Genomic DNA, 144,179 nt, shown 5'->3' with positions numbered 1-144,179 from the left:
ATCTTGGGTCCCATTATGAATTCTTCCTATGGCCCACATGGCATATGTACTTTCTTTTATTAATTTTTATTGGAGTATAGTTGCTTTACAACGTTGTGTTAGTTTCTGCTGTACAGCAAAGTGAATCAGCTATACATATATATATATCCCCTCTTTTTTGGATTTCCTTCCCATTTAGGTCACCACAGAGCACTGAGTAGAGTTCCCTTTGCTATACAATAGGTTCTCATTAGTTATCTATTTTATATTTGGTAGTGTATATATGTCAATCCCAATCTCCCAATTCATCCCACCTTACCCCCTTGGTATCCATATGTTTGTTCTCTATGTCTGTGTCTCTATTTCTGCTTTGCAAATAAGTTCATCTGTATGATTTTTCTAGGTTCCACATATAAGCGATATTATACAATATTTGTCTCTTTCTGACTTACTTCACTCTGTATGACAGTCTCTAGGTCCATCCACGTCTCTGCAAATGGCACAATTTTGTTCCTTTTTACGTCTGAGTAATATTCCATTGTATATATGTACCACATCTTCTTTATCCATTCCTATGTTGATGGACATTTAGGTTGCTTCCATGTCCTGGCTACCATAAATAGTGCTGCAATGAACATAGGGATGCATGTATCTTTTTTAATTATGGTTTTCTCTGGGTATGTGCCCAGGAGTAGGATTGCTGGGTCATATGGAAGTTCTATTTTTAGTTTTTAAAGGAACCTCCACACTGTTCTACATAGTGGCTGTAATAATTTACATTCCCACCAACAGTGTAAGAGGGTTCCCTTTTCCGTATATACTTGTTATTTCAGGGACTATTGACATCCAGGATATGGCTATAGATTTCTCTGAAGAGGAGTAGGAATGATTGGACATTGATGAATGGGAATTGCGTAGGGATGTGATGTTAGAGATCTATAGGAACCTGGTCTCCTTGGGTGAGGATACCTTCCTTTCAGAATTCCTTATCCACCCACAGAGTCAAGGGCCCTTCATTTGTAGAATGTCTCCTGGAATCTTCTGCTTCCTACAGTAGAGTTTCAGATCCAAACTTTTTGGGAAAATTTGGGAGTCTGTGGGTATAGATAGAAGGGCTTGGTGATAATTCATCATAATTCTAATCTTTCTCTTACTTGAGGTAATCTCCATCCTTCACTTTAGATTAGTGGTAATTCTATAGGATCATTTGTATAAAATAGTGTTGCCTCCATTTTAAAATCAGATTTCCACCCATAATTTTGACTCAGCATTACTTGAACATAGATCCCAGGATCTGATTTTTTGCTATTGCCTACTATAATAAAGGTTCTTTCAAAAAACAGTATTTTGGGAAATCATATTCTAGACTATTTTACTTTTCCTTCTCTTATCACCTGATCATAATACTGGACTGGAAATAGAAAAACCTCCAGCAAAACGTATGTTGCTTTTTCTGTTGAAGAAGTCTTGTTGTTACTAAGTCACAACTGGTCACTTTTTTTCTTTTTGTGCTGTGTCCAGGTACAAACCATTCTTAGTACACACTGCTCTGAGCACTGAGCATAGAAATAGCTACTTCCTCTCTGACCCAATGTCACAGGTGCAGCAGAGCAGCTGCACTCCTGGGGCCAGAAGGTCTGGCATCTGCAGGGTAGTATCCCCTCCCTTTTACCCACTGGAACTGATCGCCTTCATGGAGCAAAAGAAGGATCCTTAGATTTGAAGGGAAATAAGACAATAGCCATATACCCAGGTACGTGTGAATGGATAAAGTGTATTTGTCCCAAATTCACACTGTTAAAATAATGTGTATTTATTTAGTCTTACAATGCTTTCTTTGCAGATATATGGTATATATTTATTATTCATATTGAATGAAATATTTTAAAATTCCATATTGCTTTACAACAATAATAGGGGATTTTAACACCCCCACTTACACCAGTGGACAGATCATCCAGACAGAAAATTAATAAGGAAACACAAGCCTTAAATGACACATTAGACCAGATAGACTTAATTGATATTTATAGGACATTTCATCCAAAAGCAACAGAATAAACTTTCTTCTCAAGTGCACATGAAATATTCTCCAGGATAGATCACATCTTGGGTCACAAATCAAGCCTTGGTAAATTTTTTAAAATTGAAATCATATCAAGCACCTTTTCTGGCCACAATGCTATGAGATTAGAAATCAATTACAGGAACAAAAAACTGTAAAAAACACACACACATGGAAGCTAAACAATATGTTACTAAATAATCAATGGATCACTGAAGAAATCAAGTGGATTTTAAAAAATACCTAGAGACAAATGACAACAAAAACACAACAATCCAAAACCCATGGGATGCAGCAAAAGCAGTTCTAAAAGGGAATTTTATAGCAATACAATCTTACCTCACGAAACAAGAAAAATCTCAAATAAACAACATATCCTTAAACCTAAAGCAACTAGAGAAAGAAGAACAAACAAAACCTAAAGTTAGTAAAAGGAAAGAAATCATAAAGATCAGATCAGAAATAAATGAAATAGAGATGAAGAAAACAATAGCAAAGATCAATAAAACTAAAAGCTCATTCTTTGAGAAGATAAACAAAATTGATAAACCTTTAGCCAGACTCATCAAGGAAAAAAATGGAGAGAACTCATATAAATCAGATTAGAAATGAAAAAGAAGTTACAGCCAACACCTCAGAAATACAAAAGATTATAAAGACTACAAGCAACTATATCTCAATAAAATGGACAACCTGGAAGAAATGGACAAATTCTTAGAAAGGTACACCCTTCCAAGAATGAACTGGGAAGAAATAGAAAATATAAACAGACCTATCACAAGTAATGAAATTAAAACTGTGATTAAAAATCTTCTAACAAACAAAAGTCCAGGACCATATGGCTTCACAGGAACTATCAAACATTTAGAGAAGAGATAACACCTATCCTTCTCAAACTATTCCAAAAAATTGCAGAGGGAGGAACACTCCCAAGCTGATCCTAAGAGGCCACCATCACCCTGATACCAAAATCAGACAAAGATACCACAACAAAAAGAAAATTACAGGTCAATATCTCTGATGAACGTAGACGCAAAAATCCTCCACAAAACACTAGAAAACAGAATCCAAAAGCTCATTAAAAGGATCATACACCATGATCAAGTGGGATTTATCCCAGGGATGTAAGGTTTTTTCAATATATGCAAATCAATCAATGTGATACACCATATTAACAAACTGAAGAATAAAAACCATATGATCATCTCAATAGATTTAGAAAAAGTTTTGACAAAATTCAACACCCATTTATGATAAAAACTCTCCAGAAAGTGGGCATATAGGGAACCTACCTCAATATAATAAAGGCCATATATGACAAACCCACAGCAAAAATTGTTCTCAATGGTGAAAAATTGAAAGCATTTCCTTTAAGATCAGGAACAAGACAAGGATGTCCACTCTCGCCACTATTATTCAACATAGTTTTGAAACTCCTAACCATGGCAATCAGAGAAGAAAAAGAAAAAAGAAATCCAAATCAGAAAAGAAGTAAAACTATCACTGTTTGCAGATGACATGATACTATACATAGAAAATCCTAAAGATGCTACCAGAAAACTACTACAGTTCATCAATGAATTTGGTAAAGTTGCAGGATACGAAATTAATACACAGAAATCTCTTGCATTCCTATACACTAACAATGAAAGACCAGAAAGAGAAGTTAAAGAAACAATCCCATTTACCATCGCAACAAAAAGAATAAAATACCTAGGAATAAACCTACCTAAGGAGGCAAAAGACATGTACTCAGAAAACTATATAAGATACTGATGAAAGAAATCAAAGATGATCCAAACAGATGGAAAGATATATCATGTTCATGGATTGGAAGAATCAATATTGTGAAAATGACTATACTACACAAAGCAAGCAAGCTACACAGATTCAATGCAATCTCTGTCAAACTACCAATGACATTTTTCAAAGAATTAGAACAAAAAATTTTACAATTTATATGGAAACACAAAAGACCCCGAATAGCCAAAGCAATCTTGAGAAAGAAAAATGGAACTAGAGGAATCAGGCTCCCTGACTTCAGAATATAGTACAAAGCTACAGTCATCAAAAGAGTATGCTACTAGTACAAAAACAGAAATATAGATCAATGAAACAGGATAGAAAGCCCAGAGATAAGCCCACATACATATGGCCACCTAATCTATGACAATGGAGGCAAGAGTATACAATGGAGGAAAGACAGTCTCTTTGATAAGAGGTGCTGAGAAAACTGGACAGCTACATGTAAAAGAATGAAATTAGAACACTTCCTAACACCATACACAAATATAAACTCAAAATGGATTAAAGACCTAAACATAAGGCCAGACACTATAAAGCTCTTAGAGGAAAACATAGGCAGAACAGTCTGACATAAATCACAGCAAGATTTTTTTTGATCCACCTCTTAGAGTAATGAAAGTAAAAACAAAAGTAAGCAGATGGGACCTTATTAAACTTAAAATTTTTTGCACAGCAAAGGAAACCATAAACAAGACGGAAGGACAACCCTCAGAATGGGAGGAAATATTTGCAAATGAAGCAACTGACAAAGGATTAATCTCCAAAATATACAAATAGATCATGCAGCTCAATATCAAAAATATTACCCAATCAAAAACTTGGCAGAATGCCTAAATAGACATTTCTCTGAAGAAGACAAACAGATGGCCAAAAAGCACATGAAAAGATGCTCAACATCACTACTTATTAGAGTAATGAAATCAAAACTACAATGTGATATCACCTCTCACCGGTGAGAGTGGCCATCATCAAAAAATCTACAAACAGTAAATGCTGGAGAGGGAGGTGGAGAAAAGGGAACCCTCCTACACTGTTGATGGGAATATAAATTGGTACAGCAACTATGGAGAACATTATGGAGGTTCCTTTAAAAACGAAAATAGAACTACCATATGACTCAGCAATCCCACTCTTGGGCATATACCCAGAGAAAACCATAATTGGAAAAGATACATGCACCCCAATGTTCATTGTAGCACTGTTTACAATAGCCAGGACATGGAAGTAACCTAAATGTCCATCAACAGAGGAATGGATGAAGGAGATGTGGTACATATATACAATAGAATATTACTCAGCCATAAAAAAACAAGACAATGCCATATGCAGCAACATGGATGGACCTAGAGATTGTCATACTGAATGAAGTAAGTCAGACATGGGAAGACAAATATCATATGATATTGCTTATATGTGGAATCTGAAGAAAAGGGTACAAATGAACTTATTTCCAAAACAAGGTACAGTCACAGATGTAGGAAACAAACTTATGGTTACCAGGGGATAAGGGGGGGGGGATAAATTGGGAGATTGGGACTGACATATACACACTACTATATATAAAATAGGTAATTAATAAGGACCTATAGCACAGGGAACTCTACTCAATACTCTGTAATGCCCTATATGGGAAAAGAATCTTAAACAACAAAAACAGTGGATATATGGGGGAAAAAAACATGGTATCTTGAGTACAATTGCAAGGAGTATGAGATCTGTAAAAAAGCATTTCTGTTTTGCTTGGATGCTAATTGGGCATTTTTGCAAGAGAGAGATTTCAGGATGCAAATCTCATGTCTCTATTGTAGAAAGTTAATTCATGGTGTAACAGTCTATTAATCTTGCAAGGGTGAAGAAATATTTCTTTGGAGGGAAGAAGTCATGTATCTGTTTTTTATGAAGTTAGTGGTTTATACTTTATCAAATGAGCAAAATGGCTATTTCTGAACTTTAGGGAAAAAAAGTTTTCTGCATTTATATTATGAAGCTGATGCAAAATATCAAAAATTCTTTATTTTGAAAAACAACATAATGTAACATAATTGGTATATATTGAACCTTTTGTACACAAAAGGAAAACATGCATTTTTTTGCATTTAAAATTCTTTTGCATTATACCTGATTTACAATGTTGCATTAATTTTGGCTGTACAGCAAAATGAGATACATATATATATAAAGCATATATATAAAATTAAATGTACATATTCTTTTTCATGTTATTTTCCATTATGATTTATCACAGAATATTAACTATAGTTCTCTCTACTATACAGGAGGACCTTGTTGTTTATCCATCCTATATATAATAGTTTGCATCTGCTATTCCCAAACTCCCAATCCTTTCCTCACCCCTCCTTGGCAAACACAAGTCAGTTTTCTTTATCTGTGAGGCTGTTTCTGTTTCATAGATATGTTCATTTGTGTCATGTTTTAGATTCCACATATAAGTGATATTGTATGGTATTTGTCTTTCTCTTTCTGACATAATTCACTTAATATGTTAATCTCTGGGTTGTTTCCATGTCTTGGGTATTATAAATATTGCTGATATGAACGTAGGGGTGAGTGTATATTTTTGAATTATAGTTCTGTCTGGATATATGCCCAGGAGTGAGATTGCTGGATCATAGTTTTAGTTTTTGAGAAACCTCCATACTGTTTTCCATAGTGGCTGCAGTAATTTATATTGCCACCAACAATGTAGGAGAGTTCCCTTTTCTCCACACTCCCCCCTGCATTTGTCATTTGTAGATTATTTTTTAACATCTTTATTGGAGTCTAATTGCTTTACAATGGTGTGTTAGTTTCTGCTTTATAACAAAGTGAATCAGTTATACATACACATATGTTCCCATATCTCTTCCCTCTTGCATCTCCCTCCCTCCCACCCTCCCTATCCCACCTCTCTAGGTGGTCACAAAGCACCAAGCTGATCTCCCTGTGCTATGTGGTTGCCTCCCACTAGCTATCTATTTTACGTTTGGTAGTGTATATATGTCCATGCCACTCTCTCACTTTGTCACAGCTTACCCTTCCCCCTCCCCATATCCTCAAGTCCATTCTTTAGTAGGTCTGTGTCTTTATTCCCGTCTTGCCACTAGGTTCTTCATGACCTTTTTTTTTCCCCTTAGATTCCATATATGTGTGTTAGCATACTGTATTTGTTTTTCTCTTTCTGACTTACTTCATTCTTTATGACAGACTCTAACTCTATTCACCTCACTACAAATAACTAAATTTCGTTTCTCTTTATGGCTGAGTAATATTCCACTGTATATATGTGCCACCTCTTCTTTATCCATTCATCCGATGATGGACACTTAGGTTGCTTCCATGTCCTGGCTATTGTAAATAGAGCTGCAATGAACATTTTGGTACATGACTCTTTTTGAATTATGGTTTTTCTCAGGGTATATGCCCAGTAGTGGAATTGCTGGGTCGTATGGTAGTTCTATTTTCAGTTTTTTAAGGAACCTCCATACTCTCCTCCATAGTGGCTGTATCAATTTACATTCCCACCAACAGTGCAAGAGTGTTCCTTTTCTCTACACCCTCTCCAGCATTTATTGTTTCTAGATTTTATGATCATGGCCATTCTGACCGGTGTGAGATGATATCTCATTGTAGTTTTGATTTGCATTTCTCTAATGATTAATGATGTGGAGCATTCTTTCATGTGTTTGTTGGCAATCTGTATATCTTCTTTGGAGAAATGTCTGTTTAGGTCTTCTGCCCATTTTTGGATTGGGTTGTTTGTTTTTTTGTTATTGAGCTGCATGTGCTGCTTGTAAATTTTAGAGATTGATCCTTTGTCAGTTGCTTCACTTGCAAATATTTTCTCCCATTCTGAGGGTTGTCTGTTGGTCTAGTTTATGGTTTCCTTTGCTGTGCAAAAGCTTTGAAGTTTCATTAGGTCCCATTTGTTTATTTGTGTTTTTATTTCCATTTCTCTAGGAGCTGGGTCAAAAAGGATCTTGCTGTGATTTATGTCATAGAGTGTTCTGCCTATGTTTTCCTCTAAGAGTTTGATAGTGTCTGACCTTACATTTAGGTCTTTAATCCATTTTGAGTTTATTTTTGTGTATGGTGTTAGGGAGTGTTCTAATTTCATACTTTTACATGTACCTGTCCAGTTTTCCCAGCACCACTTATTGAAGAGGCTGTCTTTTCTCCACTGTATATGCTTGCCTCCTTTATCAAAGATAAGGTGACCATATGTGTGTGGGTTTATCTCTGGGCTTTCTATCCTGTTCCATTGATCTATATTTCTGTTTTTGTGCCAGTCCCATACTGTCTTGATTACTGTAGCTTTGTAGTGTAGTCAGAAGTCAGGGAGCCTGATTCCTCCAGCTCCGTTTTTCATTCTCAAGATTGCTTTGGGTATTCGGGGTCTTTTGTGTTTCCATACAAATAGTGAAATTTTTTGTTGTAGTTCTGTGAAAAATGCCAGTGGTAGTTTGATAGGGATTGCATTGAATCTGTAGATTGCTTTGGGTAGTAGAGTCATTTTCACAATATTGATTCTTCCAATCCAAGAACATGGCATATCTCTCCATCTATTTGTATCATCTTTAATTTCTTTCCTCAGTGTCTTATAATTTTCTGCATACAGGTCTTTTGTCTCCTAAGGTAGGTTTATTCCTAGATATTTTATTCTTTTTGTTGCAGTTGTAAATGGGAGTGTTTTCTTAATTTCACTTTCAGATTTTTCATCATAAGTGCATAGGAATGCAAGAGATTTCTGTGCATTAATTTCACATCCTGCTACTTTACCAAATTCATTGATTAGCTCTAGTAGTTTTCTGGTAGCATCTTTAGGATTCTCTATGTATAGTATCATGTCATCTGCACACAGTGACAGCTTTACTTCTTCTTTTCCGATTTGGATTCCTTTTCTTTCTTTTTCTTCTCTGATTGCTGTGGCTAAAACTTCCAAAACTATGTTGAATAATAGTGGTGAGAGTGGGCAACCTTGTCTTGTTCCTGATCTTAGTGGAAATGGTTTCAGTTTTTCACTATTGAGAACGATGTTGGCTGTGGGTTTGTCATATATGGCCTTTATTATGTTGAGGAAAGTTCCCTCTGTGCCTACTTTCTGCAGGGCTTTTATCATAAATGGGTGTTGAATTTTGTCGAAAGCTTTCTCTGCATCTATTGAGATGATCATATGGTTTTTCTCCTTCAATTTGTTAATATGGTGTATCACGTTGATTGATTTGCATATATTGAAGAATCCTTGCATTCCTGGAATAAAACCCAGTTGATCATGGTGTATGATCCTTTTAATGTGCTGTTGGATTCTGTTTGCCAGTATTTTGTTGAGGATTTTTGCATCTATGTTCATCAGTGATATTGGCCTGTAGTTTTCTTTTTTTTGTGACCTCTTTGTCTGGTTTTGGTATCAGGGTGATGGTGGCCTCACAAAATGAGTTGGGGAGTGTTCCTCCTTCTGCAATATTTTGGAAGAGTTTGAGAAGGATAGGTGTTAGCTCTTTTCTAAATGTTTGATAGAATTCGCCTGTGAAGCCATGTGGTCCTGGGCATTTGTTTGTTGGAAGATTTTAAATCACAGTTTCAATTTCAGTGCTTGTGATTGGTCTGTTCAAATTTTCTATTTCTTCCTGGTTCAGTCTCGGCAGGTTGTGCATTTCTAAGAATTTGTCCATTTCTTCCAGGTTGTCCATTTTATTGGCATAGAGTTGCTTGTAGTAATCTCTCATGATCGTTTGTATTTCTGCGGTGTCTGTTGTAACTTCTCCTTTTTCATTTCTAATTCTATTGATTTGAGTCTTCTCCCTTTTTTTCTTGATGAGTCTGGCTAATGGTTTATCAATTTTGTTTATCTTCTCAAAGAACCAGCTTTATTTTTATTGGTCTTTGCTATCATTTCCTTCATTTCTTCTTCATTTATTTCTGATCTGATCTTTATGATTTCTTTTCTTCTGCTAACTTTGGGGTTTTTTGTTCTTCTTTCTCTAATTGCTTTAGGTGCAAGGTTAGGTTGTTTATTTCAGATGTTTCCTGTTTCTTAAGGTAGGATTGTATTACTATAAACTTCCCTCTTAGAACTGCTTTTGCAGCATCCCATAGGTTTTGGGTTGTTGTGTCTCCATTGTCATTTGTTTCTAGGTATTTTTTAATTTCTCCTTTGATTTCTTCAGTGATCACTTCGTTATTAAGTAGTGTATTGTTTAGCCTCCATGTGTTTGTATTTTTTACACATCTTTTCCTGTAATTGATATCTAGTCTCATAGCATTGTGGTCGGAAAAGATACTTGATACAATTTCAATTTTCTTAAATTTACCAAGGCTTGATTTGTGACCCAAGATATGATCTAACCTCGAGAATGTTCCATGAGCACTTGAGAAAAATGTGTATTCTGTTGTTTTGCGGTGGAATATCCTATAAATATCAATTAAGTCCATCTTGTTTAATGTATCATTTAAAGCTTGTGTTTCCTTATTTATTTTCATTTTGGATGATCTGTCCATTGGTGAAAGTGGGGTGTTAAAGTCCCACTATGATTGTGTTACTGTCAATTTCCCCTTTTATGGCTGTTAGTATTTGCCTTACGTATTGAGGTGCTCCTATGTTGGGTGCATAAATATTTACAATTGTTAGATCTTCTTCTTGGATTGATCCCTTGATCATTGTGTAATGTCCTTCTGTGTCTCTTGTAATAGTCTTTGTTTTAAAGTCTATTTTGTCTGATATGAGAATTGCTACTCCAACTTTCTTTTGATTTCCATTTGCATGGAATGTCTTTTTCCATCCCCTCATTTTCAGTCTGTATGTGTCACTAGGTCTGAAGTGGGTCTCTTGTAGATAGCCTATATACAGGTCATGTTTTTGTATCCATTCAGCCAGCCTATGTCTTTGGTTGGAGCATTTAATCCATTTACATTTGAAGTAATTATCAATATGTATGTTCCTATTACCATTTTCTTAATTGTTTTGGGTTTGTTATTGTAGGTCTTTTCCTTCTCTTGTGTTTCCTTCCTAGAGAAGTTCCTTTAGCATTTGTTGTAAAGCTGGTTTGGTGGTGCTGAACTCTCTCAGCTTTTGCTTGTCTGTAAAGGTTTTAATTTCTCCATCAAATCTGAATGAGATCCTTGCTGGGTAGAGTAATCTTGGTTGTAGGTTTTTCTCCTTCATCACTTTAAATATGTCCTGCCACTCCCTTCTGGCTTGCAGAGTTTCTGCTGAAAGATCAGCTGTTAACCTTATGGGGATTCCCTTGTGTGTTATTTGTTGTTTTTCCCTTGCTGCTTTTAATATGTATTCTTTATATTTAATTTTGGATAGTTTGATTAATATGTGTCTTGGCGTGTTTCTCCTTGGATTTATCCTGTATGGGACTCTCTGCTTCCAGGACTTGATTAACTATTTCCTTTCCCATGTTAGGGAAGTTTTCAACTATAATCTCTTCAAATATTTTCTCAGTCACTTTCTTTTTCTCTTCTTCTTCTGGGACCCCTACAATTCGAATGTTGGTGCGTTTAATGTTGTCCCAGATGTCTCTGAGACTGTTCTCAATTCTTTGCATTCTTTTTTCTTTATTCTGCTCTGCTGTAGCTATTTCCACTCTTTTATCTTCCAGGTCACTTATCCGTTCTTCTGCCTCATTTATTCTGCTATTGATCCCTTCTAGAGTATTTTTAATTTCATTTATTGTGTTGTTCATCGTTGCTTGTTTCCCCTTTAGTTCTTCTAGGTCCTTGTTAAATGTTTCTTGCATTTTGTCTATTCTATTTCCAAGATTTCGGATCATCTTTACTATCATTATTCTGAATTCTTTTTCAGGTAGACTGCTTATTTCCTCTTCATTTGTTAGGTCTGGTGTGTTTTTACCTTGCTCCTTCATCTGCTGTGTGTTTTTCTGTCGTCTCACTTTGCTTATCTTACTGTGTTTGGGGTCTCCCTTTCATAGGCTGCAGGTTCGTAGTTCCCGTTGTTTTTGGTATCTGTCCCCAGTGGCTAAGGTTGGTTCAGTGGGTTGTGTAGGCTTCCTGGTGGAGGGGACTAGTGCCTGTGTTCTGGTGGATGAGGCTAGATCTTGTCTTTCTGGTGGGCAGGTCCACGTCTGGTGGTGTGTTTTGGGGTGTCTGTGGCCTTTTTATGATTTTAGGCAGCCTCTCTGCTAATGGATGGGGCTGTGTTCCTGTCTTGCTAGTTGTTTGGCATAGGGTGTCCAGCACTGTACCTTGCTGGTCGTTGAGTGAAGCTGGGTCTTGGTGTTGAAATGGAGATTTCTGGGAGATTTTCGCCATTCGGTATTACGTGGAGCTGGAAGTTCTCTTGTGGACCAGTGTCCTGAAGTTGGCTCTCCTACCTCAGAGGCACAACCCTGATGCCTGGCTGGAGCACCAAGAGCCTTTCATCCACAGAGCCTCTAAAATCGAGTCCATTGACTTGTAGAAGTTTGTCAGTTTCTTGCTTCAACTGCCAAGTGCTGGGGTAGTGGGTGCTGCTTCAAGGAATCTTGAAATGAAGATCCTCAGGGCAAATAATCCTGACAGCTGCTAGGGCCTTGCCCCAATATTCCCTGACTCGTGCTGGCTAGCCACGAGCAGCAAGGCTCCTGGCTGGCTAAGCCAAATTTTTTACCAAGTCCAAGTCACTCTGCTCACTGCATGACAGGCCAAAAAATCAGGAGATGAGGTGTTGAGGCAAGAGATAGAGACTTTATTTGGAAAGCCAGCAGATGGAGAAGATGGCAGACTATAGAGTCCCCAGAAAATCATCTTCTGTAGATTTTTTAATGATGGCCATTCTGGCCAGTATGAAGTGGTAACTCATTGTAGTTTTGATTTGCATTTCTCTAATAATTAGTGATGATGTGCATCTTTTAATGTGCCTTTTGGCCATTTGTATGTCTTCTTTGGAGATATGTCTATTTAGGTCTTCTGCCCATTTTTTGATTGAGTTATTTTTTATTTTGTTGAGTTGTATGAGCTGTTTGTGTATTTTGGAAATTAAGCCCTTGTCAGTATCATCATTTGCAATCCAAGACCATGGGACACTGTTCCATATCTTTGAATCATCTTCAATTTTTTTATTAATGTTTTTCTCAGCATATAAGTCTTTCACCATTTTGGTGAGGTTGATTCCTAGTTTATCTTTTGATGCAATTTGAAAGGGATTGTTTGTTTACATTCACTTTCTGATATTTCATTGTTAGTTTAAAGAAATGCAACCCATTTCTGATTGTTAATCTTGTATCTGCTACTTTGCTGAATTCATTTATTAGTTCTAGTAGTTTTGTGTGGAGTCTTTAGGGTTTTCTATATATAGTATCATGTCATCTGCATATAATGAAAATTTTACCTCTTCCCTTCCAACTTGGATATCATTCATTTCTTTTTCTTGTCAGATTGCTGCAGCTAGGACAGCCAATACTATGTTGAATAGAAGTGGTGACAGTGGGCATCCTTGTCTTCTTCCAGATTTTAGTGGGAAGGCTTTTAGCTTTTTACTGCTGAGTATTGTATTGGCTATTTTGTCATAAATAGCTTTTATCATGTTGAGATATGTTCCCTCTATACACAATTTTGTAAGTTTTTTTTATCATTAATGGATGTTGAATCTTATCTAATGCTTTTTCTGCATCTATTGAGGTGATCATTTGGTTTTTGTTTTTCTTTTGTTGATGTGGTGTATCACATTGATTGATTTGCCTATGTTGAACAATCCTTGTGACCCTGGGATGAATCTAACTTGGTCATGGTGTATAATCTCTTTTATGTGTTGTTGGATTTGGTTTTCTAATATTCTGTTGAGAATTTCTGCATCTATATTTATCAAAGATATTGGCCTGTATTTTTTTTTTCTGTTTTTGGTAGTGTCTTTGCCAGATTTTAGTATCAGGGTGATGGTGGCTTCATAAAATATCACTGGGAGTGTTCCTTCCCTTCAAACTTTTGGAAGAGTTTGAGAAGGATCATATAAGTTCTTCTTTGTATATTTGGTAGAATTCGCCTGTGAAGCCATCTGGCCCTGGACTTTTGTTTATAGGGAGGTTTTTTCTTATTATTATTACAGATTCTATTTCAGCTCTAGTGATCAGTCTGTTTGAGTTATTTATTTCTTCTTGATTCAGTTTTGGTGGGCTGTAAAAAAAAAAAAAACAAACATTTTTAGATTGGTTAGTACCTAAGTATTTACCATGTATTAGACCACAAAAGTGCAAAGGAAAAACTTGAAATATTTTTTCAAATAAAAAAGTATTGAAATATTGTTCAAGAAATTGGGTTAATAATGCCAATTACAATAACGGCAAATTGTTTAAGCTTTAAAACTACTTTATCTAAGATGTATATTATATGGTAATTGTTTTATTGGTTTTAATTACAAGGAGTGTATTTTCCTTTCCACTTTAATTCTTTATTTTACCTGTATCTTGTGAAAAATGTTTAATTGCACATAATATTAAAAATACACTTTAATAGAAGATATTAGTCTATTTACATTTACTCTACTACTGTACATATTTAGGTTTAGATTTACCACGTTATTGTGTGCTCTTTTTTAAACCTAGTCCGTTCTCATTATTTTCTATCTTAACTATTCTGTATTAATTTAAAAAAATCAATTCTCCTTTCTACCCTTCCTCTTTGAGGATTAGATATGAAGTATATCCTTTTTATTAATCTCAAATTTTCAGCTTACTTTTAAAAAGTAATCACAGTGTCAAGTATTTAATACCTCTCACTTCCACCTTGAAAAAACATGGATATTTAAATGCTAATATAATTACCTTCCCTACCCTATATTATTTATTAGTGATATGTACAAAAAACAACTAAAGACATGCAAGGTTTATAAGGAAATGACAAATTTCAGAAAATTTAGAATCTAAATACACTCTATATGTAGCTCCAAGATAAGACACAGAGAATTGTTAGACACGCAGTGGCCCCCTGGTTCCCATTCTAGTCACTACCCTTAAGGTTTACTATTGTTCTGGTATCTAACAAAAAAATCAGTTTTCCTGTGTTTTATATTTCATATAAATGAAGTGACACAGCAGTAACTCTTTTGTATTGGGCTTTTTTATTACTTATGTTGTTTGTAAATATACCTATATGGTTGCCTATTGCAATAATGCATTGTTGTTGTTGTATATGATTCCATAGTGTAAATATTAAACTATTAATTTATTCCAATGTGTATTACAATATGAGTGATTTTCAGTTTGTGTCTATTGAGAATAGCACTGATATTTAAATTCTAGAACTTGTGCTTTGGTGATATGTGTATAAATTATTGTTCATTATATATGTAGTAGTAAAATTTTCAAGTCATAAGTTTCATGTGTTTATCTGTTTTAAATACTTTTAAATATTTTCCAAACATTTCTATGAATTTCCATACTCACCAGCAGGGAATGAGATTCATGGATTATACACATTTTTGCCAGAACGTGATAATTCCTGTCATTTTCACTTCAGCTTTTTGGCTGATGAGTGATAATTCCAGATATTGGTTTTGTTGCATTTCCTTGATTACAAAAGAAGTCAAGCAGCTTTTGATATGTTTACTTAACATTTTGTATTCTCACTTTTGAAATACCTTTTGGTATGTTTTCCACATTTTTCCTATTGCATTAACTTCTTATTGAAGGACTTCTTATTTAGGAGTTCTTTATATATGTTTGGTATGTGTTCTTCTCTCTTTCTGTCTCTCCTTCTCTGTCTTCAGATGATTGTCAGTTTTTAATTTTCATAATTTCTAATTTGTTATTTTTCCCTTTATAGTCTTTTTTTTCACACACACACACTGTATTTTATTTTTACAAGACATAAATAGACTGACACCAAGCATTGTAAATGGATGACCACAACAAAAGCAACAATGATTGCAATTACTAAATATGAAACACACTCATGCCATGTCATAATATTGACATTCAGTCCAGTAATCCTCCACTGTAACAGCTCCTTTACTTTGCAGTGAAAATTGATTTGTATATTCTTTGCCTCTGAGTCCTTGTGGGATTTTTTTTAAATTCAAACAGAAAGTCACAAAAATTATAATCATCCTCATCAGTTCACTCAGTCCCATGTAATTAATTTTTTTTTCATCTTGATCTTTTGTTAGCACTTTTATGAGTTCATCAGTTTTTCATTAGAGTTCTGAAAATGCTTATTCATTCAGTTCAGCAGTACAGTCAGTTACCAGAAACCTGTACTTGTCAGAGTCTTTTCCATGAATTCCTTGAAGATGAAACCCTTTTATAGGAACATATTTGCAAAAGCATCACAGCAGAACACCCAGAACTGCCTGTAAATGACAAAAGACTTAAAAATGACCATGGTTAAAGATTTGATGAAAGTTCATAATAATGCAATTGACAAGGAAATTGTTATTTCTGAGATATACATTTTAAAGTAATAACTAGAATTATGACATAACATTATACCAGAACATATAAGATTTTTAGAAATTTCATGTAATGTCTGAAACATTTATATTAACATATTTCCATACAAATAACCCAATGAAAGTTTAGTATTAGTTGTTTTTTTTGTTTTTTTTATACTGCAGGTTCTTATTAGTCATCAATTTTATACACATCAGTGTATACATGTCAATCCCAATCGCCCAATTCAGCACACCACCATCCCCACCCCACCGCAGTTTTCCCCCCTTGGTGTCTATATGTCTGTTCTCTACAACTGTGTCTCAACTTCTGCCCTGCAAACCGGCTCATCTGTACCATTTTTCTAGGTTCCACATACATGCGTTAATATACGATATTTGTTTTTCTCTTTCTGACTTACTTCACTCTGTATGACAGTCTCTAGATCCATCCACGTCTCAGCAAATGACTCAATTTGGTTCCTTTTTATGGCTGAGTAATATTCCATTGTATATATGTAACACTACTTCTTTAACCATTCGTCTGTCGAAGGGCATTTAGGTTGCTTCCATGACCTGGCTATTGTAAATAGTGCTGCAGTGAACATTGGGGTGCATGTGTCTTCTTGAACTATGGTTTTCTCTGGGTATACGCCCAGTAGTGGGATTGCTGGATCATATGGTAAATCTATTTTTAGTTTTTAAGGAACCTCCATACTGTTCCCCATAGTGGCTGTATCAATTTACATTCCCACCAACAGTGCAAGAGGGTTCCCTTTTCTCCACACCCTCTCCAGCATTTGTTGTTTGTAGATTTTCTGATGATGCCCATTCTAACCGGTGTGAGGTGATACCTCATTGTAGTTTTGATTTCTCTAATAATTAGTGATGTTGAGCATCTTTTCATGTGCTTCTTGGCCATCTGTATGTCTTCTTTGGAGAAATGTCTATTTAGGTCTTCTGCCCATTTCTGAATTGGGTTGTTTGTTTCTTTAGTATTGAGCTGAATGAGCTGTTTATATATTTTGGAGATTAATCCTTTGTCCGTTGACTCATTTGCAAATATTTTCTCCCATTCCGAGGGTTGTCTTTTCGTCTTGTTTATGGTTTCCTTTGCTGTGCAAAAGCTTTTAAGTTTCATTAGGTCCCATTTGTTTATTTTTGTTTTTATTTCTATTACTCTAGGAGGTGGATCAAAAAAGATCTTGCTGTGACTTATGTCATAGAGTGTTCTTCCTATGTTTTCCTCTAAGAGTTTTATAGTGTCCGGTCTTACATTTAGGTCTCTAATCCATTTTGAGTTTATTTTTGTGTATGGTGTTAGGGAGTGTTCTAATTTCATTATTTTACATGTAGCTGTCCAGTTTTCCCAGCACCACTTATTGAAGAGACTGTCTTTTCTCCATTGTATATCTTTGCCTCCTTTGTCATAGATTAGTTGACCATAGGTGCGTGGGTTTATCTCTGGGCTTTCTATCTTGTTTCATTGATCTATGTTTCTGTTTTTGTACCAGTACCATATTGTCTTCATTACTGTAGCTTTGTAGTATAGTCTGAAGTCAGGGAGTCTGATTCCTCCAGCTCCGTTCTTTTCCCTCAAGACTGCTTTGGCTATTCGGGGTCTTTTGTGCCTCCATACAAAGTTTAAAATGATTTGTTCTAGTTCTGTAAAAAATGCCATTGGTAATTTGATAGGGATTGCATTGAATCTGTAGATTGCTTTGGGTAGTACAGTCATTTTCACAATATTGATTCTTCCAATCCAAGAACATGGTATATCTCTCCACCTGTTGGTATCATCTTTAATTTCTTTCATCAGTGTCTTATAGTTTTCTGCATACAGGTCTTTTGTCTCCCTAGGTAGGTTTATTCCTAGGTATTTTATTCTTTTTGTTGCAGTGGTAAATGGCAGTGTTTCCTTAATTTCTCTTTCAGATTTTCCATCATTGGTGTATAGGAATGCAAGAGATTTCTGTGCATTAATTTTGTATCCTGCAACTTTACCAAATTCATTGATTAGCTCTAGTAGTTTTCTGGTGGCATTTTTAGGATTCTCTATGTATAGTATCATGTCATCTGCAAACAGTGACAGTTTTACTTCTTCTTTTCCAATTTGTATTCCTTTTATTTCTTTTTCTTCTCTGATTGCCATGGCTAGGACTTCCAATACTATGTTGAATAATAGTGGTGAGAGTGGACATCCTTGTCTTGTTCCTGATCTTAGAGGAAATGCTTCCAGTTTTTCACCATTGAAAATGATGTTTGCTGTGGGTTTGTCATATATGACCTTTATTTTGTTGAGGTAGGTTCCCTCTATGCCCACTTTCTGGAGAGTTTATATCATAAATGGGTGTTGAATTTTGTCAAAAGCTTTTTCTGCATCTATTGAGATGATCATATGGTTTTTATTCTTCAGTTTGTTAATATGGTGTATCACATTGATTGATTTGTGTGTATTGAAGAATCCTTGCATCCCTGGGATAAATCCCACTTGATCATGGTGTATGATCCTTTTAATGTGTTGTTGGATTCTGTTTGCCAGTATTTTGTTGAGGATTTTTGCATCTATATTCATCAGTGATATTGGTCTTTAATTTTCTTTTTTTGTAGTGTCTTTGTCTGGTTTTGATATCAGAGTGATGGTGGCCTCATAGAATGAGTTTGGAAGTGTTCCTTCCTCTGCAATTTTTAGGAAGAGTTTGAGAAGGATGGGTGTTAGCTCTTCTCTAAATGTGCGATAGAATTCACCTGTGAAGCCATCTGGTCCTGGACTTTTGTTTGTTGGAAGATTTTTAATCACAGTTTCAATTTCAGTGCTTGTGATTGGTCTGTTCAAATTTTCTATTTCTTCCTGGTTCAGTCTCGGCAGGTTGTGCATTTCTAAGAATTTGTCCATTTCTTCCAGGTTGTCCATTTTATTGGCATAGAGTTGCTTGTAGTAGTCTCTTAGGATGCTCTGTATTTCTGCGGTAACTTCTCCTTTTTCATTTCTAATTCTATTGATTTGAGTCTTCTCCTTCTTTTTCTTGATGAGTCTGGCTAATGGTTTATCAATTTTGTTTATCTTCTCAAAGAACCAGCTTTTAGTTTTATTGATGTTTGCTACTGTTTTCTTAGTTTCTATTTCATTTACTTCTGCTCTGATCTTTATGATTTCTTTCCCTCTGCTAACTTTGGGTTTTGTTTGCTCTTCTTTCTCTAGTTCCTTTAGGTGTAAGGTTAGATTGTTTACTTGAGATTTTTCTTGTTTCTTGAGGTAGGCTTGTATAGCTATAAACTTCCCTCTTAGAACTGCTTTTGCTGCATCCCATAGGTTTTGGATCGTCGTGTTTTCATTTTCATTTGTCTCTAGGTAGTTTTTGATTTCCTCTTTGATTTCTTCAGTGATCTCTTGGTTATTTAGTAACGTATTGTTTCGCCTCCAGGTGTTTGTCTTTTTTACGTTTTTTTCCCTGTAATTCATTTCTAATCTCATCGCGTTGTGGTCAGAAAAGATGCTTGATATGATTTCAATTTTCTTAAATTTACTGAGGCTTGATTTGTGACCCAAGATGTGATCTATCCTGGAGAATGTTCCATGTGCACTTGAGAAGAAAGTGTAATCTGCTGTTTTTGGATGGAATGTCCTATAAATATCAATTAAATCTATCTGGTCTATTGTGTCATTTAAAGCTTCTGTTTCCTTATTTATTTTCATTTTGGATGATCTGTCCATTGGTGTAAGTGAGGTGTTAAAGTCCCCCACTATTACTGTGTTATTGTCGATTTCCTCCTTTATAGCTGTTAGCAGTTGCCTTATGTATTGAGGGGCTCCTATGTTGGGTGCATATATATTTATAATTGTTATATCTTCTTCTTGGATTGATCCCTGGATCATTATGTAGTGTCCTTCCTTGTCTCTTGTAACATTCTTTATTTTAAAGTCTATTTTATCTGATATGAGTATAGCTACTCCAGCTTTCTTTTGATTTCCATTTGCATGGAATATCTTTTTCCATCCCCTCACTTTCAGTCTGTATGTGTCCCTAGGTCTGAAGTGGGTCTCTTATAGACAGCATATAGATGGGTCTTGTCTTTGTATCCAGTCAGCAAACCTGTGTCTTTTGGTTGGAGCACTTAATCCACTCACGTTTAAGGTAACTATTGATATGTATGTTCCTATGACCATTTTCTTAATTGTTTTGGGTTTGTGTTCGTAGGTTCTTTTCTTCTCTTGTGTTCCCCACTTAGAGAAGTTCCTTTAGCATTTGTTGTAGAGCTGGTTTGGTGGTGCTGAATTCTCTTAGCTTTTGCTTGTTTGTAAAACTTTTGATTTCTCCATCAAATCTGAATGAGATCCTTGCTGGGTAGAGTAATCTTGGTTGTAGGTTCTTCACTTTAAGTATATCATGCCACTCCCTTCTGGCTTGCAGAGTTTCTGCTGAGAAATCAGCTGTTAACCTTATGGGAGTTCCCTTGTATGTTATTTGTCGTTTTTCCCTTGCTGCTTTCAATAATTTTTCTTTGTCTTAAATTTTTGCCAATTTGATTACTAGGTGTCTCGGCCTGTTTCTCCTTGGGTATATCCTGTATGGGACTCGCTGCGCTTCCTGGACTTGGGTGGCTATTTCCTTTCCCATGTTAGGGAAGTTTTCGATTATAATCTCTTCAAATATTTTCTCTGGTCCTTTCTCTCTCTCTCCTCCTTCTGGGACCCCTATAATGTGAATGTTGTTGCGTTTAATGTGGTCCCAGAGGTCTCTTAGGCTGTCTTCATTTCTTTTCATTCTTTTTTCTTTAGTCTGTTCTGCAGCAGTGAATTCCACCATTCTGTCTTCCAGGTCACTTATCCGTTCTTCTGCCTCAGTTATTCTGCTATTGATTCCTTCTAGTGTAGTTTTCATTTCAGTTACTGTATTGTTCATCTCTGTTTGTTTGTTCTTTAATTCTTCTAGGTCTTTGTTAAACATTTCTTGCATCTTCTCGATCTTTGCCTCCATTCTTATTCTGAGGTCCTGGATCATCTTCACTATCATTATTCTGAATTCTTTTTCTGGAAGGTTGCCTATCTCCACTTCATTTAGTTGTTTTTCTGGGGTTTTGTCTTGTTCCTTCATCTGGTATATAGCCCTCTGCCTTTTCATCTTGTCTATCTTTCTGTGAATGTGGTTTTTGTTCCACAGGCTGCAGGATTATAGATTTTCTTGCTTCTGCTGTCTTCCCTCTGGTGGTTGAGGCTATCTAAGAGGCTTGATGGGAGGCTCCGGTGGTGGGTAGAGCTGACTGTTGCTGTGGTGGTCAGAGCTCAGTAAAACTTTAATCCACTTGACTGTTGGTGGGTGGGGCTGGGTTCCCTCCCTGTTGGTTGTTTTGCCTGAGGCAACCCAACACTGGAGCCTACCTGGGCTCTTTGGTGGGGCTAATGACAGACTCTGGGAGGGCTCACACTAAGGAGTACTTCCCAGAACTTCTGCTGCCAATGTCTTTGTCCCCACGGTGAAACAGAGCCAACCCCTGCCTCTGCAGGAGACCTTCCAACACTAGCAGGTAGGTCTGGTTCAGTCTCCCCCGGGGTCACTGCTCTTTCCCCTGGGTCCCGATGTGCACATTTTTGTGTGCGCCCTCCAAGAGTGGGGTCTCTGTTTCCCCTAGTCCTGTCGAAGTCCTGCAATTAATTCCCACTAAGCTTCAAAGTCTGATTCTCTATGAATTCCTCCTCCCATTGCCGGACCCCCAGCTTGGGAAGACTGACGGGGGGCTCAGAACCTTCACTCCAGTGGGTGGACTTCTGTGGTATAAGTGTTCTCCAGTCTGTGAGTCACCCACCCACCAGTTATGGGATTTGATTTTACTCTGATTGCACTCCTCCTATTGTCTCATTGTGGCTTCTCCTTTGTCTTTTGATGTGGGGTGTCTTTTTTGGTGAGTTCCAGTGTCTTCCTGTCGATGATTGTCCAGCAGCTAGTTGTGATTCTGGTGTTCTCACAAGAGGGAGTGAGAGCACGTCCTTCTACTCCGCCACCTTGGTTCCTCCTATAGTTAGTCTTTTTACCTGTAGCAAAACTAATTTTTTTATTTTAAACCACAGAGATGTTTTCTTTTCTTCAATAAATTTAATTATTAAGCTTTAAATTTAATTTAGCTTTCTAAACAAAATCAAATTGTTGTAACATAGTGAGAATTTTTTTTCAATTCTGGCTAGAAAATTACCTTTATTCAGAAAATGTTGTATTCAGCTTTCTTTTCATTTGCTTCTACCTCTCATTGATTCACAGAGGTAAACATCACTTCATCCATGGCCCTGACTTTTCCCTGAAGTCTCATGGTCATTCTCACGAACTCTTTTTGCCTTCTGAAATCTTTAGCAACCCCATTGTATCACAAAAGCAAAAACCTTCCTTGGGCTTTTTCCTCAGAGGATTCATTATTCTCACATTTTAAATGGGAGGTTGCAACATGTTAAGAGAAGATTCTACAAGGGTCTCAAATTTTTTCACATCTTGTATCAGCCTCTGCTTGCACACTCTGGTCAAGGATTTTTGTACAACACACTGATGGAAGATGCCAATTGTTTCTCTCATTGGGGCAAAGGACAGATTAATTACCTGACAAATAAAATAAAGACAGTGTCTTGCTCCGTTCAAATGCTGGACAAAATTACTTGCATTCTAATTAAAAGTTTCAGGTGACTGAAGCTTAAGATTTCTAAGCTTTAATCCATACCTACTCCATGCACAGCATCCAACTGGACTACTTTACATCACCCTGTGGGATTGTGTGTACAGAGGAACAGATAAAAACTTAAAACTATTGTTGTCTGTTTGTGTCATAAAAATAATTTTTGTCTCATACTAAGGTATCTAAAATATTTTTTCTAAAAATCTATAAAACTGTCAGGCTAAAATAGTGGAATTTCAAATGTGGAAAAATCTAAGACCCTTCAAATTTCTTTCCACTTTTGGTGACTGATGGGGTGCCGTTGAGAGATATGACTTTCTTAAACAAAATAGATAAGGCTTCTTCATAAACCTGACTGGGAAATATGAAAATATTCCCTGGAAAAAGGTAGAAATTCTCTAGGCCAAGTAATGGGTAACATGGGGTAAGGGCCCTCTGTTGTTGTACATGTTAATGCAGATGATGTCAGAGGTGAGGATAAAACAGCCTAAATATACTTTATTTTTGTTTGTTGTACTATTAGTAAAAAGAGGAAGAGTCAAATAGTCACCATGGTTGATATAGCAAATGGGCTGCTTGAAACTACACAGAAGTGTACTTGCTTGTATTTTCTGTGCAGTTACTCTCTTTTTTAATGTGCCTTGGTATCTCCGTCAACTTATACATCAACTCCAGCATCATTAAGCAGAAATCCAAGTCTATTCTTTGGAATTATGAGGAAGGGAAGAATTGAACTATTTATAGCATGTTTTATACAGGTATACATGTCAGCATCCTTTTTTATGTCATGCCATGTGTGGAGGGTCAGTAGGTTCAGAGGAGTCTGGAAGCACCAAGGTCTGTGGGGTTAGTCATGGCTGCATTCATGGGTAGAAAAAAGAAGTCCCTTATCCTGGTCACTATCTAGATGCCTGTAGCTCCAAAGAGAAGAAGGCAGTAGAGATCTCAGAAGAGCCAACATTAAACGAAATGTCCTCATTACTCTCGGCAACCTCTCATGATAGTCTCCCATATCTCCTTGAGTCCCCACATATTGCACAGGGGATAGTGTAATATCACTAGAGCATGTGACTCCTTCAGATTAACATTATTATTGTTGAAAAAATAAAACAGGTTCAAGTGATTGATAGGGTTTGAAAAGGGTTCACAGTGGGTGGGAAACTACTGTAACAATGTAGACAGAACTCTTTGGATAGATTCATCATCTTGTGCTTTTGTTTTTGTTTTGTTTTTTGCTGCTTCAGAATCTATAGTAGATTGGTGTGTTACATGATGTACTCCCCTATCTTAAAAGTTTAGATGGAGCACTTAGGAAGAAGTTTGTTAGTGAGGCAAACTCCCCGGCCCTCGGTCAGCAGTGGGCGCAAAAGGATTTAGCCCAAATGCTTTCATCCTTTGATGTCCAAAGTTTTCACTATATGAATGATGTTTTGTTTGTTGGCAGTTGAGGAGCCTTTGTCTCAATATCCCTGTTTAAAAAGTATTATCACTGTCTGCCAGAAAGAATATCTGACAAAATAGGAAAAATCTGAGGGTTATTCTTAACAATTAAGGGTTTTGGGGATTTTATAATAAATATAAATTTGCAAAACCTTTAACATGAAAGGAAAAATCAATTAACTCTGTGGTCACTGCTATGGTGTAAACATTTGGTCCCTCTAATTTTCAGAATTTGAAACCCAGCTCCCATGTTGATGGTATTAAGAGGTGTGGATTTGGGGAAGTGATCAGGTCATGAGGCCAGAGACCTCAAACATGGGATTAGTGACATCATAAATGTAGCCCAAAGGAGCTCTATTGCCCATTCCATCATTTCATTGAACAGCAAGACCCACTTTATGAACCAGAAATTGGCCCCTCACCAGATACTGAGTCAGTTGGTAATTTGTTCTTGAACTTTTCAGCCTCAGTCACTATGAGAAAAGAATATTGTTGTTTATGAACTACCAAGTTTCTGATATTTTGTTTAGCAGCCAAAGAGCTGACTGAAGATAAATATCTCTGAGCTTGAAGATATATCAAGAGAAACCTTCAAATCTCAAAAGAAAAGAGAAAATGGGCTGGAAAGAAATCAACACAACAGAATAATCAAACAACTAAAAATGCTATGACATATACATAATGGGTATAGCAGGAGGAGAATAAAGATAGAAGAGAAGATAGAAAAGACTTTTTTAAAATGACTGAGAATTTCCCCAAATAAATGTCTGACACCAAAATCACAACATCCAAACTCAGACAAAAATATGAAAAGTAAACAAAGCTACCGACCGATATCACTCAGGAACATAGATTCAAAAATCCTCAACAAAATATTAACAAATCAAATCCAACAATGTTTTGAGAGAACTGTATGTCATGACTGAGAGGGATTAATCTCAGGTATGCAAAGCTGGTTCAACATTCTAAAATCAAGTAATTATATCCATCATTATCAACACCCGAAAAAAGAAAATTATCATATCAATAGATTCAGAAGACCTTTGAAAAAATCCAACGCCCAAACTTCATAAAAACTATCAGTAAAACAGAAATAAAATGGAGCTTTCTCAAGTAGATAACAAAAATTTACAAAAAACTTTCATCTCACATCATGCTTAATGGTAAAACAAACAAACAAAATCCTCAAGCTTTCCCACTGAGTTAAGGTAAAAAGCAAGAATGACCCCTTTCATCACTCCTTTTCAGTATTTTACTCAAAGGCCTTGCTAACATGATAAGGCAAGAAAAGAAATATATTAAGATTGGGTAGAAAAAACTAAAAGTAGCCGAATTAAAAAGTGGACCAACAAATTTTACAGACACCTCACCAAAGAAAATAGACACTTTGCATATAAGTATATGGGAGAATAATCCATGCTGTCATTAAAATGCAAATTAAAAATACAATGTTATACTAATACATAACTCTTAGAATGGCCAAAATGTGGAACAATGACAAGAACACATGTTGTAGAGGATGTGGGGCAATAGGAACTCTCATTTGTTATTGGCAGAAATGAAAAATAATACAGCTATTTTGGTAGGCATATTGACACTTTCTATGATATTGAACATACTCTTACCATACGATCCAGCATGTGTTCTCATGGATACATACAGGATAAATTTGAAAATACATGACCATACAAAAACCTGCATGTGGATATTTCTAGCACGTTTATTGAATATTGTTAAAATGTGAATGAAACCAAGGTGTCCTTCAGTAGATGAATGAAAACACAGAGTATATTCTAAGAATGGAGTAATATTAAGCACCAAATAAGTAAGCTATCAAGCCATAAAAATACATGGAGAATTCTTTTTTTTTTTCCTTTGAGGTATAGGCAATTTTTTAAAATTTAAATTTTATTGTAGTATAGTTGATGTACAATGTTCTGTTAGTTTCAGGTGTACAGCAAGTAATTCAGTTATATATACAAGTTTATAAATATATTCATTCATTTTCATATTCCTTTTTTAAAAAGATTTATTTATTTTTGGCTGCGTCAGGTCTTAGTTGCAGCACTCAGGATCTTTGTTGAGGCATGTGGAATCTTTCATTGCAGGGCGTGGGCTTCTCTTCTAGTTGTGGCATGTGGGTTTTCTCTTCTCTAGTTGTGGCATGGACTGCAGCACACATGGGCTCTGTAGTTTGTGGCATTTGGACTCTCTAGCTGAGGTGCATGAGCTCAGTAGTTGTGGAACGTGGGCTTAGCTGCCCTGTGGCATGTGGGATCCTAGTTCCCCAACCAGGGATCGAACCCACATTCCCTGCATTGTAAGGTGGATTCTTTACCACTAGACCACCAGGGAAGTCCCATTTTCGTATTCTTTTCACATACAGATTATCCCAGAATACTGACTAGAGTTCCATATGCTATACAGTTGATCTTGTTGGTTATCTATCCTATATCTATCTTATATATAGTAGTGTTTGTATGTTCATCCCAAACTCCTGATTTATCCCTACCCGCCAACTTTTCCCTTTGATAACCATAGTTTGTTACTGAGACTCTGTTTCCGTTTGGTAAATTAATTCATTTGTATCAATTTTTAGATTCCACCTATAAGTGATATCATATGATATTTGTCTTTCTCTGTCTGACTTACTTCACCTAGTATGATTGTCTCTAGGTCCATCTGTGTTGCTGCAAAGGGCATTATTTCATTCATTCTATGGCTGAGTAATATTCCATTGCATATATGTACCACATCATCTTTATCCATTCGTCTGCTGGTGGACATGTTGGTTCCTTCCATTTGTTTGCCACTGTAGTAGTGCTTCACTGAAGGTTGGGGTGCATCTGTGTTTTCTAATTATGGCTTTCTCTGGATATATGCCCAGGAGTGAAACTGCCTGATCATCTGGTAGCTCTATTTTTATCGTATTGTATTGTATTGTATTGTATTGTATTGCAGTATAGTTAATTTACAATGTTGGTTACTTTCTGCTGTACAGCAAAGTGAATCAATTACACAGATACATATATCCACTCCGTTTAGATTCCTTTCCCATATAGGTCATTAAAGATATAGAGTTCCCTGTGCTATACAATTGATCATTACTAGTTATCTATTTTATATATAACAGTGTATATGTCAATCCCAATCTCACAATTTATCCCTCCCCCCTTTCCCACCTGGTAACCATAAGACTGTTTTCTACATCTGTAACTCTATTTCTGTTTTGTAAATAAGTTCATTTGTACCTTTTTTTTTTAGATTCCTACTATAAGCGATATCATACAATGTTTCTCCATAATTTTCAGACTAATTTTACTCAGGATGACAATCTCTAGGTCTATCCATGTTGCTCAAAATGGCATTATTTCATTATTTTTTATGGCTAAGTAATATCCCATTGTATATATGTATCCATATCTTCTTTATCAATTAATCTATTGGGAAACATTTATGTTGCTTCCATGTCCTGGATATTGTAAACAGTGCTGCAATGAACATGGGGGTGAAAGAAATTTTCAAATAACACTTTTCTCTGAGTATACACCCAGGAGTGGGATTGCTGGATCATATGGTAGTTCTATTTTCAGTTTTTTAAGGAACCTCCATACTGTTTCCATAGTGGCTGTTACCAGTTTACATTCCCACAAATGGCGCAGCAGGGTTGAATTTTCTCCACGCTTTCTCCAGCACTTCTTTTTGTAGACTTTTTGATAACGGCCATCCTGACTGGGGTGAGGCGATACCTCATTGTAGTTTGGATTTCCATTTTGCTATGAATTACCAATGTTGACAACCTTTTCATATGCTATTGCTTTTAAAACAGTGTAAGTAAAAATTACCTCTTAATATTGGATTCTTAAAAGTCAACCCGGTTCTGAATTCCTTTTCCATTACATACACTAAGATATTTTTTGAGGGCAGTTGTCACTTATAGCCCCCAGGCCTTCCAAATATGAAGTGGCCATAAGCACCAAGATTAAAGTTGTTGTTATAGGGACCTGACACAAGACAGCCGAATGTCTTCAAGAACAACACTTTACTGGGAAAACCAAGGCCTTAGGGAAAGTCCTGTACCTAGTTTGCAATTTAGAGTGGAATATGCCTGATGAAACACCCAAGGGCTGTGTCTCATTACTCCTTCTCCCTTACCCTACATGCCCCAGATAAATCACAACCCCTGCAAAACCGCCTGTTGAGGGTGTTTATTTCCAGAGGTGGGGCAACTCAAATAAAGGAGGATGGAAGAGAGAACACCACAACAAGGGGATGTGGAGACCAGGTAAATTTTCAAAGCACTTTCATCCCAGAGGGTCCACCAGCTTTGGGTGCCCATGGCTGGGTCTGGCTGTAGAAGGTCCAACATGAACCTGAATATTGTGGTCCCATGCAGAGGGGACCACCAGGCACTACAGGTCCAAGGGGGTGGGGTGCATTTCCTGGCATATTCTCGAGCTTCCTTAAACCCATGACAGTCCAGCCTTGGGCCCAAGTGTGCTCTGACTCCAGGGATGTGACACCAGCCTGGGTCACCAGTACTTAGGGGGATTCAGTAACCATATCTTAATCTTTTAATTTCTACATTATATTGGAGTATAGTTGATTTATAATGTTCTGTTTCATTTTCTCTCTTTCTTTCTTTTTCTTTCTTTCTTTCTTTCTTTCTTTCTTTCTTTCTTTCTTTCTTTCTTTCTTTCTTTCTTTCTTTCTTTTGGGGTATAGCAAATTGGTTCATTTCTATAGAAACTTCTTTATATTTTCTCAGAGTGTTTGCTATATAGGTCATTACAGTGTGTTGAGTAGAGTTCCCTGTGCTATGCATAGGTCCTTGTTGATGAGCTATTTTCTATACATAAGGGTTTCTATGCTAATTCGACCACCTAATTTATCCCTCCATTCCTCCTTTCCCTTTTCATAACCATAAGTTTGCTTTCTAAGTCTGTGACTCTGTTTCTCTTTTGTAAATTCGTTCATTTTTGTCCATCTTTAGATTCCATCTCTAAGTGATATCATATGATAATTGTCTTTCTCTGTCTGATTTATTTCACTTAGCATGATCATCTGTAGGTCCATCCCACTTGCAGCAAATGACATTATTTCATTATTTTATGGATGAGAAGTATTTTCTTGTATATATTTCCCACATCTTTTTTATCCATTCGTATAACAATAGACATTTTGGTTGCTTCCAAGTCATGCTTATTGTAAGTAGTTCTGCAGTGAACACTGCATGTGTCTTTTCGAATTATGTTTTAGCCTGGGTATGTGACCAAGAGTGGAATTGCCAAATGGTCTGCTAGCTCTATTTTGACATTTTTTAGGAACCTCCACACTGTTCTCCGTAGTGGCTGTATGCATTTACGTTTCCACCCACAGCGTGGCAGTGTTCCCTTTTCCCCACGCCCTCTCCAGCACTTCTTGTTAGGAGACTTTGTGTTAACGGCCATTCTGACTGGTGCGACGTGACACCCCATGGTCATTTTGATTTGCATTTCCCTGATAATTAGCCATGTTGAGCATCTTTTCATGTGCTTCTGTTTTTTAACAGTGTGAGTAAAATTTATCTCTTGAAATCGGGTTCTTGGAAGCCTGAGCCTGATTTGAAGTCAGTCTCTATTACCTGCCCCAATACACTTTTTGAGGACACGTGGCATGTGCAGCCCCACAGGCCTTGTGACTATGCAGTGCCTATAAGCACCGGTTTTCTAGCGGTTGTTCCGGGAATCGGCCACAAGGCGGCAGGATTTCTTCATACCCCACTCTGATTACTCAGGGAACCTGAGCCTTAGGGAAAGTCCTCTTCCTGTGTTATCAGAGTGGAATGTGCCTGAACAAACACCCAAGGGCTTCTGTTTTTTTACTTCTTCTTCTTTATCTTTCTTCTCATGGACTAATCTGGACGTCTGAAAAACCATCTATTGAAGTGCTGTCTTCCAGAGGCAGGGTGACTCTAAGGAAGGAGGCTGGGAGTGGGAACCCCGCCTCGAGGTGATGTGGAGACTAGGTGACTTTAAATCTCTTCTAGCCCAGAGGCTCCACCATCCTTTTGGGTGCCCAGGGCTCGGTTTAACTGTAGGAGGGACTGCCTGGCCCTGGAGTACATCTTCCCAGTGCAGACGGGACCAGGCACTACAGGTCTAAGGAGGGTGCTTTCTGGCTCATCTGTCCCAGGTCCCTCAGTCTCATGACATTCCCACCTTGGGACCTTGGGAACCAAGCCTGCTCTGGCTCCATGGTGTGACACCAGCAGTTGGAATATCAGATTCATCACTGAATTACAGACTTTTATGGTCATAATTTTTGAATATTATTATTGCTTGGAACAAACTAACAACCTTTATCAGTGAGAATAATATTAAAACACTTTAGGACCCATTACAGATTGGTATGGAATGTCACATCTAGCCTCTCTCCACAACCTCACCTCAATTTTTAGCAATATGACTTCTTCCCGTGAGGCTATGGCACCCCAGAAAAATTCATTCTGTACCCAGACACAGACCCTGAAGGACTCTCAGAGTGAAGTTTAAAAAATACTCATTTGTGCACCTAAATTTCTAATCACATTTTAACAAACCTAAGGGGATAAATGGACAGTACAACAGTAACAGTAGGGAATTTTAATTGTCTACTTCCTTCAATGGGCAAATCATTCAGACAAAAATATCAATAAGAAAACTCTGCAAAAGAATGACACATTAGACCATGCAGACTTAACAGATTGATATCAAATATTCCATTCTAACGCAGACTACATTCCTAAATGCACATGGGATATTCTCTATTATAGATCACATACTGGACCATGAAACAACTCATTAAATGTAAGAAAACTGGAAATATATCAAACATCTTTTCTCACCAAAATGCCATGAGAATAGAAATCAACTATAAAACCGCAAAAAAAAAAAAAAAACATTTTGAGGCTAAATAATAAACAACCAATGGATCACTGAAAAAGTCAAGAAGAAATTTTAAATTGCAGACAAAGGAAAATGAAATCATGATGATCCAAAATACATGGGTACAGCAAAAGGGTTATAAAAGGGAAGTTTATACCATAACAAGTCTACCTCAAGAAATAAGAAAAATATAAAGTAAACAACCTAGCCTTACACCTAAATAACTGGGAAAACAAGGACAAACAAATCTCAAGTTAGTAGAAGAAAATAATCATAAAGATCACATCAAAAATAAACCAAATAGAGAACTTCTGTTGCCAGTGACCTTGTCCCCCTGGTGAGCCACAGCCACCCCCCCACCTCTGCAGGAGACCCTCCAACACTAGCAGAGAGCAGAAGCAAGAAGAACTACAATCCTGCAGCCTGTGGAACAAAAACCACATTTACAGAAATATAGACAAGATGAAAAGGCAGAGGGATATGTACCAGATGAAGGAACAAGATAAAACCCCAGAAAAACAACTAAATGAAGTGGAGATAGGCAACCTTCTAGAAAAAAACTTCAGAATAATGATAGTGAAGATGATCCAGGACCTCGGGAAAAGAATGGAGGCAAAGATCGAGAAGATGCAAGAAATGTTTAACAAAGACCTAGAAGAATTAAAGAACAAACAAACAGAGATGAACAATAAAATAACTGAAATTAAAAACACACTAGAAGGAATCAATAGCAGAATAACTGAGGCAGAAGAACGGATAAGTGACCTGGAAGACAGAATGGTGGAATTCACTGCTGCAGAACAGACTAAAGAAAAAAGAATGAAAAGAAATGAAGACAGCCAAAGAGACTTCTGGGATAACACTAAACACAACAACATTTGCATTATAGGGGTCCCAGAAGGAGGAGAGAGAGAGAAAGGACCAGAGAAAATATTTGAAGAGATTATAGTTGAAAACTTCCCTAACATGGGAAAGGAGATAGCCACCCAAGTCCAGGAAGCACAGAGAGTCCCATACAGGATAAACCCAAGGAGAAACAGGCCGAGACACATAGTAATCAAATTGGCAAAAATTAAAGGCAAAGAAAAATTATTGAAAGCAGCAAGGGAAAAATGACAAATAACTTACAATGGAACTCCCATAAGATTAACAGCTGATTTCTCAGCAGAAACTCTAGAAGCCAGAAGGGAGTGGCATGATATACTTAAAGTGATGAAAGGGAAGAACCTACAACCAAGATTACTCTACCCAGCAAGGATCTCATTCAGATTCGATGGAGAAATCAAAAGCTTTACAGACACGCAAAAGCTAAGAGAATTCAGCACCAACAAACCAGCTCTACAACAAATGCTAAACGAACTTCTCTAAGTGGGAAACATGGTCATAGGAACATAAGTATCGATAATTACCCTAAAGGTGAGTCGATGAAATGCTCCAACTAAAAGACACAGGCTTGCAGAATGGATACAAAAACAAGACCCATATATATGCTGTCTACAAGAGACCCACTTCAGACCTAGGGACACATTCAGACTGAAAGTGAGGGGATGGAAAAAGATATTCCACGCAAATGGAAATCAAAAGAAAGCTGGAGTAGCAATACTCATATCAGATAAAATAAACTTTAAAATAAAGAATGTTATAAGAGACAAGGAAGGACACTACATAATGATCCAGGGATCAATCCAAGAAGAAGATATAACAATTATAAATATAGATGCACCCAACATAGGAGCCCCTCAATACATAAGGCAACTGCTAACAGCTATAAAAGAGGAAATGGACAGTAACACAGTAATAGTGGGGGACTTTAACACCTCACTTACACCAATGGACAGATCATCCAAAATGAAAATAAATAAGGAAAAAGAAGCTTTAAATGACACAATAGACCAGATAGATTTAATTGATATTTATAGGTCATTCCATCCAAAAACAGCAGATTACACTTTCTTCTCAAGTGCACATGGAACATTCTCCAGGATAGATCACATCTTGGGTCACAAATCAAGCCTCAGTAAATTTAAGAAAATTGAAATCATATCAAGCATCTTTTCTGACCACAACGCGATGAGATTAGAAATGAATTACAGGGAAAAACACGTAAAAAACACAAACACCTGGAGGCGAAACAATACGTTACTAAATAACCAAGAGATCACTGAAGAAATCAAAGAGGAAATCAAAAACTACCTAGAGACAAATGAAAATGAAAACACGACGATCCAAAACCTATGGGATGCAGCAAAAGCAGTTCTAAGAGGGAAGTTTATAGCTATACAAGCCTACCTCAAGAAACAAGAAAAATCTCAAACAATCTAACCTTACACCTAAAGGAACTAGAGAAAGAAGAGCAAACAAAACCCAAAGTTAGCAGAGGGAAAGAAATCATAAAGATCAGAGCAGAAGTAAATGAAATAGAAACTAAGAAAACAGTAGCAAACATCAATAAAACTAAAAGCTGGTTCTTTGAGAAGATAAACAAAATTGATAAACCATTAGCCAGACTCATCAAGAAAAAGAAGGAGAGCACTCAAATCAATAAAATTAGAAATGAAAAAGGAGAAGTTACAACAGACACCACAGAAATACAGAGCATCCTAAGAGACTACTACAAGCAACTCTATGCCAATAAAATGGACAACCTGGAAGAAATGGACAAATTCTTAGAAAGGTATAACCTTCCAAAACTGAACCAGGGAGAAACAGAAAATTTGAACAGACCAATCACAAGCACTGAAATTGAAACTGTGATTAAAAATCTTCCAACGAACAAAAGTCCAGGACCAGATGGCTTCACAGGTGAATTCTATCGCACATTTAGAGAAGAGCTAACACCCATCCTTCTCAAACTCTTCCTAAAAATTGCAGAGGAAGGAACACTTCCAAACTCATTCTATGAGGCCACCTTCACCCTGATACCAAAACCAGACAAAGATACTACAAAAAAAGAAAATTACAGACCAATATCACTGATGAATATAGATGCAAAAATCCTCAACAAAATACTAGCAAACAGACTCCAACAACACATTAAAAGGATCATACACCATGACCAAGTGGGATTTATCCCAGGGATGCAAGGATTCTTCAATATACGCAAATCAATCAATGTGATACACCATATTAACAAATTGAAGAATAAAAACCATATGATCATCTCAATAGATGCAGAAAAAGCTTTTGACAAAATTCAACACCCATTTCTGATAAAAACTCTCCAGAAAGTGGGCATAGATGGAATCTACCTCAACATAATAAAGGCCATATATGACAAACCCACAGTAAACATCGTTCTCAGTGGTGAAAAACTGAAAGCATTTCCTCTAAGATCAGGAACAAGACAAGGATGTCCACTCTCACCACTATTATTCAACATAGTTTTGGAAGTTTTAGCCACAGCAATCAGAGAAGAAAAAGAAAGAAAAGGAATCCAAATCGGAAAAGAAGTAAAACTCTCACTGTTTGCAGATGACATGATACTATACATAGAGAATCCTAAAGATGCCACCAGAAAACTACTAGAGCTAATCAATGAATTTGGTAAAGTTGCAGGATACAAAATTAATGCACAGAAATCTCTTGCATTCCTATACACTAATGATGAAAAATCTGAAAGAGAAATTATGGAAACACTCCCATTTACCATTGCAACAAAAAGAATAAAATACCTAGGAATAAACCTACCTAGGGAGAGAAAAGGCCTGTATGCAGAAAACTATAAGACAGTGATGAAAGAAAGTAAAGATGATACCAACAGATGGAGAGATATACCATGTTCTTGGATTGGAAGAATCAACATTGTGAAAATGACTGTACTACCCAAAGCAATCTACAGATTCAATGCAATCCCTATCAAATTACCAATGGCCTTTTTTATGGAACTAAAAAAAAATATCTTAAAATTTGTATGGAGACACAAAAGACCCCAAATAGCCAAAGCGGTCTTGAGGGAAAAAAACGGAGCTGGAGGAATCAGACTCCCTGACTTCAGACTATACTATAAAGCTACAGTAATCAAGACAATATGGTACTGGCACAAAAACAGAAACATACATCAGTGGAACAAGATAGAAAGTCCAGAGATAAACCCATGCACCTATGCTCAACTCATCTATGACAAAGGAGGCAAAGACATACAATGGAGAAAAGATCTCTTCAATAAGTGGTGCTGGGAAAACTGGACAGCTACATGTAAAAGAATGAAATTAGAACACTCCCTAACACCATACACAAAGATAAACTCAAAATGGATTAGAGACCTAAATGTAAGACCGGACACTATAAAACTCTTAGAGGAAAACATAGGCAGAACACTCTATGACATAAGTCACAGCAAGATCCTTTTTGACCCACCTCCTAGAGAAATGGAAATAAAAACAAAAATAAACAAATGGGACCTAATGAAACTTAAAAGCTTTTGTACAGCAAAGGAAAGCATAAAGAAGATGAAAAGACAACCCTCAGAATGGGAGAAAATATTTGCAAACGATTCAATGGACAAAGGGTTAATCTCCAAAATATATAAACAGCTCATGCAGCTCAATATTAAAGAAACAAACAACCCAATCCAAAAATGGGCAGAAGAACTAAATAGACATTTCTCCAAAAAAGACGTACAGATGGCCAAGAAGCACATGAAAAGCTGCTCAACATCACTAATTATTAGAGAAATGCAAACCAAAACTACAATGAGGTATCACCTCACACCAGTTAGAATGGGCATCATCAGAAAATCTACAAATAACAAATGCTGGAGAGGGTGTGAAGAAAAGGGACTCTCTTGCACTGTTGGTGGGAATGTAAATTGATACAGCCGGTATGCAGAACAGTATGGAGGTTCCTTAACAAACTAAAAATAGAATTACCATATGATCCAGCAATCCCACTACTGGGCATATACACAGAGAAAACCATAATTCAAAAAGACACATGCACCCCAATGTTCATTGCAGCACTATTTACAATAGCCAGGTCATGGAAGCAACCTAAATGTACATCGACAGAAGAATGGATAAAGAAGATGTGGTACATATATACAATGGAATATTACTCAGCCATAAAAAGGAACAAAATTGGGTCATTTGTTGAGACGTGGATGGATCTAGAGACTGTCATACAGAGTGAAGTAAGTCAGAAAGAGAAAAACAAATATCATATATTAACGCACATATGTGGAACCTAGAAAAATGGTACAGATGAAGTGGTTTGCATGGCAGAAATTGAGACACAGATGTAGAGAACAAACGTATGAACACCAAGTGGGGAAAGTGGTGGAGGGGTAGGGGTGGTGATTGATGAATTGGGCAATTGGGATTGACATGTATACACTGATGTGTATAAAATGGATGACTAATAAGAACCTGCTGTATAAAAAAATATATATATTATTCAAGTCATCCAATGAATAAATAAATAAGTAATTTAAAAAAATAATAATGAACCAAATAGATACTAAGAAAACAATAGAAAAATTCATTGAAAAAAAATCTGGTTATTTTAAAAAAGAAAAGAAAATGATAGGCCTTTATCTATACTCATCTAGAAAAAAAAAGAGATAGAATTTAAAAAAAAAAGAGAAGTCTCAGTTAAAAGAAATTGGGAAAAAAAAGGAAAAGTTTCATATAATAACACAAAAATGGGAAGGATTATAAGAGCTTACTATGGACAGCTATACAGCAATAAAATGGACAACTTAAAAAGAAATGGAAAAATTCCTAAAAATATAGAATCGCCCAAGATTGAATCAGGAAAAAACAGAAAATATAAAGAGACAAATTACCAGCAATGAATTTGAATCAGCAATAACAATAATAAAAAAAAAAACCCAACAAACCAAACTCAGGGCCAAACAGCTTCATAGGAGAATTCTATGAAACACTGAGAAGAGTTTAAACCTGTCCTTCTCAGACTAATCAAAAAAAAAAAAAATTGCAGAGGAAGAAATGTTTCTGAAATCATTCCATGAGGTCACTATCACCATGATACAAAAACCAGACAAAGATATCACAAAAAAGTAAATTACAAGCCAATATCACTGATGAACAAAGATGCAAATACGCTGAACGAATTTTAGCAAATCAAATTTAAGAATACAATAAAAAAAATCATATACCATGATCAACTGTGATTTATCTTGGGGAAAATTAATTTATATGATATACCTTATTAATGACTTGAAGAATAAAAATCATATGATCATCTCAGTAGATGCAGAGGGCTTCCCTGGTGGTGCAGTGGTTAAGAATCCGCCTGCCAATGCAGGGTACACGGGTTCGAGCCCTGGTCCAGGAAGATTCCACATGCCACACAGCAGCGAAGCCCATGCGCCACAACTACTGAGCCTACACTCTAGAGCCCACGAACCACAACTACTGAGGATTGCATGCCTAGAGACTGTGCTCTGCAACAAGAGAAGCCACGCAATGAAAGACCTGCACACGACAGTGAGGAGTGGCCCCCACTCGCTGCAACTAGAAAAAGCCTGCGTGCAGCAACGAAGACCCAAAGCAGCCAAAAATAAAAATAAATAAAATTTTTAAAAATTTTATTTATTTATTTATTTATGGCTGTGTTAGGTCTTCGTTTCTGTGTGAGGGCTTTCTCTATTTGCGGCAAGTGGGGGCCACTCTTCATCGCGGTGCACGGGCCTCTCACTGTTGCGGCCTCTCGTTGCGGAGCACAGGTTCCAGACGCGCAGGCTCAGTAGTTGTGGCTCACGGGCCCAGTTGCTCCACGGCATGTGGGATCTTCCCAGACCAGGGCTTGAACCCATGTCCCCTGCATTGGCAGGAAAATTCTCAACCACTGTGCCACCAGGGAAGCCCCTAAATAAATAAATTTAATTAAAAATATAGATGCAGAAAAAGCCTTTGTAAAAACATCGATTTATGATAATTCTCGGGGGTGGAGTCAAGATGGCAGACTAGGAGGATGCAGAATTCGTGTCTCTGCACAACTAGGGCGCCTATCAGGTATTGGTAGGGGACCACGGATACCTAAGGGGATGGGAGGAACCCCCAGCGACCGGGTAGCACGTGGAGGGGGAGAGAGGGGGGAGGAGAATTGGAGGTGGGATGGGACTGGCGCCCTTGAGGGGAGGCTGGGGGAGGGGAAGGGATCCCATGCCCAGAGAGGGAAGGGGGGGACCTTTGGGAGGGCAGAGGATCAAAAGGGAGCATGACCAGCCTTTCCCCTGCCTGCTTGGGCCCCAGAGAACCTGCTGAGATTTCAGGCCTGATCCTCTGCCCACCCAGGCTCCCTCCAGACACATGGGTCCTGAGGGAGTGGGAGGGAGGGAAGGGGGAGCAAAAGTAAAGGCCAGACCTATGGGACTGGCACCCCTGAGGGGCGGCTGGGGGAGGGGAAGAGTTCCTACACCCAGAGGGACCCACCCACAGTGAGGGGTCCAGCGGCAATAGGAGAGACCCTCGGGAGAGTGGAGGAAAGGAAGGGAGAGTGGCCAGCACTTTCCCTGACCATCTGGGCACCAGGGAGCATGTCAGGCTCCCAGGCCTAATCCTCTGCTCTCAGAGCCTCCCTCCTGCAGCGCAGAGCCCAAGCCCCGCCCCTACACCCCCACCCAGGGCCCCACCTCTGCACTCGGAAACTCCCTCCCTCCAACTGTGCTGGGCCTAAGCCCCACCCATACACCCTCACTCAGGGCCCTACCTCCAAACTCCAGAACTCCACACTCCAGAGGCCCCCCTTTCCACATGCTGCTGCTCCCCTTCAGGACAGGTCCTAAGCAGACGCCCCACCCCCGGCTCAAACATCACCCCCTACTCGCCTAGGTCCTGCCCCACCCAAAACCCCGCCCCTGCCTAAATTCCACTCCCGCCTAAACTCGGCTCCCATAGCCAAGGCTATTTTTTTTCCTCCTCTTTTAAATTGGGGTTCTGTTTTACCTTGTTGATTAACTGTAGTTGATTCTTTTATATTTTTATTTTTCCAATTTTACTTTATTCTTTCTACTTTGTTATTGTTCTCTCCTTTTGGCTTGTTCCCTCTCCTTTTGTTTTTTCTTTTTTCTGTTGTAGTTTTATTTTACCTTGTTGCAGTTGTTTCAATTATAGTTTTATTTTTCCTAATATATTTTTTATCTTTCTAATTTTATGTTGTTTTTTATTCTTTGAAATCGTACTGCTCCTTTTTTTCTTCCTTTCTTCTTCTTCTTTTTTTTTTTTTTTTTGCTGCGCCACAAAGCTTGTGGGATCTTGGTTCCCAGGCTGGAGGTCGAGCCAAAGCTTCTGTGGTGGGAGCTCTGAGTCCAAACCGCTGGACTAACAGAGAACCTCGGACCCCAGGGAATATCAATCAGGGTGAGGCCTCCCAGAGGTCCTCATCTCAGCACCAAGACCCAGCTCTGTCCAACGGCCTGCACAATCCAGTGCTGGACGTCTCAGGCCAAACCAGTAAGACAGGACTACAGCACCATCCATCAAAAAAAAAAAATGAAACGACAAAAAAATTTCTTACAGATGAAGAAGGAGCAAGGTAAAAACATACAAGACCAAATAAATGAAGACGAAATACGCAACCTACCTGAAAAGCATTCAGAGTAATGATAGTAAACATGATCCAAAATCTCGGAAACAGAATGGAGAAAATACGAGAAACATTTAACAAGGATCTAGAAGAATTAAAGAGCGAACAGTGATGAACAACACGATTACTGAAATTAAAAATACTCTAGAAGGAATCAATAACTGAATAACTGAAGCAGAAGAACGGATAAGTGAGCTGAAAGATAAAATGGTGGAAATAACTTCTGAGGAGCAGAATAAAGAAAAAAGAATGAAAAGAATTGAGGACACTCTCAGAGACCTCTGGGACAACATCAAACGCACCAACATTCGAATTATAGGGGTCCCAGAAGGAGAAGAGAAAAAGACAGGGACTGAGAAAATATTTGAAGAGATTATAGTTGAAAACTTCCCTAATATGGGAAAGGAAATAGTCAATCAACTCTAGGAAGCACAGAGAGTCCCATACAGGATAAACCAAAAGAGAAACACGTGAAGACACATATTAATCAAACTATCAAAAATTCAATACAATGAAAAAATGTTAAAAGCATCAAGGGAAAAGCAACAAATAACATACAGGGAATCCCCATAAGGTTAACAGCTGATTTTTCAGCAGAAACTCTGCAAGCCAGAAGGGAGTGGCAGGACATATTTAGAGTGATGAAAGAGAAAAACCTACAACCAAGATTACTCTACCCAGCAAGGATCTCATTCAGATTCGACAGAGAAACTAAAACCTTTACAGATAAGCAAAAGTTAAGAGAATTCAGCACCACCAAACCAGCTTTACAACTACTTGCCAAAGGAACTTCTCTAGGCAGGAAACACAAGAGAAGGAAAAGACCTACAATAACAAATGCAAAACAAATAAGAAAATGGGAATAGGAACATACATATCGATAATTACCTTAAATGTAAATGGATTAAATGCTCCCACCAAAAGACGCAGACTGGCTGAACGGATACAAAAACAAGACCCGTATATATGTTGTCTACAAGAGACCTACTTCAGACCTAGGGACACATACAGACTGAAAGTGAGGGGATGGAAAAAGATATTCCATGCAAATGGAAATCAAAAGAAAGCTGGAGTAGCAATTCTCATATCAGACAAAATAGACTTTAAAATAAAGAATGTAACAAGAGACAATGAAGGACACTACATAATGATCAGGGGATCAATCCAGGAAGAAGATATAACAATTGTAAATATTTATGCACCCAACATAGGAGCACCTCAATACATAAGGCAAATGCTAACAGCCATAAAAGGGGAAATCAACAGTAACACAATCATAGTAGGGGACTTTAACACCCCACTTTCACCAATGGACAAATAATCCAAAATGAAAATAAATAAGGAAACACAAGCTTTAAATGACACATTAAACAAGATGGACTTAGCTGAAATTTATAGGACATTCCATCCAAAAACAACAGAATACACATTTTTCTCAAGTGTTCATGGAACATTCTTGAGGTTAGATCATATCTTGGGTCACAAATCAAGCCTTGGTAAATTTAAGAAAATTGAAATTGTATCAAGTATCTTTTCCAACCACAACACTGAGACTAGATATCAATTACAGGGAAAAAAACTGTAAAAAGTACAGACACATGGAGGCTAAACAATACACTACTAAATAACCAACAGATCACTGAAGAAATCAAAGAGGAAATCAAAAAATACCTAGAAACAAATGACAATGAAAACATGATGACCCAAAACCTATGGGATGCAGCAAAAGCAGTTCTAAGAGGGAAGTTTATAGCAATACAAACCTACCTCAAGAAACAAGAAAAATCTCAAATAACCTAACCTTACACCTAAAGCAATCAGAGAAAGAAGAACAAAAACAAAAACCCCAAAGTTAGCAAAAGGAAAGAAATCATTAAGATCAGATCAGAAATAAATGAAAAAGAAATGAAAGAAACAATAGCAAAGATCAATAAAAGTAAAAGCTGGTTCTTTGAGAAGATAAACAAAATTGATAAACCATTAGCCAGACTCATCAAGAAAAAAGGGAGAAGACTCAAATCAACAGAATTAGAAATGAAAAAGGAGAAGTAACAACTGACACTGCAGAAATACAAACAATCATGAGACATTATTATAAGCAACTATATGCCAATCAAATGGACAACCTGGAAGAAATGGAAAAATTCTTACAAAACCACAACCTTCCGAGACTGAACCAGGAAGAAATAGAAAATATAAACAGACCAATGACAAGCATTGAAATTGAAACTGTGCTTAAAAATCTTCCAACAAACAAAAGCCTAGGACCAGATGGCTTCACAGGCGAATTCTATCGCACATTTAGAGAAGAGCTAACACCTATCCTTCTCAAACTCTTCCAAAATATAGCAGAGGGAGGAACACTCCCAAACTCATCCTACGAGGCCACCATCACCCTGATACCAAAACCAGACAAAGATGTCACAAGAAAAGAAAACTACAGGCTTACGTCATTGATGAACATAGATGCAAAAATCCTCAACAAAATGCTAGCAAACGGAATGCAACAACACATTAAAAGGATCATGCACTATGATCAAGTGGGGTTTATCCCAAGAATGCAAGGATTCTTCAGTATATGCAAATCAATCAATGTGATACACCATATTAACAAATTGAAGGATAAAAACCATATGATAATCTCAACAGATGAAGAAAAAGCTTTTGACAAAATTCAACACCCATTTGTGATAAAAAAACTCTCCAGAAAGTAGGCATAGAGGGAACCTACTTCAACATAATAAAGGCCATATATGACAAACCCACAGCCAACATCATTCTCAATGGTGAAAAACTGAAACCATTTCCTCTAAGATCAGGAACAAGACAAGGTTGTCCACTATCACCACTATTATTCAACACAGTTTTGGAAGTTTTAGCCACAGCAATCAGAGAAAAAGAAAGAAAAGCAATCCAAATCAGAAAAGAAGAAGTAAAGCTGTCACAGTTTGCATATGACATGATGCTATACATAGAGAATCCTAAAGATGCTACCAGAAAACTACTAGAGCTAATCAATGAATTTGGTAGAGCAGCAGCATATAAAATTAAATTAACGCACGGAAATCTTTTGCATTCCTATACACTAATGATGAAAAATCTGAAAGAGAAATTAAGGAAACACTCCCATTTACCACTGCAACAAAAAGAATAAACTACCTAGGAATAAACCTACCTAGGGAGACAAAAGACCTGTATGCAGAAAACTATAAGACACTGATGAAAGAAATTTAAAATGATACAAACAGATGGAGAGATATACTATGTTCTTGGATTGAAAGAATCAAATTCATGAAAATGACTATACTACCCAAAGCAATCTACAGATTCAATGCAATCCTTATCAAACTACCAATGGCATTTTTCACAGAACTAGAACAAAAAATTTCACAATTTGTATGGAAACACAAAGACCCCGAATAGCCAAAACAATCTTGAGAAAGAATAATGGAGCTGGAGGAATCAGGCTCCCTGGCTTCAGACTATACTACAAAGCTACAGTAATCAAGACAGTATGCTACTGGCACAAAAACAGAAATATAGATCAATGGAACAGGCTAGAAAGCCCAGAGATAAACCCACACACATATGGTTACCTTATCTTTGATAAAGGAGGCAAGGGTATACAATGGAGAAAAGACAGCCTCTTCAATAAGTGGTGTTGGGAAAACTGGACAGCTACATGTAAAAGAATGAAATTAGAACACTCCCTAACACCATACACAAAAATAAACTCAAAATGGATTAAAGACCTAAATGTAAGGCCAGATACTATAAAGCTCTTAGAGGAAAACATAGGCAGAACACTCTGTGACATCACAGCAAGATCCTTTTTGACCCAGCTCCTAGAGAAATGGAAATAAAAACAAAAGTAAACAAATGGGACCTAATGAAACTTAAAAGCTTTTGCACAGCAAAGGAAACCATAAACAAGACCAAAAGACAACCCTCAGAATGGGAGAAAATATTTGCAAATGAAGCAACTGACAAAGGATTAATCTCCAAAATATACAAGCAGCTCATGAAGCTCAATATCAAAAAAACAAACAACCCAATCCAAAATATGGGCAGACGACCTAAATAGACATTTCTCCAAAGAAGATATACAGATTGCCAACAAACACATGAAAGGATGCTCAACATCACTAATCATTAGAGAAATGCAAATCAAAAGTGCAATGAGGAATCACCTCATACCTGTCAGAATGGCCATCATCAAAAAATCTACAAACAGTAAATGCTGGAGAGGGTGTGGAGAAAAGGGAACCCTCTTGCACTGTTGGTGGGAATGTAAATTGATACAGTCACTATGGGGAACAGTATGGTGGTTCCTTAAAAACTAAAAATAGAACTACCATATGACCCAGAATCCCACTACTCGGCATACACCCTGAGAAAACCATAATTCAAAAAGAGTCATGTACCACAATGTTCATTGAAGCAGTATTTACAATAGCCAGGACACATGGAAGCAACCTAAGTGTCCATTGACAGATGAATGGATAAAGAAGATGTGGCACATACATACAATGGAATATTACTCAGCCATAAAAAGAAATGAAATTGAGTGTTTTGTAGTGAGGTAGATGGATCCAGAATCTGTCATACAGAGTGAAGTAAGTCAGAAAGAGAAAAACAAATACCGTATGCTCTAACACATATATATGGAATCATAAAAAAAAAAAAAGTTCTTGAGGACACAGGGAGGGTTAAGGGTAAGCTGGGACGAAGTGAGAGAGTGGCATGGTCATATATACACTACCAAATGTAAAATAGATAGCTAGTGGGAAGCAGCTGCATAGCACAGGGAGATCAGCTCTGTGCTTTGTGACCACACCTAGAGGGGTGGGATAGGGAGGGTGGGAGGGAGACGCAAGAGGGAGGGGATATGGGGATATATGTATACGTATAGCTGATTCACTTTGTTATACAGCAGCAACTAACACAACATTGTAAAGCAATTATACTCCAATAAAGATGTCAAAAAAAAATAAATAAGAAATAAAAAGATAAGGGAGGAGAAACTCACATAAACTCCATAAAAGAACTTTGTATGTGCACAGTTTTTCCCAGGCCCCCATAAGCAATGGAAGAATACGTACAACATACAGACTTTCACTGGCCGTGGGGAAGACTTTGGCTCTCACTCTGATTGCCATGGAAGATCACTGGAACAGAGGGAAAATCCTTAGAGAATTTAGGAGCATGATACGAGTGGAGCAGGAGATGCATCTCTGGGACAGCAATAACCTAGGCTTCTCAAAATAATTTCCATTGAAGCAAAGCTTCCCAAACAACATTTTAAAGCCTAGATTCCTCCTTCACATTTGGACATCACACTTGTGCTATCTGCTTTATTCATTCCCACCTACCTGGGTGTATGACTGTTGTCTCCCTTTCTTCACATCCCGGCTCTTTCCTTTGCTCAAAAAAGGTGACCAGATTCAGCTTAGAGACAGCAAGACCTGTTTATTTTAAAAAGGAACATGACTCATCCTGGGGATTCTACAATTTCCAATCCAGTACTGTGTTCAGCAGAGAAGAGAGGACACTATATGTTATAGAAAATCACTTCGCCAAATAGTATTTCCTGACAGCCACTTTAAAACACTTAGGAAGTATTTTTAAATTGCAGATCCTAAAATCTACTTCCAAATACTCAGTCTATTCAAAATAAGGAATAGATATTTGATTTTAAGATGCGGGCAACAATATTTTTCCTCATTTTATGAATATCTAGAATTATCACTGATCTAGAGTGACAGATGCAGATCAGCTCAAAAATGAGAAGGATGAGATGAAACATCTTGAAGATTTTCTTTGCATCAACAAACCCCTGTTTCCTTGACATAATTTCATTTCTCATTTGTGCTGATTATATTACAGCACTTTAAAATACTTGAACATATACTATAGGACTCTTGTTTTCTTTTCCTGAAGATACAAAAATTAATAAACAGAGTAACTGTGACATGATGGTGGAATAAAAAGGAAATTTACAGAACATTTACTAACAAAAGTGTGAACAAAAGTGAGAATGATAATTTTCCAAAGGAATCTACAAGTAAAGGGAAATGAACTAGACAGGGGAAGTTTTCAGATTAAATGCGATGGTTTATGCAGGTCTCTCAGTAAATACGTCCCAGGCCCTATTAATGATAATTGTAAAATTATTAGCTTCTCAGTTGAGGAATCTGGCAGACAGCCCCTGAATCAAGTGAACAAAATTGACATCAGCTGTACTGGGACAAACTGATATCACCTGCCCCATGCACACAGGACTCATCATCATTGCTGTGATAATTTTGCAAAAAAAAAAAAAAACAATCAGGAGATCAGGGTTCAGCACATTTAAAGCCACATGTAACACTCACATCCTGTACTCTTGTGTATTTTAAATAGTAACTCTTTCCTTGATGCAACGGAGAGATCTGTTTATTTTCAGAACTTTGAGTTACTCTGGACCATATAGCAATCTGCATTATTGGTGCGTTTTCATAATCCTAGTCTACATAGACTGATGCTGCATCCAGACAGGACCTAAACATTACATAGTCTCCTTCTTCACTGATATCCCAGGACCCAATCTCATATTCAGTGGGAATCTGTGTATCAACACATCCCCAAGTTGATCTGACAAAAAGGGAACATTTTCAACATTTGCACGTCAGTAATCCATGGCAGGAATTCTTTATTCTGTAAAGGGAGCCTGGATGGAGAAAATGAAGAGAAGCAATGGGATATGAGAGAGGAATAACCAAAAGCTCTACCCTAGGCTACCAGTAGGAAAAACAGAAAAGTATTGAAAACAGATTTGTTAGGCAGGACCACCAGAGGTACAGAAGTAAATGTTTACAAATTCTAAATACCTGGGATTTCAACAAGAAAAGGGAACACAGCCTCTGACCTGGGGCACAATATTTCCCTGAGAACCTGCATTTCTCCTCATCCATTTCTAGCTGTCTTAGGCGATTTTATGTAGAGAAATCACACCTGTACATCCTTAAAGTCACCAGCACAGCGCCTTCACCTACTACCTCCGCACTCAGAGACAGAAGAACTTTGAAATGCAGAAAGACCGTGGTTCCCATCCTTTGTCACATGACAGATTCAGAAAAAAAATGAGCTCATACATGGAGACCAAAGGTGATCTTCTCCTTCCCTGTTATCATATGCCTCACATTCAGCCACAAATTCTGCTACAGCAACAGAGCATGTGATTTGCACTGACCTGACCTGCCCACAAAGACTCCATTAACTTTCCTTGAGCCAAAAGCTGGATTAAACTCTCACACCACAAAAATATCTGAGAGCCCTCTTGCATAATCCTGGTTTCACCCTGGCATTGCCTGGAGAACATAATTAAAACAAATTTACTTGTAATCTATATCCATTATGTTCACGTGAAAATATGTTGTACACCTGAATCAAATACAATATTGTATGTCAACTTTACGTCATTTTAGAAAAATACACTCTCACCCAGGCCAACAGACAAAATCTGTGAGGGAGGTCCCAGGTGATAGTACTTATTAAAACTCACCAAGTCATCTTTATTGTAAGCCTAGAGTGATAAGCGCTCATGTAAATAGTGCCTCTAAAACTTTAAATATGTATACAAAGCTTTCCAGGACCCTTGGAAGAAATTTGATTCTGCAGAGTTGGAGTGCGGTCCTTGAATTGGCATCTTTAACAAGTTCCTTCTTTGTGCCAATGCTGCTCCCCTAGACCCGTTTTTAGTAGCACTACACTACAGAAAGCAGGCACAGCACACCTGAGCCCCTTATACGAAGCAACTTATCACAAAATGATTACTGCTCATTCCAATGAAAACCACCATCACCTTAATCCTGAAAAATTTGTTTCTAAAATGAACCTGAAATACTGTATTTTTCTCCTTTTGTGTCCAAGGAGAAAGGGCTCTAGTTTAATAAGTCATTTTTAAAAAGTTATAAACATGACATGACATTCTGGGCAAGAGATAAAACACCCACATTTTAGGGCCCCCTGGACCCCACTGCCCTTCAAGTCAAGTGATGGGCTTTAAAATCAGTCAGCTGACCACTCCATCTCACCAGTTAGCGGTTAAATCATCTCCGCCCCAGTATTATATTCCTGACCCAGCATTAAGCCACTTTCCGACCCTGAAACCTGCAACTTCAAAAGTTGGGAGCTTCACGGTTATCCCAGCCCCGAACATAGCTTTGGGCATAGAGGCTCTGATCACTGATGGTTCAACAGATGACTAGAGAGACACTTCTGCTGAGGCCAGGGGTGTGAGGACGAGAGGAAGAGGCTCAGATGGAAAGGGAAGAAAGAAGTTTGGGAAGAACTCTCAAGAGAAAGGCAGCAGGGCTGAACAAAGCCCACCCACCAAAATACCACCGCTTTTACAGGCTCCACCTTCAGACCACCAGCTCTGTTTTCCAGATTCCAACACTCACACAAGCCTGCAGCTTGAAAACTGCCAGCCCAAAATTCAAGCAAGAGACTTCTGGGTGCAGAGTCCTGCCTCTGGTGAAAGAAAAAGCAGTCACAGTGCACACAGCCTGCCAGAGTGAACGGCCACTATGACACTTGACCAGGCTTTAAGTTCCCATTCCCATTTTGATGGCTGAGGGATGTCGCCTGTGTGCAGCATGCCAATGTGGGCCGTAAAGTCAGGGACGCATGGTGATAAACCCCCTCCAGTCTAGGCACCTCCTTAGGGTTACAGCCACCCACCTTCAATCCCATCGCAGATTCCGGAGGTCTGAACTGCAGGTGGGCTCCGCCGGGGCTCCGGCGCCCTCTAGTGGCCACCGCTCTAACAACTACTCTCAACCCCGCCTCCGGCCTCCTGCCTCAGTCCCGCGGCTGCACAGACTAAAAACTTCCAGCCTGAGTACCTTCCTCTTCTTCCTCTCATCACAATGGCGTGACCTACAGAGTTTCAGGGTCCTCTGAGATCAATACACCTTAATCCAAAGAAGTGTGTTTCAAGAATGAACCTGGGGGACTTCCCTGGGGGGTCCAGTGGTTAAGAATCCGCCTTCCAGTGCAGGGGACACGGGTTTGATCCCTGGTCAGGGAACTAAGATCCCACATGCTGTGGGGCAACTAAACCCGCATGTCACAACTACTGAGCCCAGGCACCTCAACTAGAAAGCATGCGTGCTGCAAACTACAGAGACCATGTACTCTGGAGCCTGTGTGCCACAGTTAGAGAGAGAAAACCCGCACGCCACAGCTAGGGAGAAGCCCATGCACCACAATGAAGAGCCCACATGCCACAACAAAATATCCCGCATGCTGCAACTAAGACCCGATGCAGCAAAAAATAAAAATTAAAAAAATTTTAAAAACCCAAAACAATTAAGAAAATGCCAGTAGGAACATACATATTGATAATTACCTTAAGTGTAAATGGATTAAATGCTCCAACCAAAAGACAGAGACTGACTGAATGGATACAAAAACAAGACCCGTATAGATGCTGTCTACAAGAGACCCACTTCAAACCTAGAGACACACATACAGACTGAAAGTGAGGGGATGGAAAAAGTTATTCCATGCAAATGGAAATCAAAAGAAAGCTGGAGTAGCAATACTCATATCACACAAAATAGACTTTAAAGTAAAGAATGTTACAAGAGACAAGGATACAAGATTAACAGACAGTAATTTTTGCTGTTCTAAACATTAATAATGTACTATGAGAAAGAGAAAGCAATAAAATATCTTTATTATCCCATCAAAAAGAATAAAATAAATAGGAATAAACTGAGGAGGTGAAAGGCCTGTACTCTGAAAACTATAATACACTGAGGAAGGAAATGGAAGATTATACAAAGAAATAGAAAAACACCCCATGCTTTTTGAAGAATTAATATTGTCAAAATGGCCATACTACCCAAAGTGATTAGCAGATTTAATGCACTCCCTATCAAAATAGGCACAACATTTTTACAAAACTAGAACAAATAATCCTAAAATTCATCAAGAACCACAAAAGAGCCTGAATAGCCAAAGCTATCTTGAGGAAAAACAAAACACCCCACAGCTGGAGGTATCACACTTCCTGAGTTCAGACTACACCACAATGCTACAGTAATCAAAACAGCATGACACTGGCACAAAAACAGACACAGAGATTAATGGAATAGAACAGAGAGCCCAGAAACGAACCTACACACTGAATCTATGACAAAGAAGGCAAGAATACACAATGGACAAAACAGCCTCTTCAATAAGTGGTGCTGGGAAAACTGGACAGCTACATGTAAAACAATGAGATTAGAACACTCCCTAACACCATACACAAAAATAAACCCCAAATGGATTAGAGACCTAAATGTAAGACGTAAAACCATAAAACCCCTCAAAGAGAACATAGGCAGAACACTTTCATATAAATGATAGCAATTTCTTTTTTGGATCTGTTTCCCAGGGCAAAATAAAAGCAAAAATAAACAAAAGGGACCTATTAAATTTAAAATTGTTTGCAGAGCAAAGGTAATGTTAGACAAAATGAAAAGATAATCTAGAAGATGGGAGAAAATATATGCAAATGACATGACAGAGAAGGGGTTAATATCTAAAATATATAAACAGCTCATATAACCCAATATCAAAAACTCAAAAAGCAAAAATAAAAAAGATTAAAAAAATGGGCAGAGTACCTTATTATACATTTTTCCAAAGAAAATACAGCCAACAGACACATGAAATAATGCTAATCACTAATCATTGGATAAATGCAAATCAAAACCACAATGAGACATCATCTCACACCTGTCAAAATGGCTACCATGAAAAAGTCTACAATTAACAAATGTTAGTGAGGATATGGACAAAAGGTAACCCAAGTACACTGTTTGGGGGATTGAAAATTTTTACAACCACTATGAAAACAGTATGGAGGTCCTCAAAAAACTAAAAGTAGAACTACAATATTAGCCAACACCTCCACTACTAGGTATATGTCCAAAGAAAATGAAAACAGCAATTTGAAAAGACACATGCACCCCAATGTTAATAGCAGCACTATTTGCAATTGACAAGACATGGAAGCAACCTAAATGTCCATCAACAGATGAATGGATAAAGAAGATGCAGTATGAATACACAATAGAATATTACTCAGCCATAAAAAACAATAAATCCTGCCATTTACAACAACATGGATGGGCTTAGAATGTATTATACCTAGTGAAACGAGTCAGATAGAGACAAATACTCTATGTTCTCACCCATATGAGGAATCTAAAAAATGCAACAAAAGAATGTATATAACAAAACAGCAGTAGACTCACAGAGAACAAATTAGTGGTTACCGGTGGGGAGAGTGAAAGGAGGAGGGAAAGATAATAGTTTGTTTCTCTTAATGAATACGCCTATGTATTAGATAAACAAACAAGGATACATTGTACAACACAGGAAAATATAGCCATTATTTTGTAATAACTTTAAATGGAGCATAACCTATAAAAATATTAAATTACTATGTTGTAACCCTGAAACTAATGTAATATTGTAAATCATCTATACTTCAATTTTAAAAATCCATACGGTAGGCAAATAGATTTAAAAAAATCAATTATATATTGTGTACAAGAGATTCTTGGTAACTTTAGGTCCATATATAGGATAAAATTGTATGACTGGAAAACAGATATTCCATGCAAGTGATACCTGACTGGTGTAATGTCAGGCAACATGGACTTGATGTCAAACCTCTCAAACAAACAAAGCATATCACATAATGATAAAGGGATTAATTCATCACGAAATTATGACAATTATCAATATTTATGTACCCAGCATTGAAGCCTCTATACATACGAATAAAATAGTAACAGATATGAAGGGGAAAATGTACAGAAATAAAATAATGGTAAGAAACATCAATACCCAACTTTCAACGCTGTATAGATCACCCAGATAGAACATGAATCAGAAACATTGGAGTTGAAATTACATGTGATATCAACAGACATATATAGTATGTTCCACTCAACAGCAGCAAAATGTCCATTCTTGGGGAACAAAGAACATTTCCTAGGATCATATGTTAAGCCACAAAACAAGTCTTCAAAAATCCAAGAAGATTGAAATCATATCCAGTATCTTCTCCAACCACAATGGTATGAAACGGAAATTCAATATTAAGAAGAATAATTGAAAATTCGAGAACACTTAGAAATTGAACAACAAGCTCCTGAACAGCCAATGCATACAAGAATAAATCAAAGGGAAATTTTAAAAATCTTAAAGCAAACAAAAGTAGAAACACAAAGTACCTAAACTTATGGACCACAGGAAAAACAACTCAATTCAGAGATAAGTTTACACTGATAAATGCATATACTAAAAAAAAGTTCTTGAGGGGGGATCAAGAGGATGGAGTAGGAAGATCCTGAGCTCACCTCTTCCTATGGACACACTAAAATTACAACTACTTACACAGAAATTATCTCTGAGAATGACCTGAAGACTAGCGGAGAAAATTTTCTACAACCAAAGATGTAACGAAGGAGAAACCTCAAGGCAGGTAGGAGGATTGGAAACATAGTCTAGTTGGAACCTACACCTCCAGCACAGTGACCCACAGTTGGAAGATATCACAACTGTATAGGTCCTCCACAAGGAGGGAAGGGTCTGAGCCCTGCATCAGGCTGGTCAGCCCTGGGTTGCTGCACCAGGAAGAAAAGAACACAGGAGGCTGGCTTTGAAAACCTGCAGGGCTTACTTTCAGGAGACCTGGAGGCTATAGGAAACTAAGGCTCTGCTCTCATAGGGCACACACAAATCCTCACATGTTCTCAGTCCCTGTGCAGAGCCAGTAGTGTGAAAGACACCTGGGTCAGACCCACGTGCTAACCTCGGAGAGCTTCCTGGAAAGGCAAGAGGTAGCTGGGACCCCTGCTAGGGACTGAGACACAGGCAGGAAAATTTTAGACTCTTCTCTCTAATTGATTAGTATCAGGGTCCTGTCCCATCTACCACCATGCCTAGAGCAGTGATGCACCGCAAGCCCTTACAATTACACAGGTGGGTAGGGTAGGACCCAGACACAATGGGTCCTACCCTACCCACCTGTGTAACTGGAACACCACAAAGCCACCCATAATAGAGGGCGGCCTTGCCTACGTGCACCCTGACAGCAGTCACATACTGCAGGGCCTCACAGTCATTTAGGCCAGGGTCCAACACCACCTACCAGCTTGTCCACAGTAGTTGGCCCTGCTATAACAGAAAGGTGCATGCAGCCCACATAGGGGACAGCCCTGGAGCATCTGGCTCTGCTAGCCAGAGAAGAATGTGCTGCTGGCCTTATAAACCATCTCCTATATAAGTCCACTTCTCCAAGACCAGGGAATGTAATGAACCAAACCTAATGAATAGAAATGCACATAGAATTAGGAAACATAAGGAAACAGACGAATGTGTTACAAATGAAGTAACAAGACATAACGTGAGGAAAAATAATAGACAAAACAGAGATAAGCATCCTACCCGAAAAAAAAAAAAAGTGTTCAAGGTAATGATTATAAAAATGCTCACCCAAGTCAGGAGAAGAATAGATAGACACAGTGAGCATTTCAACAAAGAGTTAATAAAGTGTAAAAAAGAACCCAACAGCTGAAAAATACAATAACTGAGATTAAACAGACACACACACACACACACACACACAAGTGGGAAGCAACATTAGATTATATGATACAGAAGAACAGATCAGTGATCTGGAAGACAGAGTAGTGAAAATCACCCAAGCTGAATAGCAAGAAGAAAAAAGAATTAAGATGACACATAAAGAGACCTCTGAGGTAACATCAAGAATACTAACATTAGCATTATAGGTGTCCCAGGAGAAAGAGAGAAACTGGCAGATAATTTATTAGAGGATATAATAACTGACAACTTTCCTAACCTGGAGAAGGAAACAGACATCCAGGTCCAGGAAACACAGAGCCCCAAACAAGATGAAGACAAACAGGTCCACGTCGAGACACATTATAGTTAAAGTATCAAAAATTAAAGATAAAGAGGGATCATAGAAGCAGTGAAATAAAAGCAATTAGTCATGTGCACGGTATTCCCATAAGACTATCAACTGACTTTTCATCAGATTTTGCAGACCAGAAAGGAATGACAGGATATATTCAATGGGCTAAAAGGAAAAAGCCTACAACAAGCATACTCCAGCAGTAAGATTATTATTCAGAATTGAAGGAGAGATCAAGAGTTTCCCAGACAGCAAAAGCTAAATGAGTTCATCACTAATAAAGCAGCCTTATAAGAAATGTTGAAGGAATTTATTTAAGCTTAAAAGAATTGTCACTCACCATGCACAAAAATAAACTCACTCAAAATGGATTAAAGACCTAAGTGTAAGGGCAGACACTATCAAACTCTTAGAGGAAAACATAGGCAGAACACTCTATGACATACATCACAGCAAGATTCTATTTGACCCAGCTCCCAGAGAAATGGAAATAAGAACACAAATAAACAAATGGGACCTAATGAAACTTAAAAGCTTTTGCACAGCAAAGGAAACCATAAACAAGACCAAAAGACAACCCTCAGAATGGGAGAAAATATTTGCAAATGAAGCAACTGACAAAGGATTAATCTCCAAGATTTACAAGCAGCTCATGCAGCTCAATAACAAAAAAACGAACAACCCAATCCAAAAATGGGCAGAAGACCTAAATAGGCATTTCTCCAAAGAAGATATACAGATTGCCAACAGACACATGAAAGAATGCTCCACATCATTAATCATTAGAGAAATGCAAATCAAAACTACAATGAGATATCATCTCACACCGATCAGAATGGCCATCATCAAAAAATCTAGAAACAATAAATGCTGGAGAGGGTGTGGAGGAAAGGGAACACTCTTGCACTGTTGGTGGGAATGTAAATTGATACAGCCACTATGGAGAACAGTATGGAGGTTCCTTAAAAAACTACAAATAGAACTACCATACGACCCAGCAATACCAATACTGGGCATATACCCTGAGAAAACCATAGTTCAAAAAGAGTCATGTACCAAAATGTTCATTGCAGCTCTATTTACAATAGCCAGGACATGGAAGCAACCTAAATGTCCATCAACAGATGAATGGATAAAGAAGATGTGGCACATATATACAATGGAATATTACTCAGCCATAAAAAGAAATGAAATGGAGGTATTTGTAATGAGGTGGATGGAGTTAGAGTCTGTCATACAGAGTGAAGTAAGTCAGAAAGAGAAAAACAAATACAGTATGCTAACACATATATACGGAATCTAAGGAAAAAAAAAAAAGCCATGAAGAACCTAGTGGCAAGACGGGAATAAAGACACAGACCTACTAGAGAATGGACTTGAGGATATGGGGAGGGGGTGGGGTGAGATGTGACAGGGTAAGAGAGTGTCATGGACATATATACACTACCAAATGTAAAATAGATAGCTAGTGGGAAGCAGCCGCATAGCACAGGGAGATCAGCTCGGTGCTTTGTGACCACCTAGAGGGGTGGGATGGGGAGGGTGGGAGGGAAGGAGATGCAAGAGGGAAGAGATATGGGAGCATATTGTATGTGTATAACTGATTCACTTTGTTATAAAGCAGAAGCTAACACACCATTGTAAGGCAATTATACTTCAATAAAGATGTTTAAAAAAAAAAAAAAAAGAATTGTCACTAATTCGTTACTAGAAAACACACAAAAGTATAGGTCTCTCCGGAAAATGTATACATACAGTAAGGGTAGTAGATCAAACACTTATTAAGCTTATGTAAAGGACAAAAGGCAAACAATATTTTTTTTAAAGAAAGGTCCCAAATACATCAGAAATGAAAGAGACAAAGTTACAACAGATAGCATAGAAATACAAAGTATCATAACAGATTACTACAAACAATTACACACCAACAAATTGGACAACTAGAAGAAGTGGATAAACTCCTAGAAACATAAATCTTCCAAGATTGATTCAGGAATCAATAAAAAATCTAAACAGATCAATTACTAGTAATGAAATGGAATCAGTAATCAAAAAAACTCCCAATAAACAAAGTCCCAGGACCAAGTGGCTTCACTGATATATTCTACCAAACATTGAAAGGAAAGTTAACATCTACCCTTCTCAAACTATTCCAAACAATTGATGAAGGAGTGCTTCCAAACTTATTTTCTGAGGCTAGCATCACCCATATATGAAGACGAGACAAAGGCATTACAGTAAAAAGTAAATTACAGGCCAATACCCGTGATGAACATAGATGTAAAAATCCTCAACAAACATTAGCAAACTGAATCCAACAATACACAATTAGATACAATTAGAAGAACTATACACCATGATCAAATGGGATCTATCTCAGCAATGCAGGAATGTTTCAATATATATAAATCAATTAAGTAACACACTTAAATTAAGATTGGCATAACAAAGGATAAAGCTCATATGATCAGGTTAAGAGCTCAATCAAAAGCATTTAACAAAATTCAAAATTTGATTTATGAAAAAAACTCTCAACAAAGTGGGTATAGAGGCAACGTGCCTTTATATAATAAAGGGCATATATGACAAAATCACAGCTAACACCATACTCAATGGTGAAAAGCTGAAAGCATTTCCTCTGAGAATAGGAGCAAGACACAGATGCCAACTCTCACTGCTTTTATTCAACATAGTATTAATAGTCCTAGCCAAACCAAAAGACAAAAATAAAAATTAAAAGTGGGATCTAACTTCTAGAGTAAGTAAAACTGTCACTGTTCGCAGATGACCTGATAATATATAGAGAAGGGCTTCCCTGGTGGTGCAGTGGTTGAGAGTCTGCCTGCCAATGCAGGGGACACGGGTTCGAGCCCTGGTCTGGGAAGATCCCACATGCTGCGGAGCAACTAGGCCCGTGAGCCACAACTACTGAGCTTGCGCATCTGGAGCCTGTGCTCCACAACAAGAGAGGCCACGATAGTGAGAGGCCCGCGCACTGAGATGAAGAGTGGCCCCCACTTGCCGCAACTAGAGAAAGCCCTCGCGCAGAAACGAAGACCCAACACAGCCAAAAATAAATAAATAAATAAATAAATAAATAAATAAATAAATAAATAAATAAAGAGAGAGAGAGAGAGAGAAAATCCTAAAGATTTTACCAACAAATTATTAGCATAATGAAATTCAGTAAATGTGAAGCATACACAATTAATATGCAGAAATATGTTATTTTTCCTGCACTAATAAAAAACTTTCAGAGAAATTAAGAAAAAAATATTTACTATTGTATCAAAAATAATAAAATATCTAGGAATAAATTTAACCATGGAGGTGAAAGATTTATACCCTGAAAAGTATAAGACATTGATGAAGGAAACTGAAGATGACACAAATAAATAAAAAGATAACCTATGCTCTTGGATTGGATGGAAGAATTAATGTTTTTAAAATAGCCATACAACTCAAAGTAACCTACAGATTTAAAGCAATCCTTATCAAAATACCCATGACATTTTTCACCAAACTAGGACAAATAATCCTAAAATAAATATAGAACCAAAAAATACACACATTGGCAAAGCAATCCTGAGCAAAAAGACCAAAGCTGGAGATATCACACTCCCTGACTACAAAGGTACAATGTTCACAAAAACAGACATATAGATCAATGTAATAGAATAGAGAGCCCAGAAAGGAATCCACACACTATGGTCAATAAGTCTACTAAGAATTATGCAAGAATATACTGTGGAGAAAAGACAGTCTCTTCAATAACTGGTGCTGGAAAAACTGGAGAGCTACATGTAAAATAATGAACTTAGAACCTTTCCTCACACCATACACAAAAAATAAATTAAAAATGAATTAAGGGCCTAAAAATAATACCCCAACCATAAAACTCCAAGGAGAGAAACATCGGCAGAACACTCTTTGACATAAATTGTAGCAATTTTTTTGGATCTGTCTCCTAAGGCAAAAGAAATAAAAGCAAAAATAAACAAATGGGACCTAAATAAACACGAGTTTTTTGCACAGCAATGAAAACCATCAACAAAATAAAAAGTCAAACTACAAAATGGGAGAAAATATTTGCAAATAATATGACTGACGAAGGGTTAATATCCAAAATATATGAATGGCTCATACAACTCAATATCAACAAACAAACAATGCAATTGGTAGTGGACAGAAGATGTGAATAGAAATCTTTCCAAAGAAGACATACAGATGGCTAGTAGGTACATGAAAAGATGCTCAACATCACTAATTATTTTTTAAATATTTATTTATTTGTTTATTTAGGCTGCACCGGGTCTTAGTTGTGGCACACAGGATCTTTAGTTGTGGCACATAGGATCTTTTGTTGTGGCTTGCAGATGTCTTAGTTGCGGCATGCATGCAGGATCTAGTTCCCCAACCAGGGATGGAACCCAGGCCCCCTGCATTGGGAGCACGGAGTCTTACCCACTGGACCACCAGGGAAGTCCCAACATCACTAATTATTAAAGAAGTTCAATTCCAAACAGCAATGAGATATCAACCTCACACATCAAAACAGCTATCATCAAAATGTCTACAAATGAATTTTGGAGAGGATGTGGAGAAAAGTGAACCCTTGTACACTGTTGGTAGGACTTGTAATTTATTGCAGCCACTATGGAAAACAGTATGGAGGTTCCTCAAAAAGCTAAAAATAGAACTATCAATGGCTCCATCAATAAATCTCCTGGGTACATATCCAGAAAAAAAAAATGAAAACACTAATTCAAAAAGATACATAAACCCCAATGTTCATAGCAGCACTGATGACAATGGCCAAGATACGAAAGCAATGCAAATGCCCATGAATAGACAAATGGATAGAGAAGATATGGTGTATATATACAGTGCAATATTACACAGCCAAAAATAGAAGTAAATTTTGCCATTTGCAGCAACATGGATGGAGATTAGTATGCTTAATGAAGTAAGTCAGAGAAAGACGAGTACAGTGTGATATCATTGATATGTGGAATCTAAAAATAATAAAAATGGATATGCAAAACAGAAACAGACTCACAGTTATGCAAACTAGTGGCTACCAGTGGGCAGAGGTGGGGGGAGGAGCAAATTAGGGGTATAGGATTAAGAGGTACAAACTATGTATAAAATAGATAAGCAACAAAGATATATTGTATAGGACATGGGCTTACAGCCATTGTCTTGTAATAACTTTTAATCAAGTATAATCTGTAAAAATTACTGGATCACTATGCTGTATACCTGAAACCAATATAATATTTCAAATAAATTATACTTTAATTTTTTAAAATAAATTAAATAAAAATATAAATAATTAGGTAGAGGAGCTGAATACATATTTCCCCCCCCCCCCCAAAAAATTACAGATGGCCAAAAGGCACATGGAAACATGAGCAACATCATTAATCATCAGGGAAATGCAAATCAAAACCACAAAAAGATATCAGCTTACTGTTGTCAGAAGGGCTATCATCAAAATGACAAAAATTAAAAAGTGTTCCTGAGGATGTGGAGAAAAGAGATCTCACCTGCATTGTTCATAGGAATGTAATCCAGTGCAGCCACTATTGAAAACAGTATAGAGGGTCCTGAAAATAAATATAAAAAATAAAACTACCATGTGACATAGCAATTCCACTTTTCGTTATTTATCTAAAGAAAACAAAACAAAAAACTAATTTAAAGAGATATATACACCACTATATTCATTGCAACATTATTTACAATAGCCAATATATGGTAGCAACCAAAATGTTCAATAATAGATAAACGGATAAAAAAGTGATATATATATATATATATATATATGTATATGTGTGTATACACATATATACATATGCACACATACATATACATATACATGTATACACATATACATATATACATATATAGTTATATACATTACTCATCCATAAAAAAGATGAAATCTTGCCATTTGTGACAACATGGATGGACCTAGAGAGTATTATGCTAAGTGAAGTCACATAGAAAAAGACAAATACCACATAATCTCACTTATATGTGGAATGTGAAAACAAAACAAACACAACAAAACCAGTCTTATAGACACAATGAACAAATTGAGGATTGCAAGAGGTGAGGTGAGGTGAGGTGGGTGGGTGTTGGGCAACACAGGTGAAGGGGAGTAAGAAGTACAAAATTACAGTTATAAAATTAAAAAGTGGTAAGAATTTAATATATAATATAAAAATATGGTTCATGATATTGAAATAACTTTGGATGGGGACACATGGATACTAGACTCATCATGGTGATCATTTTGTAATATACTTAAATGTTGAGTCATTATGCTGTACACCTAAAACTAACACCATATTGTATGTCAACAATTCTTCAATTAAAAAAATAAGAAAGAAAGAAAAAGGATGCATGCCCTGACACCATTTTACCTGAGCCATTTCTTGGGAGTGTGTTTGTAACGAATAGCCTTGGGGAAAGAGGTAATGTTTCTCCCACAGATAAACAGGAAGCTTGCTAACCTCTCATATTGAAAGCAGTGGAGTGTGCAAACTCAGTGTTCCTCAGTGTAACACAACCAAGTACATACATAGTACCCAACTGGATCCCTCTGTGTCATCCCTGTGGGAACTGAGAGGGATGGAGAACCAATAAAATATTATGCTCATGCTTGCTGTGCCATAAGTAATAAAATCTTTTCTCTCTAAAAAAATTTTCTATTAAACAATGTAACTTTGCAATTAAAGGAACCAGAAAAAGAGCAAACTAAGCGCAAAGAAGGAAGAATAAAATAAATAATAAGGATTAGAGCAGTTATAAAAGTAATAGATACTACAAAAATAGTAGAAAGATTAATAATATTTAGGAGGTTATTTTTGGAAAAGATGAACAAAATTGACAAACTGTTAGCTAGAATAACTAAGAAAAAGAGAGATCAAAAGCTTTTACATTTAATTAGATCCCATTTGTTTATTTTTGTTTTTATTTTCATTACTCTAGGAGGTGGATCAAAAAAGATCTGGCTGTGATTTATGTCAAAGAGTGTTCTGCCTCTGTTTTCCTCTAAGGGTTTTATAGTGTCCGGTTTTACATGTAGGTCTTTAATACATTTTGAGTTTATTTTTGTGTGTGGTGTTAAGGAGTATTTTAATTTCATTCTTTTACATGTAGCTGTCCAGTTTTCCCAGCAACACTTACAAGAATGGGAGAAAATATTGTCAAACAAAGCAAGCGCCAAGGGATTAAATCTCCAAAATATACAAACAGCTCATGCAGCTCAAAATGAAGAAAAAAAAAACCCAATCAAAAAATGGGTGGAAGATCTAAATAGACATATCTCCAAAGAAGACATACATATGGCCAAAAAGCACACAAAAAAGATGTTCAACATCACTAATTATTAGAGAAATGCAAATCAAAACTACAATGAGGTATCACCTCACACTGATCAGAACAGCCATCATCAAAAAATCTACAAACAATAAATGCTGGAGAGGGTGTGGAAAAAAGGGAACACTACTACACTGTTGGTGGGAATGTAAGTTAGAACAGCCACTATGGAGAATAGTATGGAGGCTCCTTAAAAACCTAAAAATAGAACTACCATATGACCCAGCAATCCCACTCCTAGGCATATACCTGGAGAAATCCATAATTCAAAAATATACACGCACCCCAATGTTCACTGCAGCACTATTTACAATAGCCAGGACATGGAAGCAACCTAAATGTCCATCAACAGAAGAATGGATAAAGAAGACGTGGTACATACATACAATGGAATATTACTCAGCCATAAAAAAGAACAAATTAATGCCATTTGCAGCAACATGGATGGACCTAGGTATTGTCATCTGAGTAAAATAAGTCAGACACAGAAAGACAAATATTATATGATATCACTTATATGTGGAATCTAAAGAAAGGGTACAAAAACAGAAGTAGAGTCACAGATGTAGAAAACAAACTTATGGTTACCAGGGAACAAGGTGGGGGAGGGATAAATTGGGAGATTAGGATTGACATATACACACGACTATATATAAAATAGATAACTAATAAGGACCTACTGTATAGCACAGGAAACTCTACTCAGTACTCTGTAATGGCCTATATGGGAAAAGAATCTAAAAAAGAGTGGATATATGTATATGTGTAATCGATTCACTTTGCTGTATACCTGAAAATAACACAACACTGTAAATCAACTATACTCCAATAAAAATTAGAAAAGAGACCAAATATATGTATATATTTGTATTTGTGTATATGTGTGTATATATATATATATATATACACACATATATACATATATATGTATGACTTCTCTTCTTCTCTCATATGTATATAAAGGCATTACAATGATGTGACAGAAATACAAAGAACAATAGGAGACTACTAACTATTAACAATCATACGCAAACAACTTGGATTACCTAGAAAAAAATGGACAAATTCTTAGAAATGGACAACCTACTAAGACTAAATAATTAAGAAATAGAAAATCTGAACAGACCAGTAATGAGTAAAGAGAATAAAATAGTATTGAAAAACCTCTCAATAAATAAAATTCCATGACCAAACGTTTCACTAGGGAATTATACTAGATATTCAAAGAGAAATTAAAGCCAATACTTCTCAAATACTTCCACAAAATTAAAGAGGAGCGGACACTTTCAAACCATCTTATGAGGCATTACCCCAATATCAAAACCAGACAAGGACACTATGAGAAAAGTACAGGTCAATATTCCTGAAAAACATGGATGAAATATACTCAAAATACTGGCAAACCAAATTCAACAGCACATTAAAAGGATCATTCACCATGGTCAAGTGGGATTTTTTCCTGGATGCAAGGATGGCTCAATGCTTGCCAATCAATAAATGTGATATATCACATTAAGAGAATAAAGGGAAATATGGTCATATTAATAGTTACAGCAAAACTATTTGACAAAATCTAACCTCCCTTCATGATAAAGACTTTCAAGAAATTAGTTATTAAGGAATATATCTCAACATATTAAAAGTCATATGACAAGCCCAAAGCTAACAACATACTGAGTTATGAATCCTGAAAGCTTTTCTTCTAAGATTCAGAGCAAGACAAGGTTACCAATTCTTGCCACTTCTATTCAGCATGGTACTGGAATTCCTAGCCAGAGCAAATAGGCAAGAAAAATAAATAAAATAAATCCAAATCATAATGGTAAAGCTAAATTTTCTCTGTTTGCAGAGGACATGTTCTTACATCTAGAAAACCCTAAAAATGCCACCTCCAAAAAATGTTAAAACTAATAAATGAATAGAGTAAGCTCCAGGATACAAATTCAACTTACAAAACTCATTTGTGTTTCTATACGCTAACAACAGAAACTATCAGAAAAAGTTTTTAAAAATTCCCATTTACAATAGCACCAAAAATAATAAAATATTTAGGGATAAATTTAACCAAGAATGTGAAAGATCTGTACACTGAAAACTATAAAATATTAATGAAAGAATTTGAAGAAGACACAAATAAACAGAAAGATAGCCCATGTTAATGGATTGAATAAATTAATATCGTTAAAATGTCCATAGTACACAAAGAAATCTACATATTTAATGCAATCTGTGTCAAAAGTCCAAGAGTAATTTTCATAGGAAATAGAAAAAGAAATCCTAAAATTTATATGGAAACAAAGAAGACCCAAAATGTCCAAAGCCATCTTGAGCACAAAGAGCACAGCTGAAGGCATCATGCTTCATAATTTCAAACTATACTGCAAAGTACAGTAATCAAAGCAGTATGGTAGTAGTATAAAAACACATATAGAACAACGAAACAAAATACAGACCTCAGAAATAAATCCATATAGTTACAATCAACTGATCTTTGATAAAAGTGGCAGGAATATACATGAGGAAAAGATGTCCTCTACAATAAATTAGTGGGAAACTGAATATTCACAAGCATAAGGAAGAAATTATACCCGTTATCTCATGCTATACACAAAAATTAATTCAAAGTGGTTTAGAGAATTAAATATAAGATCTGGAAATGTAAAATTACTAGAAGAAGATATGGGGGGAAAACCTTCTTGACACTGGTATGGGCAATGTATTTTTAGATATGACCCCAAAAGCACAGGTAACAAAAGAAAAAAAATAATAATAGTAATAAAAGAAAAATAGATTACATTAAACTATAAAGGTTTGAACAGCAAAGGAAAAATTTACAGAGAGAAGACAGTACTTACAAATGGGAAGAAATAGTTGAAAAACATATCTAATATATAAAATATATAATATGCTCAAACAACTGAATAGGAAAAAATAAAATAAATATCCTGATTTTATAAATGGATAAACAACCTGAAAAGACATTTCTCAAAAGAAGACATATAAATGTCAAAGAGATATATGAAATGGTGCTCAATATCACTGATCGACAAGGAAATGCAGATTAAAAATCACGATGAAATATCACCCCACACTGATTAGCATGTCTATTGTCAAGAAGATAAAAGATAAATGTCAAAGATGTGAAGAAAAGAATGGTACCCTTGTACACTCTTGGTGTGAATGTAATATCTGTATTTTCAGGTTTATTTAAGTATTATTTATAATAGCAAATATATGAAAATAATATGTGTCTGTGGACAGATAGATAGAGAACTTACAAAACTCAATAGAAACAAAAAAGCATTCTAATTTAAAAATGCGCAGAGGATCTGAATACACATTTTCCCCAAAGAAGACCTACAAATGGCCAACAGGTACGTGAAAATGTACTCTACATCACTAATCACTAAATGAAATGCAGTTTAAAACTACAATGAGATCACCTCACACCCGTTAGAATGACTATTAGAATGACTATTATTATCAAAAAGACAAGAAATAATAAGTTTTGGTGAGAATGTGGAGAAAAGGAAACTCTTATGCACTATTGTTGGGAATGTTGGTGCAGTCACTACAGAAAATGTTACAGAGGTTCCTCAAACGTTTAAAATTAGAATTATCATATGATCCAGCAATTCCAGTTCAGGGTATTTATGCCAAGGTAATAAAGTCACTATTTCAAAAATATATCCATACTCCTGTCTTCATTGCTGCATTATTTAAAATAGCCAAGAAGAGAAAACAACCTAAATGCCCATCAATGGATAAATAATTAATGAAAATCCTACATACAAATACACACACACACAGAGGGAGAGACAGACAGTGAATGTTATCCAGACATAAAAAAGGCCACCATCATGCTGATGCCAAAACCAGACAAAGATACCACAAAGAAAGAAAGAAAATTACAGGGCTTCCCTGGTGGTGCAGTGGTTAAGAATCCACCTGCCAATGCAGGGGACACATGTTCAATCCCCGGTCCGGGAAGATCCCACATGCCGTGGAGCAACTAAGCCTGTGCACCACAACTACTGAGCCTGTGCTCTAGAGCCCGTGAGCCACAACTACTGAAGCCCGCGCACCTACAGCCCATGCTCTGCAACAAGAGCAGTCACTGCAATGAGAGGCCTGCACACCGCAACGAAGAGTAGCACCTGCTCACTGCAACTAGAGAAAGCCCGCATGCAGCAACGAAGACCCTGTGCAGCCAAAAATAAAAATTAATTAATTAAATAACTAATTTTTTAAAAAAAGAAAGAAAATTACAGGCCAATATCTCTGATGAATATAGACACAAAAATATTCAAAAGAATACTTGCAAAATGAATCCAACTATTCATTAAAAGGAGCATACACCATGGTCAAGTGGGATTTATCCCAGGGATGCAAGGATTTTTCAATATCCATTAACCAATCACTGTGATACACCACATCAGCAAATTGAAGAATAAAACCATATGATCATCTTAATAGATGCAGAAAAACTTTTGAAAAAATTCAACACCAACTTATGATAAAAAAGTCTCCAGAGAGTGGGCATAGAGGAAACATACCTCAACATAATAAAGGCCATATATGACAAACCCACAGCTAACATCATACTCAATGGTGAAAAGCTGAAAGCATTTCCTCTAAGATCAGGAACAAGATCAAAAAAATGGGCAGAAGACCTAAATAGACATTTCTCCAAAGAAGACATACAGATGGCAAAGAGACACATAAAAATATTCACAACATCACTAATTATCAGAGAAATGAAATCAAAACTACAATGAGATATCGCCTCACACCAGTCAGAATGGCCATCATCAAAAAACCTACTAACAATAAATGCTGGAGAGCGTGTGGAAAACAGGGAACCCTCCTACACTACTGGTGGGAATATAAACTGGTACATCCAATGGAGAACAGTATGGAGGTTCCGTAAGTAACTTAAAACAGAGCTCCCGTATGATACAGCAACCCCACTCCTGTGCATATATCCAGAGAAAAACATGGTTCAAAAGGGTACATGCAGCACTGTTTACAATAGCCAAGACATGGTAGCAACTGAAATGTCCATCAACAGAAGAATGGATAAAGACGATGTGGTACATATATACAGTGGAATATTACTCAGCCATTAAAAAGAATAAACTAATGCTGTTTACAGCAACGTGGATGGACCTGGAGATTGTCATACTAAGTGAAGTAAGTCAGACAGAGAAAGACAAATATTATATGATATCGCTTATATGTGGAATCTAAACACAAAATGATACAAATTAACTAATTTACAAAACAGAAACAGACTCACAGACTTAGAGAATGAACTTATGGTTACCGGGGTGGGGGAGAGGGATAGACTGGGAGTTTGGGATTGACATGTACAGACTGCTACGTTAAAAATAGATAACCAACAAGAACCTACGGTATAGCACAGGGAACGCTGCTCAATATTCTGTAACAACCTAAATGGGAAAAGAACTTGAAAAAGAATAAATACATGTATATGTAGAAGTGAATCACTTTGCTGCACACCTGAAACAAAGACAACATTGTTAATCAACTACACCCCAAGATAAAATGAAAAAAAAATTTTAAAGTGTGAAGTCACAGTAGCTTCCAGGAGATTTCAAGTGATCCTTGTTTAATGAAGTGTTTCCTTCAGTTTGTACTCAGCAGATTATGAGGTAATTTATTTCATAAGCTTTCCATTTCAGCCATATTTATGACTTTGGGGTGACTTAGCCTTTTTAGTTAATCATGACACTTAGGAATACAACCTTCAATTCCTGTTCTCAATCAAAGCCCATGCTTTGAAGTCTCTTGGTTTGATACAATTAAGCCCATTTTCTCCCCAGAGACACCATTACATGGAAGTGGGTGGGTGGCTGTGGGCCAAAGCTGTCCCCTAGATGCCATCAGTTGGCCAAGCATACGGTTTCCTAGGTCCTACCGATAAGATTAAGAAGAGGTTGCACTGGAAAAACTGGACAGCCACATGCAAAACAATGAAACTAGACCACTATCTCATACCATGTGCAAAAATCAACTCAATATAAATGAAAGACTTGAATATGTTCTGAAACCATAAAAAAGAAGGAAATCATGCCATGTGCAACAACAGGGATGGAATTTGAATACACTATGCTAAGAAATCAAACAGAGGAAGACAAATACTGTATCATCTCATCTATTATTGGAATCCTTAAAAGTAAAACTGGAATCATAGAACAGACTGGTGATTGCCAGATGCAGGTAGTGTGGGGTGAGCAAAATGGGGAAAAGGGGACAAAGGTATAAACTTCCGGTTGTAAGATAAATAAGTCATAGGGATGCAGTGCATGGCATTGTGACTACTGTTAACAATACTGTATTGTATATTTGAAATTTCTAAGAGAGTTCTTAAAATTTTTCATCACAAGCAGCAAAAAAAATCTAATTATGTGTGGTGATGTATGTTCATTAAACTCGTGGTAATCATTTTGCAATTTATACATATTTCAAACCATTATATTTTATGCCTAAAAGTTATACAATATTATGTCAATTACTTATCAATTTTTAAATATAAACACATTTTCAGAATACTTCAAATATTTACACACAGAAATTTAAAAATTGCCTCTCCAGAGACAGCATATGTGGAACTGTTATACCATTATAGCACAAAATTGATTAATGTAATAGTCATTCTATTCATTTGAAGGGGGGAAATATGGTTAAATTATTACAGGCAATATTTTAAAATTTGATAGAGTTAAACACATTTATTATGAAAGGAAAAGAAAACAAACTGCTAGAATACTGTATATTCCCTGTAATAAAACATTACAGGAGACATGAATCTTCATGGTAAAATTGAGTGCTCTTTAAACACAGATAAACATATCAACCGGCCCCAGACCACCGTTTCTCATTAACATTGTGCTGGCAGACTCATCCAGTGTTCTGTGGGATAAAAACAGTACAGCGTGTAATTTTGGAAGTCATGAGCAAGTGCTTTCACTATGGGCAGATGATGTGATGGTCTACATGGCAAATCTAAGGAAAGTAACAGAAAATCCGTTAGAATAGGATATTTCAGCAGAGTTGTGGGGTGTAAGGTCAATCTATGAAAATCAAATATATTTTCAATTAATTAAAAGATTATTTAACAGCCATATTTAAATGTTTTGAGGATAAACCTCAGAAGAGCTGTGCAAAGCATTATGAAGAAAATTATATTTCTGGGAGTCATAAACATTAAAAAAGTAGAGAGTGGGGCTTCCCTGGTGGTGCAGTGGTTGAGAATCTGCCTGCTAATGCAGGGGACACGGGTTCGAGTCCTGGTCAGGGAAGATCCCACATGCCGCGGAGCAACTAGGCCCGTGAGCCACAACTACTGAGCCTGCGTGTCTGGAGCTTGTGCTCCGCAACAAGAGAGGCCACGATAGTGAGAGGCCCGCGCACCGCAATGAAGAGTGGCCCCCGCTTGCCGCAACTAGAGGAAGCCCTTGCACAGAAACGAAGACCCAACACAGCCAAAAAAATAATAATAATAAAATAAATAATAATTAAAGGTGCTAATAATTTAAAAAAACCAAAAAAACAAAAGTAGAGAGTGACCCAAATCCATATTTAGAAAAAGTGATAATTCTCTCCAAACCAATGTTTGACTCCATCAGTTCCAATCAACTTATCAATGGATTTTTCTGGAAAATGACCAGATTGTTGAAAAATTAACAAAAGTACAGGGCCAAAATTAGCAAAGAAATATTTGAAGAAAAAACAGCATAAGGAACTTACCCTACCATAGACAGTGATCTGTTGTAACAAAATAGTAATGAAAAGAAGGTGATGATGGAATAATAATAACCCTAAGATGAAACAGAATACATAGTCCTTAAACAGACATTCATATATAATAAATAAACACTGAATATATATATATATATTAAACATATATAACATATATAATAAACACTGAAATATAAGTTGGTTCTTATATTGAATGGATAAAACTTTAATATATCCTTACATTAAATTATTTACATAAATGAAAGCTAGACGGATCAAGTGATAAGAATGAAATTTGAAAACATGAAAACATTCAATACAAATTTTAAAATAAACACTATGACTTCAGAACAGGGGAGGATTTATTTAGGAAGATACAAAATGCAAACTACAAAGGAGTATATTAATACTCTGACATTAAATTAGTAAATGCTGTCTTGAAACAGTTTAATCTTTAAAACGGAAGGATATATTGTAAATAAACATCATCCAGAACAAAATAAGGTCCAGAATAGATTAAAAAAGAAAAATTTTATAAAAAATTGAAAATAACTCACAAATAACAGAATTATGACTATGACCGGGCAATTTACAGAGAACTAACTTAAGGTGGTGGGCAATATATTCCACTATAAACACCATCATTAGTAATCAAAGAAATGCAAATAAAGTCAACCACATATCATATACATATAATTCATAAAAATTTGGACATTAACCAGAAGGGTTGTTGATGTGGGAAAATGGAGACTCTCCTCCAGGTTAGTGTTGGTGGGATGGATTTAATCATTCTGGAAGATAGAAAAAATGGTCTGATGGAGTAAACTTGAAGATGCACAAAAAGATGCAGCAGCAATTCCATTCCTCACATTCTGTTTATAACAACAAAGATATGTGCCTAAAACTATTCACAGCAGCAGTGCTAGTGAAAGGGAAATATTCACCAGTGTATCTATGTAAAGAAACAACAATAAAACACAATGACCTAGAGATACAGGTGTCAAGATGGTAACTTTTCAGAAACAAGTATCAGACTGAAAACAAAACATGCAGAATTAGTGTACTGGCACATGCACAAAATAAGCATTAACTGGGGGAAGAGCAGAAGGTGGTAGGGGTGTTGTTTAGTGGTCAAGTAGTGTTCCAACTCATCCCCACATGGAGAAATAGATATATGGAGGACTTCTGTCTCTGAGACTGTATGACTTTTTGTTTTAATGGCAAGAACATAGATTTTTTAAAATATTATTTTATTGAAGTATAGTTGATTTACAATGTTGTGTTCAATTCTGCTGTATAGCAAAGCAATTCAGTTATGCATACATATACTTTTTCACATTCTTTTCCATTATGGTTTATTACAGGATATTTAATATAGTTCCCCATGCTATACAGTAGGGTCTTGTTGTTTATTCTCTATATATAAAAGTTTGCATCTGCTAATCCCAAACTCCCAATCCATCCCTCCCTCACCCTCTCTACCCCTTGGCAACCACAAGTCTGTTCTCTATGTCTGTGAATCTCTATTTCCTAGATAATTTGTGTCATATTTTAGATTCCACATATAAGTGATGTCATATGGTATTTGTCTTTTTCTGACTTACTTCACTTAGTATGCTAATCTCTAGGTCCATCCATGTAGCTGCAAATGGCATTATTTCATTCTTTTCTATGGCTATATACATACATACACACACACACACACACATACACACACCACATCTTCTTTATCCATTCATCTGTCAATTGACATTTACGTTGTTTCCATGTATTGGCTGCTGTAAATAGTGCTGCTATGAACATAGGGGTGCATGCTTGTATTTATACAAATTATAGTTTTGTCTGGATATATGCCCAGGAGTGGGGTTGCTGCAGAATATGGCAACTCTCTTTTTAGTTTTTTTGAGGATCTGCCATACTGTTTTCCATAGTGGCTGCACCCATTTACATTCCCACCAACAGTGCAAGAGGGTCCCCTTTCTCCACACCCTCTCCTGCATTTGTTATTTGTAGACGTTTTAATGATGTTCCTTCCGACTGGTGAGAGGTGGTATCTTATTGTCCAACTTCCCCAACAACACTTGCTGCAGAGAATATCTCTTCCCCATTGTATATTCTTAGCTCCTTTGTCTAAGATTAATTGGCTATAGGTGTGTGGGTTTACTTCTGGGTTCTGTATTCTGTTCCATTGATCCATATGTTTGTTTTTGTGCCAATACCACACTGTTTTGATTCTTGTAGCTTTGTAGTATTGTCTGAAGTCTGGAAGGGTTATGCCTCCTGCTTTGTTCTATTTCCTCAGTTTGCTTTGACAACTCTGAGTCTTTTATGGTTCCATATAAATTTTAGAATTATTTGTTCTAGTTCTGTAAAAAATGTCATGGATAATTTGATAGGGATCACATTAAATCTGTAGGTTGCTTTCGGTATTATGGCCATTTTAACAATACTAATTCTTCCAATCCAAGAGCATGGGATATCCCTTTCTTTGAATCATCTTCAATTTCCTTTATTAATGTTTTGTAGTTCTCAGCATATAAGTCTTTCACCTACTTGGTGAAGTTTATTCCTAAGTAGTTTATAGTTTGATGTGATTTTAAAGGGGATTGTTTGCTTACATTCCCTTTTTGATATTTCATTGTTAATGTAAACAAATGCAATCTATTTCTGTATGTTAATCTTGTATCCTGCTACCTTGCTGAATTTGTTTATCAGTTCTAGTAGTTTTTGTGTGGAGTCTTTAGAGTTTTCTATATATAATATCATGTAATCTGAATATAATGACAATTTTACCCCTTCCCTTCCACTCTGGATACCTTTTCTTTTTCTTGTCTGATTGCTGTGGCTGGGACTTCCAATACTATGTTGAAGAGAAGTGGTGAGACTGGGCATCCTTGTGTTGTTCCAGATTTTAGTGGGAAGTCTTTCACCTTCTTACCATTGAGTATTACATTGGCTGTGGGTTTGTCATAAATAGCTTTTATTATGTTAGGATATGTTCCCTCTATGCCCACTTTCCTAAGGATTTTTATCATAAGTAGAGGTTAAATTTTAGGAAATGCTTTTTTTGCATGTCTTGAGATGATCATGTGGATCTTGTCTTTTACTGTTGTTGTTGTTGATGTGGTGTATCACATTGATTTGTGTATGTTGAATCATCCTTGTGACTCTGGGATAAATCCAATGTGGTCATGGTATATAATTTTTTATGTTATTTGATTCAGTTTGTTAATATTTTGTTAGTAGTTTTTGCATCTATATTCATCAGAGATATTGGCCTGTAATTTTATTTATTTATTTATTTATTTATTTATTTATTTATTTATTTATTTATCGGGCAGCATCTCTGTCTGGTTTTGGTATCAGGGTGATGCTAGCTTCATAGAATGTCTTTGGGTGTAGTGCTTCTTATTCAATCTTTTGGAAGAGGTGGAAAACAATTTGTATAATTTCTTCTTTGTATGTATGGTAGAATTTCCCTGTGAAGCCGTCTGGTCCTGGACTTTTGTTGGGAGGGAATTTTTTAAATTACAGATTCTACTTCACTTCTAGTGATAGGTCTGTTCAAATTGTCTATTTCTTCTTGGTTGTCGAATTTGTTGCCATATAATTGTTCATAGTATTCTCTTGTGTTTTTCTTGTTGTTGTTGTTATTTCTGTGGTATTGGTTGTAGTTTCTCCTCTTTTATTTCTTATTTTGTTTGAGTTCTCCCTCTTTTCTTCCTGGTGAGCCTGGCCAGAGGTTTGTTAATTCTGTTTACCCTTTCAAAGAACCAGCTCTTGGTTTTATTAATTTTTTTCTATTTTATTTATTTATTTACTCTCTGGTCTTTATTATTTCCTATTAACTTTTGCCATTTTAATTATAATATGTCTTGGTGTAGGTCTGTTAGGGTTCATGTTGTTTAGGACCCTCTGTGTTTTCTGTACCTGGATATCTGTTTCTTTCTTTAGGTTTGGGACGTTTTGATACTTTCTTCAAATACATTTTTGATCCCCTTTTCTCTTTTCTCTCCTTTGGGGATCCCTATTATGTGTAGATTGACATGCTTTATAATATCCCACAGGTCTCATATTGCTTTTATTTATTTCTTTATTTGTTTATTTTCATTTGGCTTTCTGTCTGATGTTCTGATTGGGTGATTTTCATTACTCTATTTTCCAGATCACTTATTCACTCTTCTGCATTATTCATTCTGTTATTCTTTGCCTTTAGCTCAGCTTCTGTCTTGACAAATGAGTTTTCTAATTTTTCTCACTTCCTCTTCATACTTTCTTCTTCCTTTTTACAATAATCTGCATTTCTGTCCCTAGCCCTTCTTAATTCCCTCAATATTTTCCTTATCTCTTTTTTGAACTTGGTGTCTATTAGCCTGAATAGGTCTGTTTTATTGTTTTTTCTTCCAGAGAAATTCACTTGATCTTTTAATTGGGAGTGCTTCTTCTGCTTCTTCATTTTACTTATATTTCTCTTACTCTATGAGTTTAGGAGAAACAATTATCTACTTTGGTCTCAGAGGGCTGTTTTTATGTGCAAGCATCCCTCTGTAGCCTGTGTGAATTTAATATTTTTGGTATGATGGCTGTTGTTAGTATGAATGCCTGCCACGTCTTTCCTCAGTGTGTGTGGCCATTACCTCTTTGATAGGGGGTGTGACTGGTGGTGTGGTGACCAGTGCCTGCACTGGATATTGTATGGGGCCTCCTCTTTGCTCGGTGGTTGTCACAGCTCTGTCAGGGGCAGGGTCTGCTCCCTAGTTGTTGGAGTAGAAGACCCCAGATTCATTTCTAAGCTGCAGTGTGAGGTAGGTTGTATTGGAGTACTCCTGCTGGGAGAGGGGTCACTGAGTATTCCTCGTCTGGAGCTGTCCACTAGGGAGTGTTCTCTGTGGCATCACCTGTCACCCACTGTGTGGGCTCACAATGTACACTGTTGTTGGCATTGCCCTTGGTCTCACCTCAACTGCGGGAATGCAGGCAATAGGCCCTGGTGTCCCTCAGGTGCACTGCTCACAAAGCCACCCATGCAGATCCACAGGGGCTGATCCACTGAAGTCAGGTACCAGGACTGCAGTAGCTGCACACCTGGACCCACCATGGAAGCAATGAAAGCAGGCCACACCCCAGCCCAGCCCAGCCTCCATGTGCCTGTTCCCACAAGGCCCACAGCTGCTAAGGCCAGACCCATTCCAGCCATGAGAGCATCCACTGTCCACTCAGATGCCCCACAGGCACTGAGTTTACAAAGTCAGTGCAGTGGTGTAGATCCATGGATTGCACAGCCGCAGGGAGCAGGCTTAGGTTTCAGCCCTGCTTTCTAAGGTGCACGGTCCCTGGAGATCAGCTCCGATTTCAGCCCCACCTCCACACATGGAGAATCTGCTGGCTGGTGCTTGCGCTCTCCCAGAGCTCACAGGGGTGGCACCAAGAAAGAGGCTGCTATGGTGGCCAACATCTCCCTTCATTCCCCTCAACAGTGGTGCTTTACTTCTATGGCAGGCCCAGGCTTCTTCTGCGTACACACCTGTTTGTGGCTGTACCACACTCCAGACCCTTCAGGCTGTCTTCAGGCAGCCAACCACAGTTCTCTCCTCCACTCTGTCCTCTGAAACCCAAGTTTTGGCATCTAGCCCCTGCATGTACCAGCAGGCTTGCTTCTTAGGCTGGGAACTGCAGCGAGGTAGCACAGATCCTCTGTGCCAGTCTCTCTCTGTCTTGCCTGCTGCAAACTTGCCGCTGTCTTCTCCTTCAAGCCTCTGAAACTCCCTTTCTGTCCCAGCTGATCTCCCTGCCAGTGAAGGGGCTTCCCAGGGGAAGGAACCTTTCCTCTTTCACAGTTTCCTCCCAGGGGTGCAGGTCCTGTCTGGTTTCCTTCTTTTTTTTTTTTTCTTTCATCATATCTGGTTACGTGGAGATCATTCTTGCACTTCTGAGAACGTGAGATCTTCTACTAGTGTTCAGTGGGTATTCTGTGAGGACTGTTTCACATGTAGATGTATTCTTTCTGTATTTGTGGGAGGAGATGAGTTCCATGTCCTTCTATTCCACTGTCTTCATTTGATGTCTATGACATTTTTGCCTTTTATTTTCTACTTCAGGAAATCAAATGATCAATGCCTAAATGAGACTGACAGAGGCCCAAGGACACAACAAATATCAAGGTTATTACAGAAACATCAGCTCCATAGAATCCCTGGAGCCCAGAACCTGAAGAAGCAAAAGAGTGGACAAACTGCCTTAAAAAAGACATTAGTCATGTATACTCCCTGCAAGAGTGTATCAAAGGGCTTGTTTCCACTGATTTTGACAAGAGGTACTACAAAGGCACTTTAAGTTTCCCATATAATAGGGAAAAAAACTATTATGTTGGCATTCTAATGTATTTTCCCCTGAACATCATTGAAGCTGGGTGCCTCTTCATATGTAAAATTATCATTTTTATTTCTTTTACAGTGAAATTTAATTTCATATGTTCAAAATATTTTTATTTGTTCACTTCTGTTTTTTCTCTTCATTGAGACTCAATTCAAATATAATTTACGTATATGGTATCTTCTCCCACAGCATTCTCGCAAGCCAATTACTGTCCACACAGTCCATAAAAACCTGTCAAGAAACTTGTTTTCACAGGTCACCTACCACTCAAGACACCTGATATGAGGGCATCTGCCATGCACAGCCTTACATCAAGTGCTCTGTACTGAGCTCTTTGCTCTAAACTTGTGGACATCATTATTCCCTCACAACTTGTACCCAAGTACATTGGCCAGTGCTCAGACATCATTGCCAAGCTGACAGACCACAGGCTTTGTATTTTCTGCTATGATGTTCCCGAGCTTACCACCAAGACATTTGGTCTGGACCATGTCCTCAACCACAAGGCACAACTCAAGTGTCTTGAAGTAGACTCAATGCCCAGACCATAGCCTGTCAAACATAAATTTGGCCAAGACTCCAAGCTCCAGCACCAGGCAAAAGACCTGCCCAGGGCTCCATCCAGACTTGCTAGAACCTCTCCTACACCCTATGCCCCCCCCCGAAAAAAAAGTAAGACTCAGATCCTTTTTATCCTCTGAGGATACCCAGAGACCTGACCTGTTGAGTTGTCCATAGTCTCCATCCTCTTCCCAGTACAACTGGACGTGGATACAAACAGGCACACCAGATGACCATGAGGAAATCTGCCCCACTGCTAAGCACTGACCCCCAGCCTCACCTCACCTCACCTGAGCCCAATCCAGGCCTGCACTGTCCTCCAGCCCCCACCATGTATGCATGTCCCAGACCAACCCCTCAGAGCTGCTCTCATGAGATGGGACAGGGGATGGGGCACTGGGTCCAGGTTCAGAACGACCCTTGCATTTCGTCCTCCTGAGAAGCCTCCCCTGCAAGTCGTAGGTCTCACATCCTGGAGGAATATGAGTGACACTGACGCATGTCCCAGTCCATGTTCTCCTTGCGGACCTCCTGGTCTCTTCTGAGGGGAGTGACCCACACACACACACACACACACACACACGGCAGAGAAGCCTCAGCCTCCAGGCTAACATGTCTTGGACGTGACTACCGAAGTAGGAGAGAGAAGAAAAGAGCAGACTTTGTCTCAGGAATCAGCACTCCCCCAGCTGTGGGATACGTAAGAATTTCGGAACACCAAATAATACTGAGGGTTTCACAGCCCACTTCATGTAACGTTATGAATTACGTAACTTTAACTTACGCTTTAAAAGGAGATTACCAAACTGTCATATAAAGTATTTAGTAAATTAGAAAATTTTTAATTGTTTGTTAATCCTTTCACAGTGTATAAATCACTATGCTGTACAGCTCCAACTTCTACAGTACTGTATGTCGATTATATCTCGATAAAACTGAAAGGAAAACATTAGTAAGTTAATAAGAAACTGAGTCAACACATTGGAAAATATAAAGCTATGTCAGTAGGAAAGCTATTAATTAATTTAAATTATTTGTGTTCTGTGTGCAAGTGACTGGAATTTGGGAAACTCTCGATAAAATAGACACCTATGGGGATGAAAAGGTCTGTACTTTTCAACTGAGCCCTTCCTGAAACTAGAATTTTTGTCTCTGTGAGTGTGTTGAACTGATAACCATAATGAAAGATACTGTCTTCATTTTATATGCTTTATTTATTAAAAATCACTTGAAATGACATTTGGTTAGTTTCTTCATGATTAGATCCTCCCAATGTGATATATTGTACAAATATTCTCACTTCCAATCATCTTTTATAAGTTTTTTTTTTGTCACCAAGTTTTATTGAGTGTAAAAGAGGACCTTCGTAGTCTCAGTGTAGTCTATGTCCCTGAACTGTGTTCAGATTTCAGACTTTTAGGCATAACTCTGGCCTCCTGGTCAGAAAGTGCATTTTAACAGTATTTTCATGTGACTTACATGCACTTTTTTTTTTTAACTAAGTAGGGCAAGTGTACTTATTCTCAATTTGACAGCATTTTGAATAAGCTATCCTTTAAAAATCTTTTAAAAATAATGATGCCCAGAAATACTAATTTACTGAATCCTTTTAAGTCCTGGGCATGGGAATTTTAAAATGTTTTCTAAGTAATAATGATGTAAAGCAAAGAGAACTCTTGGAGGTGAAGAACAAGGGTGACAGCTCCCTGATTTCTTCTTGTCTTTTTCCAGCATGGGAAGAAACTCTGACCTGAGTCAAGAAACTGTGGGTGTTTTATAGAGAGTGGGATTCTGTTAGGAGGGGCAAAGGACCTAATCATTTTTCCATGTGAGAATCTATCACATGGAAGTGTCTCTTTCTCTCTCTAGGACTTCTTCTCTTAATGAATGAAGAATGGGAGACTTCAAGTGGCCTCCTAGTTGAGGCCTCAAGACCAATGAAAAGATAAAAGCAAAGTAAAGGAAGCTCAGGGTGAGTTACTTACTTTGACTTGAATATACTTCAGTAACGAGTTACATCAGCATTATGATTGAATGAGATGTGCCTCATCATACTCCCCTTTAACAACAACTTGGCTTCACTCACAGACCAAAGTGTCTTTGTGGGCGCTGTGGAATCCAGCACCATTTATCAAGGGGAACATGAGGAGTCTCACCCACCCATGCACAGGGTATTAGGCACAGAGAACTCAGTCCCAGCTGTGAACCTTGCGGTCATATTAACTGACTCCACACCCTCTTGGCTACAGCCTAGGGGTACCTGGAAAATGCTGTTTTAATCATCTCTCATGAACAAAAGAGCCTTTGTGGATATTCAGGTTTCTTGTAGAGAAGTACTAGCACAATACTGGGGGGAAAAGTATGTGTGAGTTTGGATGAATTGAACAAAGTAAAAGGAATAGTTTCACTTTACCAACATCATGCCTCCCCCAATACTGAACAACTTAGGGCCAAGAGGGCTCTTCCTGGCCCACGATTTCTCCTGCAGAGGCAAGTGAGAGCATGTGAGTGAACATGTGGCTTCTCCAACTGTGTGGGGTGCTGCCCAAAAGGCCCACTGATTTCTTGCCCCATCCAGAGTGCTGGATTAGGAGGTGCATGACTGGGGGTGGGTGGGAAGAGGTAGCAGGTAGGAAGGCATTGACGTGCCGCAGATTCTACCTGCTATATCACAGACTCCATCAAGAAGTCCATCCATGAGCGAATAGGGGTGCCTCACCCATGGATCCTCCCAGCTGACCGATGGGCACCCTCAGTGCTCTGCACGCCTCACCAACACAAATCCCCACACTGTGGGCAGTTCACCATGTGGGCTCCCAACCAAGGCAGTCAGGGCAAGCTTTGGCAGACAGCCTGAGAAAACACACAGAAGGCTGACTCACATCTGTAGGCCAGAGACAGACCATAAATTTCTACATTAGCACTACCCTTATGAGAAGAAAAGGGGCTCTATCAGCCCCCAGTGTATTGTGTTGCAAGATCAAAATACAGCAAATAAGCTCAAGAATTCTGCCAAAAGATGAAATAAGAAGTGTGAAACAGTTTTATCCGTAGAAGGTCTGAGAAAGCCTCAGAATTCCTACATCCAGAGGGCTGACAGAAGGTGTTTCTCTCCTGAAGACAATTAGTAAATGCTGGAGTAGGTGGCTGCTACTTCAAAAGTGATGACAGCAGCACAGGATGCCAGGAGCATTAAAAACACCCAAGTAAGCTAACACAACTAAAGGATTACAAAAGGCTTCCAGTTATTAATCCCAAAGATTTTGAAACCTGCAATCTACGTAACAAATAATTCAAAAACACTGTTATAAAAAACCAAAAGACAATTCAATGAAATCAGAAAAAACATGAAGAAAACAAAAATAGACAAAAACTGTAAAAAAAAAAAAAAAGAACCAGAAACATCCTGGAGCTGAAATGAAAAATGCAATAGAAAAATCTATAGCTACAATAGCTTTTAAAAAAATATGCCAAATTGGGGACCTCCCTGGTGGCGCAGTGGTTAAGAATCTGCCTGCCAATGCAGGGGATACGGGTTCGAGCCCTGGTCTGGGAAGATCCCACGTGCCATGGAGCAACTCAGCTCATGCGCCACAACTACTGAGCCTGCGCTCTAGAGCCCACGTGCCACAACTACTGAGCCCTTGTGCCACAACTACAGAAGCCCATGCACCTAGAGCCCATGCTCTGCAACAAAAGAAACCACCACAATGAGAAGCACACGCACCACAACGAAGAGTAGCCCCCGCTTGCTGCAACTAGAGAAAGCCTGCGTGCAGCAACAAAAACCTAACACAGCCAAAAATAAATAAATAAAATAAATAATTTTTTCTAAAAAATGCCGAATAAAATGAAGTATATTGTGACATTAAAAATATAAAGGGAGATTGTAAAATGGAACATTTGTAGGCCTACAAAGATAAGTTTCTATCAGCATAAAATGGACTGTTTTGACTATGAGATATTTTATGTATGCCTCATGGTAACCCCAAAGCAAACATTTTTAGTAGAATCACAAACAAACACTAAAAAAGGAAACAGAGCATACCAACATGGTAAACCACCAACTACAAATGTAGACAGAAGCAGAGGGGGAAAAAGAAACAGTGGAGATATAAAAGAATCAGAAAGCAATTAATAAGATGGCAATAATAAGTCCTTACATATCAAAATTCACTCTAAATGTAAATGGATTTAATTCACAAATTAAAGCCACAGAGTGGCTGGATGTATAACATATATATAAGGCACAATTATATTCTGAATATAAGATACTCATTTTAGCTTTAAGACACACATATACTCAAAATAAAGAGATGGAATATTATATTCTGTGCAAGTGGAAGCCAGATAACGTGGGGGTAGCCGTACTTATATCAGACAAAACAGACTTGAGGGTTTCCCTGGTGGCGCAGTGGTTGAGAGTCCTCCTGCCAATGCAGGGGACGCGGTTCAAGCCCTGGTCCGGGAAGATCCCACATGCCGCGGAGGAGCTGGGCCCGTGTGCCACAGCTGCTGGGCTTGCACTCTAGAGCCCGTGAGCCACAGTTGCTGAGCCCATGTGCTACAACTGCTGAGGCCTGCCGCCTAGAGCCTGTGCTCTGCAATGCCCCTCTCGCAGCAACTAGAGAGGGCCTGAGCACAGCAGCAAAGACCCAATGCAGCCAAAAATAAATAAATTAAATAAATAAATTTAAAAAAAAAACAGACTTTAAGCCAAGAACAATATCAAGACACAAAGAAAGTCATAATATAATGATACAAAGGTCAATATATCAAGAAGATATAACAATTGTAAATATATACACACCCAATATCAGAGTACCTAAATATATTAAGTAAATGCTGACAGACCTGAAGGCAGAAATAGGCAATACAATAATAATAGGGAACTTCAATACTCCTCTCTCAGCAATGGATAGATCATCCATATAGTAAATCAATAAAAAAAACACTGGTCTATACGTTACACACAGTGGACTTAACAGGCATATATAGAACATTCCATCCAGCAACTTGTTCTCAAGTGCACATGGAACATACTCAAGGAGAGATCATATGATAAAATGCAATGACATCTTAGCAAATTTAAGAAGATCAAAAGCATACCAACTATCTGAACACGATGATATAAACCTAGAAATCAACAAGAGGATATCTGGAAAATCTACAAAGATGGGAAAACTACACAGTACACTTCCAAAAAAGTCAATGAGTCAAAAAGAAATCAAAAGGAAAAATTTTTTAAAGCCTCAAAACAAACGATAATGGAGACACAACTTACCAAATCCTATGAGATGCTGCAAAAGCAGTCCAGAAAGGAAAGTGTATATTGATCAGTGCAAATGGTAAGAAATTAGAAAGCGCCTAAATAATCTAACCCTACACCTCAAGGAACTAGAAAAAAAAAGAAATTGATCCCAAAGTCAGCAGTGGGAAGAATATAATAAAGACTAGAATGGAAATAAACAAAATAGATACAAGAAAATCAATAGAAAGGATCAACAAACTAAAAGCTGGATTTTCAAAAATATAAAACTCACAAACTTTTACCTAGACTAGGAAAAAAGAGAGAAGACTCAAAATTAGAAATTCAAGAGGAGACATGACCACTGGTATTACAGAAATACAAAGGATCATAAGAGACTACTATGAACAATTATATGCTAACAAATTAGATATCCTACAAGAAACTGGTAATTCCTAGAAACACACTACCTACCAAAATTGAATCAGGAAGAAACAGAAAATGTAAACAAACCAATAACAAGGGATTGATTCAGTAATCAAAACACTCCCAACACAGAAAACTCAAGGACCAGATGACTTTACTGGTTAATTCTACCAAGACTATGAAGAATTAACGCCAGTAATTCTCAAACTCTTCCAAAAAAAAACTGAAGAGAAAGGAATACTTCCAAACTTGTTCTATGAGGCCAGCATTTTCATGACACCAAAGCCAGATGAAGACTCTGTAAGAAAAGAAAACTACAGGCCAATAAAACTGATTAATATAGATGCCAAAATTCTGAATAAAATATTAGCAAATATAATGTATTCAATAATACATTAAAAGGACTATACACTGTGACCAAGTGGGATTTATCGCTGGGATGTAAGAATGGTTCAACATACACAAATGAATATGCGAGATACATCACAGTAATAGAGTAAAAATAAAAATCACACGATCATTTCATTAGATGCAGAAAAAGCATTGGACAAAATGCATCTTTCTATGATTAAAAACTGAACAGATTGAGGACAGGGGGAACATACCTCAACATAATTAAGGCCATATGTAACAAGCCCACAGCTAACATCGCACTCAGTGGTAAAAAGGTAAAAGCTATTCCTCTAAGATCAAGAACAAGACAATGATGCCCACTTAATCACTCTTATTCAGTATAGTACTGCAAGTATTGATATTAGCTGGAGCAATTAGGTAAGACAAAGAAAGGCATCTAATTAAGAAAGGAAGAACTAAAAGATGATATGATTTTCTATATAAAAAATCCTAAGGAATCAACAAAAAAGTTGTAACTAATCAACAAAGTAGGCAAAATTGCACTGTATAAAATCAACATACATAATCAGTTGTATTTCTATACACAAAGAGTAGAACAACTCTCTGAAAAAATAAAGAAAACTATCTAAATTAAAATAGCATCAAAAATAATAAAACACTTAGGAATAAATTTAACAAAGCTGTGAAACGTCTCTGCATTGAACACTACAAGACATTCATAAAATAAATTGAAGACTCTAACAAATGGGCAGATACCCTATGCTCATAGATCAGAGGAATTTCTAAGATTAAAAAGTCCTTAATTCAACACCATCTGTAGATTCAAAGAAATTGCTCTCAAAAATCCAATGACATTCTCCACAGAAATTGAAAAATCAATTCTAAACTTTCTACTGAACCAGAAAAGAACTGAATAGCCAAAACAATTCTGAGAAAGAAGAAAACCAGAGTCATCACAGTTCCTAATTTCAAACTCTACTACAATTTATACTATTTAAAGCAGTATGGTACTGGCATCAAAATAGACACCCAGACCAAAGGGACAGAATAAAGAGCCCAGAGTTAAACTCCCACATATAAGGTTAACTAATTTTTGACAAGGTAGCCAAGAACAACCATGGGGAAATAATGTCCTCAAAAACTAGTGTTGGAAAACCTGGATAAACACAAGGAAAAAATAAATTTGTACCCCTATCTTAACCATTCAAAGAATTAACTCAAGATGGATCAAAGACTTGAACCTAAGACCTGATACTATAAAAGTCCTTAAAGAAAGTAAGAAACTCCTTTACATTTGTTTTGATGATGATTTTTTTTAAATAAGACACCAAAAGCACACACACACACACACACAAAAAACAAAAGCAAAAGTCAACAACTGAGAATAAATCAAACTTAAAATCTTCCGTACAACAAATAAAAAAATCAACAAAATTAAAAGTCAACCTACTAAATGGGAAAAAAAATGTAAACCCTATATTGGATAAGGGACACATAATTAAAATACATTTTAAAAACCTCATAAAACACACATGAAACCAAACAATCCAACATATGAATGGGCAAAGGAAATAATTTTTTTTTTCAAAAAGACATATAGATGAGCAACAGGTATATGAAAATGTGGTCATCATGACAAATCAGAAGAACAATGGAAATCAAAACCACAATAAGGTATTACCTCACACCTGTTAGAATGGCTATCATCACCAAAATGACAAGAGATAATGAGCGTTGGTGAGGATTTGAGCAAAAGGGAACACTTGCGAACTGTTAATGGGGATATACTTTGTGCAGGAACTATGGAAAACAATATGAAGTTTTCTCAAAACTTTAAAAATACATATACTATATGACCCAGCAATTCCACTTCTGGGTATTTATCCAAAGAAAATAAAAGCATTAACTTGAAAAGATATATGCACACCCCCATGTTTATTGTAGCATTATCCACAATAGCCAAGACATGGAATCAGCCTAAGTTCCTATCAACTGATGAATGGATAAGACAGATGTGATGTCTATATTTATATATTATCTATATTTACATACACACAATGTATATTATCAGTCATTAGAAAAAAGGAAATTCTACCATTTTCAACATTGACTACTTTGGGTAAATTATGTTGAGATAAGTCAAAAAGAGAAAGAAAAATACTATGTAATATCACCTATACGTAAAATTTTTTAAAAAGCCAAACTCATAAAAACAAGGAGTAGAACGTTGGTTACCAGGGGCTGGGGTGTGGAGAATAGGAGAGATGTTGTTTAAGGGTACAAACTTTTAACTAATAGTAAATAATTCTTAAAGATCTGATGCACAGTCCAGAGAATATAGACAATGGTATTTTCTTATAATCATCAAACTTGCTAAAAGACTAGAACTTAATTTTTCTAAACACAATAAAGAAATAATAAAGATAGCTACTGCTACAATGGCAATCATAGTATAATATGTAAATGTATCAAATCACCATGTTGTACACCTTAAATTCAAATAATATTATATGATAAATATAAGAAAAAAAGAAATGCTAAAAGTATCATCAATATCAAAGCAGATCAAGCAGAAGAAATTTTCTGTGAGTTAGAAGACAGTAAGCTGAAAATATCCACTCAGAGGAGAACAAAGAGAAAGACTGAGGAATGACTATGTGATCTAAAGGATAAAGTCAAAAGAAACGTTCTGTGAATTATGGAGTTTTAGAAGGAAAAGATAGAGACAGAAGGCTTATTTAAAGAAACAGTAGCTGAGAAATTTCCAAATCAGGCGAGAGATTTGGATATCCAAATTCATCAGTTCATAGGGCACCAGACACACTCAACTCAAAAAAAATATCTTCTCCAAAACACAGTATGGTAAAACTGTCAACTGTCAAAAACAAAGAATTTTAAAAGCATCAAGAGGAGAGAAGCTTATAATTTACAAGAGAACCCTCATAAGGTTATCTGTTGATTTCTCAGCAGAAATCTCACAGGCCAGGAGACAGTGGGATGATAGATTCAAATTGTTCAATAAAAAATGCCAACCAAGAATATCCTCTCCATCATAACTGTCCCTCTAAAATGGAGAGATTAAAAACTCTTTCCAAAAAAAAAGAAAAAAAGCTGAGGGAGTGCGTCATCACTAGATCTGCCTTAAAAGAAATTCTAAGAGTTCCTCAAGCTAAAATAAAATAAAATAAATAGAATGACAAAAACATGAGAATACACAACAGATGTGTAAACATAAGTATATAATTAAGGCAGGAATACTTAAATAGTGTGATATGGTGGTGTGTCAACCAGTTAACTTTAGTATAAAGGTTAAAGTATGTGATTATTAAAATAACTGCAGCAATAATCATTTTAATGTATAAACAATACACAAAGAGGTAAATTGTACACCATATTCAAAAATTCATGGAAGGAAGTAAAAGCATAGTTTTATGTTTGTGTGATGGAGTTAAATTGTTATCAACATAAAATAGACTGTTGTATCTATAAGATGTTTTCCATTAGCCTCATGGAACTGCAAAGCAAAAACATATAGTAGATTCAAAAAATAAAAAGACAAGGAAATCATAATATACCACTACAGAATATCTCTAATTGACAAAGAAAGACAGCAAAAGAGGAAGAAATAAACAAGAAACAGCAAAACATCCAGAAAACAGTAAGATGGCACTGGTTAATCCTTACCTATCAATAATTACTGTAAACATTAATATATTAAATTCCTTAGTCAAAAGTCACAGAGTGGCTGGACAGATAAAAATCCATGATCAAACTATAAGCAGCCTATCAGAGACTCACTTCAGTGTTAAAAACACAAATAGGCTCAAAGTGAAGCTTTGGAACAAGATATTCCATACAAGTGGAAACCAAAATAAAGCAGTGGTAGCTACAGCTCTACAAGACAAAAAAAAAAAAAAAAAAAAGTCAAAAGCTGCAACAACAACAACCAAAATAAGGTCATTATCTAATGATAACACTGTCAATTCATCAAGAAGACAATCATAAATAAATACGCCTTAACAGTGGAGGACTTGAATATGTTAAGCAAATACGAACAGATTTGAAGTTAGAAACAGACAATACAAAAAAGGGTAGGGGGCTTCCCTGGTGGCGCAGTGGTTGAGAGTCGGCCTGCCAATGCAGGGGGCACGGGTTCAAGCCCTGGTCTGGGAAGATCCCACATGCCGTGGAGCAACTAGGCCCATGAGCCACAACTACTGAGCCTACGCGTCTGGAGCCTGTGCTCCGCAACAAGAGAGGCCGCAATAGTGAGAGGCCCGCGAACCGCGATGAAGAGTGGCTCCTGCTCACCGCAACTAGAGAAATCCCGTGCACAGAAACGAAGACCCAACACAGCTAAAAAAAAAAAAAAAAATCCACCAGAAAGCACAGCCTCTCAGACGATTTCCCCTGCTCTGAGCAAATGTCCACCAAACGCACACTTGCCAGTCCCCTTAAGCGGGGGGTTGGAGTTTCAATTACTATGATCAAAAGGAAACCATCTACATAGGAAAATAACTCATGCGGAACACTCGCTCGTTACAAAAAAAAAAAAAGGGTAGGGTTCTCTCATACCCAACTTTCAACAATGAATCCAGAAAGAAAATCAATGAGGAAGTACTGAACTTGAATTATACATTAGACCAAATGGACTTAACAGACAAAAACAGAACAGTCCATCAAACAGGGGCAGAATACATATTCTTCTCAAGTGCACATTGAACATTCTCCAGGACAGCTCATGTGATGGGTCACTAAACAAGTCTTAGCAAATTTAAGATGACTGATACCATACTAAGTATTTTTTTCAACCACAATGTTAAGAAATGAGAAATGAACAACAGGAAGAATCTGGAAATTTTACAAATATGTGGAAATTAAACAACATGATCTTAAAGAACCAATGGGTTACAGAAAAAATTTTAAAATAAAAAAAAAGACAGAACCATGAAGAAATAAAACAACTGAACAGACCAAATTACTATTAAGGAGATTGAATCAGTTCTCAAAAACCTCTCCCGCAAAAAATACCAGGATTAGATTGTTTCATTGGTGAAACAAAGTTTTAAAGAAGAATTAATACAAATTATTTTTAATTAGGTAAATCTTATAAATCTATTTGTGGATAATACATTTTATATTTTATAAATACACTAGGAGAGATATACACACAATGATATAAAGTAAGTTAGAGCTATTGGTTTTCAATCCTTGATTTAGAAAATAATTATCATTTGAGTTGATCTGCATTTCAGAAGTTTAACACAACTGAGAATATATTAACAATATGATTCTCGTAAACCTTTTTGAAAATACAAAGAAGTAATAAAGAAGAGTATGTCTGTTGCATGAGGATGGAGTATAACAGAAACTTACAAGAACAAGGCTTGACCAATTACAGCCTCCACTTGAAAAACCAATGTCTTTAATAAACAAAGGTGAAAATGTTCATTTTCCAAAGGAAACTGCAAGCCAAGGAAAACTAAGAAGAAATGGGAGTTTCCAGATTTACTGTTGTGGTTTATGCACATTTCTCTGTGAATCACACCAAACCCTTACTAAAGATAAAAGAAATATATGAACATCATAGAGGAATCTTGCAGAAAGCACCTGAACCAGTGAACATCAGGTGTATTGGGACAAATGACTATCAGGTGACTGAAGCTCACAAGACATTATCACTGCTGTGGTATTCTCAGTGAAAATACATAAGAAAATCATAATCTAAAACTATCATGAAAAAAATGTCAGTTTTATGCAAATTTCAGTCCACACACACCTCCCATGCTCCCTGACTCAACTGTGTATTTAAATATTCTTTCTTATCAATATAGGAGCAAGTCTCTCCTAATTACTTTTTTTTCCCAGAACTCTGAGTGATCTGGACCACTAATGTCATCCCATTTAAAAGTGCATTCTCTTAATCCCAAGTTGTTGCATTCAGATGTACATTAATCATTTCACTTTCCCCTTCTTCACTAATAGCTCAACATCCGAAATTATCCCATAGGGAATTTTGCATATTAATGCCTTCCCATGTTGATCTTTCACAAAGGGAATCATTTCAATAACTGAATGTCATTAATTCATGGTAAGAATTCTCCATGCTCTGTAGGGAGCCTGGATGCAGACAATGGGGAAAAGACTCTGGAACACAAGGGAGAAGTATTCTAAAGAGCTGACTTTGACTATCACAAGAAGGAAAAAAAATAAGTAGTTAAAAGCAACCTTGCTAAGCATGCACATAAGAAGTAGAGAATTAAAGATTTGCAGGTTCTCAATCCATGACATTTCAGGAGGAAAAACAGACAGACGGCCTCTGACCCAGGACAGGACATTTACCTGAGACGCTGCCATTTCCGACTCTCCTTCCTCCTGCTCTGGATCCTTTTCTCATCAATATCGTGTTGAGGCACCACATCAGCATCTTGAAAATATGCCTTCAACACCGTCAGCACAGCTCCTTCATCTCTTCCCGCAACACCAACAGGCAAAAGGTGTTGACCTTGAAACGCTGACAGGGCAACCTTTCAAAAAAGAGATTCAGGAATAATGAGCTCCTGCATGGATTACAAACTTGTGAGCTTTTTTTTTTCCTGCCGACACATGTTCTCCTCTCACACGGATGCCCAGAAACCCTGCTACAGCACAGAGTAAGTGGGCTACACTGCCTTGCCCCTTCCAATCCCGTGTAGAGCAGACACAGATGCCTCCCCAAAGGAAAAAGGACAAAAGACTGGAAGCAACTCTCACCAACGTACCCAGCAGCCCTCGGGGTTCAACCTGGCCTAAACTTAGAATCACCTGGAGTTAAAACAACACGGATGCTCCCACCCAGATCACTAGACAGACGCTGTGGGGAGGGCACAGGTGATGTTATTTCTAAATACTCATCATGTAGTACTAATGGGAAACTGCATGGGAACCAGGTAGCAAACATTTCTTCTGCAGCTTCAAAGAGCGTACAAATTCGGGGGGAATCAGGACCCCACTCTAAGTTATGATCCTCCTGTGGGTCCCATGAAATGGCATCTTTAACAAGTTTTTTGTTGGAGCAGGTGTTACTCCCTCAGACCCGTATTCAGCAGCACTGAGTTAGAGCTATCAGGCATAGCACACCTGAGACCACTGAGTAGTGTGAAGGCTTCAGGTAAGAACTCCCAGAAGTGCAGGTTCCCTGGGCCTGATTCTTAGGGGCTGAGCTTCTCTTGGAATAGGTGTGGCCTTGCTGTTGCCTAGGGTAGATGCTGCTAGGTTGGTGGAAATCACGTGGTGGGTTTAGGGATGTGTGAGGGGTCACACTTAGAAATCTACCCAAAGGCACCCTTAGTCCTCAGGTCCTCTAGCCCCCTCTCCTCTCAGGGCCCACTTGACCCACAGGACTCCCCGGGGGCAGAGCATGACCACCTGTTCTCAGGTGAGCTGAGACTCCACACCCCAAAAGATCCACAGCATGAAGTTGTTTACATCACAGATCTGTTTGAAAATAAACCAAAGGCAGCAATGAAGGGTGGATTAACATTTTGGGTTGGGAATGGACAGAAGTCTTTGAAAATGATGTCATGAATGCATATTTGATGATTAACAAAGGAAGTCATGATCTATGCTAAGTAATAAACCACATTATAACTGAATTAGCAGATCAGAATTTTTTTCATCATTGTGTGTTTGTCTATGTGTGTGTCTTGTAAATTGTGGTGCCACCGTTTGTCCTCCCCAACCCCCTGTACATATTTATACTTCCTCACATTTTTTAAAGTGCATTGATTAAGGTAAAAATTAGAGAAAAGCATATCTACTTTTTCAAATATTCTTTGAGAATTCTGAATCTTTAAAAATTTTTATTTAAAAATTTCTTTTTAATTTTTATACAACTTTAAAGGTTAATTTCATTTACAGTTATTATAAAATATTGCTCATTTTCCCCATGTTGTACAATACATCTTTAAGCCTATCTTACACCCATAGTTTGTACTCCCCACTCCCCAATTCCTATATTGCCCCTCTCCCTTCCCCACTGGTAAACACTAGTTTGTTCTGTATATCTATGAGTTTTGTTATATGTACTAGTTTGTTGTATTTTTTAGATTCTACATATAAGTGATATCATACAGTATTTGACTTTCTCTGTCTGAGTTACTTCGCATAGCATAATGCCCTCCAGGTCTGCAAATGGTAAAATTTCATTTTTTCGTGGCTGAGTAGTATTGCATTGTGTGTGTGTGTGTGTGTGTGTGTGTGTGTATATCTCTCACATCTTTTTTAATTTTTATTTTATATTGGAGTATAGTTAATTGACAATGTTGTATTAGTTTCAGGTGTACAGCCAAGTGGTTCAGATATAAATATATATGCACTTTGTCAAATTATTTTCCCATTTACATTATTACAGAATATTGAGTAGAGTTCCCCGTGCTATACAGTAGGTCCTTGTTAGCTATCTATTTTAAATATGTGGATATGTCAATCCCAAACTCTCAATTTATCCCCCCCCCCGACCTTGCCCCTTTGGTAACCATAAATTTGTTTTCGAAGTCTGTGAGTCTGTTTTGTAAATAAGTTCATTTGTATCATATTTTTTAGATTCCACATATAAGAGATATCATATGATATTTGTCTTTTTCTGTCTAACTTACTTCACTTGTTATGATAATCTCCAGGTCCATCCATGTTGCTTCAAATAGCATGATTTCATTGGTTTTAATGGCTAAATAATATTCCACTGTATATATGTATATATGTACCACATCTTCTTTATCCATTCGTTGGTGGACATTTAGGTTGCATCCATGTCTTGCTATTGTAAATAGTGCTTCTGTGAACACTGGGGTGCATACATCTTTTCGAGTTATGGTTTTCTCTGGATATATGCCCAGGAGTTGGATTCTTGGATCATATGGTAGTTCTATTTTTAGCTTTTAAAGGAACCTCCATGCTGTTCTCCATAGTGATTGTACCAATTTACATTCCCACCAACAGCATAGCAGGGTTCCGTTTCCTTCCACCCCTTCACTAACATTTCTTTGTAGACTTTTTGATGATGGCCATTCTGATTGATGTGAGGTAAAACCTCATTGCAGTTTATTTATTTATTTATTTTTGGCTGCGTTTGTTTTGGGTCTTTGTTGTTGCACACAGGCTGTGTTTGTTTTGGGTCTTTGTTGCTGCACACAGGCTTTCTCTAGTTGCGGTGAGCGAGAACACGGGCTCTAGGTGTGCAGGCTTTAGTAGTTGTGGCACGTGGGCTCAGTAGTTGTGGCTCACGGGCCCTAGAGCACAGGCTCAGTAGTTGTGGTGCATGGGCTTAGTTGCTCCACGACATGTGGGATCCTCCCAGAACAGGGATTGAACCCGTGTCCCCTGCATTGGCAGGCGGATTCTTAACCACTGTGCCACCGGGGAAGCCCCATCATTGCAGTTTAGATTTGCATGTCTCTAATAATTTTTCAACATTGATGTACCTTGGGTAAATTATGCTGCGATAAGACAAAAAGAGGAAAGACATTTTTTGCAGCTAAATTTCCTCAAGATTCATCCATGTTTTAGCATATTCCTAGATCTTTTCCTTCTAAAGACTGAATAATATTCTATTATATGTGTATACCTGTTTATCCAGGAACTAGTGGATGAACACTTGGGTTGCCTTCATACTTTAGCTACTGTGAATATTACTGCTATAAACATTGGAGTACAAATATTTCTTCAAGACACTGCCTTCAATTATTTTGAGTATACCCCGAAGTAAAATTACTGGATCATGTAGTAATTCTGTTTTTCAATATCTGAAAAGTCGCCCTACTGTTTTGCAAAGCAGCTGTATCGTTCTACATTCCCAGTGACGTAGCACAATGGTTCCAATTCCTTCACATACTTGTTTTCTGCTTGGGTATGTATGTGTGTGTGTGCAGACAAATATATAAATATGTATTTAGTGAATGGAGCATCTTTTCAAGTGCTTATCATTATTTGTTCATCTTTTTTTTGGAGAAATATCTATTTAAGTCTTTTGTCCATTTTTGAATCAGGGTGTTTGCTTTTTGTTGAGTTGTAGCAGTTCTCTGTATATTCTGAGAGGAAGTCCTTCTCAGATATATGGCTTTAAAATATTTTCTCCCTTCTTGTGGGTTGCCATTATATTATGTTTATGATTTCTTTGATACACATTTTTTAAAGAAAATTAGGTATTGCAAGTTATTTATTTTCTTGTTAGTTGTGCCTTTGTTGTTCCTTTGTTTCATATTGAAGAAAACACTGCCAAATCCAATGTCATGAACTCTTGTCCTATGTCTTCTTCTAAGACTTTTATTGTTTTAGGTCTTATATTGAGTTTCCTGATACATTTTTATTAATCTTGTATATGATGATAGGTAAGCATCTATCTTCCTTCTTTTGCATGTTGACATTAAGACTTCTCAGCACCATTTGTTGAAGACTGTCCTTTCTACTTTGAATGGTCTTGGCAAATTGTCAAAAATCATTTGGCCATATATCAGGGTTTACTTCCAGTTGCTCTATTCTATTCTACTGGTCATAAATAATGGAGAAAATGGTATAATCTATCCAGGTTGATGAAGAACATAAAGAAATACCAGGACTGGATTTAGAAGGGCAATATAGGAGAGCAGGAAGTAAACGGGAGTGTGAGAGAAGATCTCGTATTTGCAAGCTCATGGAAATATGATCATGCTAAAACCACTAAAAGCCTGACCCTGAACAAGAGAATAAATGTTTTAGAAGGAAACGTAACACTTACCCATCTCTGGGAAATATAGTATGGGCATAAAGATAAACCACACACAAATATATGTAAAAGGGAAGGGTTTTCCTGGTGTGAGAATATTGTGGGATTTGAAATACAATTTACTTCTGTTCTACCATTGTCTCTAAAATTTATCAAAGTGTATATACCAGCAATTCCAATTCTGGTAATGTGCTTGACAGGCTTGCATATGAACTTCGGCAGACCAGTAAATGTACATTCACTGTAGGACTGTTCCCCCAAACAAAAAAAAACTCTGGAAAGACTATAAAGAGGAATATAGGTAAATTTATAATATCAATACTTTGTTAACACACACACAGATGCAATGATGGTTAACAGTCCAAAAACAGAAGGTGAGCATGGGTGCAAGATGTTAATCCCCAGGCTGGTGGTGGGGTTCAGAGTTTGAAGGTAACACAGGTAGAAAAGGCTTTTGTCAAGTTCTTGATTTTTGAGTTAGGTAGATTCACAGGTAACTTTTATTTCAAGATGAATGTATGCACTATACAATTTTTTAAATCAGGAGAAGTAAACATGAGTGATAAGGAATTTCAAACTGTTACAATTCAAACAGGATATTAAGAAAAATTAAGTAATATGATTTAAGAATGAAGTAAAGAGATCGTCTAAGATGATGGTGTGGAAAAACCCAGAGCTCAACTCCTCTCCACAGGGCATCAAAATCACAACTATTTACAGAAGAGCAATTGATGGAGAAGACCAGAATCTACCATTAAAAGATCTTCTACAGCTAAGGACATGAAGAAGGCACCACAACAAGACAGGTAGGAGGGGAGGAATCTCAGTATAGTCAAGACCATACCCGCAGTGGGTGACCCACACATGGGAGAATAATTATAATTTCAGAGCTTCTCCCAGAGAGTGAGGGGTATGAACCACACATTGGGCTCCCCAGCCCAGGGTTCCTGTGCTGGGAAGAAGTGTCCCTAGAACGTTGGGCTTTGAAAACCAGTAGGGCTTATTTTCCAGAGAACCAGAGGACGGTGTGAAATAGAGACTCCACTCTTGAGGTGCACAGAAAACCCCACATGCCCTGAGACACAGGGCAGAAGCAGTCATTTGAAAGGATCCTGGGTCACACCTACCTCCTGATCTTGGAGAGTCTCCCGGAGAGGCAGGAGGCAACTACAGCTCACCCGCAGGGACACAGACACTGGCAGCAGCCATATTTGGGAGCTCCTTCTACCTTGTGGACACTGGTACCAGCAAGCATAATTTCAGAATCCTCCCTCTAGCTTATTAGCCTCAAGACCTAGCCCCACCCATTTCCACCAGACTATAGACACAAGGAGTAGGACGCCAGAGGCCAGGAACTAACTGAGCAGGGACACAGCCTCATCCACCAGCAGACAGGGTGCCTCAAGACCCTCTCAAGCCCACAGCTGCCCCTGGACTTGACCCCAAACACTAGAAGCGCCAGGACCAGGCTCCACACACCAGAGCACAGGAACTAGATCCAGGACCCCAGGACCCTCCAGCCAGAGACCCTGGTTCCCAACTCTTCCCACCAGTGGGCAGGCACCAGCCCCAGAATCCCTGGTCCCTCCCACAAGTGAGCCTGCTCTAGCCTTGGGACCAGCCTTACACACCAACAGGCAGACACCAGCCTCAGGAATACCACAGCCCAGCAGCCTGTGGAACCAGCCCACACACTAGCAGGCCAGAACCAGCCCTAAGACTGGTGGGGCCCTGGCGCCAGCCACCACTGAGCCTGCTAGAGCTTCACAACCAGCCCACCTACCAGTTGATGGACAGCAGCCCTAAGAATACTACAGCCCAGCAGCCTGCAGACCCAGCCTAAACACCAGCAGGCCAGCACCAGCCATGGACTCAGCTGGGTCCTGACCCTGCCCATCAGAATGCCGACACAGGATTTGGGACGCCCCAGACATCACAGCCAGCTGTGTCAGGAACAATGGTCCGACACCACCTCTGGGAACCCTGGGCTCTACAGCTAGAGCCCAGGACCTGGCTCTGCCTGCCAGTAAGCCAGCATAGTCCCAGGACTTGGCTTTACACACCAGTGGTTGGGCACCAGCCCTGGTATCTTCTGGACCTCAACTCCACCCACAAGTGAGCCAGCAGTAGATTTGGTGTCACCCATGGTTGTGCAGCCAGCTACCTCATAATTCTGTCCCATCAAGCAGTACTTACAGGCTCCATACAAGGCAGAGTCTGGCAAACAACCAGACTGGGGGCAGCCAAGCCTACAGGAACACCCACAGTTGTCAGCCCACCACAACCCAGCAGCCCACATAGGGGGTATACCTAGAGCATATAGTTCTAATGACCAGGGGAGAGTGAGCTGTTGGGACACATACAACATCTCTTACAAAAGGTCACTTCTCCAAGGTCAGGAAATGTAACTAACCTACCAGAAACACAGCAAGAAAATGAGATAACAGAGAAATATGATCCAAATGAAGGAAAAAGACAAGAACCCAGAAGAAGATCTAAGTGAAGTGCAGATAGCCAATCTACTCAAGGAAGACTTCAAGGTAATGATTGTAAAGATGATCAAAGAACTCAGGACAAGAATGAATGACTAGAGTGAGAAGTTAGAAGTTTTTAAAAAAGAGTTAGAATCTTAAAGAACAACCTTACAGAGATGAGGAATACAGTAACTGAAATGAAAAATACACTGGAAGGAAACAATTGTAGACTAAATGATATAGAGAAATGAATCAGAAAACTGGAAGACTGAGTACTGGAAATCACTGAAGGTGGACAAAAAAATAGAATAAAAGAAATGAGGACATTTTAACAGACCTCTGAAACAACACCAAGTGTACTAACATTGGCATTACAGTGGTCCCAGAAGGAGAAGAGAAAGAGAAAGAGACAGAGAACATAATTGGAGACACAAAGCTGAAAACTTCCCTAACCTGGGAAAGAAAACAGACATCCAAGTCCAGTAAACATAGTAAGCCCCAAACAGGATCAACCCAAAAGGGACCACACCAAGGCTCATTGCAATAAAAATGGCAAAAATTGGGGCTTTCCTGGTGGCACAGTGGTTGAGAGTCTGCCTGCCAATGCAGGGGACACGGGTTCGAGCCCTGGTCTGGGAGGATCCCACGTGCCGCAGAGCAACTGGGCCCGTGAGCCACAATTGCTGAGCCTGCACGTCTGGAGCCTGTGCTCCGCAACAAGGGAGGCTGCGATAGTGAGAGGCCCGCGCACCGTGATGAAGAGTGGCCCCCACTTGCCACAGCTGGAGAAGGCCCTCGCACAGAAACTAAGACCTAACACAGCCATAAATAAATAAATAAACAAATAAAATTTTTTTTAAAAAGGCAAAAATTAAAGATAAAGAGAGACTATTAAAAGGAGCAAAGGAAAAGCAACAAGTTACAAACATATGAACTAGCATAAAGTCATCACCTGACTTTTCAGGATAAACTCTGCAGACCAGAAGTGAGTGGCATGGGGTATTTAAAGTGATGAAAGGGAAAACCCTATAACCGAAAATATACTACCCAGCAAGGCTTTCCTTTAGATTTGATGGAGATCTAAAATTTTATAGAGAAGCATAACTGAAAGAGTTCAGCATCACCAAACCAGCTTTATGAGAAATGTTCAAGGGGCTTCTCTAAGTGAAAAAGAAAAGACCACAACTGAAACATGAAAATGATGAAAGGAAAAACCTCACTGGTAAAGGCAAATATTCAGTAAAGGTAGTAAATCAACCATGTACATAGCTAGTAGGAAGGATAGAAGAAAAAGTAGTAAAATCACCTATGTTCACCATAGGAAGTTAGGGAACACACAAAACAAGTAGGTATGAAATATGATATCAAAACCAGTACTTGGTAGGAGAGTAAAAATGCACGGTTGTTAACATGCACTTGAAATCAAGAGATCAGCAACTTAATCATACACACACACACATAAACGTCAATGGTAACTATAAACCAAAAATCAATAATAGATAAACATACACAAAACAAACAAATGTGCAAAAAAACTGAAAGAAATCCAAACATAATATTAAAGATAGTCCTCACATCACAGGAGAAGAGAATAAAAAAAGAAAGGAATACAAGAAATTAAAGAGGAATTCCAAAAATATCTGGAGACAAATAAAAATGAACACTGAACGATCCAAAATCTATGGGTCACAGCCAACAGTGATACAAGTTTAATCTCAGGAAACAAAAAAAAATATCAAATAAACAACCTAACATTATACCTGAAGCAACTAGAAAAAGAAAAAACAAAACTCAAATTTAGTACAAACATAGGAATTATAAAGATCAGAGCAGATTTTTTTTAATAGCAACTAAAAATTCAATAGAAAAGATCAGTGAAACTAAGGGCTGGTTCTCTGAAAAGATACACAAAATAGATACACATTTAGCCAGGCTCATAGAGAAAAAAAAGACAGGGCCCAAATCAATAACATCAGAAATGAAAAAAGAGAAGTTACAAATGACATAACAGAAATAAAAAGGATCATAAGAAATTAATGTGAACAACTATATGCCAATAAAAGGAACAAAGTGATGAAATGGACAAATTCCTAGAATTGTACCATCTCCCAAAACTGAACCCAGAAGAAATAGAAAATATGAACAGAGAAATTGCCAGTAATGAAATAGAATCAGTAATAATTTAAAAAAAAAAGAACTCAACAAACAAAAGTCAAGGATCAGATGGCTTCAGAATTGAATTCTATCAAACATTTAGAAAAGAGTTAACACATAACCTTCTCAAACTGTTCCAAAATATTGCAGAGGATGAGGTCAGTACCATCTTCATACCAAAATCAGACAAAAATAACACACACAAAAAAGAAAATTGCTAGGCAATGTCACTGATGAACATTCACGCAAAAATTCTCAAAAAATATTAGCAAACTGAGTCCAACAATATATTAAAAGGATCATACACCATGGTCAAGCGGGATTAATCCCAAGGAGTCAAGGATAGTTCAACATCTTCATATCAATTAATGTGATAAACCACAGTAAACAATTTGAAGAATAAAAACCATATAATCATCTCAATAGATGCATAAAAAGCTTTTGACAAAATTCAACATCCATTCATGATTAAAAGCTCTCCAGAAACTGGGTATAGAGGGGACATACCTCAACATAATAAAGGTCATTTGGAGAAGGCAACAGCTAACATCATACACAATGGTGAAAAACTGAAAGCATTTCCTCTAAGATATGGGACAAGTCAGGAATGCCCACTGTTGCCACTTTTATTCAACATAGTTTTGGAAGTCCTAGGCACACCAAATCAGACAAGAAAAAGAAATAAAAGTAAACCAAATTGGAAAGGAAGAAGTAAAACTGTCACTTTCTGCAGATGACATAACACTGTACATAGAAAATCCTAAAGATGCCATCAGAAAACAACTAGAGCACATCAATGAATTCGGAGAAGTTGCAAGATGCAAAATTAATATATGGACACCAAGAGGGGAAGCGGCAGTAGTGGGGGGTGGTGGGATGAACTGGGAGGTTGGGATTGACATATACACACTCATATGTATAAAATAGATAACTAATAAAAACATATATATGGGTCTGCTGCATTTCTATACACTGACAATGAACTATCAGAAAGACAGATTAAGGAAACTATACCATATGCAATCACATCAAAAAGAGTAAGATACCTAAGAATAAACATACCTAAGCAGGTAAAAGACGCGTACTCAGAAAACTATCAGACATTGATAAAAGAAGTTGAAGGTGACACAAAAAGATGAAAAAATACTATGTGCATGGTTTGGAAGAATTAATACTGTTAAAATGACCCTACTACCATATATATATAATATATCTCATATGCTGTTTCATTTCATGTAGCTCGTCCTACAATTCCAGGCTGAGTTTGTTTCCAGGAAAATATATTATTTCAGATACATATTCGCGCACTCAAGACTCCTCTGTAATCCCAGATTATTTAAGAGACTTCTGCTTGACACTGCCTAGATTCTGAAGCTCCACTACAGGCATTAAAAAAATTATATTTACATAGGTATTTATATGATAATCAAACAATAATGCAATTACAATTGTATTATGATTTATTGCTTCTTTTGGAGCATAAAATTGTCTCATTTGCCACTCTCTTGTAAATGACTATTTACAAATTATACTTAGGACTTAGAGAGGAATGAATCTGCAAAAAACTGACCAATGTGCAAATATCACCAATTTACATACATCTCACAAGATTAGGAAATTCTCTAATTATTATCAAAGAAAAATAAAGCCTGGACGCTCTGCAGTCATGAATCAAGGGAATGCAGGGGACTAGAGTTAAGAAACAGACAGTAATCAATGCAGCAGAGTGCACCGTCCACCAGCTGGGATTACTAAAAGGCACGAAACAAATGTGAAATATGGAGGAGAGGGTTACAAAGACACAAAAGTGCCCACCAAGACAAGGATGCTTTGGGTGGCTCTAGATTCAGGGGAGGATCTAGGGGAGACGTTAGTTCTATGGATGTGTTGAATCTGCTGTCTGTGCCTACTCAAGATGAAACCATAGAGACATGGATCAGATCATGAGCACCTAACATGAAACTTATCAGAGAATAATAACAGTCCTACAATCAGTAAGATGGTGATTCTGTTATGAAATAAAGCATAACCGAATCCCCAATCCTTTTCCTGTTATCAAACATAGCATACTTCATTACTATGATATACTTACAAATCTTGTTCTTCCAACAGTTTAGATATATATTTATCTGTCTTCCTAATTATTTGTCATTATAGTTTAAGTTGGTGGTAATTTATTTTTTTATTTTAGTAGTGACAAGTTTCTATTTAGGTATAAAGATTTATTTAATAGGCCAATACCAATTATTCAGAAGACTTAGTGATCTTAACTTAATATAGATGCTCTCATTGAAATACTACAGAAACCTGCTACATGACCAAGTTGGATTTAATACATGCAAGACAGGCTCAATATTAGGACAGCAACAAAGAGAGTCATTTGTTTCTGTGCCTGAACAAAATGGAAAACCACCTACCACAGGAATTGTTGAATAGTATCGTTGTGTGCCTTAAAGTAGTTGTTATGAATCACTAATATTAATAAAAATGTGCAGGGTAAAAAAATCACAATTTTACATCCTAGTCTCATCAATTTCTTAACATCTGAGTGAAGTAAAACTATTAGCAATGAAGATAGATGTGTCTTTTATGTTATTTTAACATACAAGACAGTTATGCAAAAATGGAATCTCTCATGTGTAAAATCTTGTGCATTTTGTTAAATTGAAATCATACATTTTCACTGATAGAATACTTTCAAAACAGAGCAACTATCACAAGGTACATTTGAGCCTGACTTCTGCTCTCTGAAACTCATGATTGTACATTCACATTCCTTAAGGACTGATTCCTTTTCTTCAAGAGGGAAGAGCACCTCATCAAAATGAACCAACCACTGACGATGGTGGCACAAGACAGCTTCGGTCTCCACTGATCCCTCCATACACCCTAAGCTAGAGGACACACTTCTCTCCAGCAACTGCCATTAGGGTACAACGTTCTGTGCAGGACTAAATGACTTATATACGTTTCTCTTAGCCTTTACCATAAGCATGTGGTGTTACAGGCTCAAACCTGCAGTAATCCTGAACATTTAGTCTCTGATTCTGTCATTAATATGAACAACAGATTGGTTTCCGCACTTAAGAGTATATTAAAAGTCAGGTTGCAGCATTACTTGGATTCAGCATCAAGAACAAGGTCATTGTGAATTACACTAAACTACATTAGAAGCCACAATGGGCTGATGCAGGAACTATAATCCCAAACTCTCTTTACTAGTTCAGCTCAAGGTTCAGAATTATTTCATCTTCCTGTGTGGCTTTGGCACTGGACCAGAATCAAACCCTGAAGAATCACTTTTTCTGAAATGAACATTTACCTAGATTCCTGATACCCTCCCTTCCACAGAGAGTCATCCCTTCAGATATAAAGAAAACATTGTCACCTGACTCCTTTCTGCTGCCAGGATGGTGGGCTCAGTGTGATGGTCAAGACAGCCAGTACCTACGCTGGAGGGAGACAGGCATAAACCAGGTGTAGGTTGGTGATTCTCTGACCTCACCTCCCCTCAAAACTGCACATATCTTTTCACCTGTAGGTACAATAAGAGAACAGTTTGGGGGAATGGAGGATATTTGTGAAAAACTTTATCCCAGGTGTTAATTACCAAAAACAGCTTCAATCTACTAGTTATTTCCAAGGAGATCATTGAAGAGTTTTGAGAGACTCCTTTTTGTTTTGTTTTACTTTATCCCAAAAGTAAAAGTCAGAGTCTCATGTGAAGGAAGCAGGAAATACTGAGTTGGCTGTGGAAACTGGAAATACACCGGAGACTGGAAGATCTTATGGAGGCTATAAATAATGCTTGAATCAAAAGTTTGGCGGTGGGACTTCCCTGGCAGTCCAGTGGGTAAGACTCTGCACTCCCAATGCAGGGGGCCGAGATCGATCCCTGGTCGGGGAACTAGGTCCCACACGCATGCCGCAACTAAGGAGCCCACGTGCCACAACTAAGACAAGAGAGAGAGCGACAGAGACAGAGAGAGACAGAGAGAGAGGGAGAGGGAGAGAGAAAGAGAGGAGGAAAAAAGGAAAGAAGGAAAGAAGGGAAGGAAGGAAGGAAGGAAGGAATTGGTTCATTGAATTAAACAAAACAATATTTAAAAAGAAAAAGGTTGGTGGCACATCATGGGGAAATAGAACCAACCTGAAGAAGCTCCCAATGGCCAAGTGTACATAAACTTGAACAACAAAATAAAGAGCATGGAACTGAACAATATTACAAAATATTCAATAAATCCATAGGATTCCATATCAATATTAAAATATAATTGTAGAAATAAATGGAGACAAGGAATATATTTCTTACATAAGGATGATGAATAATATAGGGAATTATTCCTCTTTTAAAGTGGGGAAGCTTACTTTATCCCCTTAGCCCCTCCTTGCATATGAGATGCACTTAGTGATTTCCCTACAAAGAATAGAGTATGGAAAAGAAAAACACAGTAACTTCACAGCGGAGAAACCTGGCAAATACGTTAAACAAGTGATTAACCACCTCAATGATAAATCATGTCAGTTACCAAATGACATGACATGATGAGAGGTGGAAGCTTTCTCCAAAATAATTCATTTTTTTCTAATCATGAGGAACACATAACACAAACTCAACTTTAGAGGTATTCTAAGCAGTGTCTCATCAGTATTCCTCAAACTTGTCAAGGTCATGAAAAATAAGGGAAGATTGAGAGAGGGTCATGGAGCACAAGAGACAGGGAACATATGATGACTATATGTACCTAATGTTCTGGACTGGGTCCTGGAAGAGAAGAATGACACAGGGTCAAAACTGGTGAGATGCAAATGAAGTCTGGAATTCAGCTAACAGTATTGTAGCAATGTAGATTTCCTAGTTTCCACAAATGCAGCATGGTAATATACAATGGTAACTACAGAGAAAACTGGATGAAAAGATATTTGAGACCTCTCTGTATGACCCTGCAGCTTTTCTACAATTCTAAAATTATTTTTAAAATATTTACTTAAAATTATATAAAAGTTTATATTAACTGATTACCTCTTTGAGTTTATACCCTTTTTTATTTTCTATGGAAGGCATTTTAACTCTTTTCTTGATTTCAAAAATAATCAAACTATTAAACAAAATAGATTCATATATTTTGCCTTCTTTGTTGTTCCAAATTTAATGAAAAGATCCTCTATAAATGTGTTTTATAGAGGTCAGAAATACAGGAGTCCATCTTGCAACCTCTTTCTCTGTCAATAAAGGGGGTAACACAGGAAAATCTTCCTTCTGCAGAGCATAAGAATCCATTTTTCATGTACACCAAATCTCTAATCAATCATTTTCTCTTACATGCTGTTTCCCTAAAATTCAGCTGAAACATCTTCCTCTGTTCTTTGTAGTGACCCCACAGCTCATTATTCCAGTGTTTACTGGAAATTTTTCAGTAAGTTAATCTATGTCAATAAGCATGATATTTCAAAGGTCCACCATTCATGACAGCAAGAGACATAAACCTAGGTTTCTCAAAATAATTTCCATTGAAGCAGAACTTCCCAGACCACATTTTAAAGCCTAGATTCCTCCTTCACCTTTGGACATTCACACCTGTGCTATCTGCTTTATTCATTCTCACCTACCTGTATGACTGTTGTCTCCTTTTCTTCACATCCCAGCTCTTCCTTTTGCTCAAAAAAGGTGACCAGGTTCAGATTAGAGACAGCAAGACCTGTTTATTCAAAAAAGGAACATGACTCATCCTGGGGATTCTACAATTTCCAATCCAGTACTGTGTTCAGCAGAGAAGAGAGGACACTACATGTTATAGAAAATTATTTCACCAAATAGTATTTCCTGACAGCCACTTTAAAGTACATAGGGGGACTTCCCTGGTGGTGCAGTGGTTAAGAATCCGCCTGCCAATGCAGGGGACACGGGTTCAATCCCTGGCCCAGGAAGATCCCACATGCCGCAGAGCAAATGAGCCTGTGCGCCACAACTACTGAGCCTGTGCTCTAGAGCCCGCGAGCTACAACTACTAAGCCCATGTGCCACAACTACTGAAGCCCGCGCGCCTAGAGCCCGTGCTCCACAACAAGATAAGCCACCACAATGAGAAGCCCGCGCACTGCAACAAAGAGTAGCCCCCGCTCACTGCAACTAGAGAAAGCCTGCACGTAGTAGCGAAGACCCAACGCAGCCAAGAATAAATAAATAAATTTATAAAAATAAAAAATAAAATACATAGGAAGCAATTCTCATTTGCAGATCCTTAACTCTACTTCCAAAAATAAGGAACTCTATCAAAAATAAGGAATGGATACTCGACTTTAAGATGTGGCAAAAACAGTATTTTACTTCATTTTATGAATATCTAGAATTATCACTGATTTAGAGTGAAAGATGCAGATCAACTCAAGAAATGAGGACAAGATGAAACATCTTGAAGATTTTCTTTGCATCAACAAACCCTTATTTCCTTGAAATGATTGCATTTCTCATTTGTGCTGATTATAGCATTTTAAGATACTTGAACCAATACTATACAACTGTTGTTTTATTTTCCTGAAGATACAAAAAGTTATAAAGAACAGAATAACTGCGACATGACTGTGGAATAAAATGAAAATTTACGAAACAGTTACTAACAAAAGCCAGTATCTCCAGTTAGTAACAGTTAGTACTGTTTTGTAAATCTTCATCTTATTCCACAGTCATGTCAGTTATTTCTAGGTGTCTTTCTCAGGCCATATGATACAGACAAACCACACGGGTGCATCTCTGAAGGCATCAGCACAGCGCCTTTACATGCTACCCCACACTCAGAGGCAGAAGGACCTTGAAATGCAGAAAGGCCAAGGTCCCCTATCATTTGTCATGTGACAGATTCAGAAAAAAATGAGCTCCTACATGGAGACCAAAATGTGATATATTCTCCTTCCCTGTTTTCATATGCCCTTCCGCCTCACAGTCAGTCACTAATTCCGCTACAGCAACGGGCAATGTGGGTTGCAAGGACCACATGTCTTTTCTTGAACCAAAGGCTGGACTCAGCTCTCACATCACAAATATACCTAAGACCCCTCTTGCTTAACTCTGGTTTCACCCTGGAATTGCCTGGAGCATGTAGTTTAAAAAAAACTTATTTGTAATCTATATAAGTTATGTTGTTCACCTGAAACTATGTTGTACTATGTTGAATCAAATGTAACACTGTAGGTCAATTAAACTTTTTTTTTTAATGTGCTCTCAGGCAGGATCTGTGAAGGAGGTCACAGGTGATACTGGTTATTAAAACTCACCATGTCATCTTTACTGTAAGCCTAGAGTGATAAGCATTTATGTAAATTGTGCCCCTCAAATTTAAATATGCATACAAAGCATTCCAGGACCCATGGAAGAAACTGCGATTCTGCAGGTTTGGAGCGGGGCCTATGAATTGGCATCTTTATCAAGTTTCTTATTTGTGCCGATCCTGCCTCCTCAGACCCGTTTTTAGTAGCACTGCACTTACACTATACAATTACCACGAGGATGTAAATACCGGGACTCACCTTTCTGTCTCTTCTTCTGTTTCCCTATGATTGATTAAAAAAAAAAAAAGTTTGCATGCAATATTAGCTAACTATTGATGGTGGAGGAATACAGAAAAGAAGGGTATCTTAGAAGTTCAGAGATTTTTCATTGTTTTCTGTTTACTTTCACTTCTTTTTCCTAATAGGGTAGATAAAGTTTTACATTTATGAGTAAAAGTCTATCAGTTTTTCTAACTGGATGTATTTTTTATTCTCCCATCAGCGACACGAGAGATTAACTGTTCTTCATTCTCACTAAAACTTGATGTTCCCAGTCTGTGTTTTATTTATTTATTTAATTTAGGCATCTGGAAATTTGAGGTGCCATCTGACTGTTGTTTCCCTGGTGTCTAGCATAAATTTAAAAATGTGATATATATGAATGAAAGTTACTCAGCCTTAAAGAAAGAACACCCTTCTTTTTGGGACAACATGAATGAAGCTGAAGTACATTATGCTAAGTGGAACAGGCCAACACAGAAAGGAAAATACTGTATTATCTCAATTATATGTGCAATCTACTAAAGTCCAACTCATAAAACAGCAGAATCTTGATTGTCAGGAACCTGCTGCGGAGGAGATGGGAGATGTTGTTCAAATGGTACAAAAATGTGGTTCTGCAGGACGAATAAACTGTAGAGATCCAAGTACAGCCTGGTGAAACAGTTCATTATAGGGTACAGTATACTTGAGATTTGCTAAGAGAGTGTATCTGAAGTGTTCTCCTCAGAAAAAAATGCAAATAAGTGAGATGACACACATGTTAATTACCTTGAATGTGGAAATCATCTCACAACATACATGTACATTTTTGAACTTGAACAACTACTGGATCTGCAGGAATGGAAAGCAGGGTGCTGGATGGGAGGCGTCATGAAATGCAGAATTTAATGAGAAATTAAGACTCCGAAACATTCAGTATTTGCTCTTCAGATATCTGCTTGTGGGTTTCAGCAAAATGTGAGCACCTTCCACTGAGGCGTGGGAGAAGCAGCCAACCAAACACTGATCTCCTGTGAGCTGTGCAGTGAGGGGAGGACCCAGGGTGGGGACAGACCTGGACACAGCCTCTTGAGGGTGTAGATCTGGGCAGGGCTGGGGAAGGAGCTGGCTCCCTGCACTGCCCTCCCTGTCTCTGGGACATTTCCCTCACTGTCTTTCCTAAGCCTGCCCAACAGAAACTTAATTTCCAAAGTTCATATTATTTTAACACATTTAGTCACTTCCCCACCTATTTTATAAAATAAAATAAAATAAACAGTTTAATATAAACAACATTTTCTGGGACAATTATACTAGAAACTCTTTTCTTAACAAGTTCAAAGAAAAACAAATCATTGTCATCATCATCACCATCATCATAACATCTTCTGACAGTTGATGGCCCCTCAAGGGGTGATATCAGGACGTACACACAACAGCGAAAGGGAATTGGCCCAAATGAAGCCAAAGTCCGCTACACATCACTCCTTTTTTTTGAACCATCCACACAATCCTGAATTCAAACAATGAACCATTTGCAACAGCCTTTGTGTCAGGCTCTGTGAAAGAGTTCAGGTCACATCAGCCATTCACAGATATATTTTCACATGTTCCCTGTGCTACAGAACATGTATTTCCTCAGAGCGGCCACGTGATAGAATTCTAACCAATGATATAAGAGAGCTGTTCAGGGGAGGTTGATATTCCCCAAATCAAAAAAAAGTGGCTTCACATCAAAATCCCTTTGTGCTATCAGATTCACACAGCTTCCTTCCTGTTGCATGGAACATGGTTAGATGCTTGACTGTGGGGCAACCATACTGGGTTATGAGAGAACCAAAATGTGCAAAATGCCTGCATGTAGACAACACCAGAGAGAAGAAGTAAAAAAAAGAAAACTTACCTTATAAGTTTTCTCAGCCACTTTTTTCAGCTATGAGCATCTACCTATGCACTTTGTACATAATACCAAATATAAATCTTTTCTATGCATATGCATTAGTCCGTTCTTGGTATAACTGAAAACAAACCACTAGCTGCAGAAAAAGACACATGATTATATTTCACTTATACCAATGTTAAAAGTGAGCATAAACTGCTACCCAAATCCATTATATCAATTAGCACAACTGAAAAACAATCCTCTTTCCATTCCAGGCAAGGCTGATAAAAAGACAGCACGGGCCATGAAGAAACTCGGGAACTTCTAGCATAAAAATGAAATAAACTGTTTGAAAAAGAAATGCTCCCTGCCTCTGACCAATGAACTCTTCCCCCAACTATTTGACGCCTGGTATAGAACCCAGAGCACATGACAAGGCCATCACTCTGTTGAGAGGAAGTGAGGATGCTTCCTGCCACCTGTGGGTCAGCTTCCCTGGAAGGTCACTCGTTTACAGTAGTTATATTTTATGATGTGGGTATGTACCTGGCACTAGTTTTCTGTTAAACCACAGCATATGCCGTGCTGACCTGCCTATCACAGTGTCCAGAAGGCTTCCTCGTCTCCACATCTAGTCTGCCATGGCACATTTGAAAGCTATGTTCACAAAATTTGTTTCATTCCACACCCCTTCTCCATCAAACTGCCACTGATCTGAGCCTGGGAAAATGTAATAATCTCTGTATATGAACAGCATCCTGTCCTCAGTACTGCCCAGGAAATATTTTAAATCATGAGTACAGTATCTGATTTCCTCGATTCTCAGGAACACAGCACATCTGGCAAGTCTCCATCTCTGTCGTCTGTACATCAGAAGACACCACCACCAGCTGCCTAAGACCTGGCGTGAATATGGGGAGCTTCCTTGCACTTTCTTACCTACATTTCCAAAGTACTCTCCATATTTACTTTCAATAAAAAAGTAAATCTCTCTAAAACAACAACAACAACAAAAAACACCATTGTCTGATTTTATCAGTCTTCACACATCGCCTAGTGCTGCCTGAGTTAAAATTCTGGTCCACTGAATCTGCTCTACTCTTATCACAATTAAGTAATCACAATGTTGTATTTGAATCATATAACTGATCTCAAATTCCTCACTTAAATTTCTCATCGCTTTAGAAAAAATTGAAAGTACACATGAGAAACCTGCATGGATGACTGCGGGTGAGGAGAGCAGTGAGAACCCTGTGCCCATAACGAAGGCAAAGAAGGAGAATGACTGTGATTCATATGTAGCAAGGATGGCGATGAGGATAAATTTTAAAAGAAACTGGAGGGCTTCCCCGGTGGCGCAGTGGTTGAGAATCCGCCTGCCAATGCAGGGGACACGGGTTCGAGCCCTGGTCTGGGAAGATCCCACACGCCGCGGAGCAACTGGGCCCGTGGGCCACAACTACTGAGCCTGCGCGTCTGGAGCCTGTGCTCCGCAACAAGAGAGGCCGCGACAGTGAGAGGCCCGCGCACCGCGATGAAGAGTGGCCCCCGCTCGCCGCAACTAGAGAAAGACCTCGCACAGAAACGGAGACCCAACACAGCCAAAAATTAATTAATTAATTAATTAATTTTTAAAAAACTGGAAATAATCAGGAGATGAAACAAGTAGATTTTTCTCCTAAATTCAGTGTGTGTCAGTTGTGCAGTCCAAGAACAGGTATCCTCTCTCCACATGCAGAAATCATGCAGTTCTTCATCCTGTACATTTTCTTGTCTTTTACATCATGTTTCAGCATCACTCAAATTGGAATATTTTTCTCCTAATTTTACAAAATGTATTAAACACCCATCACCATCACGTGTGTTTGTTCACCTCATATATATGCCTAAACAACCCCATGACTTACTTATGAATTCTCCAGGTTTTCACCTGATCTAATTTTTACAGTAAATTGAATAACTTTGATAATGTTACATATAAGAAGTGGAAGAAACAGTAAGTGAAGAAAAGCCATCTTAGTGTCCCTTTCCAATTAAGAAGTAATAAACTATTAATTTAAAAAATCAACTTAATATGCTCACTGGGGAATTATGCTCATCTTTAATTTCTGAACACCAAAAAATTAATGAAAACCATCCTAAAAATACCTCAGCATATAATAAAAGCAATAGTTCATGAGTTTTGGACAAATGAAATCATAAACTAGATTTTTCATGATTAATGGGCAAGTAAAAAGATGGTTTGAGAGCATCTCAACCATAATTCGTGACATATGGAGAAAATGAATTCAATGTAAAGTACACAAAACAGATTTATACTACAAATCTACCGGTGTCTTGAGTTTGTTAGCAATTCATCCACCATTTTGAAATTACCAGTTGTGATACAATATTTCTAAATTATTTCTGAAGCTATGCATATACACAAGCACTCTTCCTTCTTAGTTTTAGCACTCGTAAATATATCTTCATATATTTACATATTTCATCCCCTGTAGATCAAAACCATGAAAAACAGTTTGTGTTCCCTCTGCTGAGTAAAGAAACATGTGCAAAGGAAAATATAGTGTCAAATGTTACAAATATCTGCTCAGAAGTTCAGAAGTATGGATTTTCATTACACTTGTTGTGAATTTGCCAAATTAACATTTTAAAAATAGAGCCCTCGCCAAAGCATGGTGAGCCCCGGTTCAGTAAAAGACCAGAAGGGAAACTGAAGTAGATGACTTTATTACTCACAGGTCCTGAAATAATTAATAGCAAACCTTGAGGGCCCGTTCATGAAAGCCAAGGCAAGATGCAGGCAGAGAGCGTGGCAGTACTTGGGCTCATGCCTTCATCAGTGACAATGGGTGAAATTCTTTGGGTTTCCAGGCTTAAGTGTGTATTGTTGAATTAAAACCAAAATGAGCAGGATTTTCATAAGCTCTGAGGGTCTTACTGAAGCGTTCCATGAGAAGAGGGACCAGGGTTTCTGGAAGACAGCGGATCACAAGGGCTGCTGGGGAAGACACAGCAGGAACTTACATTTGCCTGTGAGTTTGCAGCCAGTTTTCTAGTGCATGTGCTCACAGGAATGGCTGGTGTCAGTTCAAGGCACCTGCAGGTTGCCTGGCTACACAAAATGATTGCTGAGGAAGCAGTATCAGGCAGTGGTTTTGGTAAGCTCTCAACAATCCTCCTGTATAAACCTTACTACAACTACCATAATGTGCCAGCAGTTACAAACAGGAGGAAAAGATACAATATACAAATTATGAAAAATATAATCTCAAACGACTTGAGTGCTAAGACCAGTAGAAAAGGGATTACTATAGATGTCATCCCACTCTGTCCTTAAATAGTTTTTTTGTGATCATCTGTTACCTAAAATAATGCTTAAATAATATGGAAGAAGTTAACTTTCATTTATTATACAAGTTCATCATATTATTTAAAAACGAGTTTTATTAATTAACACACATTAAGTTCACATACAGCCTAAATAAATCTTTAACAATCCACTTATGATTCTCTATCAAAATACAGATTACAGAAATTCAGAGTCATTGTTCTTCTGATAGAATGATCTGAGACTGTGATTTATATCATTTACAAAAAAGAGGCTAATTATTTAGTAAACATGCGTGTACATTACTTTATTTATTTGTTTGTTTGTTTATTTATTTATTTGTTTGTTTATTTATGGCTGTGTTGGGTCTTCGTCTCTGTGCGAGGGCTTTCTCTAGTTGCGGCAAGTGGGGGCCACTCTTCATTGCGGTGCGCGGGCCTCTCACTATCGTGGCCTCTCTTGTTGCGGAGCACAGGCTCCAGACGCGCAGGCTCAGCAATTGTGGCTCACGGGCCCAGTCGCTCCGCGGCATGTGGGATCCTCCCGGACCAGGGCTCGACCCCATGTCCCCTGCATTGGCAGGCAGATTCTCAACCACTGCGCCACCAGGGAAGCCCCTGTACATTACTTTTATAACCACTTATGGAAGGGTTACCTATACTTTTCTTGGATATCAATAAAGTAATTTGAGAGTTGAATGCTATTAATTATTGTTTTCAAATAATCTCAAATAAAGCCAACATATACTGATAACAATTATACCTGTCCAAACATTCATCCCTTGATCCTGTGATCAATACCAACAAATAAATTTTATAAGTGTTTGTCTTTAGATTATTTTCTACAATATTCTGATTTAAAGTAATGCCGAAAAAGAGTTATTGACTGAATGCTTTCTACTACGTATTCTGGTATTTAATTAGATTTTATTTTTGATTAACTACTTACATTTTTTCATCATTCAAGTTTCTTTCCATTATGAACTCTCAGGTGTCTTCTAAAGTATATATTTAGGACTAACATCTTTAATCACTTACTACATTTGTAGGGTTTCCCTCCACTGTGGACTCTCCGATGTCGAGCAGGGTGACAATCCTGGTTAAAAGCTTTGTCATATTCTCTATATTTGCAGAGTTTTCCCTAGTAGGAAAATGTCTAGAAAGTTTTGAGAGCCAGTTAAAGGCTTTGGCAGATTCCCTACACTTGTGAGTTCTCTCTCCAGCACGAGCTCTTTAACGCTGAGTAAGATATGAACACTGATTAAAGGCTTTGCCCCATTCTTTACATTTGTAAGGTGTCCCTTCAGTATGGACTTCCCTATGTCTTCTTAGATTTAATGACTGATGAACGCCCTTCCCACGTTTATTACACTTGTAACATTCCTCCCTAGTATGAATTCTCTGATGCTGAGTAAGACTTGAAGACTCCTCAAGAACATTACCGCACTCACTGCATTTGGAAGTCTTCTCTCCAAAACGAACATGCTTAACATACAGTAAGATTAGAACTTTGATGAAAGACATTTCTACATTTATTACTTTTATAATGGTTCTCTGAAAATTGAATTCCCTGATGTTTCATAAGATTTGAGCCTGGGTCAAAGTTATTCCCTGTTTCAAGGCATGGATAACTTCTTGCTCTGTTATAAATATTCCTGTGATTGTTGAAGATAGAGCTCTCGTTTAAGGCCTTACTCATTTTATTGCACATGAAAAGTTGTTTCGTATTACCTGTACTATGATACCTATAGGACAATGCTGGCTGGATAAAGACTCTCCCATTATTATCAACATTACAGGTTTTAGAATAGGGAAAATTTTTTTGTTGGTTAAGGAATAAAGAACACTTGCTAGTGGATCTCCCAAAATGATATTGGGATTTTTTTCTTCACTTTTAAAACTCTTGTTTTCATATGTGAGTGTTTGCAGTATACACTAGATGACTTTCCAGGTTTTCCAAATTTCCATTCAGAGAATGTATATAATTTTAAAATGATGTGCATTTTTACATACAAAAACATATTCTTCTGCCAAAGTTACTCACTTAAAGTGGAGTTTTTCCCAATTTGATTTATATCCTTGGTTTATTTTGGCAGTAATGTTTTTCCTATGGGAAATTTTCCTAATATGATTTATATCCATAATAACATCCTTTAGTCCCTCACATGCCTGCTTACGTTCCCAGTCTTTCATTAAGTGTAAATTTCCAAGGTGACAGCTTTCAAATTTTCTGAACAGCACTTTTAAGAATAAATCTTCTATGCCTGGCTTTTTTGACATCAAACCTGGGATGTCATGAAAAGATACAGATGAAAGATACCAAATAAATTATCCCACCTAATAATCTCAGTGAAGATACTCTGCAATATTAGGTATAATTGACAAATGGTTACCTAAATGAAGAATAAAACAGAAATGACCCAAGTAAAATCGTAAGTGAAAGCAGAGATATAATAAATAATGCTATAGAAATAAAAGTAATTATAGGAGGCTACTATGAACAATTATACAACAAATTTGACACTTGAAAAATACATGAATATCTAGAAAGATACAGCCTACTTAGACTTTAGCATGAAGAAATTTTAAAAATCACATTAAGCTTGCGATTATTAGGTAGACAAAAATACTAATTTTAAAGAATTCCCAACAACAACAAAAAATCTATGAACCAGATGAATTAACTAGATAATTCCAACAACATTTCAGGAAAAATTAATACAAATTCTCAACACATATTTCTGAAGTTTGAAGAGGAGAGAAGTTATCAGGACACTTTCTATTAAGCCAGCATTACCCAATATAAATTAAAGCAAACTACCAGAATATAATGAAGATTATACATGAAAAGACCACAATTATCAGTGTATTCAATAGTGGAAGACTGAAAGCTTTTCCTTTATATTCCAGAAAAATGTAAGAGTGCACATTCTCACCACCTGGATTCAACACAGTACTGGATTTCCTAGTCAAAATGATCATAAAAGGGAAAAAAGGCATCTAAACTGGAAGGGAAGGAGGAAAATATCTCTGATTACAGATGACAAAATCTTATGTAGAAAAACCTAAAGCATCCACATTAAAAAGAAAATAAGCACAGAAATCATAAACAAATTTAGCAAATTTCAAAATACAAAATGAAATAAAAACTAGTTGAGTTTCTATACACTAACAAAAAATAATCCAAGAAAGATATTAGGAGTATATTTTCATTTACACTAGCTTCAAACAGAATAATATATTAGGCATTAATGAAGGAAGTGAAAAACTTGTATGATAAAATTTGTTAAAACTGCTGGAAGTAACTCGAGAAGATATAAATAAACAAACACACATTCCATGTTCCCGGATGGGAATACTTATATTATTAATTGTCAGTATTACCCAAGGTGATCTATAGATTCAGAACAGTCTCTTTCAAAATCCCAAAGACACCTCTGACAAAAATAGAAAAGTTCCTTCTAAAATGTATGTGGAATATCACAAAACATTGACTATCAAATCTAACCTGATAAAGAAAGTGGAAAGTTGGAAGCATGACACTTCCTGATTTTAAATATACTCCAAAGCTATAGTTATCAAAAAAGGGTAATGCAAATATGCAGACAGAAAAAGAATAATTGATGAGCATAGAGAGCACAGATAGAAGGTCTCATATTTATGTCAAAGAATCTTGAACCAGCCTATAGCACACAACTGGAAATGGATTGTCTCTTAAACAAATGGCACTGGAAAAATTGGATGTTTACATGTGGAAAGAACGATGTTGGACTCTTACCTAATGCCACATACAAATGTTAACTCTAAAAGGATTGAAGGGACTTCCCTGGTGGTGCAGTGGTTAAGAATCTTCCTGCCAATGCAAGAGACACGCGTTCGAGCCCTGGTCCAGGAAGATGCCACATGCTGCAGAGCAACTAAGCCCGCACACCACAACTGCTGAGCCTGCTCTCTAGAGCCTGCAAGCCACAACTACTGAGCCTGCACAAAACTACTGAAGCCCACACGCCTAAAGCCCATGCTCTGCAATAAGAGAAGCCATGGCAACAAAAAGCCCCCGCACCATGATGAATAGTAGCCCCCGATCTCTGCAACTAGAGAAAGCCCATGCACAGCAACGAAGACCCAACACAGCCTAAATAAATAAATAACAAAATGATTGAAGATTTAAATACAAACCTATAACTTATAAACCCCCTAGAAGAAAACACAGGAGACATTTTTTATGACATTCGATTTGGCAATGATTTTTTGGATATGAAACTAAAAACTCAGGCAAGAAAAGCAATACAGTTGAATGGGATGACAACATATGTAAAAACTTGCCCACATTAGAGGAAACAGTCAATGGGGGTGGAAAGGCAACCTGCAGAAGGAGAGAAAATTTTTGCAAAGCATGTATCCGCTAAGGAGGTAAGGTATAAAATATATAAATAACACCTAAAACACAATAATATCAAAAAACAAGTAATACAATGTATGGGCTGAAGATTTAATAGACATTAATTCAAATAAGATATACAAATAAACAACAGAAATGTGAAAGATGCTCAAAATAAGTAATTATTATGGAAATAAACAACACGACCACAATGAGGTATCACCTCATACTGATTAGGATGACCACTACATATATATATACATTCATATAGTATATAGCAAATGTTGACAAGGATATGGAGAAATTCGAATCCTTATGCATTGTTCAAGGCAATATAAAAGTGTATAGCCAGCATAAAAAATAATATCAAAAATAATAATATGAAGTTTTCTCAAAAAATTACAGATAGAATTATATGATCCAGCCCTCCCACATCTGGGTATGTATATAAAGGACTTCAAAGGAGCATCTGTTAGAGATATTTTCACACTCAGTTACTTTGTAGCATTACTCACAAAATAAGTAATAGATGGAACCAGTCCAATATTCATGAATACATGAACGGTTAAGAAATGTAGCATATACATACAATGGATCACTATTCAGCTTTGAAAAAGTGATGATCTTGTCACATGATACAACGTGAATAAATCTAGAAGATTTTATGTTGTGATACGCAATAGTCACAAAGTAACAGACAGTATATGACTTCCTTTATGTGAGCACTCTGATAATGAAAAAGTGGAATGTTAGTTGACAGAGGCTTGGAGTACAGGGAAATGAGGAAGCGTTTGTTTAACAAGTATTCAGTCAGTTTTTCATGATGAAAGTATCCAGAGATCGATGCCATAATCATAATTATATTCATTATATACGTGAATATAATTAACACACTGAACTGTACAGTTAAAAATGGTTAAGATGATAAATATTATGTTTTTCCCACAATTAAAAATTAAATACCCAAAACAGAAGTGTAAAACTTATCAAAAATTACTTCTTTTTTTGATATTTCCCTTGACCTATGGTTACTTAAAATCATTCTGTGTAATTTCCATACGTTTGGGGATTTTCCAAATATCTTTTTATTACTGATTTCTAATTAAATTCCATTGTAGTCAGAGAATATTTGCTCTTTATTTTCAATCCTTTTCTTATAAATTTATTTTATTTATTTCATTTTTGGCTGTGTTGGGTGTGCGTTGCTGCGTGTGGGCTTTCTCTAGTTGTGGTGAGAGGGGGGTACTCTTTGTTGTGGTGTGCAGGCTTCTCATTGCAGTGTCTTCTCTTGTTGCAGAGCACGGGCTCTAGGCATGTGGGCTTCAGTAGTTGCAGCACGTGGGCTCAGGAGTTGTGGTGCACGGGCTTAGTTGCTCTGCAGCGTGTGGGATCTTCCTGGACCAGGGCTCGAACCTGTGTCCCCTGCACTGGCAGGTGGACTCTTAACCACTGCACCACCAGGGAAGTCCCCCCCAAAATTACTTTTAATTCAAAATTTTCTCTCACACAAATAACTTCATTTAAAAAGTAGATGAGAAATTAAGACTATTTCCATAACTACTCACCAAGATAGAATAAAGCAAACAGTGATCATTAACCAAGAAGACAAAGTTGATAAGTCATAAGCACAGTAGGGGTAATAATTAAACAAACAATCACATATATTATTGGCAACATATGGGAGATTCAAATTTGAATTCAACACCACATTGTCTTAAGTGTACTGAGTTGAAAATTATCATTTACAGACATGAAATATAGGTTAAAAACAAAATGAAATTAACTAATTTGGGGGAAACACACTATAAAAAAGGAAGCATATTGTTGTGGATTTTCTAAAGAAAAATAAGAGAAAATTTATTGACCTGAATTCTGAATACAACATATATGTACTCTTAAAAAAGAATCTTTCTAATTAACAATAATTTTCATCTGTGAGGGATAAATTAGGAGTTTGGGATTAGCAGATACAAACTACTATACATAAAATAAACAACAAGGACCTACTGTATACCACAGTGAAATATATTCAATAACCTCTAATAAAAATGGAAAATATGAAAAAATATTTATGTATAAAGGAATCACTTTGCTGTATAGCAGAAATTAATACAACATTGTAAATCAACTATATTTCAATTAAAACTTATTTTAAGAAAGTAAGTTTTATGCAAATTTTAATCCTTATATACTTCCTATGTTCTACATTCCAAATAGTGCATTTAGTAAGGCTTACTTATTACATATTACTATTTAGTAAGGCTTTCTTATCAATATAGGGAACAGACTCTCCTTTATTTTTTTTCCAGAACTCTGAGGAATTCAAGACCACTAAGGTCATCCTGTCTATTTATACATTTTCTTAATCCTATCCAAAAGCTGATCCTGCATCCAAATGTAAATGAATCACTACATTTTCCCATTCTTCCCTAGGAGCCCGAAACCCAACTCCACCACTGTGGGACTCTTGGATATGAATGCCTTCCTGTGTTAATCTCTCAAAAAGGGAGTATTTTCAATACTTGAACATCATTAATTCACGGTGAGAATTCTTCAGACTCTATAGAGAACATGGAGGCTGACTATCAAAAAAAGGTTCTGGGAAATAAGAGAGAATTATTCTAAAATGCTGTTCTTGACTATCACAAGAATAAAGGAAAATAAAAGTATTTGAAAACAACCTCCCTGGGGACTTCCCTGGTGGTGCAGTGATTAAGACTCCGTGCTCCCAATGCAAGGGGCCCGGGGTTCGATCCCTGGTCAGGGAACTAGACCAGGGATGCCGCAACTAAGAGTTTGCATGCCGCAACTAAGAGTTTGCATTCCACAACTAAGGAGCCCACCTGCAACAACTAAGGAGCCGGCGAGCCACAACTAAGACCCAGAGCAAACAAATAAGTAAATAAATAAATAAATAACAACCTCCCTAGGCAGTGAGAAATGGAATATTTCCTGCTGTATCAGTAAACAAAGGATGCCACAAGAATCAGCGATTGCAGCCCTCCAATGTGAGCCGTTGAGCCCTGAAAAAACCCAGGAAGGAAAGAATACCTGCCATCTAGCAGCCATCAGACTGCATCCACTCCCTACGGTGAGCCCTGAGGAAACTCAGGATTGTGAAAACACAGGATACAAGGCCCAGATAGGTGAGATGCATATCAAAGGAATGATTAAAATGTGAGCCCAGACATCTTCCCATACATAGAAAAGCACTAAATTCCTTAACTTGGGATAGCTGGTTTTCTTTAACTAACAATAATCTTTTGATGTTCCCAACTACCTGCCCTTTGTTGCAAAACTCCTATATATCCTAGCTCCCCTCTCACCCCCACAGCAGTTCTCTTAGAGTTACTTGACATGCTGGGCTTGAAGTCCTAAAAATTCCCACCTTATAAAACATAACTCTCGACTTTTAGGTTGTGAATATTTTTTAAGTCGACAGCAGGATCATCACAAGTTCATGATTAACGTTTTGTAGGTTCTCAATCCAAGACACATCAGGAGGAAAAGCAGACACAGCCTCTGACCCAGGACAGGACATTTACCTGAGAAGCTGCCATTTCCGCCTCTCCTTCCTCCTGCTTTAGGTCGTTTTCTCACCAGTATTATGTTGAGGAATCACCTCAGCCTCTTGGGAATATACCTTCAAAGATGTCAGCACAGCTTCCTCACCTGCTCTCAACACACCCACAGGCAAAAGGACCTTGAACTGCTGAAAAGAGCAAACTCTCCTGTCCTTTGTCTCAAGAGAGGTTTAGGAACAGTCAGCTGCTACAGGAAGATCAGGCTGTGAGGTTCTCCTCGCTGTCTGTGCATGTTCCTTCCTCACAGATGTCCACAACTTCCGCTACAATGAAGTGTGTGGGCTGCACTGACTTTCCTCTTCCAAACTCAGGTAGAGCAGACACTGCTGCCTCTCCTTGGACTAAAGCTTGGGCTCAACTCTCACAAATATTCCAAGAGCCCACATATTTAACCCTGGTCTCACCTTAGAATCACCTGGAGCACTTAATTAGCACAACACTGATGCTCTCACACAACCAATATACAGACTCTGTGTTGAAGGCACAGGTGATGTTATTTCTTAAGACTGGTCATCTGATCCTGGTGGGATGCTGGAAGGGAACCACTTAGCTAAACTTTTCTCTTTTTTTCCCTGAATACAAATGAATACAAATTTTTTTTTCCTGAAAACACAAAGTGAATACAAATCCTTCTGTGCTCAGTTCCCCACTCTAAGAAGTTACGAATCTGCAGGTTTGTGGTGGAACCCATAAATATCACCTTTAACAAGTTCCTTCTTGGTGCAGGTATTTCTCCCCCAACTCCCATTTTCAGTTGCACTCAGCTAGAGAAATCACACACAGCACACCTGAGACCCTGGAGTAGTGTGAGGATTTGGGGTGGAAACTTCTAGAAGCACAGGCTCTGTCAGCCTGATTCCCTGGGGAGGGGCTCTTCCTGGAATGGGTGTGGCCCTGTCATTACCTAGTGCATCTCTACTTGGGGAAGGGAGGTGGGAAGTGAGTGGTTGGTGGGAATCACATGGTGGCACTGGGGTTGTGTGAGGCTTTGCTGTAAGAATTCTTCCCAAGGTTACCCTGAGCCCGTGGGTCCTCTCACCCCCTCCCCTCCCTGGGGCCACAAAATGATTTGCAGCATGACCACATCTCTGCAGGTGAGGGAGCCTCCAATTTCTCCAACTTCAGAAACCAGGGGAACGAAGGTGTTTACATCACAGATGTCTCTGAAAATAAACCAAAGGCAGCAATGGAGGATGGATTAAACGCGTGTGTTGCAAAGGGACAAAAGCCTTTGAAAATGATGCCATGAATGCATATTTGATGATGCACAAAGTCTTGATCTATGTTAAGTAACAAAGCACATTATAAGTGAATTAACAAATGAGAATTCTTTGCTGTTGTTGCCCCGTTGTGTGTTTATTTCTGTTTTATGAATTGTGTTGCTACCGTTTGTTCTCTCCCCCATCTTAGTTACTTATATTTTATCACATTTTTAAAGGACATTGATGGAGGTAGAAATTAGAGATGCACATTCTTTTTTCAAATATTATTTGAAAGCACTGATTATTAAAATATTAAGTGTGCAAGCAGCGATACCAATATATATGTTTTTTAATTTTAAGATTTTCTTATAAAAGGTTTCGTTTCACAGCAAACTTGAGAGTAAGGCACAGAAATTTCCCATCTACCTCTTGCTCCCTCACATTCACTGGCTTCCTCAATATCATCATCCCCAGCAGAGTGGTACACTTCTAACCATTAATAAATCTTCATTGAATCATAAATATTTCAAGTCCATAGTTTACCTTATGTTTCACTTCTAGGGATGTGCATTCTATGGCTTTGGACAAATATATGACATGTCTCTATCATTATAGTTTTATACAGAATATTTTCATTGTCCTGAAAATCCTCTAAACTTAGGATATTCATAGCCCCACCTCTGCCACCCCTTTGTAAACACTGAAATTTTTACTGTCTTACACGTATGCCTTTAGGAAATACCATATTGTTAAAAATCATGCATTATGTCATCTTTTCAGATTGGTGGCATGTGATGTGGGTCATCTTTCCATATGTTTATGTGCCAAGCGTCTATCTTCTTTGGTGAGCTGTCTGTTAAGTTTTTTGGCCCAATTGTTAATCAGGTTGCTAGTTTTCTTATTTTTTTTATCTTCCTATCCAATGTGTGTTCATTATATTTCCTATTCTTGTCTAATTGCATTAGCATGGACATCTAGTACAATACTGAAAAGTGGGGAAAGGGGAAAACCTTGCTTTTCACCTGAACTTAGTAAGAAAGTTTTGTTTCTGACCATTAAGTGTGATGAAAGCTCTAAATTTTTTTTTGTAGATTTTCTTTATTAAGATGAGGAATCTCCTTTCTCTTCCCAGTTTACGGAGAACTTTTACCAAGAATGGGCGTTGGAGTTTGTCAAAAGCTTCCTCTGCATATTGATAGGATCATTTTTTTTCATTAAGGTGTTGATAAGATGGATACAAGTAATTAATTTTTGAGTGTTGAAACAGCCTTGCCTAACTGGGATAAATCCCTCTTGGTCTAGTGTACAATTCTTTTAAAACATTGTTGGATTCAGTTTGCTACTTTTTGGTTGAGGATTTTTGCATCTTTGTTCCTGAGAGATATTGGACAGTCATTGTGAATATTAATAGTATTTTGTCTGGATTTGAATATTGGGGCTTTGATGTAGTCATTCATTGGGGAAAATTCTGAGTCATTATCATTTCAAGTATTTTCATTCCTTTTTTTTTTTTTTTCTGGTATACCCATTACACATATGATGCACTGTTTTAATTGTCACACAATTTTTGTATGTTCTGTTTGGTTGATTTTTTTTCCAGTCCATTTTCTCCTTTCTTTCACATTTGGAGGTTTCTACTGAAATGTCTTCAAGCACAGGTATAATTTTCCTCAGTTTTATCAGGTCTACTAATAAGCCCCTCAAACACATTCTTTATTGTTGTTAGTTTGTTTCATGTAGAGCTTTTTTTAAAATTTTTATCGATATCTTATCTCTCTGCTTACATTGCTGTTTGTGCATGTTTTATATTTTATCCTTATAGCCTTTAATATATTAATTGTAGTTGTTTTCAATTGCTGCCTGAGAATTTTTCCAAATTTTAAGCTCTGCTTCTAGTTTGATTAATGCTTCCATATCTACATTTTTCCCACTTCCCCCAGTTTATTATAAGCATTTAAGAGAAATCAGACTGCTCCTACAACACTTTGCATAGAAACTTCCTCAGCCAAAGTTCCAATTTTATCACTTACAAGAACTACCTTGCAGAGAATCCTAGGAGAGGACCACATTTCAGGCAAGCTCTTTGCCACATTAAAACAACAATGACCTCACCTCCAGTTTCCAAAGAAATGTTCCTCATTTCTGTCTGAGACCTCATCAGATTGAGCTTTATTTATTTATTTTAATTTATTTATTTTATTTATTTATTTTCGGCTGCATTGGGTCTTTGTTGCTGTGTGCGGGTTTCTCACTGAGGTAGCTTCTCTTTGTTGCAGAGCACCGGCCCTAGGTGCATGGGCTTCAGTAGTTGTGGCTCGCGGACTCAAGTTGCTCCATAGCATGTGGGATCTTCCCGGACCAGGGCTTGAACCTGTGTCCCCTGCCTTGGCAGGTGGATTCCTAACCACTGTGCCACCAGGGAAGCCCCAGATTGAGCTTTAGAGTACATATTTCTCTCAAAATTTTGTTTACGGACCTTAGGTATTCTCTGAGATGACTGAGGCTCTCTCTAGAGCTCTCCCTTATTCAGAAGGAACACTGACCTTTCACCGAAATTGCCCTTAATAGTTCTTTCACAGTGATACAGGCTTTTTCTGGCATGCAGTTTCAAATTCTTCTATATCCTATCCATTATGCAGTTCCAATAACACTTACACATTTTAAAGTATTTTTTTCAGTTGTACCCTTACTTCTCATACCAATTTCTGCCTTAACCTGTTTAATTTGCTAAAAATAATACCAGAGACTGGGTAGTTTATAAACAACTGATTTTTTTTTTTTTTTCCTCACTGCGGTAGGGGCTGGGAAGTTCGAGATCAAGGCACCAGCAAATTCAGTGTCTAGTGAGGACACAACTTCTGGCTCAAAGAGGGGGTCCTCTAGCTATGTGGTCAAAGGAGAGTAACGGCAAAGGAGCTTTTCTGGGGTACTATGATGAGGGCACTAATCCCCTTTATGAGATCACTTCCCTCATGACCTAATTACCTCTTAAACTCACCACCTCCTAATACCATCAACCCTGCAGCTGGGTTTCAACATAAGACTATTGGAGGGACCAATGAGAATACTGATTATTCTTTTACTGCTGGAAGGTTTGAACATTGTAAATTGGCTTACATAGTCCCAATATACCTAAATTGGTAAGCAGAACTCTCAACTTTGTTGTTTTATGAGCTACCCATGTAGCTCATTATGAGCCAGACATGTAATAAAACCTTTTGAGAGGGATAGTGAGATCAAGTCCCCTGAACTGCCAACAAATAAAACATGATCACCATGGTGAAAACCTGGAACTTTAAAGGATGGAGGCACTCGGGCTACATCCTTGTGCACCACTCCTGGCAGAGAGAGGGATGTTGGTCTCACACTTAACTTCTCACTTCTCTACCTGCACTTCTCCCCAGTGTAGATACGCCCTCTAAAACTCGTAAGATAGGGAAATACATCATGTAACACATCGATTCCTGCTATAGATTTTGAAGCAGCAAAAAATCATACGACGTGGAATTCATCAAAAAGGTTGTATCCACCTTGTTATGGGAAGCTTCCTTCCACAATGTAAACACATTCAAAACCCTATGAGTTGAGGTTTTTTTTTTCTCCCTAAGTGATCACCCTAAGAGGATTTTAACATCTTAAAAGTGTCAGGTGCTCTAGCAATATTGTACCATTCTCTGGACAAGCATGTGAAATAATTCAAAGGGCTAGTTATGGAAGCCTACCAAGAAGGGCTGCTTAAGATAATAGGAGTTATTTCCTATTGGCTCATTTCCTTTTGGCTCTTCACCCTAAGATCTCTGCTAGCTTCCTCACTTTGTAGTTACCACTTATCTAGAGTGTAAACAAGATAAGGGGCTTCCCTCTCTCTGCCCATGAATGCAACCATGCTTCACCTCACAGTCCTTAGTGATTCCACACTCCCCTGTTCCTAGTGCCCCTACATTCATGACATCACATAAATCAGAAGGGTGACATGTGTACCTGTATAAAACATGCTAAAATATTTCAGTTTTTCCCTTCCTCATAATTCCCATAAATACATTTGGCTTTTTTTTTTTTTTTTTTAGTGTATCTTAAGTAAGTATATTAGTTGCAAGAGGTATCAGAGCACATCAAAAAGAGGTGCCTAGGGGGTTTCCCTGGCGGTACAGTGGTTACGACTACATGCTTCCAATGCAGGGGGCGCGGGTTTGATACCTGGTCGGGGAGCTAAGATCCCACATGGCGTGCGGCACGGCAAAATAAAGTAAAATAAGATAAAATAAAATATTTTTTTAAAAACTTTAAAAAAAGTAGAGGTGCCTACACACGTTACCAGCAAGATACAGTTCTGTTTAATTTCAAGCAGCCTATTGGCTCCCTGCAGCTCAACCAATAAACTTAACAATACTTTTGAATCACCCAAAGCTCTGCATCAATGTTGGTAACTCACTGATCCTCACTCCTTCCACCAGAAGGACAACAAAGAAAAACTGAGCACATTTAGGCTGCTTCCGTTATCCCCACTTTCCACAATTAGTTGCATTAACATATAGAACAATGGAAGGCACTTAACTTCCAACTCACCCACTACTCGGGCTAGAGAATTTGCTTCTTTTTTAGGAAATGGTCTCATAATTACCAATCAGATGTATAAGTATAAAGGAGCCTCATTTATTCTAAGAAAGTCATGTAACTCTTGGCACTCCATCATCACTAAAGCTGGGAATAAATTTGAAGTGTCTTTGAATTTACCATATTTGCAAAGACCACATGTTAGGCTGACAACTGCATAGATTTTGAAAAATAAAACCCACATTTTAGATGCCTTAGTATGAGACAAAATGCTTTATTTTTTTGACACAACAGGCAGCTAGAGTTTCATGATCACCTATCTTCCCTTATCCACCCCATATCCCAGCGGGTGATGCAAAGAGGTCCAGGTAGATGCTACACATGGGAGAGGTTTGGATCACAGCTGAGGATTCTTTAGTTTAAAACACCCCAATCTCTTAAAGTGGGTTGCAAGCAATCCTGCCCAACCTTTGATCAGAGTGAGACATTATGTTTATTAGTCAGGCAATTATTCTGCCCTTTGCTGCAGTCAAAACACTACTTACATCTTCCAGTTTAGTGTGTGGTACAAAATTCTTGAACAGAGAGTGCAAGCTGAGGCTGATACAAGATGTGAAACAATATGGGAGACCCATGTACACTCACCTCCTAACATGTTGCAAGTTCCCGTTTGAAATGTGGGAATAATCAATCCTCTGAGTAAAGTTTTTTGTCCTTAAGGATGACATTTATTTGTGGTACCATGGGATCGCTAAAGATTTCAGGAGGCAGGAAGAACTGGAGGGAATGACTATGAGAATTCACAGAAAATGTCAGATCCCTGGGTAAGATGATGTTTATATCAGGGAATCAATGAGACTTAAGAGCAATTGGAAAGAAAGCTGAATAATACATTTTAAGAATAAATGTAACTTTTTAGACTTTATAGAAAAATATTGTTTACTATGATACAAGAAACTGATGCTGTGTGGATTGCTAACCTAACTTTAAAGTTAAGTAAGTAAATTTCTTAAGGGACTTCCCTAGTGGCACAGTGGTTAAGAGTCCACCTGCCAATGCAGGGGACACAGGTTCGAGCCCTGGTCCGGGAAGATCCCACATGCCACGGAGCAACTAAGCCCGTGTGCCACAACTACTGAGCCTGTGCCCTTGAGCCCCTGAGCCACAACTAATGAGGCTGTGTGCCACAACTACTGAAGGCCGTGTGCCCAGAGCCCATGCTCCCCAACAAGAAAAGCCACTGCAATGAGAAGCCCATGCACTGCAACGAAGAGTAGCTCCCGCTCACCGCAACTAGAGAAAGCCCATCCATACACAGCGATGAAGACCCAACACAGATAAAAAATTTTAAAAATTTAAAAAAATAAAAATTTCTTAAGAAAACAAAGGAGACTATCTCTGTGACTTAGAATAGGAAAATAATTCTGTAACAGAAAAAAAAAATAAGTAAAACAATGAAAATGACAAATTAGATAATATTAAATTAAAAATTGATGATGATCAAAAGACACAGAAGGAGAGTCCGAGAGAGACTCATATTAAGCATGTACAAAGAACTCCTACAAATCAATAAGACGGCACAAGAGCAGAAGTGGGACGATTAACCAAAAAACTTTTCAAGAAGTGGTTACTTAGTTCTTGGGTAACTGAACATTTGAAAATGATGCTTCACTTCCATAGTAATCAATAAAATGCAGCATAACCAATATCTGGAATTTTCACACATTAATCAGAAAGCTAAGATGATAATGACAGGAATTATTAATTGTTGGCATGATTGCATATAACTAAGAGCCTCATTCCCTACTGATGAGTATAAAAATAGACACTATCGTTTTGAAAATATTGGGAAGTATCTAAAAACGATGAACAGATGAAACAATTTCACTATTACATATATACCAAAGACTAATTCATACTTGAATCACCAAAACACAAGTTCTACAATTGATATACCAGCACTATTCTTAATAGACACAAACTGAAAATCACTCATGCTGATACACAGTGGAATAATTAATACTTAAGTATTTACACAATGGAATCATAAGCAACAATGGCAAAGTGTGGTGAACAACAACAGGCAACAATATAGTTATATTCACAAATGACATAAGAAATAAAAATCCAGACACAAAAGTGTATATAATCTGTAATCCATTTACATAAAATTAAAAGTAGGAAAATTTGATCTGAATTGATAGATATGAGAACAATGGTTACCCTTTCTGGTAGTGACTAGGAGGGGAAACAAGTGCCTCTGAGTGTCTAACGATTTTCTGTTTCTTTATCCAGGAGCTATATACAGAGTATATTCAGATTCTGAACTTCTGAAATTTGCTGTTTACATATAAAACGTCTCTGTGTCTTTACCTGTTTTTTAATACATATCTCCAATTTTTCAAAAGCAATTTTTAATATTCATAAGTCAACAAGGTAGAAGTGGAATGCTTTAAATAATTGACACTGTGATTATTTTTATTTTATTTTTTTTAAATTTTATTTATTTATTTATTTATGGCTGAGTTGGGTCTTCGTTTCTGCTCGAGGGCTTTCTCCAGTTGTGGCAAGCGGGGGCCACCCTTCATCGCGGTGCGCGGGCCTCTCACTATCGCGGCCTCTCTTGTTGCGGAGCACAGGCTCCAGACGCGCAGGCTCAGTAATTGTGGCTCACGGGCCCAGCCGCTCTACGGCATGTGGGATCTTCCCAGACCAGGGCTCGAACCCATGTCCCCTGCATTAGCAGGGAGATTCTCAACCACTGTGCCACGAGGGAAGCCCTATCTTTTTAAAGTAAGCTGAAATTCTGAGATTATTAACTAAGATATACTGCTCATGTAATTTTCAAAGAGAAGGGATAAAAAGAATTATTTTTAAAAATTAATACAGAAGAGTTAAGATAAAAAATAACAAAATAGAACAGGTTCATTGAAAAGCATATAGTAAGATGGAAAATCTAAACCTAAAAATGTCCATTACTATAGTAAACATAAATAGACTCATGCTCCTGTTAAAATCAAATGTTTTTTCAATGTATGCAGTTAGATTTTTTCATGAGATATACATAAATTACAAGAATTAAAGTAAAAAATAGGAAATATATTCCGTGTAATTTTAAACAATTTAACTCTTAGCCTATGATATACTACTTAAAGTAGGTTTTAGTTTAAAACAGTTTCTTATTATTGTAATTAATATTATTTTTCAATTTCTTGAACAATATTTCAATGCTACTATAAGGAAACAATTTGGATATACATATGCATATATATGTGTGTATGTTTATATGCACATATAGGTATACGATTTATAGATGTGTTTCATATACATACTATATACGTAATTATACCCACATACACACATCATATATATATATATCTATATATATATAAACAAACACTCACACTAATGTAGTATGTATGTGTATATATATATATTTTTTCCTTTGCTTCTTTGTAGTCTAATAGATGGAAAATATTTAGGTGGTAAAATAAGCTACCACAGGTTCAATGCATACACATTAGGTCAAGATAATTCTATTGCGTTAAAAAAAAATGTAGAATCCTCAATTCCATGTATCAGCTTCATAATGCAAATGCAAAGAGAACTATATATTTTTTTCTAAAATTTAAGAATACCCATTTTGCTCATTTGGTAAACTACAAGCCACAACTTTTCATTGAAAACCTAGATTTATGGCTTGTCCCCTCCGAACCAATATTTCTCCACTCTTCCAATTTGAATGAAAGTCTCTATCAGAAAGTGATTTCCCCACATTAGGGAGAAGAACTTTGCCTCCTGAACACTCTCTCTGGCAAAAATGCCAAACTAGCATCCACATATGATAGGGAAAGAAACCCTACTCTGTTATATATCTCCAACTGCAAGCACTTTTACCTCGGATATCATGTATTAAATATCAAGTCACAGAATGTCTTTTTAAAAAACAGCAAAAACAATCTTTTGTGCTCTCTTTCACCCATTCTGGTTCTAACTGGATATTTCCAAATGAAAATATTTTATATATAAACAGCACATACAGCTCAATACCAAAAAAACTACCCAATCAAAAATTGGGCAGATCTAAATAGACATTTCTCCAAAGAAGACATCCAGATAGCCAACAGGCACATGAAAAAAAAAAATGTTCAACATCAATAATTATTAGAGAAATGCAAATCAAAACTACAGTGAGGTATCACCTCACACCAGTCAGAATGACCATCATTTAAAAGTCTACAAATAATAAATGCTAGAGAGGGTGTGAAGAAAAAGGAACCCTCCTATTGATGGGAATGTAAATTGGTGAAGCCACTATAGAGAACAGTATGGAGGTTCCTTAAAAAACTAAAAATAGAGCTACCATATGATCCAGCAATCCCACTCCTGGGCATATATCATAGAAAACTACAATTCAAAAAGCTACATGCACTTCAGTGTTCACTGCAGTGCTATTCACAATTGCCAAGACATGGAAACAACCTAAATGTCTATTGGTAGATAAATGGATAAAGAGGATGTAGGGGGGACCTCCCTGGCGGTCCAGTGGTTAGGACTCCACACTTCCACTGCAGCAGGGGGCCCGGGTTTGATCCCTGGTCAGGGAACTAAGATTCCACAGGCATGTGGCACGGTCAAAAAATAAATAAATAAATAAATAAATAAATAAAAAAGAAGATGCAGTACATATATATAATGGAATACTACTCAGCCATAAAAAAGAACAAAATAATGCCATTTGCAGCAACATGGATGCAAATAGAGACTATCATACTAAATGAAGTAAGTTAGAAAGAGAAAGATAAATACTATGTATCACTTATATGTGGAATCTAAAATATGACACAAATGAACCTATCTATGAAACAGACTCACAGACATAGAGAACAGACTTATAGTTGACAAGGGGGAGGGATGGAGTGGGAGGTTGGGGATTAGCAGATGTAAGCTATTATATACGGAATGGGTAAACAAGGTCCTACTGTGTAGCACAGAGAACTGCATTCAGTATCCTATGATAAACCATAATGGAAAAGAATATGAAAAAGAATGTGTAAATATATATATATGTATAACTGAATCACTTTGATGTACAGCAGAAATTATCACAACATTGTAAATCAGCTACACTAAAATTAAAATGGGGGGTGCTTAGCACAGAGTTACTCAGAAATGGGCACAGCTTTTCCTAGAACCCAAAAGCAATGGGAGAGCAGCCAGATCATGCAGGTCCTCACAGGTCAAGACCAGGATTTTGGCTCTCAGTGTGGAGGTGAGGGATAATCCCTGGAGCCGAAGGAGAATACATGGAGGATTTAAGAGCACAAGAAACAGGCAGGAGATGTCCCCCTATGACAGTGACAGAAATAAAACTAGGCTTCACAAATATCATTTCCATTGAAGCAGATCTTCCCAAACCGTACTAGGTTTGACAGAGGTTTGACTTCCTCTGTGATCTTTGGACCTCTCACCTGCATCACCTGCTTCATCTATTCACACATGCCTGGGCATATGGCTACTGTCTCCATTCCTTTCACATCCCAGGGATCCTTCTTTTGCTCCAACAAGGTGACCAGTTCCGGCTTAGAGAAAACAAGACCTGTCCATTAAAAAGAGCAACGTAAGTTTTGCTGTAGATGCGCCAATTTCCAATCTAGTATTGTGCTCAGGTGAGAAGAGAAGGCATTGTGGAATGTTAAAATATTTGAGAAATTAATTTCCCCAAAGACTGTTTTTCGAAAGAACATTTAAAATACTAGGCAACAGGTAAAAATCAGTTCCTGCGATCCATGTCTAAGTAATAAATAAGGGGTGGAAATCTGATCTTTAGTGTATTTTATACAAATGAACTTACAGAATTACCAGTAATCTAGGGTGAAAGATGCAGATCACCTCAAGAAAGAGGAAGGTTATCCATTGGCACATATATACAATGGAATATTACTCAGCCATAAAAAGAAATGAAATGGAGGTATTTGTAATGAGGTGGATGGAGTTAGAGTCTGTCATACAGAGTGAAGTAAGTCAGAAAGAGAAAAACAAATACAGTATGCTAACACATATATATGGAATCTAAGGGAAAAAAAAAAAAAGGTCATGAAGAACCTAGTGGCAAGACGGGAATAAAGACACAGACCTACTAGAGAATGGACTTGAGGATATGGGGAGGGGGAGGGGTGAGATGTGACAGGGTGAGAGAGTGGCATGGACATATATACACTACCAAATGTAAAATAGATAGCTAGTGGGAAGCAGCCGCATAGCACAGGGAGATCAGCTCGGTGCTTTGTGACCACCTAGAGGGGTGCGATAGGGAGGGTGGGAGGGAGGGAGATGCAAGAGGGAAGAGATATGGGAACATATGTTTATGTATAACTGATTCACTTTGTTATAAAGCAGAAACTAACACAGCATTGTAAAGCAATTATACTTCAATAAAGATGTTTAAAAAAAAAAAAGAAAAAGAAAGAGGAAGGTTAGAATCACGATCAAGCCTTTCTGACTATACCCACAAACTCCCAATTTTTCCTAAAAAGCAGGAATCTGAAATTCTATCATAGGAAGCAGAAGATTTCAGGAAACAATCTACAAGTGAAGGAATCCAAACCCTGTGGGTGGATAAGGAATTCTGGAAGAAAGGTATCCTCACCGAAGGAGACCAGGTTCCTATACTTCTTTAACATCACATCCCTGTACAATTCCCATTGATCTTGGTCCAGGCATTCTCACTCCTCTTGAGAGAAATCTATGGCCACATCCTGGAATGTCAGCAGTCCCTGAAATTAAAAGTACACATGCCATGTCGTCACAGGAAGAGTTCATTATGTGACCCAAGAAGAAAACAGCAAGTTAAGAGAACTGGTTTTAATTTAGAAGAGTGTCTTGAATTATCCAATAAGATAGTTTTGTACACAGTAGTGTTCTCTGTTTATATTCACTGTATCTCTAACTACAAGAAAAGGAAATAACATGTGATTCACAAAACCACTTTACAGACTGTACTTATCTGGAAGAGTAATTATAAAATGATGACATCAGCACAGGCATATGCATTTTTGAGTGTTTCATATATATCATACTGGATAAAATGTGTGTGTTTCTCAGAAGGAAAGGCCATGTTAAGGTAGAAATGTACTTTCAATTTTGAACAGGCACGCAAGTGCACTGGGGATACTGTAAAAATGCAGATCTCATTCAGGAATTCTGGGGTAGTGCATGAGTTCCACCTTTTTAACAAGCTCATTTTTCACTAGCGATGCCACAGTCTCTGATTCATTAACCACAATTTTCAGTAGCAGAGATAGTAGGGAAAGGTAAGAATTCACAGTTAACTTGGAACTGTAAGTGTTTTATGGCTTTACTCATTTAATAGAAGAGTAAGCATACCAGCAACAATCCTTTTTTGAATATTTACTATATACTATGTATATTTCTAACATTTTTTGAAAAGTATTGAGTGCACCACATAAATAGTTTAAGAAAAACAATATTACTGTTTCTCTGTTTTGAGATATTTTGTTAAACACTCAGTAAATATTAGAGCTTGGGTTTTACTCCAGTTTACCTGAACTAAAATTTACCTAAAAAGAACAATTCAAATTCACAAAGACAACACTAATTAATGTTTACCGCAGATTCTTTAACTGGCAAGAATAACAGAATCAAGAAAAAAGTGGATCAAATGTTGACATTTCAAGCACACAGACATACATTTATTTGGGCACTTTGTACATATTAAAAGTGATACTGAAGAAATTCATGCCAATGAAATCAAGATTATTTTAATTGAGTAAATCTATAAATCTATTTGTGGGTGATACTCTTTGTGTTTTAAAGATACACAGGGTGAGAATATATACAATGGTATAAAATAAATTATTGCTACTGGTTTTGAATTTTTATTTCTTTGAAAACTTTTATTATTTTTGCTGAGCTATATCTTAGAAATTGAACACTGTTGAGCATATCTTGCTAATATGATCCTTGTGAACTTTTCTGAAAATACAAAGAAGTGATAAAAAAGAATATGTCTGTGATATGAGCGTGGAATATAATGAAAACTATCATAACCTAGGCTTGACTGATGAAAACCTGTAGCTGATGTTCTTGCCTAATAAAAATTAGTAACATGCTGAACGCTTAACTAATGGTGACCTATAGAAATGTTTTAAATCAATGACAAACATTGTCTCCATTTAGATTGTTATTGTACATTTTATATTACAGGGTCATTAAACTTCCATGGAGTATTAGACATACAGGATTCCCACCTAATACAAACAGGCTTCGCTTATCTTTGAGGGTGCAACAATCAAAAACAGAAGTTCACATACACAGTAGAAAAAAAAGGCATAGCATGTAGTAATTTGAGAGCTGAATTACATAAATTTTCCTTTTCAAAAACTCTCAAATAATGTTAATGTCAATATAAATAAGGATACACTGAAAATAATTATACCAGTTCAAATATCCCTCTCTTTGATCCTCTTATCCATACTAACAAAATTAAGTGTTTTAACTTTGTTTTATTTTCTATAAGTTCTGATTTAGAGTAATACCAGAAGAGAGTCATTGACTCAATGCATTCTACTATACATTCTCTAATATTTATTTAGATTTAATTTTGATTAAATACATTGGTACATTTTTTACATCACTCAAGTTTCTTTCCAGTATGAACTCTCTGGTGTTTTCTAAAGTGTGTACTTAGGACAAACGTCTTTCATCACTTATGACATCCATAGGGTTTCTCTCCAGTACACACTCTCTGATGTCGAGCAAGGTGACAGCTCTGGTTAAAGACTTTGCCACATTCTCTACATCTGGAGATTTTTTTTCCCCTAGTATGTATTTTCTGATGTCTAGAAAGGATTGAAAGCTGGTCAAAGGCTTTGTCACATTCTTAACATTTGTAAGTCTTCTCCCCAGTATGAATTCTCTGATGTTGAGTAAAGCTTGCACACCATTTAAAGGATTCGCCGATTCTGTACATTTGTAAGGTTTCCCTCTAGTATCAAACATCTGATGCTGAGTGAGATACAAATGCCGATTAAAGGCTTTGCCCCATTCTGTATATTTGTACAGGCAATTTGCATTCCAATTTGCAATGAAAATTCCCTACAATCCTAAGCTATTACTTGTCTTTTTCACCTTTATCTCTCACAAGGGCACAGTGGGATTTTCTAGGAGCCACATGATGTATGCCAACACCATTGTTCTGACAACTAAGAGAATATGTGCTTGTAGGCTTGGAATTTGGGGGTGATTTTGCACCTTACTCGTACACTTCTAATAACCAGACCACATAGGTCACCTCTAATCACAAAGCCTCAAATAAATCCCACTCACTCTGTCTCTAAAGTACAGATAGCCATTATCACTTAAATCTGGCAGAAACCCCAACTTGGAAGCAGAATGTCTATATGAGGGAAGGAATAATTACAATGGGAAATTTAACACAGACTAGTAAGGAACAAACATGTTATTCAGTCATAGAGCCTTAGCATGGGGCGAAGATGCCGGCTAGGTACACGCAAAAGCAGCAAGTGCAGAGTGGCAGAGTAGACACCAGAGCCTGGTGCTGGAAGACAGGGGTTCTCAGCCCTGGCTGCCCATGAGGTGTACCGGGGGAGCTTTCAGAAGCTATCATGCCCAGGTCCCACCTTCTAGGAACTCTGGTTTCATTGGTCTAGAGAGGGTCCATGCGTGGGAATGTTTTAATAACTCCCCAGGTAATTCTAATGTGAAACTAGTTTTAAGAATTACTATTACAGAGATAGCCTCAACCACCAGAGGGCAGACAACAGAAGCAAGAAAAACTACAATCCTGCAGCCTGTGGACCAAAAAACACAGTTACAGAAAGATAGAGAAGATGAAAAGGCAGAGGGCTATGTACCAGATGAAGGAACAAGAAAAAACCCCAGAAAAACAACTAAAAGAAGTGGAGATAGGCAACCTTCCAGAAAAAGAATTCAGAATAATGATAGTGAAGATGATCCAGGACCTCGGAATAAGAATGGAGGCAAAGATTGAGAAGATGCAAGAAATGATTAACAAAGACCTAGAAGAATTAAAGAACAAACAAACAGAGATGACCAATACAATAACTGAAATGAAAACTACACTAGAAGGAATCAATAGCAGAATAACTGAGGCAGAAGAACGGATAAGTGACCTGGAAGACAGAATGGTGGAATTCACTGCTGCGGAACAGACTAAAGAAAAAAGAATGAAAAGAAATGAAGACAGCCTAAGAGACCTCTGGGACAACATTAAACGCAACAACATTCGCATTATAGGGGTCCCAGAAGGAGAAGAGAGAGAGAAAGGACCAGAGAAAATATTTGAAGAGATTATAGTCGAAAACTTCCCTAACATGGGAAAGGAAATAGCCACCCAAGTCCAGGAAGCGCAGAGAGTCCCATACAGAATAAACCCAAGGAGAAACACGCCGAGACACATGGTAATCAAAGTGGCAAAAATTAAAGACAAAGAAAAATTATTGAAAGCAGCAAGGGAAAAACGACAAATAACATACAAGGGAACTCCCATAAGGTTAACAGCTGATTTCTCAGCAGAAACTCTGCAAGCCAGAAGGGAGTGGCATGATATACTTAAAGTGATGAAAGGGAAGAACCTACAACCAAGATTACTCTACCCGGCAAGGATCTCATTTAGATTTGATGGAGAAATCAAAAGCTTTACAGACAAGCAAAAGCTAAGAGAATTCAGCACCACCAAACCAGCTCTACAACAAATGCTAAAGGAACTTCTCTAAGTGGGAAACACAAGAGAAGAAAAGGACCTACAAAAACAAACCCAAAACAATTAAGAAAATGGTCATAGGAACATACATATCGATAATTACCTTAAACGTGAATGGATTAAATGCCCCAACCAAAAGACATAGACTGGCTGAATGGATACAAAAACAAGACCCATATATATGCTGTCTACAAGAGACCCACTTTAGACCTAGGGACACATACAGACTGAAAGTGAGGGGATGGAAAAAGATATTCCATGCAAATGGAAATCAAAAGAAAGCTGGAGTAGCTATACTCATATCAGATAAAATAGACTTTAAAATAAAGAATGTTACAAGAGACAAGGAAGGACACTACATAATGATGCAGGGATCAATCCAAGAAGAAGATATAACAATTATAAATATATATGCACCCAACATAGGAGCACCTCAATACATAAGGCAACTGCTAACAGCCATAAAAGAGGAAATCGACAGTAACACAATAATAGTGGGGGACTTTAACACCTCACTTACATCAATGGACAGATCATCCAAAATGAAAATAAATAAGGAAACAGAAGCTTTAAATGACACAATAGACCAGATAGATTTAATTGATATATATAGGACATTCCATCCAAAAACAGCAGATTACACGTTCTTCTCAAGTGCACACGGAACATTCTCCAGGATAGATCACATCTTGGGTCACAAATCAAGCCTCAGTAAATTTAAGAAAATTGAAATCATATCAAGCATCTTTTCTGACCACAACGCGATGAGATTAGAAATGAATTACAGGGAAAAAAACGTAAAAAAGACAAACACATGGAGGCGAAACAATACGTTACTAAATAACCAAGAGATCACTGAAGAAATCAAAGAGGAAATAAAAAATACCTAGAGACAAATGACAATGAAAACACGACGACCCAAAACCTATGGGATGCAGCAAAAGCGGTTCTAAGAGGGAAGTTTATAGCTATACAAGCCTACCTAAAGAAACAAGAAAAATCTCAAGTAAACAATCTAACCTTACACCTAAAGGAACTAGAGAAAGAAGAACAAACAAAACCCAAAGTTAGCAGAAGGAAAGAAATCATAAAGATCAGAGCAGAAATAAATGAAATAGAAACAAAGAAAACAATAGCAAAGATCAATAAAACTAAAAGTTGGTTCTTTGAGAAGATAAACAAAATTGATAAGCCATTAGCCAGACTCATCAAGAAAAAGAGGGAGAGGACTCAAATCAATAAAATCAGAAATGAAAAAGGAGAAGTTACAACAGACACCGCAGAAATACAAAGCATCCTAAGAGACTACTACAAGCAACTCTATGCCAAGAAAATGGACAACCTGGAAGAAATGGACAAATTCTTAGAAATGCACAACATGCCGAGATTGAACCAGGAAGAAACAGAAAATATGAACAGACCAATCACAAGTAATGAAATTGAAACTGTGATTAAAAATCTTCCAACAAACAAAAGTCCAGGACCAGATGGCTTCACAGGTGAATTCTATCAAACATTTAGAGAAGAGCTAACACCCATCCTTCTCAAACTCTTCCAAAAAATTGCAGAGGGAGGAACACTCCCAAACTCATTCTATGAGGCCACCATCACCCTGATACCAAAACCAGACAAAGACACTACAAAAAAAGAAAATTACAGACCAATATCACTGATGAATATAGATGCAAAAATCCTCAACAAAATACTAGCAAACAGAATCCAACAACACATTAAAAGGATCATACACCACGATCAAGTGGGATTTATCCCAGGGATGCAAGGATTCTTCAATATACGCAAATCAATCAATGTGATACATCATATTAACAAATTGAAGAATAAAAACCATATGATCATCTCAATAGATGCAGAAAAAGCTTTTGACAAAATTCAACACCCATTTCTGATAAAAACTCTCCAGAAAGTGGGCATAGAGGGAACCTACCTCAACATAATAAAGGCCATATATGGCAAACCCACAGCAAACATCATTCTCAATGGTGAAAAACTGAAAGCATTTCCTCTAAGATCAGGAACGAGACAAGGATGTCCACTCTCACCACTATTATTCAACATAGTTCTGGAAGTCCTAGCCACGGCAATCAGAGAAGAAAAAGAAATAAAAGGAATACAAATTGGAAAAGAAGAAGTAAAACTGTCACTGTTTGCGGATGACATGATACTATACATTGAGAATCCTAAAACTGCCACCAGAAAACTGCTAGAGCTAATTAATGAATATGGTAAAGTTGCAGGATACAAAATTAATGCACAGAAATCTCTTGCATTCCTATACACTAATGATGAAAAATCTGAAAGAGAAATTATGGAAACACTCCCATTTACCATTGCAACAAAAAGAATAAAATACCTAGGAATAAACCTACCTAGGGAGACAAAAGACCTGTATGCAGAAAACTATAAGACACTGATGAAAGAAATTAAAGATGATACCAACAGATGGAGAGATATACCATGTTCTTGGCTTGGAAGAATCAACATTGTGAAAATGAGTATACTACCCAAAGCAATCTACAGATTCAATGCAATCCCTATCAAATTACCAATGGCATTTTTTACGGAGCTAGAACAAATCATCTTAAAATTTGTATGGAGACACAAAAGACCCCGAATAGCCAAAGCAGTCTTGAGGCAAAAAAATGGAGCTGGAGGAATCAGACTCCCTGACTTCAGACTATACTACAAAGCTACAGTAATCAAGACAATATGGTACTGGCACAAAAACAGAAACATAGATCAATGGAACAAGATAGAAAGCCCAGAGATAAACCCACGCACCTATGGTCAACTAATCTATGACAAAGGAGGCAAAGATATACAATGGAGAAAAGACAGTCTCTTCAATAAGTGGTGCTGGGAAAACTGGACAGCTACATGTAAAAGAATGAAATTAGAATACTCCCTAACACCATACACAAAAATAAACTCAAAATGGATTAGAGACCTAAATATAAGACTGGACACTATAAAACTCTTAGAGGAAATCATAGGAAGAACACTCTTTGACATAAATCACAGCAAGATCTTTTTTGATCCACCTCCTAGAGTAATGGAAATAAAAACAAAAATAAACAAGTGGGACCTAATGAAACTTCAAAGCTTTTGCACAGCAAAGGAAACCATAAACAAGACGAAAAGACAACCCTCAGAATGGGAGAAAATATTTGCAAATGAATCAACGGACAAAGGATTAATCTCCAAAATATATAAACAGCTCATTCAGCTCAATATCAAAGAAACAAACACCCCAATCCAAAAATGGGCAGAAGACCTAAATAGACGTTTCTCCAAAGAAGACATACAGACGGCCACGAAGCACATGAAAAGATGCTCAACATCACTAATTATTAGAGAAATGCAAATCAAAACTACAATGAGGTATCACCTCACTCCTGTTAGAATGGGCATCATCAGAAAATCTACAAACAATAAATGCTGGAGAGGGTGTGGAGAAAAGGGAACCCTCTTGCACTGTTGGTGGGAATGTAAATTGATACAGCCACTATGGAGAACAATATGGAGGTTCCTTAAAAAACTAAAAATAGAATTACCATATGACCCAGCAATCCCACTACTGGGCATATACCCAGAGAAAACCGTAATTCAAAAAGACACATGCACCCGAATGTTCATTGCAGCACTATTTACAATAGCCAGGTCATGGAAGCAACCTAAATGCCCATCAGCAGACGAATGGATAAAGAAGTTGTGGTACATATATACAATGGAATATTACTCAGCCATAAAAAGGAACGAAATTGAGTCATTTGTTGAGACGTGGATGGATCTAGAGACTGTCATACAGAGTGAAGTAAGTCAGAAAGAGAAAAACAAATATCGTATATTAATGCATGTATGTGGAATCTAGAAAAATGGTACAGATGAGCCAGTTTGCAGGGCAGAAGTTGAGACACAGATGTAGAGAATGGACATATGGACACCAAGGGGGGAAAACTGCGGTGAGGTGGGGATGGTGGTGTGCTGAATTGGGCGATTGGGATTGACATGTATACACTGATGTGTATAAAATTGATGCCTAATAAGAACCTGCAGTATAAAAAAACAAACAAAACAAACAAAAAAAAGAATTACAATTACAAATGATGAAAGATACCAAAAAGTTCTTGCCTTTTGAATAATATATTTTGATACAATACGAGCTGTTGCCTATACTTTATTCTTTCCATTCACACAGTCTTGGGGCTCTTCTTGAATTTGCAAACTAAAAGAGGAGGGGAGACACTAAATTTTTCAACTCATAAGGCACCTATCGTTCAACATTAACTTGGACCACTGTTGTCAGCAAGGCAGGACTGAAGTAAAGGTACATTTATTTTACAAATCGGTGGCCCAGCAAGCTAGAGAGCTTTCCAAAAAGTCATTCAGCAAAGTTGGGTTAAGCCAGGAATAGATCAAAATTTCAGGCCAAACCAGTCAGCCACACCTTTAGAAGGTCTGTCTTACATTTATTGGTCTGATCTAAACAGCTCAAAACAGTGAGGTCAGTTAGATCAACCTGGGCAAGACTGCCAGAATTCAGAGCTGCCGACTTTAGGACAGGATTTCCTGCTGCCCCTTGCCTGGTGTCAGACACGCTGCCCCAGTGACTGTGCCCTAACCTCTCCATGGTGGCCCACAGACTGCAGAGGAGTAGAATTTGGCCATGACCACAGGGCTCCTGACACATAAAGAGCTTAACAATATCCCCAGCCCATACCTACGATGAGTTCCTTCTGAAAGTCTCAAGTTCTTAAAAGTTTTCTCAACTGGAACTGCCTTTGCCCAGGAGACCCGTTAAACCTCAGGGCAGATTTGCATCTCCTCAGAGCAGATGATGACTGAAAAACAAACAAAACACAAAGCCAGGCATTTGGAAATACAACACATGACACCCTCAGAGGGCAGGCAGACCCTAACCAAGCCTGCCCAGGGGCCCAGGGCAGGAGGGGAAAGCGGAATGCAGCACAACACAAGTCAGGAAGCCCTTTCTGTGTCCTTTGGGTCAAGGCTGCCTCAAATGTTGTAATTTGGTTAACTGACCCCAGTCCTTTAGGGATGCTGAAAAAGAGGCTTCTTAGCCACACAAGAATTCACCAGGTCTCTTTGTCTTTGGATGAAATGACAGCCTGTGTGGAAATGAATCTCTCCCTGCCCTCTGCCATATGCCCTTCAGCATATGTGTCTTTCTTATAGTATTTTCAGTTTCTCTCATATCAGGGTGATTTTTGTTTATGCTTGTCTGTCTTCTCCACTAGATCATGAACCAGAAAGACAGATGTGGTGCATTTTGCACTTCCCCATGGTGGGAGCCAAGTACGTTTGTTGAATATGACAGAAGCTTCTAGAGATGAAATTTTCAAAGTGGCCTCAATTAACATTGAGTCGAGCAGCTCTGTAGCAGGAAGGCAGCCCGGTGGGTGAGCTGACAGAGTGAAGAGGGACACTGCAAGATTAGAGTGCAGGGAGAGGGTTGTGGGGAGGTGTCAGTGGCGTGCTGGCACGTGCAAAACCAGGGGAAGGATTTCAAAACGTCTCCTAACAGCAGCTCCTGAAAGACATGAGTATCCACTGCACACTCCCAAAACAAACACCCAAAGGTGCACCAGCTAAGAAGGGATGCACTGCTTACAGCACCCTGCCACCAAGCCTACCCACAACACCTAGGCATTCCTGGCACCTGCCAGCCAAGCTCTGATCTGTTCAGACCCCCTGATCATCTTCTGAGAAAGAGTGAGATCATAGCTTTTGGAGCTGGTAGGACTTCAAGTCATCAATAATGTAACAGAATTCCCATAAACACTAAGGACTTCATATCTGAGAGCTGCAAGCAAGAACCTAGCAGACATCCAGAGGGTGAAATGCCATCACTCTCAATCTATTTTCCTGCCCCAAATTCATTTTTAATATATGCCATTCACCAAATAAATATGTATATTTAATATTAATGTGATAAACGTAACTCTGCCTACTTATGAACAAATAGCTTCTAGAAACATTTAAGATCATCAGGCTAAATAAACACGTCCTCCACAGTCAGAAAAAGATGAGCCACCACTCCCCCACTACCACACACACACCTGCCCCCCCACAAATAACGAAGAAATCAAATTATGTCAGTGCCGTGGTACATATGGAGGTCTGGTGGAATATAATTAGAAAGGCCAGAGATGCTTTAGAGTATAATTCCTCAAACCAAACTGCAAACCGTGACATGTAATATTTCCCCACTAAAGAATAGAAAAAGATCCGTTCTGACCTGGTAGGGCACCCGTCCTTCTTTTTCTTTTTCTCAGTGTTCTCACACATCCAGTGAAGAGCGGTCCTTTATTTGGACAGCAACATGCACCTTCATCGAGGATAATTTCCTGTTAGTATCTATTACTGTTAAGAGGATCTCAGTCCACAGAGTGAAAACTGGGGCTGGAGGTTCTCCAAAAAAGCTCGGGCTGTCAAAGGCAATAGGAAAAGACTTTCTATATACATATATAGTAACTGCAGTTGCCTCCTAATAACCTCACTCCCTTCCTCTCTGGATTTGAATCACTTCACCACCCCATGGAAAGGCTTGAGGACAGCGGAGTGAGACTCTAGTGCAGACACAAGGTCCAAGTGACCGGACCAGCTTCCACTTGCTTTAAAAGAAGCAGAACTGTGAGAAGAGAGGCAAGAGAACCAGCCAACAGGATGTGTGTGGCTGGAGTTCCTGGCATGAAGTCTTGGCTTTCATGTTTATTTTTGGATGTATTTTTCTTAGCCCTTTGATGCAAATTTCTGGCCTGGGAAGTAACCCTACAGTACAAGCTCCAAAGCTGTTGAAAGTAAGTGCAATCGTCCGACTTGGAAGAAAGCAAGTCCCTTGGCTTTTAGGCCCCAGTTAATCCTCAGATGAGGGTGTCGGTCCCTGTGCATTAACAGGCAGGCCAGGGGCTGCCTATCTGAGGATGGATCATGCAGTTCTACCTCATCACCCAGGGCCCGTAAACATGGATACAAAATACCGGTCCATCTTGAAAGCCTACCATTAATGTAGGCTGAAATTGTTTGCATGCTAATAAAATATTAAAACACAACCAAAAGGCTTCTGAGATTTTTGTTCTAAGATATTATGTTTTAAGTATTTGGCTTTAATTTTTCTGACAGCCCAAGACAGATAGGAATATCAAATCTGTTCAAGCAGGAGCAGATGTCTCTGAGAAGTATATTTTTCCAACTTACCTTTTTAAAAGTACATCAGCAAAGACTAAGCTGCAGTTATTTCAATAATTCCTATTCTCATAGTGGCTTGAAAGATTATTCATGGATAAGGGCTTTTTCCCCCTGCACAGTCCAAAAGAGGCAGTAAAAAGAAATAGCGAAAAAGCTTTTCAGTCCAACAACTGCCAACATATCTGATAGAATCACGAAATAAAACACTGAAAATTAAGAGACAGATGTAAAAATATTTCTTCAACAATATTCATTACTCTTAGAAATATTCTTGTTTACAAATTGCAACTACCACTGGCATTTTTCACAGAACTAGAACAAAAAATTTCACAATTTGTATGGAAACACAAAAGACCCCAAATAGCCAAAGCAATCTTAAGAACGAAAAATGGAGCTGGAGGAATCAGGGTCCCTGACTTCAGACAATACTACAAAGCTACAGTAATCAAGACAGTTTGGTACTGGCACAAAAACAGAAATATAGATCAATGGAACAGGATAGAAAGCCCAGAGATAAACCCACGCACATGTGGTCACCTTATCTTTGATAAAGGAGGCAAGCATATACAGTGGAGAAAAGACAGCCTCTTCAATAAGTGGTGCAGGGAAAACTGGACAGGTACATGTAAAAGTATGAAATTAGAACACTCCCTAACACCATACACGAAAATAAACTCAAAATGGATTAAAGACCTAAATGTAAGGCCAGACATTATCAAACTCTTAGAGGAAAACATAGGCAGAACACTCTATGACATACATCACAGCAAGATCCTTTTGGACCCAGCTCCTAGAGAAATGGAAATAAAAACACAATTAAACAAATGGGACATAATGAAACTTCAAAGCTTTTGCACAGCAAAGGAAACCATAAACAAGACCAAAAGACAACCCTCAGAATGGGAGAAAATATTTGCAAATGAAGCAACTGACAAAGGATTTATCTCCAAAATTTACAAGCAGCTCATGCAGCTCAATATCAAAAACACAAACAACCCAATCCAAAAATGGGCAGAAGACCTAAATAGACATTTCTCCAAAGAAGATATACAGATTGCCAACAAACACATGAAGGAATGCTCAACATCATTAATCATTAGAGAAATGCAAATCAAAACTACAATGAGATATCATCTCACACTGCTCAGAATGGCCATCATCAAAAAATCTAGAAACAGTAAATGCTGGAGAGGGTGTGGAGAAAAGGGAACCCTCTTGCACTGTTGGTGGGAATGTCAATTGATAAAGCCACTATGGAGAACAGTATGGAGGTTCCTTAAAAACCTAAAAATAGAACTACCATACGACCCAGCAATCCCACTACTGGGCATATACCCTGAGAAAACCATAATTCAAAAGAGTCATGTACCAAAATGTTCATTGCAGCTCTATTTACAATAGCCAGGACATGGAAGCAACCTAAGTGTCCATCATCGGATGAATGGATAAAGATGTGGCACATATATACAATGGAATATTACTCAGCCATAAAAAGAAATGAAATGGAGGTATTTGTAATGAGGTGGATGGAGTTAGAGTCTGTCATACAGAGTGAAGTAAGTCAGAAAGAGAAAAACAAATACAGTATGCTAACACATATATATGGAATCTAAGGGAAAAAAAAAAAGGTCATGAAGAACCTAGTGGCAAGACGGGAATAGACACAGACCTACTAGGGAATGGACTTGAGGATATGGGTAGGGGGAAGGGTAAGCTGTGACAAAGTGAGAGAGTGGCATGGACATATATACACTACCAAATGTAAAATAGATAGCTAGTGGGAAGCAACAGCATAGCACAGGGAGATCAGCTCTGTGCTTTGTGACCACTTAGAGGGGTGGGATAGGGAGGGTAGGAGGGAGGGAGATGCAAGAGGGAAGAGATATGGGAACATATGTGTATGTATAACTGATTCACTTTGTTATAAAGCAGAAACTAACACACCATTGTAAAGCAATTATACTCCAATAAAGATGTTAAAAAAATTGCATTATTTTCCTAAGACAGAAACCGTCACATATTCTTTATTTTTACCATTTAGTTTTATATCCCAGAAAGCATAAAAAATTGTCAGTCAACATTTACTGAGGCCACAAACACACTTGGGGAATAAATGTTACTGGATCAATCACTATATCCAAGCAATGGTTCTCTGTGATACTGTATGTCCTGGTTAGGCTAAAATCACTATAGCTTCTGGGTAACTATCACAGCTAAGAAATCACATTTGTTGCAGCATGAGTCAGACTACAAATTTAAAATATTGCTTTTCTTTTTCTTTTTTTTCTTTTTTTTTGCTGGAATATAATTGCTTTATAATGTTGTGTTAGTTTCTGCTGTACAATGAAGTGAATCAGCTATATGTATACATATATCCCCATATCTCCTCCCTCTTGGACCTCCCTCCCACCCACCCCCCATCCCACCCCTCTAGGTCATCACAGAGCACCAAGCTGAGCTCTCTGCGCTATACTGCACGTTCCCACTA

The 144,179-nt window shown here is 37.6% G+C and overlaps 1 non-coding gene across 1 annotated transcript; it reads right to left on the bottom strand.

The window, feature by feature from the left end:
- Nucleotides 1-1,490: 1,490 nt before the first annotated feature.
- On the bottom strand, nt 1,491-1,624 carry LOC137766863 (small nucleolar RNA SNORA43). The gene has a single exon (XR_011074396.1). It is a non-coding gene; the product is annotated as a small nucleolar RNA SNORA43 (small nucleolar RNA).
- Nucleotides 1,625-144,179: the final 142,555 nt, after the last annotated feature.

The sequence above is a fragment of the Eschrichtius robustus genome, chromosome 6, assembly GCF_028021215.1.
Source record: "Eschrichtius robustus isolate mEscRob2 chromosome 6, mEscRob2.pri, whole genome shotgun sequence".
Taxonomy (NCBI): Eukaryota; Metazoa; Chordata; class Mammalia; order Artiodactyla; family Eschrichtiidae; genus Eschrichtius; species Eschrichtius robustus.
The sequence above is the reverse complement of the archived record's forward strand: the minus strand, read 5'-3'. Positions and strand labels throughout refer to the sequence as shown.